The sequence below is a fragment of the Salvelinus namaycush genome, chromosome 27 (assembly GCF_016432855.1).
Source record: "Salvelinus namaycush isolate Seneca chromosome 27, SaNama_1.0, whole genome shotgun sequence".
Classification (NCBI taxonomy): domain Eukaryota; kingdom Metazoa; phylum Chordata; class Actinopteri; order Salmoniformes; family Salmonidae; genus Salvelinus; species Salvelinus namaycush.
In genome coordinates, this window is record NC_052333.1 from 38,107,998 (window position 1) to 38,252,176 (window position 144,179).

The window sequence follows — 144,179 nt, forward strand, 5'->3', positions numbered from 1 at the left end:
GTAGTTAGCTATCTAGCTAAATAATGAACCATAATCCCAACTCATAACATTACTATCCTGCATGAATCTACAGGTAGCTAAAGCTAACATTAGGCTATAACTCGCAATGCAAATTGCTCTGAGATATGAATAATATTACTACACAGATCATACATGTAACATTAGCTAGCAAGCCAGCCAGCTTAAGTTAGCTAGCTAACACTACGCTTTAACTTGCAGTGAAAACAACTTTCTGACAAAATTTGAAATGTAGAATATCTAAAAATGTAGCTAGCTAGACTCTCTTACACGTATACATGGATGAACGCTTCTCTCGCTCTGTCACGGATGCCATGGTTGCCCTTAGTTTGAAGATGTAATCTGGAGACAGGTGTTTTATACAACAGCTTTTTGTGTGTTCTCTTTTCGACTCCATCCGCATATTTGCAATCAAACACCTGAATTTTCTCCTTAGCTATCATACTCTGCTTCCACCGAACATTTCACTGATTTCAAAACTCTGCCCTCCAGAAAGTGGAGAGCATTAGCAACACATTTGCAGTTCTTTGTGATATCGTTCAAAAATATGCGTTAGAAAGGATTACCTACACATACTGAGCAACTCATGTTATAGACGGAAACGTGCTACATGGCAGACCAATCCGAACTCATCTCTCGGCATATCCAGCCCATCCATTATCTCAGCCAATCGTGGCTAGCGGGAAGGTTCCTTCCTTTTTCCGTGGCTAAACCAAGTAGGATCGTAATTTAACAATTTTATTTGTATTTACAGATGGCATACAAGTTTGTTATTAAGGCACATGAAAGTTCACATGTTCCAGAAGGCATTTATGCCAAAAAAGGCATTCTGTAAGAAAAGAAAAAAGGATTACGTTCAAATGCCTCTCCTGTGAACAAGTCACATATAGGCCTAACCCCCTAGTGTAGGGGTATTCAAATCTTACCCTATAAGTTCCGGAGCTTGCTGGTTTTCTGTTCTACCTGATAATTAGTTAATGACACCCACCTGGTGTCCCAGGTCTAAATCAGTTCCTGATTAGAGGGGATTTTCTTTTTTAAGCAGTAGAACTGGCTTCGAGGTCCAGATTTGGATTGGAGGGCCCTAGTGTACCTCACAACAAAGATCTCCTGGAACATGCTTGTGATAAAGTACCATTACCTTTCCTTCAGAGGATGGAAAAATATGAATCTCTAGCCTCGTATGACCATCCTGATCTCACGAGCGTACGGTATTCTGTTTTGCTGCACGGATTCTGTTAAATGAAGCAAAACAAGAGTGCAGTGGTCAGGATGGGGGATCAGGCTAACATTTCCTAGCCCAGGTGAAGGAATACTGTCAAATAGGCCTAATCCCGAAGACAATACATAATAATAGACTGATAATCCTGAAATCAAATCAAACACACTGAAATGCTTTGTGTCACAGCAGCTTGTTCTCTGCAAAGGCATCAAAAGCTGTTGTTCCTGTTGTTCTTTGAATATCAGACAAATATCCATCTTGTTGGTAATTTCGGTGGTACCTATACTAATGGCTGGAGGTGCTGTGATACCAGTCTGGTGGTCTTATAAAGTCGTTTTTATACGCCTCTGGCTCAGTCGCGGTTTCAACTGTCAGTTTATTGGTCCATTTAAGGCCTAACATTTCTTTCCATCTCTTTTAGGGTCTGGACGAGGAGGCCATCATTGACCTCGGGAAGACCAGCTCCACCACCAACACCAACTATGAGACGGAAGACCTGGAGAGTAAGTCTCGTCTAGACTTCTTCCCTGGTCCATACAGCCCTACCAACTTACTGTACCTTTGTGTATGTCTATGCATGTGTGTTAATTTCTGTGTGCAATGTGTTTGAGAAATGGTGTGCCAGTTGAATTGGCTAAATTCAGTCAATTGCATTGAATTGAAATGGATTTGAACTCAACCCTGGTTCCAGTCAGCCTCTGTGAATGTACCAGTTTGTGTACCTGCCTTTATTACTGTTGTGTCTAGATGCCTGTTTTTCTGTCTCTGTGTGGATGATTCCTGTCCACATTATAGGCCTAGATACGTGCTGTGAATAGAAAGAACAGGTGTTGCTGGTTTTGTTTCTCAGGGGGCCTTGGCAGATTAAAGCCAGCCCCAGCCTGGCTCTCCTCACCTGCAGCTTTCCAGAAGGGTATGTTCATTAGCCAGACAAACATGAGCCCACTGACATATGGCAAATGTAATTGAGCTTAACTGTCGTGTACACCTTTATTCAAGTCCAGCTGGATACTCTGTGTTGCTGGTTGGAATATCCGGCTATATAAAAAAATAATCCCAAATTAGCGTCAAGCTTTGGTTTAAATTTCAAAAGGACTTCCAATGGTATGATATGCTATCCCGGTGGGCAAAACTGGATGAAATGATGTCATTGCAACCAGATACTGGGTATGACATAATTTCAAACAGTTTTGCCTGCTGGGATAGTATCAGCTGTGATATTGTAGTCGTATCACATGAAAGTACTGTGCATATGACACGGTGGTGTCTGACACAGTGGTGTCTCCTTATAACCCAAACATTCTCTGCCTATCACTTTGATTAGCCGCAAATCTGGCCTCTGATTATCTGGCCTGTCAAGGTAACAAAGCTAGCATTCTCTCTCTGAGCTGTACATTCCAGGGGATTTCAAACACGACCTGTGATTATCTCTAATGGGTACTGAGAACGCCTAGCAATCACCTGCCTAGTTCCCCAGGCAGAAATAGGCTGCATGTTTCATTGGAGCTTGCAGTAAAGTACATGGTATGGTTGACTAAGAGACTACTAAATGGTCAGTAGACTGTCTATGGTCATACAAAACAGTATGATGAGTAACCTTTTATTAGAGTGTCACGTTCTGACCTTAGTCCCTTTGTTATGTCTTTATTTTAGTTTGGTCAGGGCATGAGTTGGGGTGGGCATTCTATGTTGTTTTTTCATTGTGTTTTGTGGGTGATTATTTTCTGTGCTGGTTTTTGTTTCACCGTACAGGAGTGTTCGTTTGTCGGTTTATTGTTTTTGTTCAGTGTTCATTTATTCTTATTAAAACAATATGGACACTTACAACGCTGCGCATTGGTCCTCCTCTTCTTCCAACCACGACAAGCGTTACATAGAGGTCAATGTGTATGTCATGAAATGAATGACTACTTTCAATTTATGTAGGAAAATCTAAATAAACAAAAACTGAGATACAAGGTTTTTCCAGGAAGCAGGCGATATTTGAGTTATAATTATTTTAGACACAGAGCTGGCAGCGAGCCAGTTGTTATTGAAACCAATCCTCTGTGGTCCTTCTCCTGGGAACGAGGCAGAGACAGGAGAGGGTTTTAAAGCAAGTGTCATTGCGGCTCACGTCTGGAGAATGTAGCTAGCAAATAACATCATTACCACATGTACTGTATTCCCCAGGCCTGTGTCTGTTCTCTCTCTCTCTCTCTCTCTCTCTCTGTAGTTTGCCATTTTCTCTCTCTCTCTCTCTCTCTCTCTCTCTCTCTCTCTCTCTCTCTCTCTCTCTCTCTCTCTCTCTCTCTCTCTCTCTCTCTCTCTCTCTCTCTCTCTCTCTCTCTCTATCCATTATCCCTCTCCTTTCCCCTGTTTTGTTTCTTGTATTTTTGTCTCTCTTCATTCCTCTCAAACACTATATCCCTCTCTATCGCCCTTCTCTTTTTCTTTGTATATCCATCTGTTAGACTCATGTCTTTCTCTTATCTTTTCCTTCTCCCCTTCTCTTATGTCTTGTTTTCATCAGCTCTCCCAGAGTATCTCTCAAATCAAAGTAGAATGTCTCATCCTCCCAAAACGTCTATTGGCACAGAAAACTAGGACATTTGCATTTCAGAGCAAGAATCCAACAAACAGGGAAAATAAACAAATATGAAAAAAGTGATGGTATTTTTTCCTGTCTAAGTAGGTTATTCACAGGAAATGGAGCCTGGTAACCTGTAAATCTCTCTCTGGTTTGGTGTTGTGTGTCTCAGGCCACAGGGCGGTCTATGTCGGGGTCCATGTGCCGCTGGGCCGGGCGAGCAAACGCAGGCACCACCGCAGAAGCCACAAACACCACCGCAAGAGGCGGGAGCGGGAGGAGGACCGCGAGGAGGAGGACCCCACTTATGGTAACTAACTTCTACCTTAAAGTCCAGTTAAAAGCATCAGCTGACTGTTAGAAATGTTAGTAGAGGTGCTGACTAAAGGAATAGTAAACTTCAGACACTTTATAGGCTGACAGAAATTGCTGACAACAATTTAATAGGTTAACAATTTTCATCCATTAAATTGTTGGGAGTATATATAGAATGTGCGATTTTGTTTCTTTGTTTTTACGCAACAAACCTCTACCTTCCTTGATGCCTTTTTTGCATCTCCTCATGCAATTGACTAAATGTGTGGTGGAACATATGGCTAAATAGACTTAAATCTATGTTGTTACCCTACATACAAGTAGGCTATCATGGGGATTTGGATAAAAAGTCAGGGCTTTTAGTGTCGCGCTAATGTACCGGTAGACATAATCATAATGTATTGGAATCGTGTCAACGCAAACTCCCACCACAAATTCAGCTTTTGCCCCCAAATGATTTGTAACAATTTACTTTATTTATTGACATTTCTTAATTTTCACAAGCATCCTCCCCAAAAAATGACAACTAAGATAATGCCCCTTTTACCCCCCTTCCCACACAGAACATCGCTCCCCTCAACACATACACAGAACATGCTACATGAGAGTGCAGCATACAGATCCCTACCCTGCCCATCCCACAACCCCCCCCCCCCCCCCCCCCCCCCCCACCCAGTATTGGCCTCAATTATGTACAAAATAACAAGACAGAGTGTCCTCAAAATCAAATAATAGCAAATAAATTAGTCAACACAAATACAATATACACTCACCGGCCAGTTTATTATGTACACCCGTCTAGTACTGGGTCGGACCCACCTTTGCCTCCAAAACAGCCTGATACAAGGTGTCGGAAATGTTTGTTGCTTGGTATCAAGGGACTTAAAGTGTGCCAGGAAAACCTTCCCCACACTAGTACACCACCGCCACCAGCCTGTACCGTTGAGACCAGGCAGTATGGGTCCATGGACTCATGCTGTTTACGCCAAATCCTGACTCTGCCATCAGCATGACGCAACAGCATTCGTCGGACCAGGCAATGTTTTTCCACTACTTATTTGTCCATTGTTAGTGATCGTGTGCCCACTGCAGCCACTTTTTAGCTGATGGGAGTGGAATCCGGTGTGGTCCTCTGCTGCAATAGCCCATCCAGATCGACGAGTTGTGCGTTCCGAGTTGAAGTGTTATTTTTATACAGTCGTGGCCAAAAGTATTGAGAATGACACAAATATTAATTTCCACAAAGTTTGCTGCTTCAGTGTCTTTAGATATTTTTGTCAGATGTTACTATGCAATACTGAAGTATAATTACAAGCATTTCATAAGTGTCAAAGGCTTTTTTTGACAATTACATGAAGTTGATGTAAAGAGTCAATATTTGCAGTGTTGACCCTTCTTTTTCAAGACCTTTGCATTCCGCCCTGACATGCTGTCAATTAACTTCTGGGCCACATCCTGACTGATGGCAGCCCATTATTGCATAATCAATGCTTGGAGTTTGTCAGAATTTGTGGGTTTTTGTTTGTCCACCCACCTCTTGAGGATTAACCACAAGTTCTCAATGGGATTAAGGTCTGGGGAGTTTCCTGGCCATGGACCCAAAATATCAATGTTATATCAATGTTAGTTATCACTTTTGCCTTATGGCAAGGTGCTCCATCATGCTGGAAAAGGCATTGTTCGTCACCAAACTGTTCCTGGATGGTTGGGAGAAGTTGCTCTCGGAGGATGTGTTGGTACCATTCTTTATTCATGGCTGTGTTCTTAGGCAAAATTGTGAGTGAGCCCACTCCCTTGGCTGAGAAGCAACCCCACACATGAATGGTCTCAGGATGCTTTACTGTTGGCATGACACAGGACTGATGGTAGCGCTCACCTTGTCTTCTCCGGACAAGCTTTTTTTCGGATGCCCCAAACAATTGGAAAGGGGAAAAATGACTTTACCCCAGTCTTCAGCAGTCCAATCCCTGTACCTTTTGCAGAATATCAGTCTATCCCTGATGTTTTTCCTGGAGAGAAGTTGCTTCTTTGCTGCCCTTCTTGACACCAGGCCATCCTCCAAAAGTCTTCGCTTCACTGTGCGTGCAGATGCACTCACACCTGCCTGCTGCCATTCCTGAGCAAGCTCTGTACTGGTGGTGCCCCGATCCCGCAGCTGAATCAACTTTAGGAGATGGTCCTGGCGCTTGCTGGACTTTCTTGGGCGCCCTGAAGCCTTCTTCACAACAATTGAACCGCTCTCCTTGAAGTTCTTGATGATCCGATAAATGGTTGATTTAGGTGCAATCTTACTGGCAGCAATATCTTTGCCGGTGAAGCCCTTTTTGTGCAAAGCAATGATGACGGCACATGTTTCCTTAACGGGTAAACATGGTTGACAGAGGAAGAACAATGATTCCAAACGCCACCCTCCTTTTGAATCTTCCAGTCTGTTATTCGAACTCAATCAGCATGACAGAGTGATCTCCAGCCTTGTTCTCGTCAACACTCAGACCTGTGTTAACGAGAGAATCACTGACATGATGTCAGCTGGTCCTTTTGTGGCAGGGCTGAAATGCAGTGGAAATGTTTTTTGGGGATTCAGTTCATTTGCATGGCAAAGAGGGACTTTGCAATTAATTGCAATTCATCTGATCACTCTTCATAACATTCTGGAGTATATGCAAATTGCCATCATACAAACTGAGGCAGCAGACTTTGTGAAAATGAATATTTGTGTCATTCTCAAAACTTTTGGCCACGACTGTACACTGCATTCGGAAAAAGCATTCAGACCCCTTGACTTTTTCCACATTTTTTTTACGTTACAGCCTTATTCTGAAATAGATTTTTTTTTAATTCCCCCCCATCAATCTACACACAATACCCCATAATGACAAAGCAATAACAGGTTTTTAGAAATGTTTGCAAATGCATAAAAAAACAAAAAACTGAAATATCACCTTTACAAGTATTCAGACCCTTTACTCAGCACTTTGCTTAAGCACATTAGGCAGTGATTACATCCTCGAATCTTGGGGAGCATTGCTGCACAGCTATTTTCAGGTCTCTCCAGAGACGTTTTCTTTTCCTGCCTTGTGACGGACACAGAACCTGAAGGGCTGGAGCTCTAGATACCACCTGGTCACACGAGAATTCCTGTCCTTACATGGTCTGGATCCAGGTCAGGGCTCTATGGTCTGTGTGCAGGTCAAATTCCCTCCCAAGAAGATAGTAACGCAGAAACAGTGAAATGTTTACTTACAGGCTCTAACCTATAGTGCAAAAAAGGTATTAGGTGAGCAATAGATAGGTAAAGAAATAAAACAGTAAAAAAAAGACAGGCTATATACAGTAGCGAGGCTATAAAAGTAGCGAGGCTACATTCAGACACCGGTTAGTCAGGCTGATTGAGGTAGTATGTACATGTAGATATGGTTAAAGTGACTATGCATATATGATGAACAGAGAGTAGCAGTAGCGTAAAAGAGGGGGGGCACACAATGCAAATAGTCCGGGTAGCCATTTGATTACCTGTTCAGGAGTCTTATGTCGGGGTCTTTGACAATTTTTAGGGCATTCCTCTGACACTGCCTGGTGTAGAGGTCCTGGATGGCAGGCAGCTTAGCCCCAGTGATGTACTGGGCCGTACGCACTACCCTCTGTAGTGCCTTGCGGTCAGAGGCCGAGCAGTTGCCGTACCAGGCAGTGATGCAACCAGTCAGGATGCTCTCGATGTTGCAGCAATATAACCTTTTGAGGATCTCAGGACCCATGCCAAATATTTTTAGTTTTCTGCGGGGGAATAGGCTTTGTCGTGCAATCTTCACGACCGTCTTGGTGTGTTTGGACCATTCTAGTTTGTTGTTGATGTGGACACCAAGGAAATTGAAGCTCTCAACCTGCTCCACTACAGCCCCGTCGATGAGAATGGGGGCGTGCTCGGTCCTCCTTTTCCTCTAGTCCACAATAATCTCCTTTGTCTTGGTTACGTTGAGGGATAGGTTGTTATTCTTGCACCACCCGGCCAGGTCTCTGACTTCCTCCCTATAGGCTGTCTCGGTGATCAGGCCTACCACTGTTGTGTCGTCTGCAAACTTAATGAAGGTGTTGGAGTTGTGATTGCCATGCAGTCGTGGGTGAACAGGGAGTACAGGAGGGGACTGGGCACGCACCCCTGGGGAGCTCCAGTGTTGAGGATCAGCGTGGCAGATGTGTTGCTACCTACCCTCACCACCTGGGGGCGGCCCGTCAGGAAGTCCAGGATCCAGTTGCAGGGGGAGGTGTTTAGTCCAAGGATCCTTAGCTTAGTGATGAGCTTTGAGGGTACTATGGTGTTGAACGCTGAGCTGTAGTCAATGAATAGCATTCTCACGTAAGTGTTCATTTTGTCCAGGTGGGAAAGGGCAGTGTGGAGTGCAATAGAGATTGCATAATCTTTGGATCTGTTGGGGCGGTATGCAAATTGGAGTGGGTCGAGGGTTTCTGGGATAATGGTGTTGATGTGAGCCATTACCAACCTTTCAAAGCACTTCATGGCTACAGACGTGAGTGCTACGGGTCAGTAGTCATTTAGGCAGGTTGCCTTTGTGTTCTTGGGCACAGGCACTATGGTGGTCTGCTTGAAGCATGTTGGTATTACAGACTCAATCAGGGACATGTTGAAAATGTCAGTGAAGACACCTGCCAGTTGGTCAGCACATGCCCGGAGCACACGTCCTGGTAATCCGTCTGGCCTCGCAGCCTTGTGTATGTTGACCTGTTTAAAGGTCTTACTCACGTCGGCTACGGAGAGCATGATCACACAGTCGCCTGGAACAGCAGATGATCTCATGCATGCCTCAGTGTTGCTTGCCTCGAAGCGAGCATAGAAGTGATTTAGCTCGTCTGGTAGGCTCGTGTCGCTGGGCAGCTCGCGGCTGTGCTTCCCTTTGTAGTCTGTAATAGTTTGCATGCCCTGCCACATAAGACGAGCGTCGGAGCCGGTGTAGTATGATTCAATCTTAGCCCTGTATTGACGCTTTGTCTGTTTGATGGTTGGTCGCATGGCATATCAGGATTTCTTGCTAGTCCCGCACCTTGAAAGCGGCAGATCTACCCTTTAGCTCAGAGCGAATGTTGCCTGTAATCCATGGCTTCTGGTTGGGGTATGTACGTACAGTCACTGTGGGGACGACGTCCTCGATGCACTTATTGATAAAGCCAGTGACTGATGTGGTGTACTCAATGCCTTCGGAAGAATCCTGGAACATGTTCCAGTCTGTGATAGCAAAACAGTCCTGTATATTAGCATCTGCTTCATCTGACCACTTTTTTATAGACCGAGTCACTGGTGCTTCCTGCTTAAATTTTTGCTTGTAAGCAGGATTCAGGAGGGTAGAGTTGTGGTCGGATTTACCAAATGGAGGGCGAGGGAGAGCTTTGTACGCGTCTCTGTGTGTGGAGTACAGGTGATCTAGAATTGTTTTCCCTCTGGTTGCACATTTAACATGTTGATGGAAATTTGGTAGAACTGATTTATAAGTTTCCCTGCATTAAAGTCTCCGGCCACTATGAGCGCCGCCTCTGGGTGAGTGGTTTCCTGTTTGCTTATTTCCTTATACAGCTGACTGAGTGCGGTCTTAGTGCCAGCATCTGTCTGTGGTGGTAAATAAACAGCCACGAAAGTATAGCTGAAAACTCTAGGCAATAGTGTGGCCTGCAATTTATCACAATATACTCTACTTCAGGCAAGCAAAATCTAGAGACTTCCTTAGATTTCGTGCACCAGCTGTTGTTTACAAATATGCACAGACCGCCCCCCTCGTCTTACCGGAGTGTGCTGTTCTATCTTGCCGGTGCAGCGTGTATCCCGCTAGCTGAATATCCATGTCGTCATTTAGCACGATTCCGTGAAACATAGGATATTACAGTTTTTGATGTCCCATTGGTAGGATATTTGTGATCGTACCTCGTCTAGTTTATTGTCTAATGATTGCACATTGGCGAGTAGTATTGACAGTAACGCCAGCTTTCCCACTCGCCTTTTTCGGGTCCTGACCAGGCGTCCGGCTCTTTGTCCTCTGTACCTGCGCCGCTTCCTCAGTCATTTGAATACATCCAAATGTTTGATTATGCCCCATTTTCACCTGTTATTGCTAGAAAAGTTTGCGTTCAACACTATTAAATACGAGGAAACCGGATTGCATATCAAACACTAGGCTAGAAGCGTCACGCCCTGATCTGTTTCACTTGTTCTTGTGATTGTCTCCACCCCCTTCCAGGTGTCGCTTATTTTCCCCAGTGTATTTATCCCTGTGTTTCCTGTTTTTCTGTGCCAGTTTGTCTTGTATGTTAGTCAAGTCAACCAGTGTGTTTTTCCTGTACTCCTTTTGCTATTCTCTTTCTGATCGTCCTACCTGTTTTGACCCCTGCCTGACTCTGGACTACTTTCCCGCCTGCCTGCCCTGACCTTGATTCTGCCTGCCCTTCGGTACCTTTTGGTCTGGTTTTGACCCTTTTGCCTGTCCACGACCATTCTCTTGCCTTCCCCTATTGGATTCATACATATTGTAAGACAACCATCTGCCTCCTGTGTCTGCATCTGGGTCTCACCTTGTGTCATAAGTAGTTTGTTGCAAGCAAACCTGTCAATATGACAACCGAATTCAAAAATATCAGTTGCTGAATCCAGCTGGTGAAACCAGAAACAAGGGAGCAATTCTGACGTTATTGTTTTGCTGATTCACTCAGACTTGAGTTCTGGCTCTGTTCTTTCACATTTACCTTTTTCTACTCCCACCACACCACATTTAATTATTCCACTCTTTGTAATGCAGAGGAATTCACAGCACTCCATTCAGAAGCTAAGCTTTGTCTCCCGTTCTTCCCACACTCTCCTCATCTCTATATCTCCTGTCATCTCTCCCTGCCTCCCCCATCCATCTAGACACACCCTCCCAGCGGGTGCAGTTCATCCTGGGTACCGAGGATGATGATGTGGAGCACGTCCCCCATGACCTGTTCACCGAGTTGGACGAGCTGTCTTTCAGGGACGGGAGCGCCACTGAGTGGAAGGAGACCGCCAGGTAGGTCACAGCCCAGCCCAGGTTCCAGACTCCATACTCCAGGGTCCATGTGGCTTTAGAGAGGCCATGTTATTATGCCATTCTTTGTTCATTCAGGTCTAGATTCAACAGCACTTTATTGGTGCCGTAGGTTTTCCCTGAAACGTTGATGACAAATTTTGAAGTAGTCTCCTAGAATGTGGTAAAAGATTCAGGGAAACTAACTTTTTAAAAACTAAAACTGTACTGCTGCTAGACTGTTGGGGAATGGTTACGTGTCTTGTATGTGAATGTGTGATTAATGGGTAAGATTGACAGAGCTCTACTGCCTACAGGTCTGACTGTGAGTCTATCTTAGTCATCCTCCATAGCCATGGCACCATCACCATCCCAGACATTGTCAGCCTACGCTCACGGGCTCAGACATAAATACACAGCAATTTACCGATCTTAAAAAACGAGTTAAAAGCCTAAACAACTGAATAAAAGGTTTTCCATTACCTCTCAAAAGTGAACACCTCCAGGCAAGGCAAAATGTCTGTCTTCTGCTCAAGTTGTTCTTAGACAGCGTTTGGGAAATGGAAGTATGAGTATCGAAGCCATATTGGTGTGTGTTGTGTTGTGTAGGTGGTTGAAGTTTGAGGAGGACGTGGAAGATGGAGGGGAGCGTTGGAGCAAGCCCTACGTGGCCACCCTGTCTCTACACAGCCTGTTTGAGCTGAGGAGCTGCATCCTCAACGGCACCGTCATGCTGGACATGAGGGCCACCTGTATCGAGGAGATTGCAGGTACAGAAGACGTTTGTGTGTACACATTTGCATGCTATAGGATTAGCTAGATTTGTGTGTGCACCAGAGGTAAACAATGATAAACAATGATAAAAAGTTGGTTGAATAAGGTGAAATTGAATTGATCTCTCTGTATGTGTGTGTATGCAAGCTCATTTGCAAGTGCGTGTGTGTGTGCCAATGGTGTAAACCTCCAAGTTAACAACAATACAAGGCAATACAATGCGCCCGTTTCTGTGTGTGTCCAGACATGTTGATTGACAGCATGGTGGCGTCTGGCCAGCTGAAGGAGGAGCTGCGTCAGAAGGTGCGTGAGGCCATGTTGAAGAGACACCACCACCAGAACGAGAGGAAGCTCAGCAACCGCATACCGCTGGTGCGATCAATCGCAGACATAGGCAAGAAACATTCAGACCCGTTCTTGCTTGAGAGAAATGGTGAGATCCCCTGCGCCGCGCACACTCCATTTCTTTTTCCTCATCCTCGAAGGGCGTTGAAATAATCTTTGTAATCCTTGGTAATTCCAAAAAAGGAAAGCTGACAGCATCTCGTACATATGACCACAACAATCATGTATGTGATGTTTGCCATTTAGCAGACGCTTTTATTAAGTGACTGACAGTACAGTGAGTGCATACATTTTAGTATGTGTGGCCCCAGCGGGATTCCAACCCACGACACTGGCGTTGCTAGCGCCGTGGTCTTACCAACTGAGCCACACAAGACCAAATGTCAAACTAGTGATGTGAGTAGATGCTACAATGAGGACATAAGCCTCATAGAGACAACTACTACGCCCCACTGTGAAAGAGAAATCTGGGTGCGGATGGTGCGAGCATGTGTGGCTGGCCTGTCTCAGGGTTTTGCTTCTGAGAATTAACCATGGCTTCTACTCCATGTTGGAATGGTTGGGGTAATGCTCTTCTTGCAGTTCGATAGGTTTTGTTTATTGAGCATGACCTCAGGTTGTGGTGTGTACTCAGATGATCGTGTGTGTGACTGTTTATGTGAATTAAATAATTAGCTCGTGCTACAGTTCCAATGCTCTCTGGTCTCTGTCCTACTGTCACATTTTGTTTTATTCAATGCATTAAATGCAATGTTGCCTGGGTATAAAATATGTGTGACATGTCATATATTGCATAGCTTGCTTGCACTGTATGTATACCAAACAAGTGGACCGATATGAAATATGACTTGTTTATTTGTGGTTCTGTGTTTGTATGTGCACCTCTTCTCTTGCCTGCAAGCATCTCTCTACCCAAAATGCTCTCCTTTAGTACAATATATGTCACTGTGTGATTGGTGAGTGGACAAGCTTATTGTTCTGTGTGGACACCTCACCTCTCTCACCTTTCCCCTGCAAGAACCTCTCGATACCTCTGTCTCTCTAACCACTCTCCTCCCAAGCTCCCCCCACCTTCCTTCTGCCCCCAGATAATGCACCCCTAAAACCACCTCTCTGATGAAATCCTCCCTCATATGTTTCTCCTTTTACCCTCCTTATTCTTTTTCCTTCCTTTCTTCTCTCCCTCCTCTCCCTTTGTTGTTGTGTCTTCCCGCAACTCCAGGGGAGGGCCTCTCCGCCTCCCGCCACTCCCTGAAGCCGGGGGCCTCCGTCTCCAACCTGTCCCAGAGGCGAGAGTCCCGGATCTCTATCCTCCTCAACCTCCTCCTGCCAAACTCCACCTCCGCCGGGGGGCCCTCCACCGGACCTTCGCCCCTCACCACCCCCCAGAACACGCCCCCTACTCCCCGCCGCTCCCCAAACCCTCCCCGCGCTTCTGGCCCCGCCCCGGTCCGCCAGGTCATCCCGGAGGTGGTGGTGTCACCGCCTGAGGACGACGAGTCGCCACCCACCGCCATTACGAAGGATGAGGAGGCGTATTCCGCTCAGCAACCGTCGCTGCACACTAGAGGGCTCCAGCAGCTGCCCTTAGAAGGCAAATATCTGTGTAGCCTGCCAGTGTGAGTCACGGCTTGAACAGAGAACACTAGCACCAGCATGCTGGCTGTGCCCTCCTTCTCTACCCTACCATAAATCTATTATCAACCACCAGCAATGTTCACTTTTTATACCCCTCTATTGACTCAACAAGACCTCACACAGCTCTCTCTCTCTCCACCTCACTCGGTTTTTCTCTACCTCATTCCATTCTTGCATACCTCTGTTTCTCTATCAAAACATCTTTCTGCACTCTCCGTTTCTCTCATATCTCGCTCCATTCCTAGACTATTTATTGTTCACTTTCCTTTCTCTCTATCTCCACCTTTCTTCATCCAGCCCTTCCACACTACCCTCACCTTGCTTGGCTTGGTCCCTCCACTTCTCTTTGCTCAGTGTGTGTGCATGGCTCTTTTCGAGAATGGTAATTGTGTTTTATCATTTACCATACCATAGTTCTGCAGTGTCCGACATTGACGATGGCCCGCTGTCCCGGGGCCAGTAAAAATGTGTGTTGGGCCAGTAACTTCTCTGTGCATTTTGTCATTCCAGTTTGACATTTACCTGCTGGTACCGTAGAATCTCTTGGGAAGGAATGGGATGCGTGGGATAGAGAGCAGCAGTAGTTCTGGTGTTTGTTTTTTCGTAGCTGGTTATTTGGACATATCACGATTTCGCAGGTGTAAGCATCTTTCGAATTTCGGGAATGGGAGGGGATCTTCGGCCCCATAACTTGCAAAGAGAGAGGGTTCTGCTCCTCGTTCTGGTTCCGCTCTTCGTTCTAGCATCTCTTCATCTCTTCTCTCAACACGTATGGACCCAGAATCGAGCAGCTTACTACATGAAACTTTAATTTGGGGTTAACCAAGATTATCTGCTCTGTCGCTGTCTTGAAAACCATTTGAAGACTACACGTGGAAAAGTCATGCTATTTTTATATTTGAGCAATATGATTGGCCATTCATTCAACCACGCTCCTCGCGCGTCAACTTCTCGAGCAGTACATACTGTAAGCTGATGCGTTCACACGTGAGCTGTCCAGAATAAAAAGAAGCTCTCACCAATCCATTTCCTTTAGCAAAATGTATTTATAAAAGTAAACCTTCAATAGTGAACATATAGTACTAGCAATATGCTGGCTAGTGTTGATTAAAAGACACCTGGCATTCATCTTGGCTAGCCTACTTTAGCCAGATTAATATCTTCTCTTTTGAAAGGCAGTTGTCGTAATGGGGAAGCGTCCTATTCTTAGATCTTCTCAAAATAACATACTTTAGAAACAAAAGTAAATGCAATTAATACAATGCAATTCTAAATAAGGATATTGCTAGATTCTATTCCATAGCTTTTTAATACATCCCATAATAACCAAATGTAGCCTATTACTAGCTAAACATAGAGAGAACGCATGCCAACCTATAGGCCCTGTATGACCCCAATGCATTTTAACTACACCATGTTCGGGCCAGTAGAAATTATGTTTGGACCAGTGAGAAAAAAAGTTAACCTTTCACTCTGGTTCTGTGATGATTTCTTTGTCCACTTTTTCATTGCAAACCTTTTTTTATTCATTCAGTCCTAAAATGAAAACCTGAAGGCGTTTAATCGACTGCAAGTTTTCCAGCCCTTGAGGCCTGTTTAGTCTAGTCAGTGTAAGGGATGAGTCGACAGGTCTCATATTCTGGGTTATTTTTCCAGTTACTGTCACTTCTCTCCATGACTGTCCCATTGTGAATATACTGTACAACCAGGACAGACTTAAACAACTTCAAATATCTTGTATTTTTCCAGAGCAGCATCGTTTGGCGTCTTCTCCATAATTCCTGAGTATAAACACACACGTCTCAGACGTTATCCCCATAAAGAGTCTAGCAAGGGACTCCTACAGTACGTGTGCAAACAGCATGCTAAATATAAAACCATAGAGAGGGGTTGGGGTGGGAGGGTTTTAACGTTGGCACGTAACTCTCTCAGTCCCAGTGACATCCACAGTGACTTTTTGTTCTTCCCGGACCTGGATAGTATTTAGCCCCTGTATTTATAGCAGTGTGTGTAGAAGAGAGCTGAACCTGGAAGGTTGGGTCATGAGAACTAGAGACTTCTAGTTTGGAGGGAAACATGATTTAAGGTGGGCAACTGGTCGTCTTATTATAGGTACTAGTGTGGTTCTGTAATCTTCCATTACTTCTGTCTAGGAGACAACGTTTGCCAAGAAACTATACACTGTACTTGACCATGTTGTGAGTATCGCTCGAGTGAAGTTTGAATCCCATGTTTGACAACAGTTGCGAAGATACCAAGTACTAGACACTTACTTCACCTCGTTCTGAGTATCGTTCATTTGAGTTTGAATCCCATGCTTGCGTAGACAGGAAGTGTAGGATGATTTGTAGGAACTATTAGGCTAAACCTTATAACACCCAAACCAGCTATCTCACCGACAAAATTGCTTGGTAAACCACCTCTCCCTAATGGCAGGCTATAGAGAGTTATTGTAGATTCAATAAAGCGTCAAATGCCTTCATTGCATCCCACACACGATGAATGCAGCTGCTCATTCCTGATCAGGCCCTGGGGTCACTTTAGGCTATTCTTCACCGTTAGTGTCCGCTAACAACATAATTGACCCTGAGAGTTATAACTGCAATCGACACTGTATCTGCATCAGGGGAGTCAGAGCATCATCAGTCTTCCTACCAAGGCTTATATACAGTTGCGGACTAAATATATTGGCAGCCTTGCACTTTTCTTAAATAATTCCCTATTTCATATAAAATAAGTTGAAATTGAAAACAACATTTGGTCTCCACACCTTTTGTTGGATTTTCAACATTGCGGAACAAATTGTATTTTTGTAAACATTATTTAAGAAAAGTGCAAGGGTGTCAATATATTTGGCTGCAACTATATATACAGTAGACCTGCTCACCTTTTGACTGCCGGATTCTTTAGTAAGAACTGTCTAATGCCACGGCAGCACTCATGTCACAGTACCACACTTAACATGTAGTGTCAGCTCTTGGTATGCAGATGAAGACAAATGATCAGAGTCGGTAGTGTTTGTCCTCAGTGTGCCCCTGGTTTTGGAATGATGTGATTTGATTAGTCAAACTCGTTTACTGTACATGTCTAGCATGGAGCGCACATTCCGGGTTTAAGCTTCCGGATGCAATCTCCACTAATCCCTGTCACTCCCAGGGGCTTTGTAGGGAATGTGAGCAATAGCGCTTCTGTTCGTCCCAACATGGCTGCCTCATTACCCGCACGGCCGAGTTAGAATAGGTCACAGGTCAAGGATGACCACAAGGAGGAAACTGTCACCCATTCATATTCATTTGAACATTCCTCTACGTTCTAGGTGACTGAGACCGAGGGAGTGGAGTGTGTGGTGTCGCTATGTTACAGTTCATTCATTTCTGTGGTTCTTTCCTCAATGCACGTCTCCCTCGCTGAAGTGCTGGCGTTTCCTGTGTACGGCTCACCTCACATGGCTATAGGGCGCATTGAAGTTTAGGTGCAATTTCTTGAACCCTTATCACTGCAGGCCATAATGAAGTTTCATTATGTTGTCAATTAATTAAGGTCTTTTGAGATCGTATAAATTGAACTCTGTATCAAATACTATTTAGCAGTATGCATTGGTAGTCTGGGCCTATACAATAGAACCTATAGAAAATAATTCTAATTAATTGATCAGAGTATGGCTACATCATTTTTGTATAGATTAAGGCTTCTCAAATTTTAAATATGAGAACCGGTATTGTGTTTTGATGCTTTGCAAATTGTCTGCATATGAGTGATATATGAAAAACACAATATTAGCAAAAGTAGGCATTCTAATCTCAGTATCCACGAGAATGCATTGAGCAGCAGGTGCCTCGGTGCTCCAGAGCTGACATTGCTAACACTCTTCTGCCACTCCCCTGTCTGTTTGTCGTTTCAGGGCCACTGATATCCACGCACTCTGTCCCCAGTAACCTGGATAGCAGCAGCAAGGCTGGAGACAGGAGGCCCTCCAAAGCTGGGGTCAGTAAAGATAAGAGCAGTGTGGACTTCAGCAAGGTAACCCCTGCTCCTGGGCAAAGAAACAGATGGCAGTTCTGCTTCTAGCTCCTAAGAAACTTTGCAACAAGCATTTCGCTACATCACAAGTGTTTCGCTACACCCGCAAAAACATCTGCTAAATATGTGTATGTGACCAATAAAATTTGATTTGATCATCAGCCACATTCATCCAGAGGACCAAGACAACCATCATCAATCCACAGCCCTTACTCTCTGGGCATAATAAACATCACCTGCCTTGTAGAACCAAGAACCAGTCTCAAAGTTAACTGTGCGGTGTTTTAATTCAATAACTGGGTTTGGTTCAGTGAGCTCTCCCTCATTATATCACCTTACGACTCTTTCATCCATGTAATAAGTAGGCTGGCGGCCATGAGGAGTCATCAGCTTCAAACCAGCTTTCATGTGTATGCCAAGAAGCAACCTCTTACTGGGGGAGTCTAATCAAGAGAGGGAGACATAGTGTGTGTGTTTTTGAAAAGAGAGAGATGCAGATATGACCCATCTCAGTGGGCAAGGTTTCCCAGCTCTCTTAAATAGTTCAAGCAAACGACCTTGTGACGAAAGGAACTCCATTGCTCTGTACTGCCATTATATTCTCCCTCTACGCCAGTGGTTCCCAAACTTTTGGGTGCGCCCCCTAGGGGAACTCAGTGCGGTGTTCAACTTAGTCTTGAAATTTGGAAATTGGGTAATGCATCATCAGTATTCCTCTTGCCATGTCAGTCATTGCATACCTCAGAGGGCTTTTTATAACTTGTCAGAAATGTCCAGATCAACTAGCCCATGTCAGCTAACTTTTTTTTTAGCTCGTTTTTTTTAGCCCATGTTCGAGTCACTCAAATATCACATGAATACACATGAAACATGGCAAAATGTATAGAATTGCAAAAAATAGCTTTAAAACTGCTAAATCTTCTCTGCACCCCATGAGAAAATGTGTTGAATTGCAGGAAATAAGATTTAAACCTACAAAATGTTATCTCCACCAGCAAGAGGGTTGTGAACAGTGCTTGTGCCCATAGAAATAGACATGGGGGGTAGATACTCCAGGTAGATACTGTATAATGATACAACAAACCAGTGTTTTCCAATATAAAGCTGCATTCCCATGGGCATACCGCGGGTCCCGACAGACATCATTGCAGTGTGGTTGGCATTTTTCATGCTATAGGCGTGGGGGTCAGAAACTTTGGGCTGAAAATATTGTATGGTATATCCCCACATATTTAGAACAGTTGTCTTTCTGTTTTGTATGTGTTATCTATTGTATTAAAAACCCCTAGAGTCGATGTCCGCGCCCCCCGCGGAACTCTAGTTAGCATAATACAAAAAATCCCCATTAAAAATCTGTCAGTTTAAGCTAGAGATTTGTTTTGCATTGGATGAATCTCAATCCGCCGATGTCGCACTTCCGCATCTGCGGTGAAAGGTGGCAGAGCTAGAGCGGTGTTTGTTCTACGATCCCCACAAGCGTCTTGGGACTCATTTGAAGTCAGTTCAGCCGTTCTGCCAACTTCTGTCTGTAGCATCCGAACAGTTTGGCCTACTCGCTAATATGACCCCTTTGTGGAAAGGTGAGACTCTCATGAACACGTGCATGTTGTTTTGCTCTAGGTCTCACAAGGCTTCACAAGACTCGTCTGAAGGTCCCCTGGTACCAGTTGAAAAAATGTATGGAAGTATATGGAGACTGTTAGTGCCAAAAATAAGGGGTTAAATACATGTAAAAAAATATATATATATATGGGGCAAAAAAGTATTTAGTCAGCCACCAATTGTGCAAGTTCTCCCACTTAAAAAGATGAGAGAGGCCTGTAATTTTCATCATAGGTACACTTCAACTATGACAGACAAAATGAGAAAAAAAAATCCAGAAAATCACATTGTAGGATTTTTTATGAATTTATTTGCAAATTATGGTGGAAAATAAGTATTTGGTCAATAACAAAAGTTTATCTCAATACTTTGTTATATACCCTTTGTTGGCAATGACAGAGGTCAAACGTTTTCTGTAAGTCTTCACAAGGTTTTCACACACTGTTGCTGGTATTTTGGCCCATTCCTCCATGCAGATCTCCTCTAGAGCAGTGATGTTTTGGGGCTGTTGCTGGGCAACACGGACTTTCAACTCCCTCCAAAGATTTTCTATGGGGTTGAGATCTGGAGACTGGCTAGGCCACTCCAGGACCATGAAATGCTTCTTACGAAGCCACTACTTCGTTGCCCGAGCGGTGTGTTTGGGATCATTGTCATGCTGAAAGACCCAGCCACGTTTCATCTTCAATGCCCTTGCTGATGGAAGGAGGTTTTCACTCAAAATCTCACGATACATGGCCCCATTCATTCTTTCCTTTACACGGATCAGTCGTCCTGGTCCCTTTGCAGAAAAACAGCCCCAAAGCATGATGTTTCCACCCCCATGCTTCACAGTAGGTATGGTGTTCTTTGGATGCAACTCAGCATTCTTTGTCCTCCAAACACGACGAGTTGAGTTTTTACCAAAAGGTTCTATTTTGGTTTCATCTGACCATATAACATTCTCCCAATCTTCTTCTGGATCATCCAAATGCTCTCTAGCAAACTTCAGACGGGCCTGGACACGTACTGGCTTAAGCAGGGGGACACGTCTGGCACTGCAGGATTTGAGTCCCTGGCGGCGTAGTGTGTTACTGATGGTAGGCTTTGTTACTTTGGTCCCAGCTCTCTGCAGGTCATTCACTTGGTCCCCCCGTGTGGTTCTGGGATTTTTGCTCACCGTTCTTGTGATAATTTTGACCCCACGGGGTGTGATCTTGCGTGGAGCCCCAGATCGAGGGAGATTATCAGTGGTCTTGTATGTCTTCCATTTCCTAATAATTGCTCCCACAGTTGATTTCTTCAAACCAAGCTGCTTACCTATTGCAGATTCAGTCTTCCCAGCCTGGTGCAGGTCTACAATTTTGTTTCTGGTGTCCTTTGACAGCTCTTTGGTCTTGGCCATAGTGGAGTTTGGAGTGTGACTGTTTGAGGTTGTGGACAGGTGTCTTTTATACTGATAACAAGTTCAAACAGGTGCCATTAATACAGGTAACGAGTGGAGGACAGAGGAGCCTCTTAAAGAAGAAGTTACAGGTCTGTGAGAGCCAGAAATCTTGCTTGTTTGTAGGTGACCAAATACTTATTTTCACCATAATTTGCAAATAAATTCATTAAAAATCCTTTAATGTGATTTTCTGGATTTTTTTTTCTCATTTTGTCTGTCATAGTTGAAGTGTACCTATGATGAAAATTACAGGCCTCTCTCATCTTTTTAAGTGGGAGAACTTGCACAATTGGTGGCTGACTAAATACTTTTTTGCTCCACTGTATATATATATTAAACTTGTTTCCTTATCTTTCTTATATCTAAGATATAGGACAATAATACGATAGCCTAATATAATGGGCCACGTGAGAATCTCTTGTATTTTAACCTATTAGCCTATTTTTGTGCATTTTGATTTTGCCTAGGGTGGCAAAATTGCTAGGACCAGGGCTGCAAAGCGAGCTACATCACATACACCTAAAATAACATTGCGGGACTGTGGTCGGGTTCGGGGCCAGTTCTTGCGGGAGCGGGTGGGAGTCTGACAAGAAGTCAGCAAGAGCTAGAGGGCGCAGTATGAAAACCAGTGGGCGGGAGCGGGATGAAGAATTATTTCCTGCGCAGACCTCTTTCCCTAACACTAACACTCTCGATTCAACTCATCATCAAGCCTTCAATCATCAAGACACTCTCTTATATAGTTGTTACTCCCTAAAGTCTCTCTGTCCCATTCGGCTCCTATAGGTGGACATGAACTTCATGAAGAAGATTCCTCCGGGCGCTGAGGCGTCCAACGTGCTGGTAGGTGAGGTGGACTTCCTGGAGAAGCCCATCATCGCCTTTGTACGCCTGTCTCCCGCCGTCCTCATCACAGGGCTCACGGAGGTGCCCGTGCCCACCAGGTAGGTACACTACATCTCTACACCCACTCTTTCACTGCTCTTTCTCTGTCTAACCTGCTGGTTCTAGGTTTTATTCTTGCACCTACTCTCCTACAGTAACCTAAACCATTTGTATTTGGAGTCATATGTCCTATCACCAAATATACTCACTTATGTTGGGATTTAATTAAAATACATTGTCTTCACCTATATCTGCCCATCTACATATATTTAAGTTGAGTCTAATGTGTGAAAATGGTTTGTGTCCTCTGCAGATTTCTGTTCCTGCTACTGGGTCCACACGGGAAAGGCCCTCAGTACCATGAGATTGGCAGATCCATGGCCACACTGATGACAGATGAGGTGAGAGGAGGGGAGATGTTTTACATGCTGTTTGTGCAATTATTCTTTTATATTCTTATCAGGATTAGTAACATTCATTCATAAACATGAATTATATCCCCCCTGACATGCATTGAATATAATAACTGTGTAACTTTTTCCCTTTAGGGGGATCCCTAAGTGTGGCATTCAGATTAGATACATTTTAAGTAAATTAGATCAACATTTAAAAGCTATACTCTTTCCTGCATGTCTCTGTAGATATTCCATGATGTGGCGTACAAAGCCAAAGACCGGACTGACCTGCTGTCTGGGATAGATGAATTTCTGGACCAGGTGACAGTTCTGCCCCCAGGAGAATGGGACCCCACGATACGAATCGAACCCCCCAAGAACGTCCCATCGCAGGTGTGGGTCTAAGATGACAATGAGCTTGCCTATAATCAGAAAATGAACAAACCCATACAATTTTTTTTTATATATATATATATATATGTCTGAAGTTAAGCCTGATTTTAGATATTGGTCACATATTTAGTGCTCTTCAATCATGATCCTGGAGACCCACAAGGGGTGCAGGCTTTTGTTTCTGCCTAGCACTAACACACTTGATTAAACTAGTCAAGGGCTTGATAATTAGTTGAATCAGATGTGTTAATACTAGGTTGGAGATATAGCCTGCACTGCACCACCTGTAGGCCCCAGGACCAGGATTGAAGAACACTGGCTTGCATGGTAGTTTTCCATGATGTTTTTGATGATGTGTATGACTGTGCCTCCTGGTGGCAGTAGAGGATATGTCAGCCCTGTAATAACTTAGTCATGCGTGCATACATTTTCGTATGGGTGGCCCCAGCGGAAATCGAACCCACGACCCTGGCGTAGCCAACTCCATGCTCTACAAACTGAGCTACACTTATAATGACTCTCTCACCTTTAGATGAAGAGGAAGATGCCCTCCCAGCCCAATGGGTCGGCCTCACCCTCTGGGGAGATGTTGGAGGAGGATGAAGGCCACGGAGCTGGGCCCGAGCTGCAGAGAACCGGACGGTGAGTTAGACATATGAATTCATAGGGGAGGTTTCCTGGGGCACAGATTAAGCTTAATTCTAGATTTAAAAGCATTTTCAATGGAGATTCAATTTTGAGTTTGTTTTTTAGTCCTGGACTAGGCTTAATCTGTGTCTGGGGAAAATGCCGCATAGAGGAGAGTTGATAAGGCAAAAGATTTCAAGGCAAAAGATCCGGGTGCCTTGCGAGGATCAGGTGACAAGTGGCTAATCTGCCCTTGCCTTCCATTTTGCTAGCTAACGTTCAATCGCTGGAAAATAAATGGGACGAACTGAAATCACATATCCTACCAACAGGACATTAAAAACTGTAATAATATCTTATGTTTCATCGAGTCGTGGCTGAACGACGACATTAAGAACATACAGCTGGTGGGTCATACACTCTTACTGCAAGACAGAACAACAGCCTCTGGTAAAACAGCTGGTGCACAATATCTAAGAAAGTCTCAAAGTTTTGCTCACCTGAGGTAGAGTATCTCATGATAAGCTGTAGACCACACTCTCTACCTAGAGTTTTCATCTGTTTCATCTGTATTTCATCTGTATTTTTCATAGCTCTACATACCACCACAGAGCGAAGTTGGCACTAAAACCACACTCAATGAGCTGTATTCCGCCATAAGCAAACAGGAAAATGCTCACCCAGAGGCGGCGTTCCTGGTGGCCGGTGACTTTAATGCAGGGAAACTTAAATCAGTTTTACCAAATTTATATCAGCATATTAAATGTGCACCCAGAGGGGAAAAAATTCTAGACCACCTTTACTCCACACACAGGAACGCGTACAAAGCTCTCCAGCGCCCTCCATTTAGCAAATCTGACCATAACTCTATCCTCCTGCTTACAAGCAAAAATTTAAGCAGGAAGCACCGGTGACTCGGTCTATAAAAAAGGGGTCAGATGAAGCAGATGCTAAACTACAGTAGTGTTTCGCTATCACAGACTGGAATATGTTCCGGGATTCTGCTGATGGCATTGAGGAGTACACCACATCAGCCACTGGCTTTATCAATAAGTGCATCGAGGACGTCATCCCCACAGTGACTGTACGTACATACCCCAACCAGAAGCCATTGATTACAGGCAACATCCGCACCGAGCTAAAGGTCAGAGCTACCGGCTTTCAAGGAGCGGGACTCTAACCCAGCTTATAAGAAATCCTGCTATGCCATGAGGCAGGAAAATTATGTGCACTTAAACACTTAAACAACACAATGTAACTCCAAGTCAATCATACTTCTGTGAAATCAAACTGTCCACTTAGGAAGCAACACTGATTGACAATAAATTTCACATGCTGTTGTGCAAATGGAATAGACAAAAGGTGGAAATTATAGACAATTAGCAAGACACCCCCAATAAAGGAGTGGTTCTGCAGGTGGTGACCACAGACCACTTCTCAGTTCCTATGCTTCCTGGCTGATGTTTTGGTCACTTTTGAATGCTGGCGGTGCTTTCACTCTAGTGGTAGCATGAGACGGAGTCTACAACCCACACAAGTGGTTCAGGTAGTGCAGCTCATCCAGGATGGCACATCAATGCGAGCTGTGGCAAGAAGGTTTGCTGTGTCTGTCAGCGTAGTGTCCAGAGCATGGAGGCGCTACCAGGAGACAGGCCAGTACATCAGGAGACGTGGAGGAGGCCGTAGGAGGGCACCAACCCAGCAGCAGGACCGCTACCTCCGCCTTTGTGCAAGGAGGAGCAGGAGGAGCACTGCCAGAGCCCTGCAAAATGACCTCCAGCAGGCCACAAATGTGCATGTGTCTGCTCAAACGGTCAGAAACAGACTCCATGAGGGTGGTATGAGGGCCCGACGTCCACAGGTGGGGGTTGTGCTTACAGCCCAACACCGTGCAGGACGTTTGGCATTTACTAGAGAACACCAAGATTGGCAAATTCGCCACTGGCGCCCTGTGCTCTTCACAGATGAAAGCAGGTTCACACTGAGCACGTGACAGAGTCTGGAGATGCCGTGGAGAACGTTCTGCTGCCTGCAACATCCTCCAGCATGACCGGTTTGGCGGTGGGTCAGTCATGGTGTTGGGTGGCATTTCTTTGGGGGGCCGCACAGCCCTCCATGTGCTCGCCAGAGGTAGCCTGACTGCCATTAGGTACCGAGATGAGATCCTCAGACCCCTTGTGAGACCATATGCTGGTGCAGTTGGCCCTGGGTTCCTCCTAATGCAAGACAATGCTAGACCTCATGTGGCTGGAGTGTCAGCAGTTCCTGCAAGAGGAAGGCGTTGAGGTCCAAAAGAGTCGACAAATGTGTTATGGTCCCCTATATGGTATAAAAACCAAATCCAGAAGTACAAGATGTTATCTGGTGTACTCTACCGCATTAGTATAATGCTGCTACTTCAGTTAGCCTGCTGCAATGTGTTGTGGTTTTTCCCTTCCTCTAGGATCTTTGGAGGCCTGGTGATGGATATAAAGCGGAAGGCCCCGTTCTACTGGAGCGACATCCGGGACTCGTTGAACCTGCAGTGTCTGGCCTCCATCCTGTTTCTCTACTGCGCCTGCATGTCCCCTGTCATCACCTTCGGAGGGCTGCTGGGCGAGGCCACAAAGGGCAACATAGTGAGTGGTTCCTTGTACATGAGTATCAATGAATGCAACTCCGATTACATCTGTTTGTCTTCTATCTGTGATATATCACCTAATACAGTTGAAGTCGGAAGTTTACATACACCTTAGCCAAATACATTTAAACTCAGTTTTTCACAATTCCTGACATTTAATCCTAGTAAAAATTCCCTGTCTTAGGTCAGTTAGGAACACCACTTTATTTTAAGAATGTGAAATGTCAGAATAATAGTAGAGAGAATTATTTATTTCAGCTTTTATTTCTTTCATCACATTCCCAGTGGGTCAGAAGTTTACATACACTCAATGAGTATTTGGTAGTATTGCCTTTAAATTGTTTAACTTGGGTCAAACGTTTTGGGTAGCCTTCCACAAGCTTCCCTCAATAAGTTGGGTGAATTTTGGCCCATTCCTCCTGACAAAGCTGGTATGACTGAGTCAGGTTTGTAGCCCTCCTTGCTCGCACACACTTTTTCAGTTCTGCCCAAAAAATGTCTATAGGATGGAGGTCAGGGCTTTGTGATGGCCACTCCAATACCTTGACTTTGTTGTCCTTAAGCCATTTTGCCACAACTTTGGAAGTATGCTTGGGGTCATTGTCCATTTGGAAGACCCATTTGCGACCAAGCTTTAACTTCCTGACTGATGTCTTGAGATGTTGCTTCAATATATCCACATCATTTTCCTGCCTCATGATGCCATCTATTTTGTGAAGTGCATCAGTCCCTCCTGCAGCAAAGCACCACCACAACATGATGCTGCCACCCCCGTGCTTCACGGTTGGGATGGTGTTCCTCGGCTTGCAAGCCTCCCCCTTTTTCCTCAAAACATAACTATGGTCATTATGGCCAAACAGTTCTATTTTTGTTTCATCAGACCAGAGGACATTTCTCCAAAAAGTACGATCTTTGTCCCCATGTGCAGTTGCAAACTGTAGTCTGGCTTTTTTATGACGGTTTTGGAGCAGTGGCTTCTTCCTTGCTGAGTGGCCATTCAGGTTATGTCGATATCGGACTCGTTTTACTGTGGATAGATACTTTTGTACCTGTTTCCTCCAGCATCTTCATAAGGTCCTTTGCTGTTGTTCTGGGATTGATTTGCACCATAGTACGTTCATCTCTAGGAGACAGAACACGTCACCTTCCTGAGCGGTATGACAGCTGCGTGGTCCCATGGTGTTTAACTTGCGTACTATTGTTTGTACAGATGAACGTGGTACCTTCAGGCGTTTGGAAATTGCTCCCAAGGATGAACCAGACTTGTGGAGGTCTACAATTTGTTTTCTGAGGTCTTGGCTGATTTCTTTTGATTTTCCCATGATGTCAAGCAAAGAGGCACTGAGTTTGAAGGTAGGTCTTGAAATATATCCACAGGTACACCTCCAATAGGCTAATTGACATAATTTGAGTCAATCAGAAGCTTCTTAAGCCATGACATAATTTTCTGGAATTTTCCAAGCTGTTTAAAGGCACAGTCAACTTAGTGTATGTAAACTTCTGACCCACTGGAATTGTGATACAGTGAAATAATCTGTCTGTAAACAATTGTTGGAAAAATGTCTTGTGTCATGCACAAAGTAGATGTCCTAACAGACTTGACAAAACTATAGTTTGTTAGTGATACATTTGTGGAGTGGTTGAAAAACAAGTTTTAATGACTCCAACCTAAGTGTATGTAAACTTCCGACTTCAACTGTATCTGCCACCTGCCTGGTGAAACAGGTTTACGACAAGGTCTTACCCTATTTGTTTATCACTAAAAGCATATAGGATGCATATCACTATAAGCAAATAGTAGGTGCTTAGATGGTGTCCCTCTTCCTCACTGTGAGCTACTCTATATACTGTCTCTGTGCTTTGATCCTGACAATGACTTACACACACACACCCTACAGTGACCCTAGATGTCTTTATTAGGAGGGAGACTGTTGGCATAGCGAGCGTCAGAGCGCCGGGGTGTGTGATGTGTCTGAATAAACTGACCAGATGACGAGTGGCCGAGGGATATTACAATTGACAGGCCGACGTGATGGAAAAAGCAGAGAAGTTTATCTAGGCAGTCTGATGCTAGGCGGTCTGAGCTGGAATGTCAGTTTAAACATATGTATTATGTTATGTGGGGTGTTCTGTCCGCTTTGCCTCTTTTCCCCTTAGTCTCCCAGTCTCTCTGGTTCCTCTATGTATTTACCTCTTCGTCATCCTCCCCTTTTCCCTCCCTCTTTTCCTTCTCTTGCTACAGAGTGCCATAGAGTCTCTGTTTGGGGCGTCCCTCACAGGAGTGGCTTTCTCTCTGTTTGCGGGGCAGCCCCTCACTATCCTGGGCAGCACGGGGCCTGTCCTGGTTTTCGAGAAGATCCTCTTTAAGTTCTGCAAGTGAGTGCTACTCCGATCCTGGTTACACTTATTCGCACTGTGGCCTTCTGGCGGTAGTAACCTGCAAGGACAAGTTCACTACTGCCATTTGGGGATTTCTCATTTGTTTCTCAGTAACTCCCTGAGTTTTATATACTGTACATGTACAGTAAGTTACAAGGCCTGGAGTTTTTTCTGGTCAAGTCACATGGTCAGGAAAAACTTGGGGCCCTAACTAGTTATTAGAGAAATTGGGACAGGCTCAAGGTCATTATTGATGAATCCTCAATCATTTCATAAGGCATAGTCCGAGTGATTGCTAAAATCTACAGTACAATGCCATGTAAAAAGAAGTTGACATTGAGGTTAAGTAAAGTGTGCTTTCTCAATTTACCTAATTTTGCTAACCATTACTTTAGACAAAATCAAGACGTTAATATTTTTGTAATGTTTTTTTTTTTTTCAATCTTAAATTTTGAATTTAAGCAAATTCTAAATGTGCCATTAATCACAAAATCCTGCTAGTTAACTCAAATACATTTTAAAATCGTTTGACAGCCCTAATATTGAGTCTTGATCTTATCTACCGTACTCTCCACCCAGGGACTACGGCCTGTCCTACCTGTCTCTGAGGACCAGCATCGGCCTGTGGACGGCCTTCCTCTGCCTGGTCCTGGTGGCCACAGACGCTAGCTCCCTGGTCTGTTACATCACCCGCTTCACAGAGGAGGCCTTCGCCGCTCTCATCTGCATCATCTTCATCTACGAGGCCCTGGAGAAGCTCTTCCAGCTGGGGGAACACTACCCTGTCAACATGCACAACGAGCTGGACAACCTCACACTCTACTCGTGAGTCAGGGTCAGCGAGCCTAGGTTGAGGGCGAAAGACGCGAGAAGTGGGCACTGCCATTTTTCTGCTTTCTTCAGTTAATGTATCTTTTCTATTTGGATTTCTATGTTTTAGATGTTACCACTGACTATAAAAGGGGAGCTTATGGTTTTGTGCTATTTAGGATGGGGAGTGTAAGATTTATTCTCTTGACTCAGGTGTCAGTGTTCTCCACCGGCCAACGCCTCCGCTCAGATCTTGCAGACGTGGAACCAGACCGGACACACACCAGACTCTATCTCCTGGAACAGCTTCAACGTATCGGTTAGTCAGAGGACACACACTGCAAAAACATCTGTTGAGCCTGTGTATTTCTCTGACCCTTTACACTCTTTGCCAGATGTGTAACCTGCTCCATGGAGAGTTTGCTGGTCCTGCCTGTGGTCACCACGGCCCCTACATCCCAGATGTCCTCTTCTGGTCCATCATCCTCTTTTTCACCACCTTCTTCCTCTCCTCTTTTCTCAAGGACATCAAGACCGAGCGATACTTCCCTACAAAGGTGTGTTATTCACTTGCGAGCATGGTGTGTGTGTGTCTGTGTGCGTTCATCTAAAATGTAAATGTGTGAACTGGTAAGTTTTATTGTGCTGCATCAACATTCACAATTAACTTCAAGGTCTTCACATTCTTCCCACACAATATGTTCCACATTTTGCTATTACTGTTAGCTACTGTGTAGGTGTTCCCACTGAGTGAATTTTAATGACTGTGTTTTTTACACATTACCATGATTATGTATTGTCGTTAATATGGGTTGTACAGGTGCGCTCTACCATCAGTGACTTTGCCGTGTTTCTGACCATTATGATCATGGTGCTGGTGGACTATCTAATGGGCATCCCCTCTCCTAAACTCAACGTACCCGACCGCTTTGAGGTAGGACCCCCTTGACTTATTCCACATTTTGTTGTTACGGCCTGAATTCAAAATGGATGAAGTCTTTTTTTTTTTTTATCTCATCCACCTACACACAATAACCCATAATGACAAAGTGAAAAAAAGTTTTTTAAAAATGTGCAGAAATATTTCATTTACATAAGTATTCACACCCCTGAGTCAATACATATTAGAATCACCTTTGACAGCAATTACAGAGAGCTTTGCACACCTGGATTGTACAACATTTGCCCATTATTATTTTCAAAATTCTTCAACCTCTGTCAAATTGGTTGTTGATCATTGCTAGACAACTATTTTCAAGTCTTGCCATAGATCTTGAAGTAGATTTAAGTCAACTGTAACTCGGTCACTCAGGAACATTCACTGTATTCTTGGTAAGCAATCTAGTGTAGATTTGGCCTTGTGTTTTAGGTTATTGTCCTGCTGAAAGGTGAATTCATCTCCCAGTGTCCGGTGGAATGAAGACTGAACCAGGTTTTCCTCAAGGATTTTGCCTGTGCTTAGCTCTATTTCATTATTTTTTATCCTGAAAAACTCCCCAGTCCTTAACAATTATGAGCATATCAATAATATGATTCTGCCACCACTATGCTTCAAAGTTGTGAGAGTGGTATTCAGTAATATGTTTGGGGCAAATCCAACACAACACTTTCTATTCAGGACAAAAAGACAATTGCTTTGCCACATGTTTTGCAGTACTACTTTAGTGCCTTGTTGCAAACAAGATGCATCTTTTGGAATATTTTTGTCCTGTACAGGCTTCCCTATTTTCACTTTGTCAATTAGTTTAGTATTATGAACTACAATGTTGTTGATCCAGCCTCAGTTTTCTCTTATCACAGTCATTAAACTCTGTAACTGTTTAAAGTCACCATTGGCCTCATGGTGAAATCCCTGAGTGGTTTCCTTCCGCACCAGCAACTGAGTTAGGAAGGATGCCTAACTTTTTTGGTTACTACATGATTCCATATGTGTTATTTCATAGTTTGGATGTCTTCACTATTATTCTACAATGTAGAAAATATAAAAAATAAAGAAAAACGCTGGAATGAGTAGGTGTGTCCAAACTTTTGACTGGTAGTGTATATACACTACATGGCCACTGTGTGTGTGTCCACAATCAGCTCCTTCATTTTGATGACATTGAGGGAGAGGTTATTTTCCTGGCACCACCACGCCAGGGCCCTCAGCTTATCCCTGTTAGCTGTCTCGTCGTTGTTGGTAATCAGGCCTACTACTGTTGTGTCATCTGCAAACTTGATGATTGAGTTGGAGGTGTGCTTTCCACACAGTCATGGGTGAACAGGGAGTACAGGAGGGGGCTGAGCACGCACCCTTGTGGGGCCCCAGTGTTGAGAATCAGCATAGTACAGGTGTTGTTGCCTACCTTCACCACCTAGGGGAAGCCGTCAGGAAGTCCAGGACCCAGTTGCACAGGGTGGGGTACAGACCCAGGGCTTAAGGATGAACTTGGAGGGTACTATGGTGTTTAAGGCTGAGCTGTAGTCAATGAGCAGCATTCTTACATAGGTTTTCCTCTTGTCCAGATGGGATAGAGCAGTGTGCAGTGCCAATGGCAATTGCATCATCTGTGGATTTTTTGCTGCGGTATCTAGGGTGTCTGGTAATGTGAAGGTGAATTGATCCTTAAGTTCTCTGGGATATGTGGGACGCTAACGTCCCACTTGGCCAAAAGCCAGAAAAAAATGCAGCGCGCCAAATTCAATATATTACTATAAAAATCAATCTTTCATGAAATCACATATGAAAGACACCAAATTAAAGCTACACATGTTGTGAATCCAGCCAACATGTCTGATTTCAAAAAGGATTTATGGCGAAAGCACACCAAACGATTATGTTAGCTCAGTACATAGCCACAGAAAAACACAGCCATTTTCCCAGCCAAAGATAGGAGTCACAAAAAGCAGAAATAGAGATCAAATGAATCACTAACCTTTGATGATCTTCATCAGATGACACTCATAGGACATCATGTTACACAATACATGTATGTTTTGTTCGATAATGTGCATATTTATATCCAAAAATCTTAGTTTACATTGGCGCCATGTTCAGAAATGCCTCCAAAATATCCGGAGAAATTGCAGAGAGCCACATCTAATAACAGGAATACTCATCATACACTTTGATGAAAGATACATGTTTTACATAGAATTAAAGATACACTTGTTCTTAATGCAACCGCTGTGTCAGATTTCCAAAAAACTTTACGGAAAAAGCACACCATGCAATAATCTGAGACGGCGCTCAGATATAACAACATTTCTCCGCCATATTGGAGTCAACAGAAATACGAAATTACATCATAAATATTCCCGTACCTTTAATGATCTTCATCAGAATGCACTCCCAGGAATCCTAGTTCCACGATAAATCGTTGTTTTGTTTCGATAATGTCCATTACTTATGTCTAAGTAGCTACTTTTGCTAGCACGTTTAGTGCACATGTCCAAACGCTCACGCAGATGCAGGCGAACTCGGACGAAAACTTCAAAAAGTTATATTACAGGTCGAATAAACTGGTCAAACTAAGTAGAGAATCAATCTTCAGGATGTTATCATAACTATCCAATAACGTTCCAACCGGAGAATTCCTTTGTGTCTCTAGAAGTAATGGAAAGCAAGACGATATCGTTTGGAATGCGCGTGACCAGGAACTGGCATTCTGCCAGACCAATGACTGAAACACCTCCCATCCGGCTCAACATCACAGTAGAGGCTTCATTCCACGTTCTACAGACTGTTGACATCTAGTGGAAGGCGCAGGAAGTGCAAACAGATCCATATCTTAAAGGGAATTGAATAGGTGATGAGTTGAACATCGACCAGCCTCAGAATTGTCACTTCCTGTTTGGATTTCTTCTCAGGTTTGTGCCTGCCATATGAGTTCTGTTATACTCACAGACATCATTTAAACAGTTTTATAAACTTCAGAGTGTTTTATATCCAATAGTAATAATAATATGCATATATTAGCATCTGGGACAGAGTAGGAGGCAGTTCACTATGGGCACGCTATTCATCCAAAAGTGAAAATGCTGCCCCCTATCACAAAGAAGTTAACTAGCCTCTCAAGCACTTCATGCTGACAGAATCATGCTGATTTACTTTCAGTTACCTTCGCTTTTTTGGGTACAGGAACAATCTTGAATCAAGTGGGGACAGCAGACTGGGATAGGGAGAGATTGAACATGCCTTAAACACTCCAGCCAGCTGGTCTGCGCGTGCTATGAGGACGCGGCTAGGGATGCCGTCTGGCCCGGCAGCCTTGCAAGAGTTAACACGCTTAACCTCTCTAGTGTACGTGAGACAGTAGCGTCCCACCTCTTCAAAAGCCAGTGAAACTGCAGGGCGACAAATTCAAAACAACGGAAATCCCATAATTAAAATTCCTCAAACATACATGTATTTTACACCATTTTAAAGATACACTTGTTTTAAATCCAGCCACAGTGTCCGATTTCAAAAAGGCTTTACGACGAAAGCAAACCAAACGATTATGTTAGGTGAGTGCCTATTCACAGAATAACACAGCCATTTTTCCAGCCAAAGAGAGGATTCACAAAAAGCAGAAATATAGATAAAATGAATCACTAACCTTTGATGATCTTCATCAGATGACACTCATAGGATTTCATGTTACACAATACATGTATGTTTTGTTCGGTAGAGTTCATATTTATATCCAAAATTCTGAGTTTACATTGGCACCTTACGTTCAGAAGTTCCAAAACATCCTTTGATTTTGCAGAGGGCCACATCAATTTACAGGAATACTCATAATAAACATTGCTAAAAGATACAACTGTTATGCATGGAATTTTAGATGCACTTCTCCTTAATGCAACCGTCAGATTTCAAAAAAGCAACCCATGCAATAATCTGAGTCGGCGCTCAGAGCCCAATCAAGACACAAATATAGCCGCCATATTATGCAGTCAACAGAAGTCAGAAGTAACATTCTAAACATTCACTTACCTTTGATGATATTCATCAGAATGCACTCCCAGGAATCCCAGTTCCACAATAAATGTTTGTTTTGACCGATAATGTCCATCAATTATGTCCAAATTCCTCCTTGTTGTTCTATCGTTCAGTATACTTTCCAAACTCACGACGCGCGGACGAAAAGTGAAAAATGTTATATTACAGTCCGTAAAAATATGACAAACGAAGTATTGAATCAATCTTTAAGGATGTTTTTAACATAATTCTTCAATAATGTTCCAACCGGAGTATTCCATTGTCTTCAGAAGTGGAATGGAACATAGCTCGCTCTCACGTGAACGCGCATGGTCAGGGCATGTTCAGGTCATGATAGACCTGACTCATTCCTCTCTCCTTTGGCTCCACTTCACAGTAGAGGCATCAGACAAGGTTCTAACGACTGTTGACATCTAGTGGAAGCCTTAGGAAGTGCAACATTACCAATATCCCACTGTATTTTCAATAGGAGCTGAGTTGAAAATCGACCAACCTCAGATTTCCCACTTCCTGGTTGGAATTTCTCTCAGGTTTTTGCCTGCCATATGAGTTATGTTATACTCACAGACATCATTCAAACAGTTAAAAAAACTTCAGAGTGTTTTCCATCCAAATCTACTAATAATATGCATATTCTAGCTTTTATGGCTTTGTAGCAGGCCGTTTACTCTGGGCATGCTTTTCATCTGGATGTGAAAATACTGCCCCCTACCCCAAAGAAGTTAAATGTTTTACTCACATCGGCCACAAAGAACGAGAGCTCACAGTCCTCAGGAGCGGCCTGTGTCAGCGGCACTGTGTTATCCTCAAAGCGGGCAAAGAAGGTGTTTAGCTTGTCCGGAAGCAAAACATCGGTGTCCGCGACATGGTTGGTTTTCCCTTCATAATTCGTGAATGTCTAGAGTCCATAACACATCGTCTCGTGACTGAGCCGTTGAATTGCGACTCCACTTTGTCTCTGTACTGACGTTTTGCCTGTTTGATTGCCTTACAGAGGGCATAACTGGACTGTTTGTATTGGATCATATTCCCAGTCTCCTTGCCGTGGTTAAATGCAGTGGTTTTCGCTTTCAGTTTTGTGCGAATGCTGCCACCTATCCACGATTTTTGGTTTGTATAGGTTTTAATCGTCACAGTGGGAACAACATCCCCAATACACTTCCTGATGAACTCTGTCACCGTGCCAGTGTAAACTTCAATGTTATTCTCATATGCACATACAAAACCACACACAATCAGAACCACACACACACCACAACTGCTGCTGGACTTCTTTTTAATATTGCACAAAACACTGCTCTCCATATCCCGCTTCCCTGGCACACGTGTAAATATCCTAATGCAAATTTGTTTGAGTGATTCCGGTGTGTTTATACTTCTGCGAAAATGTTATTCTATTTGTGTGCCGTTGAGCTTCTATTCTATTAATTTCTGTTTATTACTTTATTTTTCTATTATTGTTATTGCATTGTCCAGAGTTGAACCTGCAAGCATTTCATTGTACTGTGTTCCTGTGCATATGACCAATATACTTGAACTTACAAGCTCTTGCTAGCGAACACTATACCCTGACTGCAAGCCAGTAGCTTCAGTTTAAAAGCTAACTCTATGCTCTGGTCTACAGCCTACCTCCAAGCATCGCGGCTGGCTGATCTCCCCGCTGGGCACCAACCCCTGGTGGACCCTGCTGGTGGCGGCGCTGCCCGCTCTGCTCTGCACCATCCTCATCTTCATGGACCAGCAGATCACTGCCGTCATCATCAACCGCAAGGAGCACAAGCTCAAAGTGAGCAAGCACTGGTTTATGGCATAGACTTCCGTAGTCTACAGACTCCATTTCCACTGTCAAGGTGGAATAGAAACATGTTTACAAAGATGTTGTTCTGTCACCCTGTTCTGCCCATTATATTATCATTCACTGTGTTGAATGTAGCAAGTGTTTTCAATTCGGTGGTCCAGCTATACTAAAATGGCTTTTTATCCTCTTCTTTTCCACCCTGGTTTTTCCCCCTCTTCTCCGTCATGTAGAAAGGCTGTGGCTACCATCTGGACCTGCTGGTGGTGGCGGTAATGCTGGGTGTTTGCTCCATCATGGGCCTGCCCTGGTTCGTAGCCGCCACCGTGCTCTCCATCTCCCACGTAAACAGCCTCAAGGTTGGCAGCCTGCTGCGGTCTTTGTTTAGTCTTTGTTTATGTCAGTGGTGTCAAACTCAATTCCTGGAGGGCATAGTGTCTGTGTTTTTTTTTTCTCCTCCCTTGTACTTGATTGATCAATTCAGGTCGTCGATTAGTTAGGAACTGCCCTCACCTGGTTGTCTAGGTTTTAACCGGACACAAATGGAAATAACAAATAAATAAATAATACTCGGCCCTACAGGAATTTACTACGGAATTAAGTTTGACAACTCTGGTCTAAGTGAGTTATGGATTTGTTATTTGTGTTAAGTCTGGAAAAAAATGATGTGTTTCTCTGAGTATAATAAATATTAATCTAATGTAATCAAATCTAAAGGTGGAGTCGGGCTGCTCGGCCCCAGGAGAACAGCCCAAGTTCCTGGGCATCAGAGAGCAGAGAGTCACCGGCTTCATGATCTTTGTCCTCATGGGCTGCTCTGTCTTCATGACCTCCGCACTCAAGGTGACACCTCTTTGGGTTTCAGAAAAGTGTTATATTAATAATCCATCTTTATTTTTATAGGACAATGGGAGCTGGACACCAATGCCATGACAGCCAATGTGAATGATAAGCAGTTTGACTGTTATACAGTATATTCACCTTACAGTTGAAATGTTGACATCTAATTTTTAAAGGCAGTTTAAATCCCATGTATTATTTATTATATACTGTATGTTCAACTTCTCCCCCACCCTCCAGTTCATTCCTATGCCAGTGCTATACGGGGTCTTCCTCTACATGGGAGTCTCTTCACTCAAAGGCATTCAAGTGAGATTATATTCAATGATATGATTGATTGAAGATATGATCAGCGTTTTTTTCTCTTTAAAAGTAAATCAATGCCTTGTCTGTAATGATGAGCTTACTCCTTTGTAATTACACTCTCTTTTATCAAGAAAAACATCATCACATTTAAACTTAGAGCGTGTTTCATGACTAAAATATGAAATGAACAATAAACGGTTCTCTCTCTCTCTCTTAGTTCTTTGACCGTATCAAGTTGTTTGGTATGCCAGCCAAGCACCAGCCTGACCTGATCTACCTGCGCTACGTTCCCCTGTGGAAGGTCCATGTATTCACCCTGGTGCAGCTCACCTGCCTCATACTGCTGTGGGTCATCAAGGCCTCCGCAGCCGCCGTCGTATTCCCAATGATGGTAATAACCATAGAGAGAAATGTGCTATAGTAATACTACTATCATTCCATCTCTCTATAGTAATATCACTCTCCACATCTACAAACTGGAGAAACGTGATATCGTGTCTACCAACAAGGGTGTTTGTAAACATGAAAATATCGAAAACCTTCTGTATGAGTCTGTGGTCCTTTTGCTCCCTCTCTCTCCCTTAAAATATCCTATTTTTGCTTAAAGGTGCTGGCCCTCGTCTTCATTCGGAAGCTTCTCGACTTTTTCTTTACCAAGAGGGAGCTCAGCTATCTGGACGACTTGATGCCCGAGAGCAAGAAGAAGAAAGAGGATGACAAGAAGAAGAAGGAGAGGGAGAAACGGGTAACACACAATAATACTTTTAAAGCCATTAGTTCCCAGACAACGTTCACTGTCTAGCACGCTAACATGACCTGTCCCCACAGAAATCAAGTGACTAGAACGGGCAAAGGGGCTCAGACCATGGCAATTTACCTGCACCCTCATGGGTACACTCAGTTGTAATTCTCCGCTTGTCCCCTTGGTCCCAGGAGGCCCAGGCTTTATTGCTCATAGAAGAACAGGTGGGCGTGAATGCTGTGAAGGTCCATTATGACGGTGGGAACCTGCTCAAGATCCCAGTCAAAACTCTCTCAGGGAGGTGAGTGCTGCCCACCATTCAACCAGAGTACATTACACTGGATAGCTAAATGTTGGACATGCTTTGTCTTTGTATTATATGATTTTGTTATACTATTCAAATTTTTCCTCCATCTCTACATTCTTGGTATTGCATGTAAAGGTAACAGTGCTGATGTTAGTTCTGTAACGTGTTTATCTTGAACAGATCGTACAGAATAATCGCTCATACCCTCCCAATGGATGAAGAAGCGGTAGGGGTGGGTGTCTGATATATCCAGCCCACGTGCTGAGTTTTAACCCTACTCAGTAATTTACAGTAACATCAATGAGCGCATGGCCAAAATCGTAACTTGGCTATTTACTATACCTGTAGATGATGCCTTTTTATTGAAAACACATTCCTAGCGTGTTGCGTTTGTGTTTTGGGCGGGATTGTTATGATACATAATGCTACATAGTATCATGGCCAGGTAAAAAGGCTCTAAAACCATGTGAATACTAATGACTAATGTACACATTGATTACGTAGAGAACTCACCACAGACAATCATTGTCCAAGAGTAACAATTGGCAACAGAGAAATTGTTACACATAAGCCTGTACATATTTTTAGTGCAAGATACAATGACAGAGAACTGGTGCCAAGTAGTCCTGTGTGCACTTCAATCTTTTGTTTGATTACCTTATCCATATGCATGCATCTCTATCTCTCTTCCCCGTGTTCTGTCCTGTTCCTCGCTGCATGTAGCTCATGTGACCTCGGCAATGTTAATATCTCTGAGGAAATGGCCAAAAGCGGGGCATGCAAAGCAGTGGCGATGAGCGCCGACTTCGGCCCATCTATGAAGCGTAGCCAAAGGTAGCTATGCTGAAAATGACTCCCCTTTAGCTGACCGCCCCCCCTCCTTCTTAAAATGGGGGAGCTTTTTTCCAGGCACACCTCGGGTCTACTGAAATCTCACAAAGACAAGATCACATTGATAACTCACCCCTTATGGATCAAATAATTATATTATATTCTGTGACTAGCCCATTAATGAATAGGTATGACAAGAACAATGCATCCATTTTTATGTAATGAAAGTATTAAGTCATTGCTTTTGCTGTGCCATAACTTGTGTAATGTTCAGTTGCTTGTATGTTGTGACATCTACATTTTGTGTGGATGTTTGCAGAAAACGAGACTCGATTTTGTTTTCCTGAATATTGTATTTGCCTACAGATGCATTCATATATTACAATATACAGTGGGGAGAACAAGTATTTGATACACTGCCGATTTTACAGGTTTTCCTACTTACAAAGCATGTAGAGGTCTGTAATTCTTATCATAGGTACACTTCAACTGTGAGAGACGGAATCTAAAACAACAATCCAGAAAATCACATTGTATGATTTTTAAGTAATTAATTTGCATTTTATTGCATGACATAAGTATTTGATCACCTACCAACCAGTAAGAATTCCGGCTCTCACAGACCTGTTAGTTTTTCTTTAAGAAGCCCTCCTGTTCTCCACTCATTACCTGTATTAACTGCACCTGTTTGAACTCGTTACCTGTATAAAAGATACCTGTCCACACACTCAATCAAACAGACTCCAACCTCTCCACAATGGCCAAGACCAGAGAGCTGTGTAAGGACATCAGGGCTAAAATTGTACACCTGCACAAGGCTGGGATGGGCTACAGGACAATAGGCAAGCAGCTTGGCGCAATTATTAGAAAATGGAAGAAGTTCAAGATGACGGTCAATCACCCTCGGTCTGGGGCTCCATGCAAGATCTCACCTCGTGGGGCATCAATGATCATGAGGAAGGTGAGGGATCAGCCCAGAATTACACGGAGGGACCTGGTCAATGACCTGAAGAGAGCTGGGACCACAGTCTCAAAGAAAACCATTAGTAACACACTACGCCGTCATGGATTAAAATCCTGCAGCGCACGCAAGGTCCCCCTGCTCAAGCCAGCGCATGTCCAGGCCCGTCTGAAGTTTGCCAATGACCATCTGGATGATCCAGAGGAGGAATGGGAGAAGGTCATGTGGTCTGATGAGACAAAAATAGAGCTTTTTGGTCTAAACTCCACTCGCCGTGTTTGGAGGAAGAAGAAGGATGAGTACAACCCCCAAGAACACCATCCCAACCGTGAAGCATGAAACATCATTCTTTGGGGATGCTTTTCTGCAAAGGGGACAGGATGGCTGCACCGTATTGAGGGGAGGATGGATGGGGCCATGTATCGCGAGATCTTGGCCAACAACCTCCTTCCCTCAGTAAGAGCATTGAAGATGGGTCGTGGCTGGGTCTTCCAGCATGACAACGACCCGAAACACACAGCCAGCTAAGGAGTGGCTCCGTAAGAAGCATCTCAAGAGTGGCCTAGCCAGTCTCCAGACCTGAACCCAATAGAAAATCTTTGGAGGGAGCTGAAAGTCCGTATTGCCCAGCGACAGCCCCGAAACCTGAAGGATCTGGAGAAGGTCTGTATGGAGGAGTGGGCCAAAATCCCTACTGCAGTGTGTGCAAACCTGGTCAAGAACTACAGGAAACGTATGATCTCTGTAATTGCAAACAAATATTAAGTTCTGCTTTTCTGATGTATCAAATACTTATGTCATGTAATAAAATGCAAATTAATTACTTAAAAATCATACAAGGTGATTTTCTGGATTTTTTTTATTTTTATATTCCGTCTCTCACAGTTGAAGTGTACCTGTGATAAAAATTACAGACCTCTACATGCTTTGTAAGTAGGAAAACCTGCAAAATCGGCAGTGTTTCAAATACTTGTTCTCCCCACTGTATATGAATGTATCTTGTAATATATTATATTACATTACAGCATATAAAAGCAACGCGTTCAAGAGGCTTTGCCCTGAGGTTCTGACGTCCTGAGGATCTAACACGATGCTGACACATTTTGTCTTTTTACCCCAATTATAATGGTTAATAAGAACAGCATATTTTAACACGAGCCCGCCATCTTCACGTTTAGAGTGTTAACAACTGTCTATACTTAGAGCATGGAATGAGCTTTGAGTTTCATTTTAGCATCTCTGTCTGACATTCTTTCAGACAGCATTGCACTTAAATCAGCAACACATTTCCTGCTCATCCTTTACCCATTGATATTCTGGCCCAGCATAGCGCTGATGCTTCTCTTCCCATCCATCTCCCTCCCTTGTCTCTGGCAGCCAGGAGAAGGTGGCCTGTGTTAGAGTCAATATGGACACCACCGAGGCAGGAGGGCAGAGTTCAGCCTTGGAGACGGCCTTGTGATTGAGGAGACCTTTGTACTACCACCCCCTAACCCCACAGAGGGCCACTCTGGTACAGTGAGCAAGGTGAGAGAGTGAGCTAAGCCTGGAGCAGAGAAGTCAGACTGGTCTCTGGAGAAGTCCCTTTTGTGCGTCTCCTCGGTCAACAGTTGAGCTCCAGTTACCTCCAGTGGTCCAGTGTAGCTCTGGGGATCCTGAGGCCCCCTCAGCACACAGAGGACTGACTTCCTTGCAGTGGCTGTGCACATTGCTGTGAACCAATCATTTCCCACCCATTGCCACAGCTGCCAAAAGATGGGGCCACCACTGCCACACTGATGCGGAATCTTCTTCGATTGTCATGTATGCGTGAATTTACTTAATTTTAAAAGGTATATTTTCTCATCAAAATTTTAAGCGATATTTTGTAAAAAAAAAAACTAAGATTTACATCCTGACACATTCTGGTCTCAAATAATATATATTTACTTTACAAAATGTACTATACACAAACCAGCTACACCAGCTCCAGAAGCACATCACTCAAGCAATGATTCAGGTTGTTATTTCTGTGATTTCAACAGTGCAAACTGGTTACATCATGACTAGACACTGGTAATCTAAACTGTTGCAAACCAAAAGAAGAATGTAGACATTCAGGCGCCTATACCCCATAATCTTTCTTGGTTGTGAAACATTGACAGAAAGGTTGGAGTGGCAACATCTTTTTACTGCCCCTGTACTGTATCTGTACTGTATACTCTGCAAGTTGCATTCTCAGTATTGATATCGCTGCTCAGATGATGTTGTTCAGCAATTTTTTTGTTTGTCACTGTTGTGCTGTTTTAGTGGAATTGTGTGCTTTTTATGTTTTAATGGACAATAATAAAACAATACTAATTAAGGAAGTGATGATATGAATATTACAATAAGCACTTTAGATTTGTTTGCCAGTAGGAATTAGTGCACAGACCTGAATTGAGTTAAAAACATTGAATCTGAAGATCCACAGAACTGTTGCTGAAATGTCTAGAAAAAGTAACGACTCAGGAATCTACATGATTTCTGATTGTGGAAAGTTCTTTACTCGCATTTGTCTCACTACTCATACCGTATTTCAATAGCATAGCCTATTTGTCTATTGTTGGGACAATTCTTTTTGATAAACGGGGGAAAAAAATCTAAATTACTGTGCCGCTCAGTTATCTTCTAATAACAATGAACGTTATTCTGTGCAGTAAAACTGTATTGTACAACTTATGCTGCATATGTTTTAATACTTGTCACATTTAAAAAGTAAGCTCAGTACTACAGACATTTCCAAAAATGAGCCGTAAAATGTATTGCAATTATATATTTCTAATTTGCTTAGCACACATGCTCCTGATTTAGCAATAATAGACGAGTGAGTACAATGCAATGTGTGGAGTGATGGTTCTATTGAGCTGTCTAGGGGGAGTTTGTCAAACCCCATCCACTTTGTGTGTCTGCTCTATTGAATATATTAGTGTGTAGCTGATTTATACAGACAATAGCTTATGTGCCTTGTGAATGCTCTTTGTGTCTTTTAGTCATACTGTAATCAAACTTTTCAGGTAGTACACACACACACACACACAGCAGTAGTGATCTGAATGTTTTTGTGAAAATCATATCCTCTTCAACCAAACCGCCAAACTGAACTGATTAATAAGTTACAAATATTAACTCATTAGTACTCCATTGTACTCATTTTCTGTCAAGATATGTACTGTATGTTTCTATGTCACAAATGTAGTGTTTGTTCACAAATAGGAAGAACTGTAATGTACTGTAATCAAATTGATTTTTGTTTTATGCAATATTACTGAATTATTGCAACTTTAATATCACTGGTGAAAATGACAGAGGCCTGGTACATTTCTCCCCCAAATTTTTTTTTTTAAATAATTTTAGTTTGTACAGAATTCAGATAAAATGTTGGCTATTTCAAGTCATTACAAATATTGTCTTGGTGATCCTATATGTGCGAAGTAGGTACCACAATTCAATGTAGAACACAAATGGTATTGCAGTGCAATGGATACGATGTGTATCATATGATCTGTACCTGGTGTTCTTTAGGATAATATGCCATTTAGCAGACGCTTTTACCCAAAGCAACTTAGTCATGCGGGCATACATTTTACGTATGGGTGGTCCAGGGAATTCAACCCATTACCCTGGCGTTACAAGCACCATGCTCTACCAACTGAGCTACAAAAGACCACTTTAGGACCATATATTACACTGACCTCACTACTGCTGTCAGTCAAGCACAGAAAATCCTCCTGTCATGTTGTTGAATACCATAACATCATTTTTTTTACTTTGCTGATGGAAAGCAATAAAAAGTGTGTAAAATGTCTTATTTCTCTCTCCATATTTAACCCAGGCGCAAAGCACACCATCAGCATGTGAAAGTACACAGTGCACAATACGCAGAGCTTTTTAAAGGCGTTGTCCTGTAGAGATAAAAAAAAAAAAGACAGGCTATTGAAATTGAACATGTTTAATCAAAATGATGTCCCTATATTAAAAGTCATATTTGGCAGCTTTGGGGATTTTCAGCACCTTGTAGACTTTATTCTGGAACATTGTGGTGAAGTGAGGTCGGGAGTCGATGGACAGGAGGGTACATAGCGGCAACTTTCCTCTGTTCTCCTGATCCTTCACGTCCCAGATCTCAGGCATGCTGCAGCCTGGCCTGTCAAGTATAGCACATTTAGATGGGAATCAGAGATTGAGAGAACATAGTACTACAGGGCTTTGTTCATTAGGTACCAAAAGGAAGAAAACAGACTAAAACGGGGAAGGAAAGTGGCCAATAAGAAACTTGTTTTAATTTTCTATTGCAAAATGTTTTGCTATGGTATGCTTTATAATACCACCATGTTTACCAGTTACACCAGGAGTCCTCCAGGATGAAGTAGTCTGCCTGCAGCTGCATCAGATTCCTCTTCACCTCCTTGGCTGGTTTACGGCTGTACATGGTGTACACCAACTTGGTTCTTTCCCTGTGGGAATATGTTAGACGTAACTTACTGACAAACACAATGGGTGGTGCCTCATCAGATATTGTTGCAAAGTATAACCCATAGGGGAATTGTAGCAGTCTTATCTTTGCCAAGTGTCCTCGTAGTGGGGATGATTCACAATGGCTCTACCAGTGGACAGTTTCACACTCGCCATGGTTGGCATGGAGCCAGCAAACACAGCATCTTGGAACACACACATACAATTTAATTTCCCTTTTTGCAGCCCATTCCTTGTATCCCTCAATACATTTTTTGCATTACAATAATTACACTAATTCAGATTTATCCTAGATAGTAATGCATCTACAGAGCTTAGCAGCAACTGAACTAGCTCAGCCTACTACTGTATGCGCACTAATCTCATGCCCCTGAAGAGCACACACTAGGAATAAGTCGTAACGTGACATGACTCACCGGGCATGGTGTTGGCATTGATCCACTCCAGGAGTTGCTCCTGAGGCAGGTTGCTGAAGTCTCCTACGATTCCTCACTGGCTCTGGAAGTTGGCCACACCTTGGATGGACAGGATGCGAAACACAGTGATGTGGCGCTTGAAGTATTCCCCTATCCAGCCAAACAACTGCGGAGCATTGGAGAACATATATACCGGCAGATCAATGAAGACCCAACGTAGATCATTTATCAGGCAGTGTTTATTATAAATCCATTCACAAGGACATTTGATTTGGGGGATGTTTTTCATTTATTAAAAAGTTATTAACCCTAATGCTGACTATGGTGGAGTACTAATAAGAGATTCATTTGTTTCATTGCACTAGCCATCTGTCCGCTCTTTACGCTAGATCAGCATGGCTTCTATAGCTGGTATGATGGAGGTAAATTAAGGAAAATGGAAAGTGAACCATGTGATTTCTATTGTCTCTCCATGTCTGTCTGTTTGTCTCTGTCAGTGTCTGTCTACAGACGTCTCACCTGTCTAGAGCAGATCAGGGAGGCCATGAGGCACATCAGCGGGGCCAGGAAGAGTTTGATTCCCATGACCAAGATCGCCAGCACGGCAAAGGCCACCAGCTGCAGACTATGGTACACCATCTGACACAGGCACACACACACGGGCAGGGAAGCACAGTGGAAGTTATGAGCGCTGTAATGATGCTAATATGGGCTGTGATGTTGGTTTGAAAGTGAAAATAAGTAGCTAAGTTGGCTTACCTCCCCATTAGCAAACTGCCATCCTAAAATATGATAGAAAATGTTTGCATGAGGAAGCTATCAGAGGTCTGTAGGTGGCGCTAGTGTCCAGTGAATATAATACTTAATGCTACTTGTTGGATTGGGAAAATGCTTACTGCTCAGTGTCAATATCGACGTCTTCTTTAGAGTCAACTCTTTCGCGCCTAAGATCTCCAGACTTCTTTAATTGCCTTCAAAGGAATTATTTAAAATACTACAATATACACTCAAATTGACTTAAATGAGCTGCAATGTCAAAATCGAGAATAATGTGTCTCACCTTTCCAGAAATGATGGCTACAATAACTACGTTTACCGGGAGTATCAATGTCTTAACGTATCCCAACAAAGTCTGGAAACAGATTACAGTATAAGAAAAGCACTTAGACATAAAAAATCAACAACCAAATAGTAGTGTCAAAAGTAAACCTACCTCCAGCTCCATAAAGTCGAACTCTGCAGCACAGGTGTACATCAACGTGTGGAAATCCTTGTAGTTGGTCAACTTGGATCTGATCAAGTTGCCAATGTGAGCCTGTGGGAAATATAGAGAAACACACGGTGAGGTTAAAGTCATACAGACATTCACACCTTCATATGGAAACATTTGAAACAGGAATTGACATTAAATGAGTAGACTCCATCAGTGAGAGAAAGGAAGGAGGAATACATTGTGGGGAACAAAGAACATTTGACTTCATGGGTCACTCATAGCCCACGTTAAGATCATGCTGAACAGACTTTCATCTAAGAACTTACATCATTGGACGCTCCGAGGATGAACGACATGAAGAATTTGAGAAGCACAGTGGAGGTAAACCAGGCAATACCTTGGACAAACTGAGGATTTAGAGAGGAAAAAGTTAACACTCAAAACCTGTTATATGTTGCACTGTACCACTAAATAATGCTGTGTAATTGCATGTTACGTTTGGGGGTATAGAGTGGAGACCCTTGGGATGGTATAATACCATGGGAATTCAATATATTTCTCTTAAAGTCATGGAAAAATGGCAAATTGAGGAACGTAGTTTCACCAATTAACCCCAGCATGTAACTAAATAACTAACATTATACACAAAAATGATTCAAATAGGATTTCATACAATTGTGACGATTCCAAGTTTGCAGACTCTTGTGATATCGTCTCTCAGTGCGATGATGGCCTGGAAAACACCACTATACAGGAATGAGGAGTGACAGAATGACACTTGTGTATTCAGGCATTTCAATCTATTTCCCAGTCAACTCATCCAACCAGCAACCAGGGAAGAAATGTAGAAAGATGTCAAAAGTTCCAAATTCCAAAACAGCATGACAAAGCAGATGGCAAATGAAGCCTGAAAGGAGAAATAAATAACTTTTGTTCAGCAAATCAAAATACAGTGATCCATCATCATAGCATAATTGATGAACATTGTTCATGTTGGAACTGTTCTATCACCAATGTCACAACCATAGCAGATACTAGTATGTTTCTAAGCCTTAAACCTGTGACGATTATGTCTAAATATCAATTCAGTAGTAATACTTACCAGATGCACAACAAGTAGTGATTTCATCTTGGAAGTGGAGAGATAGCCCATAAAATAACAGGCAAACAGGCATGCAATCTGAAGAGGCAGACAACATAGGCATTTCAATTCATTGTCACGGTTATTGTACAGCTAAGGAGCTTCAGTACATAAACAAAGTCTTTTAAGATGACTGGTACATCCACAGGAATGTTACCAGGCTATTTTCCAGGCATGCATTTTTACCTCAGTGTGTGTATTTATTTACCTGAGTTGGCAAAACAAACTGGGCAAATGGCCAAGGAAGAAGGAACAAAACATTGCAAGCACCAAGAGCTACTAGGGATCTTCTTTCAAGGTTGGAACGCCTACAAAATCGTACAAAGACAACAGTATTATTTGCATTTATACATTTTCAGTGACATACACTGGGTGTACAAAACATTAGGAACAACGGCTCTTTCCATGACATGACTGACCAGGTGAACTCAGGTGAAAGCTATGATCCCTTATTGATGTCACTTGTTAAATCCACTTCAAATCAGTGTAGATGAAGGGGAGGAGACCGGTTAAAGAAGGATTTTTAAGCTTTGAGAATCTAGACATAGATTGTGTATGTGTGCCATTCAGAGGGTGAATGGGCAAGACAAAATATTTAAGTGCCTTTGAACAGGGTATGGTAGTAGGTGCCAGGCACATCGGTTTGAGTGTGTCAAGAACTGCAACCATGCTGGGTTTTTCACACCCAACAGTTTCCTGTGTTTTATCAAGAATGGTCCACCACCCAAAGGACATCCAGCCAACTTGACATAACTGTGGATTGGAGTCAACATGGTCCAGCATCCCTGTGGAACGCTTCCGACACCATGTAGAGTCCATGCCCCGATGAATTGAGGCTGTTCTGAGGGCAAAAAAGGGTGCAGCTCAATATTAGGAAGGTGTTCCTAATGTTTTGTACACTAATATATATACATTTATCTCAGTTATAAAACACAGATAGGACTTTGAAAAGAGTGGCGAAACCCAAGATGATGATAAATGGTTTAGATCAAAGGCATGTGAACTGAATATACCTGAGAATGCGTGTTAACAGCAGCATCTGCAGGACAAAGGGATAGGAGAAGCTCTCCCTCAGCGGTGGAGTCCACATGACCCGAGTGCTCTGGAATACATAGCATGAGTTAAGATAGCATTCACCACTAGCCAACCGACATGATGATCTAAGTTTCCATACACTGTATGAAACAATCAAATGACAATCATCTCAAACAAAACATTAATTGTACAGTGAGGAAACTTTAATATGGATTGCACTATGAGTACACAGCTCCAAACTGCAAAACTCTCACCTCTCCATGGTTGAAGAGACACAGGACAGTGACGACCCCTCCAAGACGACTGCCACTGGAAAGAACCCCCCCCCAGCCGCGTCCTCAGAGCATGCGCAGACCAGCTGGCTGGTGTGTTTAAGGACATATTCAATCAATCCCTATCCCAGTCTGCTGTTCCCACATGCTTCAAGAGGGCCACCATTGTTCCTGTTCCCAAGAAAGCTAAGGTAACTGAGCTAAACGACTACCGCACCGTAGCACTCACTTCCGTCATCATGAAGTGCTTTGAGAGACTAGTTAAGGACCATATCACCTCCACCCTACCTGACACCCTAGACCCACTCCAATTTGCTTACTGACCCGATAGGTCCACAGACGACGCAATCGCAACCACACTGCACACTTACCTAACCCATCTGGACAAGAGGAATACCTATGTGAGAATGCTGTTCATCGACTACAGCTCAGAATTTAACACCATAGTACCCTCCAAACTCGTCATCAAGCTCGAGACCCTGGGTCTCGACCCCGCCCTGTGCAACTAGGTCCTGGACTTCCTGACGGGCCGCCCCCAGGTGGTGAGGGTAGGTAACAACATCTCCACCCCGCTGATCCTCAACACTGGGGCCCCACAAGGGTGCGTTCTGAGCCCTCTCCTGTACTCCCTGTTCACCCACGACTGCGTGGCCATGCACGCCTCCAACTCAATCATCAAGTTTGCGGACGACACTACAGTGGTAGGCTTGATTACCAACAACGACGAGACGGCCTACAGGGAGGAGGTGAGGGCCCTCGGAGTGTGGTGTCAGGAAAATAACCTCACACTCAACGTCAACAAAACAAAGGAGATGATTGTGGACTTCAGGAAACAGCAGAGGGAGCACCCCCCTATCCACATCGACGGGACAGTAGTGGAGAAGGTGGAAAGTTTTAAGTTCCTCGGTGTACACATCACGGACAAACTGAATTGGTGGAGGTCATTTTGCAGGGCTCTGGCAGTGCTCCTCCTTGCACAAAGGTGGAGGTAGCGGTCCTGCTGCTGGGTTGTTGCCCTCCTACGGCCTCCTCCACGTCTCCTGATGTACTGGCCTGTCTCCTGGTAGCGCCTCCATGCTCTGGACACTACGCTGACAGACACAGCAAACCTTCTTGCCACAGCTCGCATTGATGTGCCATCCTGGATGAGCTGCACTACCTGGGCCACTTGTGTGGGTTGTAGACTCTGTCTCATGCTACCACTAGAGTGAAAGCACCGCCAGCATTCAAAAGTGACCAAAACATCAGCCAGGAAGCATAGGAACTGAGAAGTGGTCTGTGGTCACCACCTGCAGAACCACTCCTTTATTGGGGGTGTCTTGCTAATTGCCTATAATTTCCACCTTTTGTCTATTCCATTTGCACAACAGCATGTGAAATTTATTGTCAATCAGTGTTGCTTCCTAAGTGGACAGTTTGATTTCACAGAAGTGTGATTGACTTGGAGTTACATTGTGTTGTTTAAGTGTTCCCTTTATTTTTTTGAGCAGTGTATAATGTTTACATACCCTATATTACTCATCTCATATGTATATGTATATACTGTACTCTATATCATCTACTGCATCTTGCCATCTTTATGTAATACATGTATCACTAGCCACTTTAAACTATGCCACTTTATGTTTATATACCCTACATTACTCATCTCATATGTATATACTGTACTCTATACCATCTACTGCATCTTGCCTATGCCGTTCTGTACCATCACTCATTCATATATCTTTATGTACATATTCTTTATCCCTTTACACTTGTGTGTATAAGGTAGTAGTTGTGGAATTGTTAGGTTAGATTACTTGTTGGTTATTACTGCATTGTCGGAACTAGAAGCACAAGCATTTTGCTACACTCGCATTAACATCTGCTAACCATGTGTATGTGACAAATAAAATTGTATTTGATATAGCGGTATAAATCAATAACTAATTCACTGTTTGTCACAGAAACAAACTAGGTATGATTTATTCTATAAATGTCTAGCATACTTTTACAACCTTTGTTTTGAGGAAAAATTCCAGTTTTGATTTGATAGAGGGCATGTAGTCTATCAAATTTTTATTTCTATCAAATCAAAACTGGAATCTTTCCTCAAAATAAAGGCTGTAAAAGTATGCTAGACATTTACAGAACAAATTATACCTAGTTTGATGTTTCTGTGACGAACAGTGAATTAGTTATTGATTTATACAGTTTTAAATGGCATTTGATAGAGTTGATGTATTTCTATCGAGTCAAAACTGGAATTTTTCGTCAAAACAAAGGTTGTAAAAGTATGCTAGACATTTATAGAATAAATCATTTTTATGTTTCTGTGGCAATCAATTAATTATTTATTGATTTTTACAATTTTAAAATGGTTTTTGGCGAATGTCTGTTGAATGTTTGAATATAAATCAACTTTACCTTGGTCGCAGACAGACTGTCTGGACCATGCACATAGCGAGATACAGATTACCATAATATAGCCTATGTCTTGTATAGCAATGCCTCGTAGATTCACCAAAAGTATATTAAAGTATATATTAGGCTATCAATGACTATGGCTAAGCTATTCTTCATAGTGCCAGTGAATTGAAAATCTCCAAATGCATCAGTTTAATTAGGTGCAATAAAAAGTATTGTGCCTATAGTTTATTTAATAACCCTGGCTGGCTGTTGATGTCCTAGGCCAGGGCTCTCCAAGCTACCGTCCTGTAGTTTTTCGCTCCAACCCCAGTTGTAACTAACCAGATTCCGTTTATAAACTAGCTAATTATTGAATCAGATGCACTAGATTAGGATTGGAGTGAACCTACAGGAAGGTAGCTCTACAGGGTTGGAGAGCACTGTCCTACGGAATAGATCCCAAAACTGGGCATCCCCGCGAAACTTTGGGAAATGGCAAGTTCACTTTCTCATCCATAAAGTGCAAATATGGTTCAGCAGCTCAAATCAGCAGGATGTTGTTATTAGGAAGGATGTCTACCGTGGATCGTTAAAATAATGATTATGATCACATTTCATCAATTTAAATATTATGGGAACATCTATACATTTGGCAGCCAAGCATGAGTTATCAGTGTCCCTACCCTATGATGTTCAAATATCTTCACACCTACAATAAAAACCTCCAGGCTTCCTTCATATGAGTAAATTATATTTGAAACATTTTTGAATTACAGGGGGGGAAATGTATCTTGTGTGAATCTCCCTCTGGAATAACGCACATGCTTGGTTAATAATTATAAAACCAACGTCTCTAGTAATACCCGTCCGAATAGGACTATAAACATGGAAAATAATAGGTTTATCAGCGTAATGAGTTGCATCATCCCATGTCGTGTGATCCGTCAAGACTGCACACAGCAGAAATATCACTGAAATATTCTAGTTCCTACACATCAACGATGTTCAAACAAAATAGGCCTTTTATAGGCTAAATTGATGACCAAATGGGCAGCATCATGCTCATGTCAGTCCTCTAGAACGCAAATATAGCCTTCCTAGTAGGACTCAGCAGTAGTGAGGTGATGTGTATCTGTGCACATCCGTTTCAGCGTGTTTTTTTCCCCGGAGTCGAGCAAGAGTCGACTCCAACCACAGGAGACGGAGTCGTGCAAAAGTTGACTACTTTTCGACTTCAGCCACAGGAGTCAGAGTCGGAGTCGTGCAGTACTTCTCCTTGCTACTCCATATCATTGCCAAAGAGGCAATCTCAACGTTCAATATGCAGCTGGATTGATGGTGCAGTTGCTCATTGGTTGTTGGAAATATTTTCCATGACAACATGAATTAGAATTATTACAAAGTCAAAAACAAACATTTAGCTGTTAGCTAGGCAAGTTGTTGTATTTTGAGGCTTAGCAAAGAGGTTTTGTGGTTAGAATTGTTAGTTAGTATGTACTTAGTATGTATTTAGTTTGAGAATTTAGAGGTGAGCTAGCAACTTTTGACAGACTGGTTTCCTCTGGACAAACAAAAAACAACCAACAGTTTCAATATTTTGATTATCTTTGTGATTAGAAGATAGCTGTGAGGGTTATCGAATCAGGATCAACTCCTCTGTTCTCCTCGAGCTCATTAATGATGTAATGTTCATATTTGACGATGGCAGAAATGCCAGTCTCTTTTCAACTGGCAAGGAGTGGCAAGGAGTGGAATGTTAGCTAAAGAGACTGTACTCAGCAAGGCACTCAGGCTAGAATGTCTCTGCTGTAACCAAGAAGCTAGGTATTAACATCTAGCCAATTAGCTAGCAAGTTAGCAAACCAAATGCAAAGCTGGAGCCCTGAGCTGGATATAATTTATTTGACACATCCTAGATTCCTTAAAGTTAGGTGGGGTAGCCCCCAACCCCAAAATCATACGTCGGTATTTCAAAATATACCGTTTATACCATATACCGGTGTATCGCCCAAGCCTAACGCAGTTATTTTCTAGGAGTAGTTGTACCTTCACAGCTCTCTACTGGATTCAGTCCATCTGCTCTGTTGACATTCCAACATGCCTTGGTGGGGATTCCAAAGAAGTCCATGGTGACAGTGTAAATCCTGAACAGGCTGCCAAGAAAAACCTATCAACAGATCACTGGAATAAACACTCTGTAACGAAGAAACAGAAGAACAATACAATGTTTTTGAGATCCACTGCACTGCCCAATTAAATGATCGCCATTGTTTCTCTTTTGCTTTTGTTTGGTGAAATAAATAAATGTCTGCACTTGCATATTTATAAAATGCAAAAATCTTGCTTGCAAAATAATGACATAGTTCCAGCTCCTATAGTACCTCTGGGTACAGATTGAACCTCTTCAGAGCATTGATAACAAGGGGATACTCAGAGAACCTGTCGTTCATGATCAGGTGGAGCCCATGCAAAAAGGATGGCGCATTGATGAAGATCTTGAAATAGGAATGATACAGACCCTGCAAAATAAAACCAACATGTGAGTGAACTGGATGCTGAAATTGCAGATGAGCCTATTTTTGTAACAATGTGTCCATTTCTTCAATAACACAGGATGTCAAATCTAAAGCCCCCTTGGGATGGCAGATGTGTGAAGCAGTGAGGGACAGGAGGGATATTTTACAATTGGCCCATCTCAACATTCCTCTTACCATTTCAGTGCGGAAAGCCATTTCTTTTTCAATTGAAGATAGGTGTGAAAAGTGTGTGTCATTTTCAAAGAGGTTTGTTAGATGAGCCCTAAACAAAGTTTTAGACATCACATCAGCAAGGGGGAGTGTCTGTCTGTCAGACTGAATGAAGTATAGGCCTAATCCTTTAGACTAATTACATCCACATTTCTACATCTGGCCAGCATTGGTAGGTTATAACAACATACAGTACCTGGATAGTGAACTTACCAATGTAGAAGTCCAGCCAAGACAGCTGTCAAAAAGACGCACACAGGTTTGTCATCAAAAAATGAATGCTCAGTCATAGGCTGATGAATAACGTTAACTATTACGTTCATTAATATATGAGGCAACTATTGAAACTTACCAATAATGACTGTGATTCCAATGTTCATAAAATATCGCACAGTTATGCCTACTTTATCTCGAATAAAAGCAGAGTCAGACCCGTCAGAAACGCCATCTTTGGTTTGCAAAACGCAGAGAGAAACACATTTTCGTGCTTGTCGTTTGTTGACATGAAGGGCAAATGCAACGCGTTTACCCTTTCCATCATTTGGGATGCCTTTGGTTGAGTTGAACAATTCCCCATCGTCACTTTCAGGGCAAAATTGGGCCTGGTCGACTGACCGGCGAGTCTTTATAGCCATGTTTTCAGACTTCGAGTCCGAGAATGCCTCAAAAGATGACATAAGTGGTAGGAAACTCGTTTCAGTATTTTCAATTGTTATTTTCTTTGTCAAAGTTAAAGAAAATGAGCTAACGTTAGTTTGCTAAATAGCATTTTCTGGCCACTCAAGTTCAAAGGACTCACCGCAATTTAACTAGTAACCATGGAAACCCAGGATCAGCATTCTTCTAAAACGTTTTGCTGCCCAGTCATTTTATTAAAGCGTATTAAAAACATTAGCTAATATTCATTTCTTGGTTGAAAGGGTCGCGTATCACGTGGTTCTGAATCACTATTCAAAGGTAACACGTACCACACATGTGGCGTGTGGGATACCACATTCACCATATGAATGATGTGATTGGTAAGATTTTTCCACCTTTTAATCAGGTTCTTTTTTTATACCGGATCAAATAATTTATTTTAAAAAATGTCTGTGTTTTCATTCATGATTCGAACAAACGAACGCGAGGTTCCATCTGAACTGAAATTCATATTACCCTCAAATATAACACAACAAATAGGATTCAGGGTGGGGTTCTTTAAAACTGATTGCTTGATTCAAGCCAGTCCTACAAGTTTATATTAAATACAATATTACACAGATTTACAGTTTACATACTTTATTTATTATTTCACTCAAAAATAGGTTTAATTATCATGGTATTAAACATAATATTACACAGGGATGTCCTTTTTCCCCAAAGCTTATTGTTGTTCACTTCAAAACCAGTTCAAAGCCTTTCTGTTTGTGTGGCTGAGTGACCACTCAGTTCTTCTGTAGTGCCCTGTGATCCGGTAGATGTACAATGATTGTGTAGACAAGGGTGAACTCGCTGGGCATACTAAGATAGTGTATTCAGTCCAGTCAGTAGTGCCATTCTCCCATGGCTCATTGGCTCAGTTGGCAGCATTGGGTGGCCCCTCAGGTATGAGAGACATGAAGAATGTGACAATAAAAGACCAAGTCGTAGAGAGAAAGCCAGCATGGGGAATACCATTGGGATCCTCCAGTCCTTCCTCTCCACTGTCCCCATCATCGTCCCCCAAGCCTTCATCCATCATCCGCTCCTGTGTAGGCCAAACATGGCAACACGTAAATTAGTCATCACACAGATAAACTGGAATACTGGACAAATGTATTCCTCTAAGATTTCCAACAAACTCTTTCCATCAAAGACATATTTGCTACACGTATCAATGCAATTGTAATCATTCACCACAGCAATACCATATTATGTTACCAGACACGCATTACATAAATAATTCATCACTGCTATTACAAATTAAATTACTGTATAATTCAAGGAGTTATCTGTCCTGACATTCAGAAGCACTTTAACCTTTAGTTTATGGTCAGAGGTTAAAGATGACCTACCATCTCTTGGAGGTCATGATGAAGGTCCGCCTCCATCTCATCCTCTTGGGGCTCATATCCATGGTTCTGAAATTCATTCTCCGGGTTAAAAGGGAACCACCCTGCTTGGTGCCTAACATAAACACAGAGCCATTGACAAAACCTGTGATCCATAATAGGTGACTGTTCACAACACATTTGTTGGGTCAAAGACCCAAGAAGACCCAGATAGAAAGGTATAGGGTTAATATAAAGGATTCAGAACAATCTCATTTTCAATTTACAGTCTAGCCTGATCCCAGAGCTGTATAGCTAATGCTATGGATATTGGCAAGACAGCACATACAGATCTGGGTCCAGTCTAGTATGTGACTGTTAGCAAGGACACATAGTATTAAGTTGAGAGGGTGCAGGGGAATACTCACAGATATAGCAACAACATGGCGCCCATCACCATGACAAAGTGGCTAAAGGAGGAGTAGAAGTAGATTATGCTGAGCAAGATGGCGATGCGTGACACCGTGTACACCCAGTCCAGCCAATCACGGTTCAGCTCTTCTTCGTTCAGATGCGCCTCCCCTCCCTGGGCGTTCATCTGGATGTCAGGCTCGCCACGGCGCTCCTCCAGGGGAGGTGGGTTCAGAGGATCTGATTGACCTGGCTGGGTCGAGAGCAGGTCAGGCCTAAAGTGGTGAGATGAGGCAGCCAACATCTGACTGAAGGGCGAGAGAGACAAAGAAAAGAGAGAGAAATTAATTAAAAGAGAAACTAATCAGCGACAGATTTCATGTGAATATTCAAAAATCCGCATAAAAACAAATGCACATTTTCCCACCAGAGATGTTTCCATCAAATGGACTTGTTGCAGATAAAAGGTTGTGCATGACGACAGTGCGAATAAACATTTATTTTGCGGTTGAATTCCCATGTACCGAATAAAAAATGGGTTTCCATCGCTCGGTAGCCTAATAAACTGCATGGTTTCCCAAGACGTTGTCACGACCGTCGTATGAATAGTTGGACCAAGGCGCAGCGTGAGTAGAGTTCCACATTTTAATGATAGTGAAACTTCCAAAACAACAAAGATATAACGATCGTGAAGTACGTAGCGCACATAGGCACTCATACAAAACAATATCCCACATCGCAGGTGGGGAAAAAAGACACACTACGTATATTTCCATCGCCATTTCTCACATAATTATTTTAAAGACACAAAAAGATCCCGCCATGCTGAAAAAACACATTTTCTGTCGACAATTAGGAAATTGTAGTGACATTTCCTGTTTCCATCAGCCCGGTCTTGACTTTTTTCACGCGTCAATTAATTCATACTGAAAGTCAGGTAATTGTGATTGAATCTCAATGATTGCATATCTCAGAAAGGGTAATTGAGCATATTGTCCAACAGTTGTTGTGAGACAGCAGACTTACTAGTGCATGTAGTAACGCCGGGCGTACACCTGCTGCCACCACAGCAGCGTCATGGGATTGTACTGTATGCCAGGGTAGGCTGGCATGTTGTTGGTAGGGCCTTGCTGTGGAGAGAACTGGTTCCACATGTAGCTGCAATAGAAGTACACAGCTACAGGGTAAACAGTTCGGCATTACCTGTAGAACAATTAACACATACAAACACAAATCTATTAGGAAGTGAGAGCTCTCAACAGTAATACACCTCTTGGACAATCATAACATGTGGCCAGAACTAACAGTGTTATAATTGAGAGGTTGGTGTATAAGGGCTTACGTTTGCATTAAGGCAGGGTGTGCTGCATGGTTAGGGGCGGGGCCTGTGCGATGTCTCAGCCCGTCAGAGCTCTCTCCAGTGGAGGTTGATTGGCCATCTTGGCTATGGGAGGAGAGACTGGGGCTCTGACCCGTCTGACAAAACCAATCAAGAAGTTGATTATTTTACTTCTCTAACTCCACCTAACAGACTTTTCATTCCTCAGGAGCCGCGTGGATTACAACAGAGAGTAGGCCTAGGTTAGCCTGGTCCCAGATCTGTTTGTGCTCTTGCCAACTCCATAGCTCATTGTCAAGCCATTTTTGGCATGACAATGAGTGACAAGGAGTTGGCATGATAGCACAAACAGACTACAGCTAGTCCTAGGTGTGCTGGGATGATGAAATGAGTGGCAATGAACCGAGCAGTAGGATAGGTGTTGCATGCATAAGGGTAACTCACCGTGAAGCCAGTAGAGGGGACTCCAGGGGCCTTGTTGCTGTGGCTGCTGTGGAGCTTGGGGGACCCGGGAGGTGTGCGAGATGCACACACCAGGTGGACCATGTGATACTCATCCTTCTGTAAGAGTCATCCGTGGCCATTAGCAAGGACAGCCACACTATTGCGTTGACAAAGTACAATCATCAGAGGAATCAGCTTGACTTTAAGAATGAGATCTAGGATCAATGCATACTTTGCTGTAATCTCTGATCAGAATACCTATGTCAAGATGAAAGATAAATGAATGTAGCAGACAGACCTTTCTGAGCACATCTTTCAGTATTAAGTGATCCAAGAGGAGCTTCCCAGAATACACCAGCCTCTGGTCTTTGAAGCTCTACAATACAAATCAGACAGTTGAGAACATAGTAAGCATTTCACTGTAAGGTCTACTCCTGTTGTATTCGGAGCACGTGAGAAATAAACTTGGATTTGATAGACCAGATGATTTATTGACTGACCCTGCTGGTCATGTATGACAGTCTCGAAAAACGAACTGGCCTTAATGGCCACATCTACTCTTAAATCTCTAGTCAGAAGAGCAACCAGAAGAGGACTGGCCACCCATCGGATCCTGGTTCCTCTATAGGTTTCTTCCTAGGTTCCTGTCTTGTATCAAGTTTTTCTTAGCCACTGTGCTTCGGTCTCTACATTGCTTGCTCTTTGGGGTTTTAGGCTGGGCATCTGTAAAGCACCTCGTGACAACTTCTGTTGTAAAAAGGGCTTTATAAAATATATTTGATTGATTGATTTGATAACCCCTGAAAACAGGGGTTTTCCTTTCGCTTTCCTTCACTTTGGGTCCAGAGAAGATTCCCTTTCACTTTCTTATATTTCATAAGAACATATAAGTAGTAGTGATTGAAATAACCAGAATAGCTTAGACTCAGCTCCCAGACTGTGACGGAAGAGACTTGGAAGGATGGCAACGCGAGACTTACATGCTGACCACACCGCTCACGTTCCGTGTACTGCAAAATAAATGTACACATACATGTTATTCAATAATTTCATCCAAACAGCTTGCACGGCTGTATAGCCAGGCACTAAAATAGAACTTGGTTCTATTTTTGACACTTGATGCACTGCAAGTCCCGCCTCTCCCATCTCCTCATTGGTTTTTAGGAGCATATACCCACATGGGTGATTGAAAGATGAACTGAGGTGCACACTCCAGTCCAGTTGGTGGTGGTAATGCACTTTAAAGTTGGTTGCCAACCGCCATATAAAGTCCACAGAAGAAGAAGACTGAAGGAGGAGTGACTACTAGAAACCAACTAAGTTTCCCCTTTAATATGTGGATTAAATGTCGGAGTAGAGAACACATGATTTTGTGTGACTCATAATGGGTCAAAATTCTACAAAGAAGAAGAGGACCTTTTTCCTTTCAGGTAAAATAACAACCCAATGTTTATATCTCAGGTCAAATTAGCTAGCAACAGCGCTCAAGGTCTCTGCTAGATAAAGCCCCGCCTTATCTCAGCTCACTGGTCACCATAGCAGCACCCACCCGTACAACGCGCTCCAGCAGGTATATCTCACTGGTCACCCCCAAAGCCAATTCTTCCTTTGGCCGCCTCTCCTTCCAGTTCTCTGCTGCCAATAACTGGAACGAACTGCAAAAATCTCTGAAGCTAGAGACTCTTACCTCCCTCACTAGCTTTAAGCACCAGCTGTCAGAGCAGCTTATAGATCACTGCACCTGTACATAGCTCATCTGTAAATAGCCCATCCAATCTACCTCATCCCCATACTGTATTTATTTATCTTGCTCCTTTGCACCCCAGTATCTCAACTTGCACATTCATCTACTGCACATCCTACCATTCCAGTGTTTAATTGCTATATTGTAATTACTTTGCCACCATGGCCTATTTATTGCCTTACCTCCCTTATTCTACCTCATTTGCACATGCTGTATATAGATATTTCTACTGTATTATTGATTGTATGTTTGTTTATTCCATGTGTAACTCTGTGTTGTTGTATGTGTCGAACTGCTTTGCTTTATCTTGGCCAGGTCGCAGTTGCAAATGAGAACTTGTTCTCAACTAGCCTACCTGGTTAAATAAAGGTGAAATAATAAAATAAAAATAAAAAAACATGCCTACCATTAAAGATGCAAAATATTTTTGGGGAGAAACAAACAGAAAACTTGAGCTTGCATAAATATCCCCCCCCCAAAAGTAAATACTTTGTAGAGCCACCTTTTGCAGCCATTACAGCTGCAAGTCTCTTGGGGTATATCTCTATAAGCTTGGCACATCTAGCCACTGGGATTTTTGCCCATTCTTCAAGGCAAAACTGCTCCAGCTCCTTCAAGTTGGATGAGTTCCGCTGGTGTACAGCAATCTTTAAGTCATACCACAGATTCTCAATTGGATTGAGGTCTGGGCTTTGACTAGGCCATTCCAAGACATTTACATGTTTCCCCTTAAACCACTCGAGTGTTGCTTTAGCAGTATGCTTAGGGTCATTGTCCTGCTGGAAGGTGAACCTCCGTCCCAGTCTCAAATCTCTGGAAGACTGAAACAGGTTTCCCTCAAGAATTTCCTTGTATTTAGCACCATACATCATTCCTTCAATTCTGACCAGATTCCCAGTTCATTCCTATGAAAAACATCCCCACACCATGATGCTGCCACCACCATGCTCCACCTTGGTGATGGTGTTCTCTGCGTGATGAGATGTGTTGCGTTTGCGCCAAGACATAGCGTTTTTTTTATGGCCAAAAAGCTCAATTTTAGTCTCATCTGACCAGAGTACTTTCTTCCATATGTTTGAGGAGTCTCCCACATGCCTTTTGGCGAACACCAAACGTGTTTGCTTATTTTTTTCTTTCAGCAATGGCTTTTTTATGGTCACTCTTCCGTAAAGCTCAGCTCTGTGGAGTGTACAGCTTAAAGTGGTCCTATGGACAGATACTCCAATCTCCGTTGTGGAGCTTTGCAGCTCCTTCAGGGTTATCTTTGGTCTCTTTGTTGCCTCTCTGATTAATTCCCTCCTTGCCTGGTCTGTGAGTTTTGTTGTGGTGCCAGGCAGGTTTGTTGTGGTGCCATATTCTTTCCATTTTTTAATAACGGATTTAATGGTGCTCCGTGGCATGTTCAAAGTTTGGGATATTTTTTTATAACCCAACCCTGATCTGTACTTCTCCACAACTTTGTCCCTGACTTGTTTGGAGAGCTCCTTGGTCTTCATGGTGCCGCTTGCTTAGTGGTGTTGCAGACTCTGGGGCCTTTCAGAACAGGTGTGTATATATACTGAGATCATGTGACACTTAGATTGCACACAGATGGACTTTAATTAACTAATTATGTGACTTCTGAAGGTAATTGCTAGTAGTTGCACCATATCTTATTTAGGGGCTTCATAGCAAATGGGGTGAATACATATGCATGCACCAATTTTCCGTTTTTATTTATTTTTTGAAACAAGTCATTTTTTTCACTTCACCAATTTGGACTATTTTTTGTATGTCCATTACATGAAATCCAAAATTAAATTAAATTACAGGTTGTAATGCAACAAAATAGGGAAAACTCCAGGGGGATGAATACTTTTGCAAGGCAATGTATGTGACTTGTTAAGCACATTTTTACTCCTGAACTTATTTGCCATAACAAAGGGGTTGAATACTTATTGACTCAAGACATTTCAGCTTTTCATTAGTAACATTTTTGCTCAACATAATTCCACTTTGACATTATGGGGTATTGTGTGTAGGCCAGTGACAAATCTCAATGTAATCCATTTTAAATTCAGGCTGTAACACAAAATGTGGAAAAAGAACAGGTTTGAATACTGAAGGCCCTGTACAGTTTAGTTAATCGGATTGACAGGATTTAGGAAACCAAAGATTAGGCTAGACGTATTAGGGCAATGACAGCATCAGTGGTAGCGAGACATTTTTGAGTTTACATTGACATTCTTGTGATGTCAGTGCTACAGTAAAGCTGAAATCTACACCAAAATCGTATCTTTTCAACAGACTGTTTTTGTTAAGAAGGCTCCGTCACCTGGTTAATACTATTATGGTAAACAGTAGAGATCGATGACACTAACCAGAGAAGTTGGAGAACACACAACAGACTGAGATTACTAGACAAGAGTGCTGTTAAGTGCTCAGTGTTTACAATGATTACTGCGCAGGAACCGTAATTAAATCAGATTATAGGGGAGAACAAAGAAATCGCAGGGTCCTTATTCCAGCCTGACGTCAAATCTACACACTTTCAAGCCAAGAATATTTTCAAATATATGCTTAGCACAACCTTTTATTCATTGCTTTCTCCTCTTCCCGCCTCTCTTTTTCCCGTAGAGTAGTTTGCTACGGTGTGTTTTGACATTCTTTCAGATGCGGTGATGGGTTATAAAGTCTCATTCCCACAGGCAATAGGTTTTCACATCACTGACATTAGGCTATGTATTTCAGTAATATGACATGACATAAATTCAAAAGTGTTGGCCTACATATAAGCAGATGTATTTCCAGGTTAGGAAATCATCACTGTGTAGCAAAAAGCAATTACTGGGGTACACAGGATGTTGATGCAGAAAATGTGATTGTGAATTCAGTTAAAACTAAATGAAGCTAGTTAGATTGCAGAACACTGCAGTCTTGTTTCTTTTCTTCTCCAGACAAATAAATGAGGTCAATAAACACATAACTGTTTATAAACCTCCTATAGTACTAAGTGAATCATTCACATCAAAGAAAACATTGAGCTAGGATCGGGTCCTCTGTTTTCTTTCTCCAACAAAAGCTAGGTCGATCCGCCCACTTACTAAGAGGATTAAACCCACTAATTGAAAACCCCTCATTCACTTAAACAAAGGCTTCAATTCTAATTAGTCTTGGACTACTAGGGTATGTAACGTACATATAGCCTACTTCTGCATCAGGGACGTCAGTATCATTTTGACATTTGTGCTACTTATAGTCTGCCTATATAATATATCGGGGATGGGGACACATTCTCAGATGGCTGTAACCTCCAAACTTCAAAAGCCAATCAATCTATAATGCAATATATTTCTAACTGAATGTCCAAACCCCATCTGAATCAATGATTTATATATACACTAGCTGTTATGAAGCCACCGTGCCTCCATCTTGGCACTCCCCCACCATCGAAAAAAATATTTTGGAAGCTATAAAAATGCAATTATTGTCTACATTAGTTTCTGACACGTTTATTTTGTTACAGACACTTTGAAGCATACTTTTAAATTATTATGTGAGCTAAACATAAAAATATATATTTTTTAGAATGTACTAATGTTACTGTCCCCACTACAATTATTATTAATTTATTTTTGAAATACATGTAATTTTGGCCTTGAAACATTTCATTGAAACATGAGGACTGCTTCTTCTGTGGAGTGTCAATATGGCCGACCGGTGGCTTCGAAGCCTCTCATTGGCCAATACATAGCATCAGCAATCCAGGGTTTATAGACAGGGCATTCGGAAAGTATTCATACCACTTGACTTTTTCCACATTTTGTTACGTTACAGCCTTGTTCTAAAATTTATTAAATTACTTTTCCTCATCAATCTACACACAATACCCCACAATGACAAAACGAAAACAGGTTCGAAATTTTTGCAAACGTATATTAAAAAAATAAAATACCTTATTTACATAAGTATTCAGACCAATTGCTATGAGACTCGAAATTGAGCTCAGGTGCATCCTGTTTCCATTGATCATCCTTGAGATGTTTCTACAAACTGATTGGAGTCCACCTGTGGTAAATTCAATTGATTGGACATGATTTGGAAAAGGCGCACACCTGTCTATATAAGATCCCACAGTTGACAGTGCATGTCAGAGCAAAAACCAAGCCATGAGGTCGAAAGAATTGTCTCTGAGCTCTACGGACAGGATCGTGTTGATGCACAGATCTGGGGAAGGGTACCAAAAAATGTCTGCAGCATTGAAGGTCCCCAAGAACACAGTGGCCTCCATCATTCTTAAATGGAAGATGTTTGGAACCACCAAGACCGGCCGCCCGGCCAAACTGAGCAATCGGGGGAGAAGGGCCTTGGTCTGGGAGGTGACCAAGAACCTGAATGTCACTCTGACAGAGTTCCTCTGTGGAGATGGGAGAACCTTCCAGAAGGACCACCATCTCTGCAGCACTCCACCAATCAGGCCTTTATGGTAGAGTGGCCAGGCGGAAGGCACTCCTCAGTAAAAGGCACATAACAGCCCGCCTGGAGTTTGCCAAAAGGCACCTAAAGGACTCAAACCATGAGAAACAAGATTCTCTGGTCTGATTAAACCAAGATTGAACTCTTTGGCCTGAATGCCAAGTGTCACATCTGGAGGAACATGTTTTTGCATTGTCATTATGTGTAGATTGATGAGTGCTGCAGAGATGAAAAAAACGATTTAATCAATTTTAGAATAAGGCTGTAACGTAACAAAATGTGGGAAAAAGTCAAGGGGTCTGAATACTTTCCGAAAGCACTGTACATCATTGATCTGAACAGACCTCAAGGGAAATGAATACGGAGAGCAATCTCACTGTACGTAAGCCAGAGCCTACTCACCGGTTTACTGGGATACACATGTGAGATATGGGTTTTTAGTTTCTCCACTGTCCAGTTCAGGAAGCAGTTGATTGTCTGGTCATCATACTTCTGGTTGGGTGCCTTGATGACAATGATAGCAGGACTTTCGGCAACACCCTGGTCCATGTTTTAAACCATCAATTAGTGTCCTCTTGGAGTCTTATGGTGCCTTGCACATAGCCCAGATATGTTGGGCTGGAACAACAGAATGGTCTCTTCCAATGCGGAGGACTACTAAATATGATCAATCTCCAGCTGCAAGATGTAACGTTAGCTAATACTAGGGCACAACATCGAAACCTGGGAAAAAAAGATGAAAGCCACATTGTTTGGACAAGTTTACCCTGTTGTGCAAGTGAAGTAAAATGGACTTACACAGACTAAATACCAAGCTAGTTGGCTATCTATGGTTTGTCAGAACAGAAAGTGACAGGTATAAAAATGATCACCTCTCTGATAACGCCTAACGTTACTTACTTAGGTAACTAACTATGGCTAATGAGAACTTCACAGATGTACCTTTTTTTTAAAGTTATGACATTGACTAAGTACTAACTACTGTACTGTAGGCTTGTCAATCAGGTAACCTGAGCGTTAGCACATATAGCTAGCTAGCAACCAGCCTATGGTACCAGCAGAAGTTTCAGCGCTAACGCTGGCTAGCTAACAACAGTTATCTTAGGTTATCCTAACTGTTGGTAACGCAGATGACGATGATCAGTCGCTCGCAATATCAGGCCGATAAAATATATTTACCCACCTTAGCTTCCAGCGACTTAACTTTAACTTGATCACCTTTAATTAAAGATCAGTTACAATTCCTTGAATATAATCTGAATATCCGGCGTGTTGTTATTGTTGTTGTTGCTGGCCTGCTAGCTAGCTGCTAGCTAAAGGAAAGTGGAAATACGTTATCGTGTCTGAAACAGCTGTTCGGCCCACATCCGGAATTCGTATAATCGAATCGCGTGAAACGAGTTTGAAAAACGGTAGTAACATTTCGTTATATGCTTGTTATATGCTCGCTGTATTACATTTATACTAAACAAACATATTATATAATTTATAATATTTTACTGAGTTACAGTTCATATAAGGAAGTCAGTCAGTTGAAATAAATAAATTAGGCCCTAATCCAGGGGTGCCACTTTGGTTTTAGAAGTGGGGGGGTCATAACCTGGAGGGGTGTCTGGTGGTCCTCCCTGAGAATGTTTTGTGCATCTAAAACGTATTTCCTGCATTTTCACACAATCCTATATGCTGTCTCTATTTAGAACAAAAAGTAATCAAAAATGCCCACTGTCATCAAGCTAAGTAAGAGATCATCATTAAATATGTTTAAGTGGTTAATAAGACTGACCTAGATCAAAGGTAATGAAATAATAAATATTGTGTTACCTTTACTAATAGCCTAACAAATGAACAACTCTTGAAAAAATACAGACTTTTGATTTTCTTTATTAAGACATCCTCTATATCAAATTTCAGCCAGACCGACCAGCCAGCCTGAGCCGCCTGCACACCTGACCCCCTCTAATCAATAACTCAACACTCTCCCAACACAAGTTCCTTCCTAGTTCCCACATTGATTTTTTTAGTTCCCAAGATAAAAAAAATTATTATAAAAAAACACATACACCTCAATTATACATTAACACACAGAAACAGCAAATCCTCCATATAATTAATCTCATAGGCCTAATATTACTGTAGAGCTCTTTTTACTTGCACACAATATAGTAGGGTTGCCCCGTCCTGTCCCTAGGGGTCCACCACCTTGCAGCACCCCAACCCAACACACCCCACTCAGCTTTAGGATCTTAGTGAACATTCATTATTGATTTCGGGTGTGTTAGGCCGAGGCCAGAGTGAAAACCCACAGGATGGCAGATGCCCATTCTGGCATAGAACATACTCTATGCCAGAATTCAGCTACCCTTCACAAGACCATTAAATATGCAAATCAAATGTTATTGGTCACATACACATGGTTAGCAGATGTTAATGCGAGTGCCACGTTTTCATTTTGTCTGTACTGTGAGTCGGGTGCAGGATACTTGGCCCAGTTGATTGGTCAATACCAGGCTAGGGTGGGGCATCCTGTTCCTTTATTCGGTGGAGAAAAGCTGAGGAGAGGGGAGACTGAACATCTGAACATCTACCTCCCAGCATAACATCTTGATTTGTCCTTCTCAAATAAACCAACCCCCCCCCCCCCCCCCCCCCCCCCCCCCCCCCCTGATTTGCTTTGGAGTTTGTGTATAGTGTTCGTTTCGTGTTTTTCTCTCTTCTAATAAAAGAAGATGTATTTTGCACACGCTGCGCCTTGGTCCTCTCTCTCACCCTTAAACGATCGTGACAGAATTACCCACCAACCTAGGACCAAGCGGCGTGGGAGAGCGCAACTGCGAAACCAGGACTCGTGGACATGGGAGGAAATATTGGACGGAAAGGGACCCTGGGCTCAACCAGGAGAATATCGCCGCCCCAAAGCTGAGCTGGAGGCAGCGAAAGCAGAGAGGCGGCGTTACGAGGAGCTAGCTCGGAAGCAGGAGAAGGATCTGGGCTACACTACGTGGGAGGAGATCGACAGGTGGGCGATCGACCCAGGGCGAGTGCCGGAGCCCGCCTGGGATTCTCTGGCGCAGTGCGAGGAGGGATACCGGCGAATGGAGGCAGCACGACGAAGCGGTAGGAAGCCTGTGAGTAAACCCCAAAAATTTATTGGGGGGGGGCTTAAAGGGAGAGTGGCGAAGTCAGGTAGGAGACCTGCGCCCACTCCCTGTACTTACCGTGGAGAGCGAGAGTACGGGCAGACACCGTGTTACGCAGTAGAGCGCATGGTGTCTCCTGTACGTGTGCATAGCCCGGTTCGGTACATTCCAGCTCCACGTATCGGCCGGGCTAGATTGAGCGTTGAGCCGGATGTCATGAAGCCGGCTCTACATATCTGGCCACCAGTGCGTCTCCTCGGGCCGGCTTACATGGCACCAGCCTTACGCATGGTGTCCCCGGTTCGCCTACATAGCCCGGTGCGGGTTATTCCACCTCCCCGCACTGGTCGGGCGACGGGGAGCATACAACCAGGTAAGGTTGGGCAGGCTCAGTGCTCTAGGGAGCCAGTACGCCTGCACGGTCCGGTATTTCCGGCGCCACCTCCCCGCTCCAGGCCAGTGCCTACACCACGCACCAGGCTTCCAGTGCGTCTCCAGAGCCCTGTTCCTCCTCCACGCACTAGCCCTATGGTGCGTGTCTCCAGTCCAGTACCACCAGTCCCGGCACCACGCACCAAGCCTCCTGTGCGTCTCCAGAGCCCTGTACGCACTGTTCCTTCTCCCCGTACTCGCCCTGATGTGCGTGCCCTCAGCCCGGTACCACCAGTGCCGGTACCACGCACCAGGCCTATAGTACGCTTTGAGAGTCCAGTGTGCCCTGTTCCTGCTCCCCGCACTAGCCTGAAGGTGCGTGTCTTTAGCCCGGTACCTCCAGTTCCGGTACCACGCACCAGGCCTACAGTGCGTCTCAGCCGGCCAGAGTCTGCCGTCTGCCCAGCGGCGCCTGAACTGCCCGTCTGCCCAACGGCGCCTGAACTGTCAGTCTGCCCAACGCCGTCTGAACTGTCCGTCTGCCAAGCGCCGCATGAACTGCCCGTCTGTATTGAGCCTTCAAAGCCGCCCGTCGGTACTGAGCCTTCAAAGCCGCCCGTCTGCCATGAGCCTACAGAGCCGTCCGCCAGACAGGAGCCGCTAGAGCCTTCCGCCAGACAGGAGCCGCTAGAGCCTTCCGCCAGACAGGAGCCGCTAGAGCCTTCCGCCAGACAGGAGCAGCCAAAGCCTTCCGCCAGACAGGATCAGCCAGAGCCTTCCGCCAGACAGGATCAGCCAGAGCCTTCCGCCAGACAGGATCAGCCAGAGCCTTCCGCCAGACAGGATCAGCCAGAGCCGTCAGCGAGCCATGAGCAGCCAGATCCGTCAGCCAGCCATGAGCAGCCAGATCCGTCAGCCAGCCATGAGCAGCCAGATCCGTCAGCCAGCCATGAGCAGCCAGATCCGTCAGCCAGCCATGAGCAGCCAGATCCGTCAGCCAGCCATGAGCAGCCAGATCTGTCAGCCAGCCATGAGCTGCAGTCCCTCAGTCCGGAGCTGCCGTCCCTCAGTCCGGAGCTGCCGTCCCTCAGTCCGGAGCTGCCGTCCCTCAGTCCGGTGCTGCCGTCCCTCAGTCCGGTGCTGCCCCTTAGTCCGGTGCTGCCCCTTAGTCCGGTGCTGCCCCTTAGTCCGGTGCTGCCCCTTAGTCCGGTGCTGCCCCTTAATCCAGTGGGGTTAATTTGGAGGGTGGACATTTGGAGGAAGCTACGAAAGCGGGTAGTGACTATGGTGGAGTGGGGGCCACGTCCCGCACCCGAGCCGCCGCCATATTAAGGCCCACCCCGGACCCTCCCCTTCAATGTCAGGTTGTGCGGTCGGAGTCCGCACCTTTGGGGGGGGGGGGGGTACTGTCGCGCCCTGGCCTTAGTTGTCTTTGTTTTCATTGTTGTTTTGGTTGGGTCGGGGTGTGGCATGGGGGTGTATGTGTTTTTGGTTTGTCTGGGGGTTTGTGGGTTTGATGGGGTGGTGTCTTGTCTGGGTGTTTGTGTGTCTGTGGCTGCCTGGATTGGTTCTCAATTGGAGACAGCTGTGGTTTGTTGTCTCTGATTGGGAGCCATGTTTGAGGCGGCCATAGGCATTTGGGTTTTGGTGGGTAATTGTCTATGTGTAGTGTTTGTGTCAGCACTATTTGTCATTATAGCTTCACGGTCGTCAGTTTGTTATTTTGTTAGTTTGTGTATAGTGTTTGTTTCGTGTTTTTCTCTCTTCTAATAAAAGAAGATGTATTTTGCACACGCTGCGCCTTGGTCCTCTCTCTCACCCTTAGACGATCGTGACAACATGCCCCTATTGGGTGGGTATGTTTTAATAGGTCACTCTCTGAATTTGTCTCAACTGCACCAGGACGCGTTTGTCAAAGTAGGACAGATTGAGCAGACAACAGATCTATCTGCCTGTGACTGTACTAAGGTTGCGGAATGTCTAATGTCTGTTGAATTGATTCTCAGTAATGGGATTTACTTTATCTCTGGATTCTATGCCTATTCCTGGTTACCAAAGTTGTGGAAAGGGTTGTGTTATTTGGAAGATGTAAGACATTCTGTGAATTCTCCTTTTTCACAACGACATGAACGTGTGATTACAGAAACGGAAAGATTCTTTGCGATTGTTTTTCCATCTTATTGTATTTCTAAAATAGAACGGGAAGTTATTAATATGGCTAACTCTTTGGAAGTCCTAGCTAATAGTACAGCTGAGAGTACTTGCGTTAATTACAGCTAAGATGGTTGCCATTCGGACTGTGGCGATGCAAAATCGTTTGACCCTTGATTATCTTCTGTCCGCACAAGGGGGTACATGTGCTGTTATTGATGCTGAATGCTGTACTTACATTCCTGATAATTCTGAGGAAATAACTGACTAATCCAAAACATCAGGACTGAGGGCGCTAATTATCATGATTATAATCCAGATGATTTAAGATTAGTCATGTGGTTGTCTTCCACATTCGGTACATGGGGAAGTTTTTTGGTGGGCATGATACTTCCAGTAGTGGGAGTTGTGGTTATTTTTCTCATCCTCATCCAGGTTATCAAGTGTCCTATTGCCCGATGTTTGTCTGCTAAAATCCAACGATTACGGGATAAGGGATATCATAAGATTCATCAATGGTGTCTTTTTGGAGATGGGTGTCAGTGGTGTTCACAAGAATGTGGTGGGGATCATAAGGTTCTTCGTCATCATCACACCAAGCCTCATGATTGTGGTCAATGTGCCCTTTTTAACTGTCATCGGTGCTGTAACAAACCATGCTCTCTCAGATGTGGTATCACACTTGTTAATACCTGTACCTCTTTTCTATAACTGTGTGAAATCTATTTCTTATTGCAACCGGCAAGTAAAATATGCCCTTGGTGTTTTATAGGAATGCAAGGTGTTTAATGTGAATGATTTTATCCTTACTGCTAATGTCTTTTATTCTGTATACTTTTTCATGTTTTCTATTGTTTTCTAAAAATACATTTTTCACTATATTTATTTAAAAAATGGTCTAGGGGGAGTATAAGAATATTTACACTACGCAGAGAACGAGAGAACTAGAGTTAACGATCAATAGGAGTTGGTTTTCAGTTCAATATTTGTTTCGAATCTGTGGGATCAGTCCTGAAGGGCAGCATCCCGGAGTCACCTCTTCACTGTTGATGTTGAGACTGGTGTTTTGCGGGTACTATTTAATGAAGCTGCCAGTTGAGGACTTGTGAGGTGTCTATTTCTCAAACTAATGTACTTGTCCTCTTGCTCAGTTGTGCACCGGGGCCTCCCACTCCTCTTTATATTCTGGTTAGAGCCAGTTTGTGCTGTTATGTGAAGTAGTACACAGCTTTGCATGAGCTCTCCAGTTTCTTGGCAATTTCTCGCATGGAATACCCTTCATTTCTCAGAACCAAAATAGACTGACGAGTTTCAGAAGAAAGTTATTTGTTTCTGGACATTTTGATCCTGTAATCAAACCTACAAATGCTGATGCTCCAGATACTCAACTAGTCTAAAGAAGGCCAGTTTTATTGCTTTTTTAATCAGGACAACAGTTTTCAGCTGTGCTAACATAATTGCAAAATGGCTTTCTAATGATCAATTAGCCTTTTAAAATTATAAATGTTACGTTCGTTGATGGAATGAGGAGACCAAGGTGAAGCGTGGTAGGCGAACATCTTACTTTATTTTAAAATGAACACCAAAAACCAACAAAATACAAAACTAACGTAAAGTTCTGCAGGCCATACAGCATCTAACAAAATCGAGATCCCACAACTGAAGGTGGGAAAAAGGGCTGCCTAAGTATGATCCCCAATCAGAGACAACGATAAACAGCTGCCTCTGATTGGGAACCATACTAGGCCAACAAAGAAATAGAAACATAGATTTGCCCACCCAAGTCACTCCCCGACCTAACCAAATAGAGAATAAAAAAGGCTCTCTAAGGTCAGGGCGTGACAATAAACTTGGATTAGCTAACACAACATGCCATTGGAACACAGGAATGATGGTTGCTGATAATGGGTCTCTGTACGCCTATGTAGATATTCCATTAAAAATTTAAAATCTGCCAATAGACTCTTGCCAAGAAAGAGATCAAGAAGGAGGGTAAGAGGATCATTATAGTTAAAGACACTGCACCGTAGCCTAATACATTTTTATTATTTTCTACATTGTAGAATAATAGTGAAGACAAAACTATTAAATAACACATATGGAATCATGTAATAACCAAAAAAGTGTTAAACAAATCAAAATATATTTTTTATTTGAGATTCTTCAAAGTAGCCACCCTTTGCCTTGATGACAACTTTGCACACTCTTGGCATTCCCTCAACCAGCTTAATGAGGTAGTCACCTGGAAATCATTTCAATTAACAGGTGTATCTTGTTAAAAGTACATTTGTGGAATTTCTTTCCTTAATGCATTTGAGCCAATCAGTTGTGTTTTGACAAGGTAGGGATGGTATAGAGAAGATAGCCCCTATTTGGTAAAATACCAAGTCCACATTATGGCAAGAACAGCTCAAATAAGCAAAAAGAAACAACAGTCCATCATTACTTTAAGACCAAAACAATCAAGCGCTATGATGAAACTGGCTCTCATGAGGATTGCCATAGGAAAGGAAGACCCAGAGAGACCTCTGCCGCAAAGGACAAGTTCATTAAAGTTTACTGCACCTCAGATTGCAGCCAAAATAAATGCTTCACAGAGTTCAAATAACAGACACATCTCAACATCAAGTGTTCAGAGGAGACTGCATGAATCAGGCCTGGTCGAATTGCTGCAAAGAAGCCACTACTAAAGGACATCAATAAAAAGAAGAGACTTGCTTGGGCCAGGAAACACAAGCAATGGACACATCCCTGGAATCATTGTAAATAAGAATTTGTTCTTAAACTTGCCTAGTTAAATAAAAGTTACATTTCAAATTAGACTGGTGTAAAAATGTGTGGTTTTTGGTTCCAACCGCCGTGTCATTGTGAGATGCAGAGTAGGTGAACTGATGATCTCCGCATGTGTGGTTCCCACTGTGAAGCATGGAGGAGGAGGTGTGATAGGGTGGGGGTGCTTTGCCGGGAACACTGTCAGTGATTTATTTAGAATTCAAGGCACACTTAACCAGCATAGCTACCGCAGCATTCTGCAGCAATATGCCATCCCATCTGGTTTGCGCTTAGTGGGACTATCATTTGTTTTTCAACAGGACAATTACCCAAACACATCTCCAGGCTGTGTAAAGCCTATTTGACCAATAAGGAGAGTGATGGAGTGCTACATCAGATGACCTGAACATAATTCTCACATATGTGTTCCTTTTGTCAAGGTGGGAAAGGGCAGTGTGGGGTGCGATTGAGATTGCGTCATCTGTGGATCTGTTGGGGCGGTATGTGAATTGGTGGGTCTAGGGTTTCTGGGATGATGGTGTTGATGTGAGCCATGACCAGCCTTTCAAAGCACTTCATGGCTACCTTCATGAGTGCTACGGGGCGGTAGTCATTTAGGTTACCTTCGCTTTCTTGGGCACATGGACTATGGTGGTCTACTTGAAAACGTAACAATTGATCCGCGCATGCTCTGAGTACACGTCCTTGTGAATTTTGACCTGTTTAAAGGTCTTGCTAACATCGGCTACGGAGAGTGTGATCCCACAACTGGTACTCTCATGCATGATTCAGTGTTGCTTGCCTCGAAGCAAGCATAAAAGGCATTTAGCCTGTCTGGTAGGCTTGCGTCACTGGGTAGCTCACGGCTGGGTTTCCTTTTGTAGTCCGTAATAGTTTGCAAGCCCTGCCACATCCGGCGAGCGTCAGAGCCGGTGTAGTAGGATTGAATCTTAGTCCTGTTTTGATGCTTTGCCTAGTTAATTGTTCATCTGAGGGCATAGCGGGATATCTTATAAGCTTAGTGTCTCGCTCCTTGAAAGCGGTAGCTCTAGCCTTTAGCTCTGTGCAGAGGTTGCTGTAATCCATGGCTTCTGGTTGGGATATGTACATACGGTCACTGTGGGGAAGATGTCGTCGATGCACTTATTGATGAAGCCGTTGACTGAGGTGGTATACTCCTCAATGCCATTGGATGAATCCCGGAACATATTTCAGTCTGCGCTAGCAAAACAATCCTGTAGCGTAGCATCCGTGTCACCACTTCCGTATTGAGCGAGTCACTGGTACTTCCTGCTTTAGTTTTTGCTTGTAAGCAGGAATCAGGAGGATAGAATTATGGTCAGATTTGCCAAATAAAGGGCGAGGGAAAGCTTTGTAATGCGTCTCTATGTGTGGAGGAAAGGTGGTCTAGAGTTTTTTTTCCTCTGGTTGCAAATGTGAAATGAGGTAAAACGGATTTAAGTTTGCCTGCATTAAAGTCCCCGGCCACTAGGCGCACCGCTTTTGGATGAGCATTTTCTTGGTTGCTTATGGCCTTATACAGCTCGTTGAATGCGGTCTTAGTGCCAGCATCTGTTTGTGGTGGTAAATAGACAGCTACGAAAAATGTAGATGAAAACTCTTTGTAGATAGTGTGGTCTACAGCTTATCATGAGGTACTCTACCTCAGGCGAGCAATACCTTGAGACTTCCTTAATATTAGACATTGTGCACTTGCTGTTATTGACAAATAGACACACACCACCACCCCTCGTCTTACCGGACGTAGCTGTTCTGTTCTGCCGATGTACGGAAAACCCAGCCAATTGTATATTATTCGTGTCGTTGTTCAGCCACAACTTGGTGAAACATAAGATATTACAGTTATTAATGTCCCATTGGTAGGATAGTCTCAAACGGTGCTCATTCAGTTTATTCTTCAGTGATTGCACGTTGGCTAATAGAACGGAGGGTAGAGGCGGGTTACCCACTCTCCGATTAATCCTCACAAGGCACCCCAATCTCCGCCCCTTGTACCTCTGTCTTTTCTTCACGCAAATGACAGGATTTGGGCCTGGTCTCATAGAAACAGTATATCCTTTGTGTCAGACTCATTTAAAGAAAAAAATATTTGTCCAGTTTGAGGTCATAAGAGACAGTAGCAGCAACATTATGTACAAAATAAGTTACAAACAATGAGAAAAAACACACAAATAGCACAGTTGGTTAGGAGCCCGTAAAACGGCAGCCTGGTCTCCGGCGCCATCCAGATTGCGGATTTAAAAGAAAACATGAGTTGTTGGCGTACAATGAAACACTTGTTTTTAAGCCCTGGATTTCTAGCCCCTTGATATTAATGTTTGATCTGATTTTAATAGCTAACATTTCGATGGCCATAATAAATAGATATGCCGATAGTGGACAACCTTGTTTTATTCTTCTTGACAGTTTAATACTTTCTGGAAAGTAGCCGTTATTTGCTATTTTACACCTGGGATTACTATACATAAAACTTTAACCCATTTGTATAAAAGATTCTCCAAATTTAAAATAGTCCAGGCATTTATTTATATATCAATTCTAGTCGTACTTGTCCTATTTGTCCAAATACTGTAATTATGGCACCTTCAAATGGGGGGGGACTCAATGCATAAAGTGCTTTCATTTCTAAAGAGTAAAAAAGATATGTATGAAAATACCCTCAAAAAGAAGGTGACATGCGGTACTATATTTTATCTCAAACCTGAAATGATGGAGTATAGAGAGCTAAATTAAACGTTTTAGCTTCACTGTCCAAATAAATACGTAGGGGAGTGTATGTCTCTCAGAATAAAAGGGGATTTAGCCAAATTGAATTTTAAATGTCTATTACACGATGAAGGAAAAAGGAAACCGCACACTGCTCTTGATAGTATCACCGCTATTTAATAAGCTTTACGTATCGGCCATACACTCCCCTTCGTCAGAAGGCCGTGTGGCCGATACGTAAAGCTTATTAAATATCGGTGATACTATCAAGAGCAGTGTGCGGTTTCCTTTTTCCTTCATCTTGTTCAATTGTTGCCATGCACCTGCAAATAAGATTGCTCAGATCTGCGAGTGCCTTTTTAAATTTCTATTACACAAACTACCTGTCTATCCCAAGTTTTTTTGTCCGATCTTAAAACCTGGTCCTTGTTTGAAACATGTTTTTGTCTGTGGTGACCGAATTAAGCTCAAAAGCTTTGGAGGGGGAATAGCTCAAATAGGTTTGGAAACCTCTGCCATACTGTGACAGTGGTATACAACAGCAGTGCAATTTGACTTGTCGCCACTAGATGACAGAGAAGCTCTAGAAGAGATGGTCAATTAGACTCTAAATAGTTGATTGGTAGCTGATTTAAGACTAGTTAACTTAGGTTGCTGAGTGCCCTGTACAATGGGTTCGTTATGTGACAAAACTATATCTTCAGATAAAGATGGGAAGTAAATGGTTGCATTCCAAACGCATCTGTTCCCTATATAATGCCTTGCTGTTGACCAAGACCCATAGCTAAAACAATGTTTTAAGTAGTGCGCTATGTAAGAAATAGGGGGCCATTTGGGATGCAAACCATGTCTTTTCTGTTTCTTTGTAACATTATATTTGACTCTTTTTTTTTTAATTCAGTGGTGCTCTCAAAAAGTATCTCATGAATAGACCTGGAACCAACTTATTACTGCTGAGCACTATGGCCGTGGGATTGAAAATAACCCATTTGGAGAGTTTGAATGGCTTTTACCCCAAAAGTACTTACAGTGTGGGTAAGTTCAGCTGATGACATGAAACCCTAATAGACCTTACTTAGTCTATTCATTCTACAATGACGCAGGAAGATGGTTCTCTTGACAACAAAATGTATATAGTCTTCATATTCCATTTCTGTTTTTTCTGTAAATGACCATGGGCAAATGGAGGCGTTAGGATAAAAACTTTCTAACATGATTTACTATTTTTTTTTTTTTTTTTGCAGTAGGCCAGTCTACATCCACTGTAGACTAGGTTCAACCCACTGTAACTGTTTGGGGACACATCATTGATGGTCACACCTTGACAATGTTGTTAGGTAAAGTAAAGTGCGAAGTTTCGAAAAACAAAGACTTATGCTAGACCCAAGGTAAACGAACCCCTCAGACACACTAGAATACAGTGTCTAGTGAAAGTCTACACCCCCCTTTGCACAGTTTTCACATGCTGCTGCCTTAAATTTAAATTTAAAAAATGCAATTTAAAGTGAGAAGACTTCATCTGGGGAAAAAAGACTGCAAAACTCTCAGACTGGATTTGTTCCGTTTGTTACGTGAAACCCTGATAGACTTTGCTGTGAGAATTAATTCTACAATGACACAGGAAGATGGTTTTATAATCTGTCACGACTTCCGCCGAAGTCGGTCCCTCTCCTTGTCCCGTCGGCGTTCGGCGGTCGACGTCACCGGTCTTCTAGCCATCGCTGATCCAGCTTTCATTTTCAATTGGTTTTGTCTTTGTTCTCTACACACCTGGTTTTCATTCCCCAATGACATGTTAATGTATTTAACCCTCTGTTTCCCCCATTGTTTTTGTGCGTGATTGTTTCTATGTTCATTTCGGTACATGATGGCTGGTTTTTCGACGGGTGCTGTTTTCACCCGGGCGTAATATTGACCGTTTGTTATTGGTCAAGTGTATTTGTTACCTTGTGCCTTTATTTTTGAGTAAAGTACGTTGCTCATTCATGTTGCTCTCCTGCGCCTGACTTCATGCACCAGCTACACTCACCTTCTGACAATCTGACTGTTCTTCGTATTCCATTTCAGCTTTTTCTGTGAATGACTTTGAGCAAACGGAGGGTCACCACTTTTAAACATTCAAGAATTTTCATGCAAACGGTATAGGCTACTTTCTTAGAATACCGTGGAATACAGTCTTTGAGAGTGCATGAAAGTAGCGTACAGGGGTCATCTTCCTGTCAACTGTCTTTCTGCCACATACTGTATGCCTGGGGAAGACACTGATGGTTCCAACAGGCGCTACATGTTACCAAGGAGACATGTACTGCCAGCCTGCCCATACTAGTCCCTCTAATGGTCCACACTGCATTAGCGGCTAGGAGATGTCTAATTTGTTTCATTTCCTTCTCCCTTTGTGAATACGTCCATTTATTTCCTTTACACAAAGACATTTTTTCACACTGCAGCTCCAAAACCCTCCATGGGCATTACTCTTTGATGAGACGCTTCCTGTGTGTTACTGGTGTTGGGGGAAATGCAGCAATAGCAGGGGTCCAAATCAAAACGGCAATAGATGTGAGATGTGATTACATGACTTGATCTAATAAGGCTTTTAACTCGTCTAACGCTTACTCACAAGATTTTTTCAATCTTATTTGTCAACAGGTGACGAAAATAATTTTAAAGGTCCACTGCGATTGAATATATCTCATTCCAATCTTATCTAGCCTATTCTATTCAGCAGGCTAGATATAGGACAACTCAGAGGATGTGTACGTATGGGTTGCTATAGTGTACAGTAATCTGATATGATGTCCGACATGTACAGTAGATGGAACAGATTTGAATTAATTCAGAGTTGTCTAGGCTAGATCACACAATATGCAGGTTTTCATTCCATCCAGTCTCCAACCCCTGAATTAATAAGAATTTACCTATAACTTAAATAAACCCATGCCCATTTACAGCCCAGGGAAAAATCTTCTGATACCACTGCTATCAATGCTGTTTATGTTGCACAGGGCGCCAGGCTCCCCAGCATTGCGCACTCTTGCCACCATCTTTACACACACCTGCCTTCCCCCCGTTACGCGCATCAGCGATTATTGGATTCACCTGGACTCTATCATCTCTGTCATTACTTTCCCTATATACAGTTGTAGTCGGAAGTTTACATACACTAAGGTTGGAGTCATTAAAACTCGTTTTTCAACCACTCCACAAATATCTTTTTAACAGAATATAGTTTTGCCAAGGACATCTACTTTCTGCATGAGAGTAGTAACTTTTCTAAAAATTGTTTACAGACAGATTATTTCACTTATTCACTTATTTCACACTGTATCACAATTCCAGTGGGTCAGAAGTTACATACACTAAGTTGACTGTGCCTACAAACAGCTTGGTAAATTCCAGAAAATGATGTCATGGCTTAAGAAGCTTCTTTTTTACTTGACATCATGGGAAAATCTAAAGAAATCAGCCAAGACCTCAGAAAAAATATTGTAGACCTCAAGTCTGGTTTGTCCTTGGGAGCAATTTCCAAATGCCTGAAGGTACCACGTTCATCTGTACAAACAATAGTACGCAAGTATGAACACCATGGGACCACGCAGCCGTCATACTGCTCAGGAAGGAGAGCTAGAGATTAACGTACTTTGGTGCGAAAAGTGCGAATCAATCCCAGAACAACGGCAAAGGACCTTGTGAAGATGCTGGAGGAAACAGGTACAAAAGTATCTATATCCACAGTAAAACGAGTCCTGTATTGACATAACCTGAAAGGCCACTCAGCAAGGAAAAAGCGGGAGGCTTGCAAGCCGAAGAACACCATCCCAACCGTGAAGCACGGGGGTGGCAGCATCATGTTGTGGGGGTGCTTTGCTGCAAGAGGGACTGGTGCACTTCACAAAATAGCTATTTTGGCAATGCTACCAAATACTAATTGAGTGTTTGGTAGCAAATACTAATTGAGTGTATGTAAACGTCTGACCCACTGGGAATGTGATGAAAGAAATAAAAGCTGAAATAAATCATTCTCTCTACTATTATTCTGACATTTCACATTATTAAAATAAGGTGGTGATCCTAACTGACCCAAGACAGGGAATTTGTACTAGGATTAAATGTCAGGAATTGTGAAAAACGGAGTTTAAAAGTATTTGGCTAAGGTGTATGTAAACTTCCGACTTCAACTGTATGTCTGGTTCACCGCTCTGTTCCCTGCTTCAGCATTGATTGTCAAATGTTCTTGTATACCAGTGTGCTGACGCTGTTCCTGTTTCATTCCATGTCTGTTCCAATTAAATGTTTGACTCCCCGTACCTGCTTCTCTACTCCAGCGTCGGTCCTTACACAGCTGGCATTCTCCTTTCCTTTATGTGGCTCATTTTCAGCACACCACCCACCTCATCCATGTTCCCATCGCTCTGGGTATTCATCGTCACCTTGTGTAAGTGACACATCAGCAAGGATACACAGGCACTTGCGTCATCTCACACCAGTTGTGAACTTGATGCAAACAAATGGCAAATACATTTTTCTTGATGGAATGTTACTCGTTTGACTTAGTTTCCGGTGGCTTCTGCTGTAGGGTTGCTGTTACCGGAGGTTCCCCTTTTGTGACATACCACTGAAATAGAAGTTAATTGTAAGTAAGTAGTCATGCATGAGCCTTGGCTTGTGCGAGCTGGGGCGGCTCATAGGAGCAGAAGCCTATCTCCTATTTCTGTAGCGTGAGGAAGCAGAATGTACAAGTACACCTCCTGGACAGGACACTAGTCTATTGCAGGGCCTTACCCCCAATCTACACTATCTCCTTAATACTGAGTGCCAAGCAGAGATCATAAGGTCCCTCTTCTACAGTCTTTGGTATGACTCGGCCAGTGCAGGAAAGACAAGTACTATTTTCTTATTCCTGAACGTGTAGCCTATGCGCACTGTGCAGAGAGCACAATATCTGTTTCTCACCTATTTAAGTTAGATTATAGGACACTTTAATGTAGTGGATTATGATTGAGAAAATACATTTTTTGACAAATCCTATGCAGGACATACAGTCGTGGTATTTAATATCCCATTGTCACACTGCGTTCCACTCTGTACATAGTCGGGTGTAAGGCTAACTATTTGAAAAAGACCAAAGTAGTCGTAAAGTGGTCGTCTAGCCAGTCAACTATTTATTTTTTTACCTATAGTAGACCATCTAACTTAAAGTGCCAGCCAACGTGGAAAATAGTTTTATTGTTAAAGGCTATCATCCATGCTAGATCAAACAATAACGGGGTGATACACAAAGTTAGGCCGGATGTCAGGTGAAAGTTAGATTTTTAAGTCCATTTTCAAGCGGTCAAAAATCAAATCTGGTGAAAATTGACATAATGGAAATATTAATAGATTTAGGTAAAATATCCACAAAAAAAATTATAAACTGAGTGGATTACAAAAATAGATGATGGATGCATTAGGCCTAATAACTACTTTTAATACACATTTTATCCTTTAAGACATGTAAATATACAGAAAATATGAACATTCAGATGTGTTCAGCTACAGTTGTGGTCTAGTGCCAATAAGGACCATTCTTAGATGTAGACCCTCTCAGAAATCTGTGGGAGACCCAAATGAACCAAGAGAACTTTACGTCGTAAGAATCTGACTTTCTGCCCCAGAGATATTGAAACTGTAATGCCATTTCTAAGGGATAAGCAAGCAGCCAAATAGTATAGTCACAGATTCTGACCAAGTTTACTGAGCATATCAATACAAATTGACTGTTTAATAATTTATACATACTTAGACTATGGAATAAAAATGTATAGTTACTTTTGGCATAATGCTATTATGCTTTAAGTCATGCATATATACAAGAAAAGCATATGTTCCATCATTTTGGTGAAACGTGGCCATAAGCAAACAAACATACTTGTTTAAGTGCTGCTGTGGGGTTTGTTGCTAACCTTACTTTGCTACCTGCCAACTTTACGGTTTTTACTTTTTAATTACCGTTTATATTTTTAGTTTTTCCCTCACTCGACTTTTTTCATGTAACTTTTTCACCCCGGACGCTTTATCTGGGCATGGTTCGTCAGGAACTCCACCAGCCGAAGCTAAGTAGTAACATTAACATCATGCCTTCTAATTGCAGTCGCTGTATTCATAATATACAGGAGAACGATCACCTTATGGCGAGGATAGCTGTGCTGCAAGCCCAGCTTCAGACGCAATCATTAGGCAAGGGTAATTTAAGTGTAGGAAAGGATGAAACAGCGTCTGTGCCACCAGTAAGTACAGATAGTAGTATAAATCCCCTCGCACAGTCCCCGCAGCTGGACAACTTTCTCAAGGCTTTCTGGAAGGAAATGCTGTAGGAATACTTAACCGGTGTCGCTCATTCAGCCGACAGAAACTTTCAACCGGTTCTCCCCATTAGGCAACGGGTCAGAGGCCGAGCCTTCTCTGGTCTCTACTCCTCCCATTACGGGGTCTGAGACGCCGAAGCCTCCCACCATTAGCTCTGACAAATTGAAAACCCTAGTCATTGGCGACTCCATTACGTGCAGTATTAGACTTAAAACGAATCAACCAGCGATCATGCACTGTTTACCAGGGGGCAGGGCTACCGACGGTAAGGCTAATCTGAAGATGGTGCTGGCTAAAACTGGTGAGTGTAGAGTATAGGGATATTGTTTTCCACTTCGGCACCATCGATGTTAGGATGGAACAGTCAGAGGTCACCAAGCGCAACATAGCTTTAGCGTGTAAATCAGCTAGAAAGATGTCGGCATCGAGTAATTGTCTCTGGCCCCCTCGCAGTTAGGGGGAGTGATGAGCTCTACATCAGAGTCTCACATCTCAATCGCTGGTTGAAAACGGTTTTCTGCCCCTCCCAAAAGATAGAATTTGTAGATAATTGGTCCTCTTTCTGGGACTCACCCACAAACAGGACCAAGCCTGGCCTGTTGAGGAGGGACGGACTCTATCCTAGCTGGAGGGGTGCTCTCATCTTATCTATGAACATAGACAGGGCTCTAACCCCCCTAGCTCCACAATGAGATAGGGTGCAGGCCAGGCAGCCTGCAGCTTAGTGGACTGCCGCTAGTACAGTCAGTGTAGTCAGCTCAGCTATCCCCATTGAGATCGTGTCTGTGCCTTGACTTAGGTTGGGCAAAACTAAACATGTCAGTGTTCGCCTTAGCAATCTCACTGGAATAAAGACCTCCTCCATTCCTGCCATTATTGAAAGATATTGTGATATCTCACATCTCAAAATAGGGCTACTTAATGTTAGATCCCTCACTTCCAAGGCATTTATAGTCATTGAACTAATCACTAATAATAATCTTGATGTGATTGGCCTGACTGAAACATGGCTTAAGCCTGATGAATTTACTGTGTTAAATGAGGCCTCACCTCCTGGTTACACTAGTGACCATATCCCCCGTGCATCCCACAAAGGCGGAGGTGTTGCTAACATTTATGATAGCAAATTTCAATTTACAAAAAACTCCCAGACGTTTTCGTCTTTTGAGCTTCTAGTCATGAAATCTATGCAGCCTACTCAATCACTTTTTATAGCTACTGTTTACAGGCCTCCTGGGCCATATACAAATCCAATCAAATCAAATCAAAGATTATTTGTCACGTGCGCCGAATACAACAGGTTTAGCCCTTACAGTGAACTGCTTACTTACAGGCTCTAACCAATTGTGCAAAAAAAGGTATTAGGTGAACAATAGGTAAGTAAAGAAATGAAAACAACAGTAAAAAGATAGTGAAAAACAGTAGCGAGGCTATATACAGTAGCGGGGCTATAAAAGTAGCGAGGCTACATACACACACCGGTTGTCAGGCTGATTGAGGTAGTATGTACATGTAGATATGATTAAAGTGACTATGCATATATGATGAACAGAGAGTAGCAGTAGCGTAAAGAGTTGGTGGTGGGTGGCGGGACACAATGCAGATAGCCCGGTTAGCAAATGTGCGGGCGCACTGGTTGGTCGGGCCAATTAAGGTAGTATGTACATGAATGTATAGTTAGTGACTGTGCATATATGACAGACAGAGAGTAGCAGCAGCGTAAAAGAGGGGTTGGGGGAGGGGCCACACAATGCAAATAGTCCAGGTAGCCATTTGATTACCTGTTCAGGAGTCTTATGGCTTGGGGGTAAAAACTGTTGAGAAGCCTTTTTGTCCTAGACTTAGCACTCCGGTACCACTTGCCATGCGGTAGTAGAGGGAACAGTCTATGACTGGGGTGGCTGGGGTCATTGACCATTTTTAGGGCCTTCCTCTGACACCGCCTGGTGTAGAGGTCCTCGATGGCACTACCCTCTGTAGTGCCTTGCGGTCGGAGGCCGAGCAATTGCCGTACCAGGCAGTGATGCGTTCCTCACTGAGTTCCTCACTGAGTTCCCTGAATTCCTATCGGACCTTGTAGTCATGGCAGATAATATTCTAATTTTTGGTGACTTTAATATTTACATGGAAAAGTCCACAGACCCACTCCAAAAGGCTTTCGGAGCCATCATCGACTCAGTGGGTTTTGTCCAACATGTCTCCGGACCTACTCACTGCCACAGTCATACTCTGGACCTAGTTTTGTCCCGTGGAATAAATGTTGTGGATCTTAATGTTTTTCCTCATAATCGGACCACAATTTTATTATGTTTGCAATCGCAACAAATAATCTGCTCAGATCCCAACCAAGGATCATGAAAAGCTGTGCTATAAATTCTCGGACAACCCAAAGATTCCTAGATGCCCTTCCAGAGTACAAAAATCGGTTAACCACCTAACTGAGGAACTCAATTTAACCTTGCGCAATACCCTAGATGCAGTCGCACCCCTAAAAACAAAAAAACATTTGTCATAATAAACTAGCTCACTGGTATACAGAAAATACCTGAGCTCTGAAGCAAGCTTCCAGAAAATTGGAACAGAAATGGTGCTACACCAAACTGGAAGTCTTCTGACTAGCTTGGAAAGACAGTACCGTGCAGTATCGAAGAGCCCTCACTGCTGCTCGATCATCCTATTTTTCCAACTTAATTGAGGAAAATACGAACAATCCAAAATGTATTTTTGATACTGTCGCAAAGCTAACTAAAAAGCAGCATTCCCCAAGAGAGGATGGCTTTCACTTCAGCAGTGAAAAATTCATGAACTTCTTTGAAGAAAAGATCATGATCATTAGAAAGCAAATTACGGACTCCTCTTTAAATCTGCGTGTTCCTCCAAAGCTCAGTTGTCCTGAGTGTGTTCAACTCTGCCAGGACCTAGGATCAAGGGAGAGACTCAAGTTTTTTAACTTCTTATGGCTGCAGGGGCAGTATTGAGTAGCTTGGATGAAAGGTGCACAGAGGTGCCCAGAGTAAACTGCCTGCTGCTCAGTCATAGTTGCTAATATATGCATATTATTAGTATTGGATAGAAAACACTCTGAAGTTTCTAAAACTGTTTGAATTATGTATGTGAGTATAACAGAACTCATATGGCAGGCAAAAACCTGAGAAGAAATCCAACCAGGAAGTGAGAATCTGAGGTTGGTCGATTTTCAACTCATCGCCTATTGAAAACACAGTAAGATATGGATCTGTTTGCACTTCCTACCGCTTCCACTAGATGTCAACAGTCTGTAGAACCTTGAATGACGCTTCTACTGTGATGTGGGGCTGAATGAGAGGGGAATGAGTCAGTGGTCTGGCAGAGAGCCAGGTCCTAGTCACGCGCATTCCACATGATATCGACTTGCATTCCATTACTTCTATAGACACAAAGGAATTCTCCGGTGGGAACGTTATTGAATATTTACGATAACAACATCCTAAAGATTGATTCTATACTTAGTTTGACAAGTTTCTTCGACCTGTAATATAACTTTTTGAAGTTTTCGTCCGACGTTCGGCTGGACCTGCACGAGCGTTTGGATTTGTGTACTAAACGCGCTAACAAAAGTAGCTACTTGGACATAAATGATGGACATTACCGAACAAAACAAACATTTCTTGTGGAAGTGGGAGTCCTGGGAGTGCATTCCGACGAAGATCAGCAAAGGTAAGTGACGATTTATAATGCTTTATATGAGTTTTGTTGACTGCACAATTTGGCGGGTAACTGTATGGCTTCCTTTTGTGGCTGAACGCTGTTCTCAGATTATTGAATATTGTGCTTTTGCCGTAAAGCTTTTTTGAAATCTGACACAGCGGTTGCATTAAGAACAAGTGTATCTTTAATTCTATGTAAAACATGTATCTTTCATCAAAGTTTATGATGAGTATTTCTGTTATTTGATGTGGCTCTCTGCAATTTCTCCTGATATTTTGGAGGCATTTCTGAACATGGCGCAAATGTAAACTGAGGTTTTTGGATAGAAATATGAACATATATGTATTGTGTAACATGAAGTCCTATGAGTGTCATCTGATGAAGATCATCAAAGGTTAGTGATTAATTTTATCTCTATTTCTGCTTTTTGTGACTCCTGTCTTTGGCTGGAAAAATGGCTGTGTTTTTCTGTGATTTTGCGGTGACCTAACATAATTGTTTGTGGTGCTTTCGCTGTAAAGCCTTTTTGAAATTGGACACTGTGGTGGGATTAACAAGAAGTGTATCTTTAAAATGGTGTGAAATACTTGTATGCTTGAGGAATTTTAATTATGAGATTTCTGTTGTTTGAATTTGGCGCCCTGCACTTTCACTGGCTGTTGTCATATCATCTCGTTAACGGGATTGCAGCCATAAGAATTAATACTATATCTCTTGACACATTGATGAAAATAATCATGGCCTCTAAACCTTCAAGCTGCATACTGGACCCTATTCCAACTAAACTACTGAAAGAGCTGCTTCCTGTGCTTGGCCCTCCTATGTTGAACATAATAAATAGCTTTCTATCCAACGAATGTGTACCAAACTCACTAAAAGTGGCAGTAATAAAGCCTCTCTTGAAAAAGCAAACCTTGACCCAGAAAATATAAAAAACTATCGGCCTATTTCGAATCACCCATTCTTCTCAAAAATGTTTGAAAAAGCTGTTGCACTGCCTTCCTGAAGACAAACAATGTATACGAAATGCTTCAGTCTGGTTTTAGACCCCATCATAGCACTGAGACTGCACTTGTGAAGGTGGTAAATTACCTTTTAATGGCATCAGACCGAGGCTCTGCATCTGTCCTCGTGCTCCTAGACCTTAGTGCTGCTTCTAATACCATTGATCACCACATTCTCTTGGAGAGATTGGAAACGCAAATTGGTCTACACAGACAGGTTCTGGCCTGGTTTAGATCTTTGCTGTCGGAAAGATATCAGTTTGTCTCTGTGGATGGATTGTCCTCTGACAAATCAACTGTAAGAAACTTCTGAACAATATGTAGTTTACTTTTTGAGGAGATATTGAAACTATGGGCTCAGGTCAAAGGCAACGCTCCTAGTGGATGGTGATTTTAAGGCAGGAAAACTGAAATTGGTTATAACAAATTTCTACTAGCATGTTACCTGTGCAACTAGAGGGGAAATCAACTCTTTACTCCACACACGGAGACTCATACAAAGCTCTCCCTCACCCTACATTTGGCAAATCTGACCATAACTCTATGGGACTCCCAATCACAGCCGGTTGTGATACAGCCTGGATTCGAACCAGGGTGTCTGTAGTGACACTTCAAGCACTGAGATGCTATGCCTTTGACCGCTGCACCATTCGGGATCCACTTTCTTTGCGGCAACTCGGCCACGAAGGCCTGATTCACGTAGTCACCTCTGAACAGTTCATGTTGAGATGTGTCTGTTACTTGAACTCTGGGAAGCATTTATTTGGGCTGCAATTTCTGAGGATGGTGACTCTAATGAACTTATCCTCTGCAGCAGAGGTAACTCTGGGTCTTTCTTTCCTGTTGCGGTCCTCATGAGAGCTAGTTTCATCATTGCGCTTGATGGTTTTTGCAACTGCATTTGAAGAAACTTTAAAAGTTCTTGAGATTTTCCAAATTGGCTGACCTTGTCTTAAAGTAATGATGGACTGAAGTTTCTCATTCCTAATTTTAGCTGTACTTGTCATAACATGGACTTGGTATTTTACCAAATATTCTATATCCCACCCCTACCATGTCACAACACAACTGATTGGCTGAAACTCATTAGTAAGGAAATAAATTCCACAAATTAACTTTTAACAAGGCACACCTGTTAATTTAAATGCTTTACAGTTGACTAATTCATGAAGCTGGTTGAGAGAATGCCAAGAGTGTGCAAAGCTGACATCAAGGCAAAGGGTGGCTACTTTGAAGAATCTCAAATGTAAAATAAATGTTGATTTAACACCTTTTTGGTTATTACATGATTCCATATGTGTTATTTCATAGATTTGATGTCTTCACTATTAATCTACAATGTAGAAAATAGTACAACCTTTTGACTGGTACTGTACATGCCCTTAATTCAGTCATCAGTCAAAAAGAGTGTGTCTTGTCCTGTTCCTGAATCTACTCCTGTATTCATCCCAATCATCAGCAACAGAGCGTTGGGATAGTTGTATGTTTGACATCAATGTGTGTGCAATTACAATGATAACTTAATATGGTCAATAAAAACTAAATATAAATAATATAAACATACTGTTGACACAAAGACTATGGTGTAATGGAATGTTTTGCCTTGTTTGGTGGCACCTACACTCTTATGTAGGTGTCATAACCAGCCATAAAATGACGCAGTATGTCACAACATGTCTAAATATGTGTCATGACAGTGTTATGACCATATTATAACTGGTGATGCCAAGTTATGTCAGCTGTTATGACATATTATGCCCACATTTTTTTAGGTGATAGTTTTTGTAAATGTATACACCATATATATATACAGTGGGGCAAAAAAGTATTTAGTCAGCCACCAATTGTGCAAGTTCTCCCACTTAAAAAGATGAGAGAGGCCTGTAATTTTCATCATAGGTACACTTCAACAATGACAGACAAAATGAGAAAAAAAATCCAGAAAATCACATTGTAGGATTTTTTATGAATTTATTTGCAAATTATGGTGGAAAATAAGTATTTGGTCACCTACAAACAAGCAAGATTTCTGGCTCTCACAGACGTGTAACTTCTTCTTTAAGAGGCTCCTCTGTCCTCCACTCGTTACCTGTATTAATGGCACCTGTTTGAACTTGTTATCAGTATAAAAGACACCTGTCCACAACCTCAAACAGTCACACTCCAAACTCCACTATGGCCAAGACCAAAGAGATGTCAAAGGACACCAGAAACAAAATTGTAGACGTATACCAGGCTGGGAAGACTGAATCTGCAATAGGTAAGCAGCTTGGTTTGAAGAAATCAACTGTGGGAGCAATTATTAGGAAATGGAAGACATACAAGACCACTGATAATCTCCCTCGATCTGGGGCTCCACGCAAGATCTCACCCCGTGGGGTCAAAATGATCACAAGAACGGTGAGCAAAAATCCCAGAACCACACGGGGGGACCTAGTGAATGACCTGCAGAGAGCTGGGACCAAAGTAACAAAGCCTACCATCAGTAACACACTACGCCGCCAGGGACTCAAATCCTGCAGTGCCAGATGTGTCCCCCTGCTTAAGCCAGTACATGTCCAGGCCCGTCTGAAGTTTGCTAGAGAGCATTTGGATGATCCAGAAGAAGATTGGGAGAATGTTATATGGTCAGATGAAACCAAAATAGAACCTTTTGGTAAAAACTCAACTCGTCGTGTTTGGAGGACAAAGAATGCTGAGTTGCATCCAAAGAACACCATACCTACTGTGAAGCATGGGGGTGGAAACATCATGCTTTGGGGCTGTTTTTCTGCAAAGTGACCAGGACGACTGATCCGTGTAAAGGAAAGAATGAATGGGGCCATGTATCGTGAGATTTTGAGTGAAAACCTCCTTCCATCAGCAAGGGCATTGAAGATGAAACGTGGCTGGGTCTTTCAGCATGACAATGATCCCAAACACACCGCTCGGGCAACGAAGTAGTGGCTTCGTAAGAAGCATTTCATGGTCCTGGAGTGGCCTAGCCAGTCTCCAGATCTCAACCCCATAGAAAATCTTTGGAGGGAGTTGAAAGTCCGTGTTGCCCAGCAACAGCCCCAAAACATCACTGCTCTAGAGTAGATCTGCATGGAGGAATGGGCCAAAATACCAGCAACAGTGTGTGAAAACCTTGTGAAGACTTACAGAAAACGTTTGACCTCTGTAATTGCCAACAAAGGGTATATAACAAAGTATTGAGATAAACTTTTGTTATTGACCAAATACTTATTTTCCACCATAATTTGCAAATAAATTCATAAAAAATCCTACAATGTGATTTTCTGGATTTTTTTTCTCATTTTGTCTGTCATAGTTGAAGTGTACCTATGATGAAAATTACAGGCCTCTCTCATCTTTTTAAGTGGGAGAACTTGCACAATTGGTGGCTGACTAAATACTTTTTTGCTCCACTGTATACTCGGAATCCATGATGACAGATTATTGGCTGGACGTCCTTTGTGTGGTGGACTATTCTTGCTACACACGGGAAACGGTTGAGCGTGGAAAACCCCAGCATCGTTGCAGTTCTTGACATAAACCAGTGCGCCCGGCACCTACTGTACTACCATAAACCCTTATATTTGTCTTGCCCATTCACCCTCTGAATGGCACACGTACACAATCCATGTCCTCAAGGCTCAACAATCCTTCTTTAACCCGTCTCCTCCCCTTCATCTACACTGATTTGAAGTGAATTTAAGAGATATCAATGAGGGATCATAGCTTTCACCTGCATTCACCTGGTCAGTCTGTGTCATGGAAAGAGCAGGTGTTCTTTATGTTTTTTATACTGTCTATAGTCTGTACTGTTTCTCACGTACACTCAACGCTTGATTGCATTATTTTCACAATATGACTGCAATGGAAGATATTTTCCATCCCATGACTTTGGTCATGTTCCTCATCATACCTTGATGAATGTTGGAGAGGATCTTCCACATATCCACTCAATCTTCATCAAAGCATTATTCAGATCTTAGCACAGGCACTTGATCTGTTAAATGTATGGTTATTGTTGATATTCAGAGAGAAACGTTGAAATCGGACTAAATTGTTTAAAACATCTGCAGCTGTATAATGCGCATCACATTGTCATTGAGTAAAGTGTTCAACAGAGTTATCCAGAATCGGAGGTGGTTTAAAAAAAATCCAGCTTTTGTCAGTAGGTCTAATTTGTCATTTTACTGTATTTATGGACTCATTGAATATGACATGAAAACATACATTATTTTAGATGTTATGGAATAACAGATTTTTAACAGATGTTAAAGTGTTTTTAGCCTGACAAACTGTCACCCTGACTAAATTTCCCTTGAAAGGCCATTGAAGTACCTCAGCACAGATGGCATCCAGTACTTTAGAAAGTCTGTGTATTTGTATGTCATTATCATCAGCAAATCTCCAAGAAATTGTCATGATGCACATTGCCATTTTCCAACAATGTACTGCATATTTAATTATACATTTGGATGTAAGTCATATGGCCTGAGGTAGAATGTGCTCTTCTGATTTTAAAATTCATGGGTTGGTCACAGACATGAAAGTGCCACTAGCTTACACTGGGTGGCGGTAATGAGATGAAAGTCAAATAACTAAGCAAGTTCACAGACGAGTTTCTTCCATTCCTGTATGTGTTTGGAACCTAGAGGGGAATTATTTTTTGTTTCCAACAAAGGCTCTTTTTATTTGATAAAAACTAGTCTAGTAGAGATTGCCTAATGAGCTTTGTAGAAGTAGGTGAATAACCCCGTAACCTGGCCCCTTGTCTATACAAAATTGTGGGGGAGAGTTCTTTGTTGTGATGTCAAAAGTCTACCAGACTAAATGCTCTGTGGAGACAGCACTGTTATGTTCAGTAAGCTGCAAATGAGCTCTATAGTCAATTGCCTTGCTCTTGCAAATACCTCAGAGCAATTCAACTTTCAAAATTGTCTTGAGAACTGATAGTGCTTTGCAGTTGATATGCCTCAATTCCATGCAGTCTTCTTCAATGCATCTTTTTCAACCAATCATCAAACCCTTGATTTATGGAATAAGGTGTTTTAGTTCAAGGCTGGAACAACCCCCCACTTCTCAGACGGTTTAAACACACGCCTTTGCAATGTCAGGGAAAAGTGATTGCATTATATTCGACATGTATAATGCAATGAGCAGGATGAAAGTCATCCAAACCAAGCAATTGATCTCATTCCTGTGTTTGTATGCGCACTAAGTGCTTTGACTGGTGAGTCCGTGAATGCATGTTCTTTCAGGCTGCACGATTCGGATCAACATGTTTGACCTACTAGGAACAAATAACCTCGAACACCTAACTAACCCTTGATACTTTTTCAGCATACATCAATATGTAGAGAGAGAAGTTGCTAGTTGAGATGATGACTGGCTCTCGCTGGTCTCTTACACACCCACGGTCTAGTCTCAGCCTCAGAGAGTGGCAGGAGCTGGCTGCTGTCCCCATGGCAACAGGTTTTCGAACTCCATCAGCATGGGAGAGGGAGGGAGAGGGAGGTGGGGAGAAAGAGAATAGGCTAGCAAAGTCCCACCAAGTTTCTGAAAGAGGTTTCTGAGGTGCCCTGTTCGACCAAAAGCACTTCTGACTTTCAGTGAACCTGACCCAGCTTCCAACAGTTATATCACTGCATAAGTGTTAAGTGTTAGTGCATTAGTGCTAAGTGGATAATGGCAAAAAACAATTGGAGGGCCCAGTGCAATGCTAGGTGATTACTGAAAAAGCACAAACGTTGTTGCTCAATGTCCTCAATCTGCATTCCATTCATTAATGGATGGGCGTAACAATATAATTGCTCACATTGTTGAGCTTAAACCCTGCACTGTTCAGCACATTGTCAATGGGTGAATCATGTTTCCGGGACGTAAGCAAAGCTCTATACTTTCCCTTTTCCATTCAGCGCTGAGCCTCAAGACTTCCGTGTGTACCTGAGTCAATTATGGCTATCAGGGGTTGAATGAGATCAGCCTTCAGAGTCTGACTCAGACTGTCTATTCACTGTAATGGCACTCAGTCCTGAGACGGAACAGGTAGACCAATTTAAGAAACGCTGTGAGGTCATTTGCTCACTCATTAGCACACTGGTTTCCTCAGGTTGACAACCGGCCTGTTAATTTGGGGTGCAATTTTCACAATGGAGGTGGAGCGTCATTTAAAGCGGGGCTATTTCCGTCCCTGTTCGTTGTTGTGTGCTAGCCTGGGCCGTCACAGTTTGGACAAGATTCCTCAGTCCTTGTGTAATGACTCCACCATGGTTCCACCATTGAGACATATTGCCATCTGTGTGCACACGTAACAGTCGGTGCCTAAGGGTTATTTCTGGTACCCACCCACCCCAATCTGTAGGACAGAGAACCATGAATAATTCGCCCACACCCCATTGGGCTGAGCCCATTCAGACAGGAACTTCTTGGCAAGGGCGTGCGTGAAAAAATACCCCCCATTTAGCTTAATTAACACGTAGCTCCACCGACCAAAAATAGTTAGGCTACAATCACCAGTGTCTATTTCTTCTGCACCCAACACAGCAAAAGGCACCTGTTCCCGAAATCAACAATTGACACATTTTCTGATTGCTTAAACCAAGAATGGTAGTAATGATAGAAAAATACACTTGTTAACTCATAATACACAAACAAGGGTTTATTCATATGGGGTATAATGGGTTTTGTTTAGAGCCATTTCATTGTTTGGTGTCATCTGGCTTACACCTAACTCTCAAAGTCCTCCAGAGTCTGGAATGGCTCTATTTGATGTTGTTGGCACATAATGTCTATAATGAAATAGGCTGTGCTTTTACTGGTTGGCTGTCCTCTTTCTCACTCACCCATACGCACAGCCACATAGCCCCAAGCACCGCCCCCTTCCATTACAACGATTGGAATTTAAAATCCAAACAATAAGACTTCTCAACCCCCAAGGAAAAAAGTACTTTTGAGACAACCAATCAAACTCGTATCTCAATTTCTTATATATTTTTTACCCCTTTTTCTCCCCAATTTAATGGTATCCAATTGTCTTATCGCTGCGACTCTCGTATGGACTCGGGAGAGGCGAAGGTCGAGAGCCCGTGCGTCCTCCGAAACACGACCCTGCCAAGCCGCACTGCTTCTTGACACAATGCCTGCTTAACCCGGAAGCCAGCCGCATCAATGTGTCGGAGGATACACTGTACACCTGGCGACCGTGTCAGCGAGCATTGTGCCCGGCCCGCAACAGTAGTCGCTAGAGCGCGATGGGACAAGAACATTCCTGCCGGTAGTTGTGGGGGTTAATTTCCTTGCTCAAGGGCAGAACAGCAGATTTTTCCACCTTGTAGGCTCGGGATTCGAACAAGCAACCTTTCGTTATAACGCTCTAACCGCTAGGCTACCTGCTGGATGGCAGCGAGCTCTGCCCCAGTGATGTACTGGGCCATACTCACCACCCTCTGTAGTGCCTTGTGGTTGGGTGCCATGCAGTTGCTGTACCAAGTGGTGATGCAGCCAATCAGATGCTCTCAATGGTGTAGTTGTATAACTTTTTGAGGCTCTAAGGGCCCATTCTAAATATTTTCAGCCTGCGGAGGGGGAAGAGGCGATGTCGTGCCCTCTTCACAACTGTGTGGGTGTGTGTGGACCATGTTAATTCCTTAGTGAGGTGGATACCGAGGAATTTGAAGCTCTCACCCGCTCCACTGCAGCCCCATTAGTGTGGAAGGGGGCGTGCTCGACCCTCGTTTTCCTAGTGTCCACGATCAGCTCCTTTGTCTTGCTGACGTTGAGGGAGAGGATATTGTCCTGGCACCACACTGCCAAGTCTCTGACCTCCTCCCGATAGGCTGCCTCATCGTCGTCGGTGATCAGTTCTACCACTGTCGTGTCGTCAGCTAACTTGATGATGGTGTTAAAGTCGTGCTCTGCCACGCAGTCATTGGTGAACAGGGAGTACAGGAGGGGACTAAGCACCCACATCCTAGGGGCCCTAGTGTTGATGGTCAGCGTGGCGGATGGGTTGTTGCCTAGGCAACTAGAGCACGACTCTAACACCATCATCAAGTTAGCTGACGACACGACAGTGGTAGAACTGATAATCGACGACGATGAGGCAACCTATCGGGAGGAGGTCAGAGAGTCCAGGATCCAGTTGCAGATGAAGGTGTTCTGTCCCAGGATCCTGAGCTTGGTGATGAACTTGGAAGGGACAAAACTGAGCTGTTGGGACTAAGCTGAGCTGTAGTCAATGAACAGCATTCTTACATAGGTAGTCCTTTTGTCCAGGTGGGTAAGGGCATTGTGTAGTGCAATAGAGATTGCGTCATCTGTGGATCTGTTGGGACGGTTTGCGAATTGGAGTGGGTCCAGGGTGTCTGGGATGATGGCGTTGATGTGAGCCATGACCAGCCTTTCAAAGCACTTCATTCATGGCTATAGATGTGAGGGCACACGGCCATGGTCATTTAGGCAGGTTACCTTGGTATTTTGGGGCACGGGGACTATGGCGGTCTGCTTGAAACAAGTTGGTATTACAGACCGCGTCAGGGATAGGTTGTAAATATCAGTGAAGACACTTGCCAGCTGGTCAGCGCATGCTCTGAGTACTCGTCCTGGTATTCTGTCTGGCCCCATGTCCTTGCTAATGTTAAACTTTTTAAAGGTCTTACTCACATCGACTTCGGAGAGCGAGATAACACAGGGTTCGTTCCATGTTTTTCAGCAAGCCATGACACCCACCATTTCAGATTGTTTTGAAATCATTTCTGCAGTTAGAAACAGAAAAGTTAGCATTCCTGCAACATTATCTTCTTTGGGCTGCAAGCCCTAAGTCGGGCTCAATATGACAACAGCCCGTCCAAGTGCAGGGCGCGAAATTCAAAATATATTTTTTAGAAATATTTAACTTTCACACATTAACAAGTCCAATACAGCAAATGAAAGATAAACATCTTGTGAATCCAGCCAACATGTCCGATTTTTTAAATGTTTTACAGCGAAAACACCACGTATATTTATGTTAGCTCACCACCAAATACAAAAAAGCACAGACATTTTTCACAGCACAGGTAGCTTGCACAAAACCAACCAAACTAACCAAGAACCAACCAAACTAACCAAGAAACAACTTCATCAGATGACAGTCTTTTATAACATGTTATACAATAAATCTATGTTTTGTTCGAAAAATTTGCATATTTCAGGTATAAATCATAGTTTTACATTGCAGCTGCAATCTCAAATAGCACCGAAGCAGCTAGAACAATTACAGAGACCAAATTGAAATACCTAAATACTCATCATAAAACATTTATGAAAAATACATGGTGTACAGCAAATGAAAGACAAACATCTTGTGAATCCAGCCAATATTTCCGATTCTTTAAGTGTTTTACAGCGAAAACACAATATAGCATTATATTAGCTTACTACAATAGCCAACCACACAACTACATTGATTCAAGGCAACAGTAGCGATAGCGACAAAACCAGCAAAAGATATTAATTATTTCACTAACCTTCATAAACTTCATCAGATGACAGTCCTATAACATCATATTACACAATACATATATGGTTTGTTCGAAAATGTGCATATTTAGAGCTGAAATCCGTGGTTATACATTGTGAAAACGTAGCAAATATTTTCCAGAATCTCCGGATATTTTTCTGACACTCACCTATTCTGACCAAATAACTAATCATAAACGTTACTAAAAAATACTTGTTGTACAGCAAATGATAGATACACTAGTTCTTAATGCAATCGCCGTGTTAGAATTCTAAAAATAACTTTAGTACAACATGCAGCTTACGTTATAGCGAGAGAGCGCCCAAAATCTGGGCGGAAACTAATAGTAAACATTTGACAGAAATATGAAATAACATCATAAATGGGTCCTACTTTTGTTGAGCTTCCATCAGAATCTTGCACAAGGGGTTCTTTGTCCAGAACAATCGTTGTTTGGTTTTAGAATGTCCTTTTTCCCTCTCGAATTAGCAAGCAAAACTAGCAAAGTGACGCGAAGCTGTCCATCGTCACCAAACGCAGAGAACGGAACACGCCAAAACTCCCGAAAAAAATTCAATAATCTGATTAAACTATATTGAAAAAACATACTTTACGATGATATTGTCACATTTATCAAATAAAATCAAAGCCGGAGATAGTAGCCGTCTATAACGAAAGCTTTTCAGAAGGCAATGCTGATGTACTTCCTGCGCCTTCCTGAACAGAGGAAATTGGGGTCATGTCATTCCATGACCTCTCTTTTGACCATAGAAATAGCTATACACTCCATTTCTTCTCTCACTGCCTATTGACATCTAGTGGAAGGCGTATGAAGTGCATGTATACTAATAGATTTCAAGCAGATTAATAGGGAGGCCCTGGAACAGAGCCTCGATTTCAGATATTTCACTTTCTGACAGGAAGTTTGCTGCAAAATGAGTTCTGTTTTACTCACAGATATAATTCAAACGGTTTTAGAAACTTGAGAGTGTTTTCTATCCAATAGTAATAATAATATGCATATTGTACGAGCAAGAATTGAGTATGAGGCCGTTTGAAATGGGCACCTTTCATCCAAGCTACTCAATACTGCCCCTGCAGCCATAAGAAGTTATTTTGTTGAAATATCATTTGATCTCTGAGAAAAAAAATCTAATTGATTGTACCTTAATTGGCCATTTACATTTATAGGATTCATATAATATTCAATAAATATAGTACCTTACATGAGGAAACCAAAAGAATTATCAAAAGCCACCCACAGACCCTCCACACCCCATACCAATCCTAACCCAACAACGAGTATACATTATAAGTTCTCTATGTCTAACAAGTAGTATGGAGCTGCAGCTTAGGGTATTGCTTCCTTATCATACAGTTGAAGTCGGAAGTTTACATACACTTAAGTTGGAGTCCTTAAAATTTCAACCACTCCACAAATTTCTTGTTAACAAACTATAGTTTTGGCAAGTCGGTTAGGACATCTACTTTGTGCATGACACAAGTCATTTTTCCAACAATTGTGTACAGACAGATTATTTCACTTATAATTCACTGTATCCCAAATCCAGTGGGTCAGAAGTTTACATACACGAAGTTGACTGCCTTTAAACAGCTTGGAAAATTCCATAAAATTGTCATGGCTTTAGAAGCTTCTGATAGGCTAATTGACATCATTTGAGTCAATTGGAGGTGTACCTGTGGATGGATTTCAAGGCCTACCTTCAAACTCAGTGCCTCTTTGCTTGACATCATGGGAAAATCAAAAGAAATCAGCCAAGATTTAAGAATAAAAATTGTAGACATCGACAAGTCTGGGTCATCCTTGGGAGCAATTTCCAAAAGCCTGAAGGTACCACGTTCATCTGTACAAACAATAGTATAAACACCATGGGACCACGCAGCCGTCATACCGTTCAGGAAGGAGATGCGTTCTGTCTCCTAGAGATGAACTTACTTTGTTGCGACAAGTGCAAATCAATCCCAGAACAACAGCAAAGGACCTTGTGAAGATGCTGGAGGAAACAGGTACAAAAGTATCTATATCCACAGTAAAACGAGTCCTATATCGACATACCCTGAAAGGCTGCTCAGCAAGGAAGAAGCCACTGCTCCAAAACCGCCATTAAAAAAGCCAGATTACGGTTTGCAACTGCACATGGGGACAAAGATCGTGCTCTGGCCTGATGAAACAAAAATAGAACTGTTTGGCCATAATGACCATTGATATGTTTGGAGGAAAAATGAGGAGGCTTGCAAGCCGAAGAACACCATCCAATCTGTGAAGCACGGGGGTGGCAGCATCATGTTGTGGGGGTGCTTTGCTGCAGGAGGGACTGGTGCACTTCACAAAATAGATGGCATCATGAGGGAGAAAATGTTGCTTCAATATATCCACATCATCTCAAGACATCAGCAAGCAACATCTCAAGCTTGGGTCTTCCAAATGGACAATGATCCCAAGCATACTTCCAAAGGGGTGGCAAAATGGCTTAAGGACAACAAAGTCAAGGTATTGGAGTGGCAATTACAAAGCCCTGACCTCAATCCTATAGAAAATGTGTGGGCAGAACTGAAAAAGCGTGTGCGAGCAAGGAGGCCTAAAAACCTGACTCCGTTACACCTGCTCTGTAAGGGGGAATGGGCCAAAATTCACCCAACTTATTGTGGGAAGCTTGTGGAAGGCTACCCAAAACGTTTGACCCAAGTTAAACAATGTAAAGGCAATGCTATTAAATACTAATTGAGTGTATGTAAACTTCTGACCCACTGGGAACGTGATGAAAGTAATAAAAGCTGTAATAAATTATTCTCTCTACTATTATTCTGACATTTCACATTCTTTAAAATAAAGTGGTGATCTAACTGACCTAAGACAGGGACTTTTTACTAGGATTAAATGTCAGGAATTGTGAAAAAACTGAGTTTAAATGTGGCTAAGGTATATGGAAACTTCCGACTTCAACTGTGTAATGTATTTTTTATGATTTTGGTGTGTTTTTTCCCTGTTGAGAAGTTAGTCATTGTTAGGTTGATGTCCCATCCAAAAGGTTTTGATCACTAGATGGTGCTGTTCCTGCTATTAGTTTGTTTTAGTTTTTGTACCTTTTGACGCTCACAATCACATATTTCTGATCATTGTTGAGTGGTCCCTGCAGCGTACCATCGCAAATATGTGACTGGATGAGTAGCAACAGAACGCCTATATATGATACAACAAACGCGTCTAAATCACATTGTTGTCTGAAAAGCATCTAAACAATGTTTTGTACTGATGGAAAATAAAGGTCTTCACAACTTCTCCATAATTTAACCTTTTATTGTTAAAGATAAAGGCAAATAACAGGTTGCGCTGAAAAAAACTGAAATATAATTTAGCGACCTAACAGACTTGTTTACAATGTAGCACATCTCTGGTGAGCACAAGGGCGGAAAGTAATATTGTTTTTTTAAAGATACGCGTCAGCTAAGTTCTTTATGACGGCAGCCATGTACACTAACGTTCAAAAGTTTGGGGTCACTTAGAAATATCCTTGTTTTCCATGAAAACAAGTATGAAATATAGTCAAGACGTTCCGGAGTCGCCTCTTCACTGTTGATGTTGAGACTGGTGTTTTGCAGGTACTATTTAATGAAGCTGACAGTTGAGGACTTGAGGCGTCTGTTTCTCAAACTAGACACTCTAATGTACTTGTCCTCTTGCTCAGTTGTGCACCGGGGCCTCACACTCCTCTTTCTATTCTGTTTAGAGCCAGTTTGCGCTGTTCTGTGAAGGGAGTAGGACACAGCATTGTACAAGATCTTCAGTTTCTTGGCAATTTCTTGCATGGAATACCCTTCATTTCTCAGAACAAGAATAGACTGACGAGTTTCAGAAGAAAGTTATTTGTTTCTGGCCATTTTGAGCCTGTAATCGAACCCACAAATGCTGATGCTCCAGATACTCAACTAGTCTAAAGAAGGTCAGTTTTATTGCTTCTTTAATCAGAACAACAGTTTTCAGCTGTGCTAACATAATTGCAAAAGGGTTTTCTAATGATCAATTAGCCTTTTAAAATGATAAACTTGGAATCGCCATTGGAACACAGCGTGCCATTGGAACACAGGGTTGCTAATAATGGGCCTCTGTAGGCCTATGTAGATATTCCATAAAAATCTGCAGTTTCCAGCTACAATAGTAATTTATAACATTAACAATGTCTACACTGTATTTCTGATCAATTTGATGTTATTTTAATGGACAAAAAATGTGCTTTTCTTTCAAAAACTTTTGAAAGGTAGTGTATGTTTATGTTTGACAAGCGAAAACTCCCTAATCCCAGAATGCCATTCACGATAAAACACAAATAAACAGAGTCAAAGTCAAGATCAACTTAATTTGGCCACTTTTCAGCATATTACAAATCTTCAATTTGCTTGTTACAGTGTATACAAGAACCAGAGCACATGACTTGACAAATCATTTACAGGTTTTTGACAAATCACAAAGCAAATAAAATGTTATCACCTCACAGATGATCACCTCTTGACCAGCTAAGTAGGGTTACCAGATTTGGATTAAACCATTTTAGGATGGTTTGTAGGGGGTGGGTTAATTTCATTTGTGGAAGGTGGAAATGGGGCAAGGTATTGTGGGGGGAAATTATGAAGGAAGTATTACTAAGATGGGGGATTTATTAATAAGTGGGGGACAAACACAGGCTAAGTTAATAAAATGAATAAGAATATAATCCCGGGAAAGGGGGGTCTGAGATGGCAATGAGTAACCGTAGTTACAATCTAAGTCACTCCTGACAGAAAAACGTAACTTTTGACAGACACTGATAGAGTAGAGATAATGTCCAGTTTCAAAAGGAAACGAGGAGATACAAGAAACATTGTTTTATTCTGATGAAGAATCTGTGTATGAGTGAGTCGGATCAATCAGTGACGAGGAATACCCCCCCCCCCCCCCCCCCACCAGCCTTTTGGACTGTGAGCGTGAAGTGTCTGAGGGCAATGGTGCCCACCCCAACCTTGCAGGCAATGAGGTTAAAGTTGAGCAGGATGGTCCCCGCTGCTGGAGATCTTGTCACTTCACACCATCAGAGAAAGACTTGAATGACACCATGTCTGGCAGTACAAAGCACCCTGCCTACCCCCTTGACCTAATATATTTGACTAAAACATAATCATTTCAAACCTTGCTTACATTTGTATATGATCACGTGTCTCTCTATTATGCGTGGGAATACTTGGAAAAGATTTCCCTAATCATTTAATTTTTTTGCTAAGAAAACACCCGCTGTCCACCAGTTGGGGAAACCTGAGCTAGGGTATCACGACTGCCATACTCTGCCATACCCAGTTGCCTGTAAGCAATCTATTGACAAAGTAGGACAGCAACCCATGCTTTGGTTTAGTTGGCCACTGTTTCAAAACCATTATATTTGTGGCACAATTTCAATGCAAGTCAATGGTACCTTTATTAGCATTTTCACGATTCATGTTCAAATCATCCTAAAGTATCAAAAAATGTATTATGTAACTCAATTATGTTACTTATAGATGATTTGGATATGAAACACAAAAATGCTAATGTAGTTACAATTGACTCGCATTGGATTTGTGCCACAAGTGCTAAGAATGCGATATGGTAAGGAAACCAATATGTCATGTTGTAATTTGGGTGAACTCTCTGTAAAATCTGACGCCTTCTGGTGGCATTTTCTAAGAGACACAAATTATAACATACCTTATACATTTTGATTTAAAAACTATAAGTCCTACAAACACATGCTTAGTACTGTTAAAAAGGTAAGAACCGTAGGATTCTGATACAGATGTACAGCAACAACGTGACTATTACAGAACCAGAGCAACAGCAGACAAAGAAAAGCTATATATATATATTTAGCTTTGTAGCTTTTCTTTGTATTGGTATATATATTGGTATATATATATACTGTGTATCCATGTCCTCGTTCAGTCACGACTCCGAGAAACATAGGATATTACAGTTTTTCAGGTCTCTTTGATAAAATAGTCTCGAACGGAGCTCATCCAGTTTGTTTTCCAGTGATTGCACTTTCGACAGTAGAACAGAGGGCAATGGCAGTCTATTTGCTCGCAGACGTACAGTAGTGTCGTCAGGGTGCTGGCTCGACTGCCTCTCTTTCGCCTCCGCTTCCTCCTTTCTCGCCCCGGGCATTAGGGCCTGGTCAAGACTAAGCAGAACGTCAAAAGCTGGCAACTCATTGAAGTCGAAATGTTTGTCCAAATCAAGGTTAGTGATCACTGTTCTGATCTACAGAAGCTGTTTTCAGTCATAGGAAATTATGTCGGAGACGTCGCGTACAAAAACGTTACGATCAGCATGAAAACACACAAAATAGCAGAATTGGTAGCAGAAACAGTAATACAGCTGTTATCCACAGCAGCGCCATCAGCAACCAGACATCAGCGAACAGACACACATCACCTCACAAAAATACAATAACGTCCCACACCCATCAACCCACCAAAAGACAGAAGTGTCACTACTGTAAACACAGTCTTACAAAGAAGTCTTGTTTTGTGGGAAGTGTGCAGTCAGAGCAACCCACCAGTAGTAGAACCTCCCCCTGTTTAGTCTGTTGTTTGGATAAGAAAGAGTGTGAATGGCAGGAAGAACAAGGCAGACATGTCAGCGCCATCAGAGGAACAACTGTTGATTCATAAACGATCCCATATCAAGTGGCGAGAACATTTACTTTGATGTTCCAGCCGTCATCTTTTGTCAAGAAAAACCATGCTCATATCATATACCGGCAATCCAAGCATGGTTTGTCTTGACAAAAGACGAGCGATTTGCGCGATAAACGATTGAAGTGAAAAGTGTTTGCGTTTAAGTTTAAAAGGTTGCTCGACAGTGAGAGTGCATTCGTGAATGGAGCAGTAAATGTGTGTTGTATTTGAACAACCTTAAAGAGTCGGGTGAGTGTTTCTATGACAACGTGGGTAAAGATTCAAGTTCATTAGAATGCAGTTTGAGTACCATACTTAGGCCTCATTCACCTGAGACATGAGGGAAGAGACGGGTTGTCTGCTGTGTCACAAATGGCACCAGGCGACACCAGCCTGTTGATCAAAGTCTGTGTAATTAATTAACAAACGTCTCGGGACTTCTTAGGTCGTCTGTGTCCACAATCTGTTTAATTGGAGATCCAGCCAGGCATAGTGTGATAAGAATATTGTAAACCGCTATGGCACTGTCATGTCGAATTGTGTCCAGCTGCTGGACATACAGTAGGTAAAGAACGAGCAATATGGACTTTTAAGGGCAATTTGTTTGCCTTCCATTTTGGGATTTATATTAGCCTACAGCATATCACACCTGCATGGAAGGACATCATATAGGCACTGCTGTTAGTTTGAGAATACGGTGCATTCGCGAAGTAACCAGTCCTCTTTGACTTTTTCCACATTTTGTTATGTTACAGCCTTATTCTAAAATGGATTAAATAGTTTTTTCCCTCATCAATCTACACACAATACCCCATAATGGCAATGCAAAAACAGGTTTTTAGAAATGGTTACAAATTCTGATACTGAAATGATTTGTTTTGGACTCTACACTATGGAGAGTTCCCTGAAGACTGTTGGTTCCAGACAGGATATATACTGAAAAAATAACACAACATGCAACAATTTCATCGATTTTATTGAGTTACAGTTCATATAATGAAATCAGTCAATTGAAATAAATTCAGTTGGCACTAATCTATTGATTTCACATGACTGGGCAGGGGCTCAGCCATGGGTGGGCCTGGGAGGGCATAGGCCCACCCACACGGGAGCCAGGCCAACCCACTGGGGAGCCAGGCCCAGCAAATCAGACTGAGGTTTACCCCACAAAAGGGCTTTATTACAGACATAAATACTCCTCAGTTTCATCAGTTGTCCGGGTGGCTGGTCTCAGACGATCCCGCAGCGGAAGAAGCTGAATGTGGAAGTGGAGGTCCTGGGCTGGGGTGGTTACACATGGGCTGTGGTTGGGAGGCCAGTTGGAAGCACTGCCAAATTCTCGTAAAACAACGTTTTTTATGATAGTGAAATGAACATTAAACTCCATGGCACCAGCTCTGGTGGACATTCTTGCAGTCAGCATGCCAACTGCACGCTCCATCAAAACTTGAGACATATGCGGCATTGTGTTGTGTGACAAAACTGCACATATTAGAGGGACTTTTATTGTAGCCAGCAGAAGGTGCACCTACAGTTGAAGTCGGAAGTTTACATACACCTTATCCAAATACATTTAATCTCAGTTTTTCACAATTCCTGACATTTAATCATAGTAAAAATTCCCTGTCTTAGGTCAGTTAGGGTCACCACTTTATTTTAAGAATGTCAAATGTCAGAATAATAGTAGAGAGAATTACTTATTTCAGCTTTTATTTCATTCATCACATTCCCAGTGGGTCAGAAGTTTACATACACTCAATTAGTATTTGGTAGCATTGCCTTTAAATTGTTTAACTTGGGTCAAACGTTTCGGGTAGCCTTCCACAAGCTTCCCACAATAAGTTGGGTGAATTTTGGCCCATTCCTCCTGACAGAGCTGGTGTAACTGAGTCAGGTTTGTAGGCCTCCTTGCTCGCACACACTTTTTTAGTTCTGCCCACAAATCTTCTATAGCATTGAGGTCAGGGCTTTGTGATGGCCAGTCCAATACCTTGACTGTGTTGTCCTTAAGCCATTTTGCCACAACTTTGGAAGTATGCTTGGGGTCATTGTCCATTTGGAAGACCCATTTGTGACCAAGCTTTAACTTCCTGACTGATGTCTTGAGATATTGCTTCAATATATCCACATAATTTTCTCCCTCATGATGCCATTTTTTGGGAAGTGCACCAGTCCCTCCTGCAGCAAAGCACCCCACAATAAGATGCTGCCACTCCTGTGCTTCACGGTTGGGATGGTGTTCTTCGGCTTGCAAGCCTCCCCCTTTTTCCTCCAAACATAACGATGGTCATTATGGTTAAACAGTTCTATTTTTTTCATCACACCAGAGGACATTTCTCCAAAAAGTACGATCTTTGTCCCCATGTGCATTTGCAAACCGTAGTCTGGCTTTTTTATGGCGGTTTTGGAGCAGTGGCTTCTTCCTTGCTGAGCGGCCTTTCAGGTTATGTCGATATAGGACTCGTTTTACTGTGGATATAGATACTTTTGTACCTGTTTTCTCCAGCATCTTCACAAGGCCCTTTGCTGTTGTTCAGGGATTGATTTGCCCTTTTCGCACCAAAGTACGTTCATCTCTAGGAGACAGAACGCATCTCATTCCTGAGCGGTATGACGGCTGCGTGGTCCCATGGTGTTTATACTGCGTACTATTGTTTGTACAGATGAACGTGGTACCTTCAGGCGTTTGGAAATTGCTCCCAAGGATGACCCAGACTTGTGGAGGTCTACAATTTTCATTCTGAGGTCTTGGCTGATTTCTTTAGATTTTCCCATGATGTCAAGCAAAGAGGCACTGAGTTGAAGGTAGGCCTTGAAATACATCCACAAGTACACCCCCAATTGACAAAAATTATGTAAATTAGCTTATCAGAAGCTTCTAAAGCCATGACATAATTTTCTGGTATTTTCCAAGCTATTTAAAGGCACTGTCAACTTAGTGTATGTAAACTTCTGACCCACTGGATTTGGGATACAGTGACTTTTAAGTGAAATAATCTGTCTGTAAACAATTGTTGAAAAAATTGCTTGTGTCATGCACAAAGTAGATGTCCTAACCGACTTGCCAAAACTATAGTTTGTCAACAAGGAATTTGTGGAGTGGTTGAAAAACAAGTTTTAATACCTCCAACCTAAGTGTATGTAAACTTCCGATTTCAACTGTGTGTAATGATCATGCTGTTTAATCATCTTCTTGATATGCCACACCTGTCAGGTGTTTGGATTCTCTTGGCTAAGGATAAATGCTCACTAACAGGGATGTAAACAAATTTGTGCACAACATTTGAGAGAAATAATACTTTTGTGCGTATGAAACACGTCTGGGATATGAAACATGGGACCAACACTTTACATGTTACTTGTATTATTTCTATTTCTCCTATAATCCCCGTCTTGTTTCCTTCTGAAATATCAAGAGTGACTGTTTGTTTGATTTTAGGCCCTCTAATCCTCATTCCCTGTTTGTGACTCTGGTTCTGTATCCTATCACATTAGTACATCATTTAGCATTTACAACCTCCATTATTGTTTTATCCTGGGTATTTCCAATTAAATCGGACGTGTTTTGTAAAAATATCTACTGTCTCCAAGAAAGCATTGCCTTGTCATTTTAAGAACTTAATTGCCTACAGAATTATAAGTTGCCCATACTTATAATTGTAACTATTTTATAGTAAGTGGTTCCCCATTAATAATTTCATAGTAATAAGTGTACACACTCCCCTACACCAGGGACTACTGTCTGTACCACTATTGCAGTTATGAATTCAACACCATGCTCTCTCATCCCCAGAGGGCACAGCGCGTTCTGTTGCTTGAGGGCGCTAATTGCCCCATTGGCATTCCGTGCGGGGCAGCCGGAAGCTGAGGCAGCACCAGACAGGGATGATTAATTCCAGCCGTTGTAATTACAGTGCGACAGGGACCCTGTGAACTCGTGGTCTGAGTTTATGCTTATGCCACTTCCGTTCAGAATGTATTGCTCTCTTCCATCACCACTGCCCTTTGTGAATTGGGGTTGTTTAGCAAATATTGCATCTGGTTAGGGTCATTTCCTCTCCTTTGAATACTGATAAGGTGTACACGTCCATCGCATCTACATTCAGTGTGTTAGTTCCGTAATTGGAACTTAATGCAGTCTCATGCGGCAAGGAAATGTTCCCTTATATTCACCTACATGTACACTGCCTTCATGTACGTAGTAAGACTAAGCACTGTGTATCCTGTAGTGAGAATAGATTTGGGTGACGTCCAATGACAATATAGCCTAGATGTGGTTGGAACACAATAGTCATGGTTTATAAGGTACAGCCTAATCCTCCTCAAGTACCTTTCTACCAGTTAGTGCTTACTTTTCCTGTTGAGAATTGTATTTTTCTTCATAGTGAAGTTCATTACATTTATATAGTGTACATGTGTCTGTTGAAGCTAGCTCGGCTCTCACACTCTATCCACTTTGCATTGCTTATGTCCTCAGCACTATTGAAGATTACATCAGCGCGATCACCTGCAATTTTTATGATTTGTTTTCATTGTGAATTCCTGTGATTCCTAGAAGTCTGATTCACTTGAACACAACTGGCCTCTTAGGTGTTCTACGTCTTAGGTGTTTGTTTGTACCTTGAGGCTCCAATCAAGCAGCATGTCTTTTGTTCTTTAGAAGTCCCTGATACTTAGGCATTGTGGTCAAGAGTCAAATGTGAACCATTACCACAGCAACCCAGTCAATGTCACAAATGGTGCCCTATTCCCTATATATTGCACCCTATATACAGTACCAATCAAAAGTTTGGACACACCAACTCATTCAAGGGTTTTTCTTTATTTTTACTATTTTCTACATTTTAGAATAATAGTTAAGACATCAAAACTATGAAATAACACATATGTAATCAAGTAGTTCCCAAAAAAGTGTTAAACAAATCAAAATATATTTTAGATTTTAGATTCTTCAAAGTAGCCACCCTTTGCCTTGATCACAGCTTTGCACATGCTTGGAATTCTATCAACCAGCTTCACCTGGAATGCTTTTCCAACAGTCTTGAAGGAGTTCCCACATATGCTCAACACTTGTTGGCTGCTTTCCCTTCGCTCTGCGGTCCAACTCATCCCAAACCTCATTCCCTGTTTGTGACTGATTCTGTAGCCTATCACATTAGTACATAATTATGCATTTACAATCTCCATTAGTCATTCATCCTGTACATTCATTGTTTTACCCTGGTTATTTCTAAATAAATTGTGTGTGTTTTGTAAAAAAGATCTACTGTCTCCAAGAATGCATTGCCTTGTCATTTTGAGAACTTCATTGCCTTCAGAGTTATACGGTAACCGTACTTATAATTGTAACTATTTCATAGCTTCTCGCTGACTTATAGCAAGTGGTTCCCCGTGAATCATTTCATAGTAAGACATACATCATGGCATACATCATGGCGACAGCTAATGGGGATCCAAATAAAGATGAAAGATCATCCTTTACAGCATGGGTTCTATTCCTGTTTTGAGTGATAGGCCACCCTCTCTCATCTTAATATCACTCAATCCCTTCTGTCTCTTTATTTCATTGTAAGCCCTTCCTTTACTGGCTGAACTGTGAGTCATGTAGTGGATGAGACAGAGTAGGGCATAACAATACAGCACTTTGGGCTCCCGAGTGGCTCCCTTTGGGCTTCCACTGCACCTCAGTGCTAGAGGTGTCACTACAGACGCCCTGGTTTGAATCCAGGCTGTATTACAACTGGCTGTGATTGGGAGTCACATAGGGCGGTGCACAATTGGTCCAGCGTCGCCCGGGTTTGGCCGGTGTAGGCAGTCATTGTAAATAAGAATTTGTTCTTAACTGACTTGCCTAGTTAAATAAAGGTTACACACATTCTAGTTAGGATACTATGACGACAAAGACCCAACATTTTTATTATTCCAGAGTTATTTTGTTGGATTTTACAAAGGCCTGTGCAAAAATACTATTGATGTGAAATTACTCTGATTTTCTCTATTTCTTTAACTCTTTCTCTCTTCTCAGGACTCAATCAATAGGACTGCATCTGCTTTTTTTTTTTTTAAATATTTTTTTAGTTTAATTTGTGTGCTGATAGTATCTGAGGGTCTGCATTAGAAATAGTTAGAAAACAAAGATCGCAGAATCTAAAAGCAGATACAGCATTTCCATGTGTGAACTCTAGTTCTACAGAAGAATAATGTCGTGTTCATGTTTTCAACGTGTAACTGACACCATGTCCATCCGGCAGGCTACTGCTTTGCTTTGTACCTCTTAGCAGGTGCCACATCAAGGTTCTGCTTCCATTCACAGTCACAGGTGAGACTCTTTTACCTCAGTGCACTGATTCTGATCCGATTGCCATGTTCTTCATAGTCCAGCTGTTTTCCTGCCTCTGTGTGTCAGTGGTCCTTGTGTTCTTTCCTCTCCGATGTGCGTCATTCAGAAGCGTGTGCCGTAAGCGTCGACCACTCCTAAGCTCTTGCCATCATTGATTTGCAGCATGTGCAGTCACAGAGGACAGGCTCGCATTCAGGCCTCAAACTTGGGCTGCCTCTCTCTGAAATATAGGACAAGATTCATATAGGTTTTACCACATGTCAACGATGGCCACAGACCATACAGTTGATTGGGGTGAACAATTTGTAAATGATGTCATTTATGTCGCGCCATATTATTTTATTTCAGAAACATTTATTTCCTAAGAACACAATTTAATTGGACATAGACATGTAAGGCATGTCCTCTGCTTAGGGATCAAACCTCTCTTTTCATCCAGAGGAAGCAGTACTTTCCCCGATATCTTTCATTGTAATCCCCCCCCATCAATGACCTACCTCCTGCTGTGACCTGACCCACTATCCCAGCTTTAACCTCACTGGATCTCAGAACATTCCATTGCCTAGACAGCTAGTCTTCCACAGGTCCATGATTGCACAAATCGATCCAAAACAAAATATTTCTGAAATGCTAATTACAATACCATTGCATCTGTTGATTCACGTCCTCAATGACTGCTTAGTGCTTAGTCGTCCGATGAGAGTTATACCCTTGGAGCTCAGTGCGCACGCAGGTGACACTGAGCTAATAACTCAGGTGGGCTGTATTAGAAAATTGGGGATGAATCAGGACTTCCTTTATCTTAATAATGGAGTACGCTTGTTCTTTTTTTTAAAGGAGTGAGGCAGTCCCGCTGCTCTCGTATTTTAATTTTTATTGGATAGGATAGACGGAGAGGAAAGAGTTGTTGAATAGTGGTGGGGCTGGATTTCAACCCATGCTGCAGTGGTGATCAAGAGACAGCAGCAGGTAGACTTGAAATGAAGTCTTGTTTTGTTTCGATCCTCGGTTCAGTTCTTCCCACCTAAAGGCTGTTCGTTGTTGTTTTGAACCGTCTTGTTTACGTCTACTGACCAGCTGCAGCAGCCCTCGGGTCAAAGAGCGTCCTCGGGCGTCACCTGGCTGATGATTACATTACAGATTGCGAAAACACCACAGCAAACCTGGTCGCATCTTGAGGATCCTCTGCCTCAATTAGAGAAACGTAATTGAAGGGTAAACAAAAACTTCCTTGTAGCTAACAGCTTCGCTGCACCACCTCTGGAATCAATGGAGGTTTAGCAGAAGAAGCAGGTGTTTTCGGGGCTGCTGCCGTGTGCCCTGCTAGAGTTGGCTTGTGAGGTGTTGTCAGTAGGGCAGCAGACAGGCTTGAAGGTATGTTTACTGTCTCTTCCTCCTAGCCGTGTTGTGTCTAGTCACATTGAATCTCCTCTGGTCTTTTCTCTGTGGTTGTGTGTGGCTCAGTTGGTAGGGCTTGGCACTTGCAGGGATCTTGGGTCAGGATCTTGGGTTCGATTCTCGCTGGGGCCACTCATACGTAAATGTATGAATGCAGTCTCTTTAGATAAAAGCGTCTGCTAAATGAAATCTATTATTGTATTATATAAACCTCTTCCCCTCACCCATGTCTCTACCAGACAACATTTTATGCACCTATATATTCCATGAGGCACCTGCAAGAAAATATGTAGTAAGAAAGGTTTGTCTTGGTGTTGACGTCATACCTGTCTGGTAACATAAAGCATGTGCCTTTTTGTGCAGGCAGGTGACTATAACTTGTTTGAGATGCAATGGACAGCAGTGATGGCTGCAGAGATGTCTGCTATATTATTGAATTTCAGCTTTTTATTGAATCCCAGCTTTTCTGTTTACTTCCGCCCTTCCATCTCTGGAGACCCTGTGCATCGACCCCTTCTGATCCAGCCTCACTTTCTCCCAGCTCCTATCATTTCACACACACCGTCAAGATCAATAGGCTCTCTTTGTCTTTCATTCATTCTCTCTCTCTCTCCCCCCCTCGCTTTCTCTGCATCCTCGACCCTCCCTCTCGCTACCTGGTCACTGATGTCTGTGTCTGTTAAGGTGCTGTCATTCGGACAGACGCCGTGTTCAATAACTGCAATCAGCCCACGCAGGGTTTTTCTGTGTGTGTGTGTGTACGTGCGCGTGTGTGTTTGAGGGAACGGAAAATGGTCTTTGAAAGGCTAGCTGTGTTTGCTCTCTCCCAATGACGTCAATAAAATGTTAAGGGAAGCGGAAGCTGTAGAGAATATAAGAGAAAATTAACACCCACGGCAATCACTTCAGCACCAGCGTACTGTGCAGGCAATTGCAATAAAGGGTTGAGTGCCAGGACCTCTCAAAAGGTAACTTCTTTTATATCGTTCAAGTCTCCTGGAGGCTCATCCGGAAACCTGCACCACTGTGACACTCTGTCTACGTTGCTTCCTCACCTACTGGGTGTACATTCGTCTGCAGTCCACACACACACTCTCTCCATCTGCAGTCTGCACAGTCACACGCATTAGTTTCTTTCTCCTTTTGTCTCCGTTAAAACCTTGCGTCCTTGTGTATATAGTCCACATGCAAAGCCAGTCAATATAATGCATGCCTTTCAGACAAAAAAAAAGGAACTTCAATGACAACAGCTCTAAACTTTGTCACCGGATCATCGCAGCTAGCTAGATGCAACCCGAGTGACTACTCCTGGCTAACGTCTGTACCGAAGCAAGCACCAATTAGCCTGGGGCTAGCCCATGCTAGCTCCATTCTCCCGGCTAGCTGAAGAGGCCCATCAGCCACTCCTGGGCTACAATACCCAGACCCCTTCTACTGCCGGTACGGGGCACGGAACTCCGCCGATCCTTCACGACTGGACTACCGACGTAACCTGCTTGAGGGGGTACTCAACTGGCCCCTACGCCGCGACGTCCTCTGAATGCCCATCTGCTAGCCTGCTAGCCACTAGCCGCGGCACGCTAGCTGTCTAGAGCATATTGGACTGTTAGCTGAATAGATCCATCGGCCAATGTCTTTGGCCACTATATCTATTTTGCCAATTGGACTTGGACCCCTCTGCTACTCGGAACCCTACTAATCCATCACGACTGGTCTATCGACGTCACCGCACGCGGAGGCTAAAACAGACTTTCCTCCATCGCGACATCCTTCTAAGGCCCTTCTGCTAGCTTGCTAGCCCCGGCCTGCTAGCTGTCTGAAACGCCGTGTCTCCAGCCAGCCCAACCACTCACTGGACCCCTATGATCACTCGGCTACACATGTCTCTCCCTAATATCAATATCCCTTGTCCATTACTGTCCTGGTTAGTGACTATTGTCTTATTTCACTGTAGAGCCTCTAGCCCTGCTCAATATGCCTTAACCCACCATTTAGTTCCACCTCCCACATATGCGGTGATATCACCTGGTTTAAACGTCTCTAGAGACAATATCTCTCTTATCATTACTCAATGCCTAGGTTTACCTCCAACGTACTCACATCCTACCATACCTTTGTCTGTACATTATGCCTTGAACCTATTCTATCGTGCCCAGAAACCTGCTCCTTTTACTCTCTGTTCCGAACGACCAGTTCTGTTAGCCTTTAGCTGTACCCTTATCCTACTCCTCATCTGTTCCTCTGGTGATGTAGAGGTTGATCCAGGCCCTGCAGTGCCTAGCTCCACTCCTACTCCCCAGGTGCTCTCATTTGTTGACTTCTGTAACCGTAAAAGCCTTGGTTTCATGCATGTTAACTTCTTTGTGCTACGGATCCCTTTAGCGGGATAATTTTCCTAAACAACCGCTGAATTGCAGGGCGCCAAATATTACTAAAAATATTTATAATCATGCAATCACAAGTGAAATATACCAAAACACAGCTTAGCTTGTTGTTAATCCACCTATCGTGTCAGATTTTGAAAATATGCTTTACAGCGAAAGCAATCCAAGCTTTTGTGAGTGTATCAATCAATGCTAGAACAGCTAGCCTCAAATTAGCATGGTCACGAAAGTCAGAAAAGCAATAAAATTAATCGCTTACCTTTGATAATCTTCGGATGTTTGCACTCACGAGACTCCCAGTTAACATTTACATTACATTTAAGTCATTTAGCAGACGCTCTTATCCAGAGCGACTTACAAGTACATACATTCATACTTTTTTGTACTGGTCCCCCATGGGAATCGAACCCACAACCCTGGCGTTGCAAGCGCCATGCTCTACCAACTGAGCCACAATAAATGTTATTTTTTTCGATAAATATTACTTTTATAACAAAAAAACGCCATTTGGGTTGCGCGTTATGTTCAGAAAACCACAGCCTCGTTCCGTTCGCCGAAAATTCCAAAAAGTATCCGTAATGTTTTTTTATAATCAATCCTCAGGTTGTTTTTAACATACACAATCGATAATATTTCAACCGGACCGTAACCTATTCAATAAAAGAGAGAAAGAAAATGGAGAGCTACCCCTCTCGCGCGCAGGAACTAATCAAAGGACACCTGACTAGTTTTGAAAAATCTCGCTCATTTTTCAAAATAAAAGCCTGAAACTATGTCTAAAGCCTGGTCACAGCCAGAGGAAGCCATTGGAAAAGGAATCTGGTTGATACCCCTTTAAATGGAGGAAAGACGGGCAATGAAACACATAAAAAATAAAAAAGATTTCCTCAGGTTTTCGCCTGCAAAATCAGCTTTGTTATACTCACAGACAATATTTTGACAGTTTTGGAAACTTTGGGGTGTTTTCTATCCTAATCTGTAAATTATATGCATATTCTACAATCTGGACCTGAGAAATAGTCCGTTTACCTTGGGAACGTTATTTAAAAAAATAAAAAATAAATCTGACCCCTAGCGTCAAGAAGTTAACATTAGAAGCCTCCTCCCTAAGTTTGTTTAATTCACTGCTTTGGCACACACTGCCAACCCGGATGTCCTAGCCGTGTCTGAATCCTGGCTTAGGAAGACCAACAAAAACCCTGAAATGCCCATCCCTAACTACAACATCTTCCGACAAGATAGAACTGCCAAAGGGGGCGGTGTTGCAATCTACTGCAGAGATAGCCTGCAGAGTTCTGTCTTACTATCCAGGTCTGTACCCCAAAAATTCGAGCTTCTACTTTTAAAAATCCACCTTTCCAGAAACAAGTCTCTCACCGTTGCCGCTTGCTATAGACCACCCTCTGCCCCCAGCTGTGCCCTGGACACCATATGTGAATTGAGTGCCCCCCCATCTATCTTCAGAGCTCGTGCTGCTAGGTGACCTAAACTGTGACATGCTAAACACCATGGCCATCCTACAATCTAAGCTTGATGCCCTCAATCTCACACAAATTATCAATGAACCCACCAGGTACAACCCCAAATCCTTAAACACGGGCACCCTCATAGATATCATCCTAACCAATTTTCCCTCCAAATACACCTCTGCTGTTTTCAACCAAGATCTCAGCAATCACTGCCTCATTGCCTGCATCCGTAATGGGTCTGCGGTCAAACGACCACCCCTCATCACTGTCAAACGCTCCCTAAAACACTTTTGCGAGCAGGCCTTTCTAATTGACCTGGCCCGGGTATCCTGGAAGGATATTGACCTCATCCCGTCAGTAGAGGATGCCCCATTCAAAAAATGTAGAACCAGGAACAGATATATATAGGTTCCCTCCAGACCTGACTGCCCTTGACCAGCACAAAAACATCCTGTGGCGTTCTGCATTAGCATCGAATAGCCCCCGTGATATGCAACTAGGAAAGCAAAGGCTAGCATTTTCAAGCAGACTCAAAAAATCTCTGGGACACTGTAAAATCCATGGAGAATAAGAGCACCTCCTCCCAGCTGCCCACTTCACTGACTCTAGGAAACACGGTCAGAACCGATTAATCTACTACAATTAAGAAGTTCAATAAGCATTTTTCTACGGCTGGCCATGCTTTCCACCTGTCTACCCCTACCCCGATCAACAGCCCAGCACCCCCCACAGCAACTCGCCCAAGCCTCCCCCATTTCTCCTTCACCCAAATCCAGATAGCTGATGTTCTGAAAGAGCTGCAAAATCTGGACCCCTACAAATCAGCCGGGCTAGACAATCTGGACCCTCTCTTTCTAAAATGATCTGCCGAAATTGTTGCAACCCCTATTACTAGCTTGTTCAACCTCTCTTTCGTATTGTCTGAGATTCTCAAAGATTGGAAAGCTGCCGCGGTCATCCCCCTCGTCAAAGGGGGAGACACTCTAGACCCAAACTGCTATCGACCTATATAAATCCTAGCCTGCCTTTCTAAGGTCTTCAAAAGCCAAGTTAACAAACAGATTACTGACCATTTCAAATCCCACCGTACCTTCTCCGCTATGGAATCTGGTTTCAGAGCTGGTCATGGGTGCACCTCAGTCACGCTCAAGGTCCTAAACGATATCATAACCGGCATCGATAAGAGACATTACTGTGCAGCCATCTTCATCGACCTGGCCAAGGCTTTCGACTCTGTCAATCACCACATTCTTATCGGCAGACTCAACAGCCTTGGTTTCTCAAATGATTGCCTCACCTTGTTCACCAACTACTTCTCTGATAGAGTTCAGTGTGTCAAATCGGAGGGCCTGTTGTCCGGGCCTCTGGCAGTCTCTATGGGGGTGCCACAGGGTTCAATCCTCGGGCCGACTCTTCTCTGTATACCTCAATGCTGCTGGTGATTCTCTGATTCTCTAATCCACCTCTACGCAGACGACACCATTCTGTATACCTCTGGCCCTTCTTTGGACACTGTGTTAACTAACTTTCAGACGAGCTTCAATGCCATACAACTCTCCTTCCGTGGCCTCCAACTGCTCGTAAATGCAAGTAAAACTAAATGCATGCTATTCAACCGATCGCTGTCCGCACCTGCCCACCCGTCCTACATCACTACTCTGGACAGTTCTGACTTACAATATGTGGACAACAACAAATAGCTAGGTGTCTGGTTAGACTGTAAACTCTCCTTCCAGACTCACAGTAAGCATCTCCAATCCAAAATTAAATCTCGAAACGGCTTCCTATTTCACAACAAAGCATCCTTCACTCATGCTGCCAAACATACCCTCGTAAAACTGACCATCCTACCAATCCTCGACTTTGGCGATGTCATTTACAAAATAGCCTCATTTTGTCACCATAGCCCCATATACTACCCACCATTGCGACATGTACGCTCTCGTTGGCTGGCCTTCGCTTCATACTCGCCGCCAAACCCACTGGCTCCAGGTCATCTACAAGTCTCTGCTAGGTAAAGCCCCGCTTTATCTCAGCTCACTGGTCACCATAGCAGCACCCACCAGTAGCATGCGCTCCAGCAGGTATATCTCACTGGTCACCCCCAAAGCCAATTCTTCCTTTGGCCGCCTCTCCTTCCAGTTCTCTGCTGCCAATGACTGGAACGAACTGGAAAAATCACTGAAGCTGGAGACTCGTATCTCCCTCACTAGCTTTAAGCACCAGCTGTCAGAGCAGCTCACAGATCACTGCATCTGTACATAGCCCATCTGTAAATAGCCCGTCCAACTACCTCATCCCCTACTGTATTTAGTTATTTATCTGGCTCCTTTGCACCCCAGTATCTCTACTTGCACATTCATCTTCTGCACATCTACCATTCCAGTGTTTAATTGCTATATTGTAATTCCTTCGCCACCATGACCTATTTATTGCCTTACCTCCCTTATTCTACCTCATTTGCACACACTGTATATAGACTTTTCCTACTGTATTATTGATTGTATGTTTTGTTTATTCCATGTGTAACTCTGTGTTGTTGTTTGTGTCGAACTGCTTTGCTTTATCTTGGCCAGGTCGCAGTTGTAAAGGAGAACTTGTTCTCAACTAGCCTACCTGGTTAAATAAAGGTGAAATAAAAAAATATGATTATTTAATTTCAGAGTTTTTTTATCCCTGGTATGCACGTGCAGAACGTGACAAATATCAGGTAAAGCAATGGCAACGTGTTGTTTGATTCCAGTAGTTTATGCAGGTGTAGCAACTGGATGCTCTCCATCAATGAAACCAACTGATGCATTTTACTGGCATTAATAAACGTGTTGCTTGCCAGAGTAATATTGGAAATGTATCCTTTATGAGAAATATTTTTCTCTCTACAAATTAGTGGAACATGAAGATGCTTCCGGTTACACTTATCCTCCCCTCGATTATACACTATATATACAAAAGTATTTGGACAAATCAGTGGATTTGGCTATTTCAGCCACAATCGTTGCTGACAGGTGTATAAAATCAAGCACACCGCCATGCAATCTCCATAGACAAACATTGGCAATAGAATAGCCTTACTGAAGAGCTCAGTGTCATTCAACGTGGCACCGTCATAGGATGGCACCTTTCCGACAAGTCAGTTCGTCAAATTTCAGTCCTGCTAGAGCTGCCCTGGTCAACTGTAAGTGCTGGTATTGTGAAGTGGAAACAACTAGGACCAACAACGGCTCCGCTGTGAAGTGGTAGGCCACACAATCACACAGAACGGGACCGCAAAGTGTTGAAGTACGTAGCACGTAAAAATCGTCTGTCCTCGGTTGCAACACTCACTACCGAGTTCCAAACTGCCTCTGGAAGCAACATCAGCACAAGAACGGTTCGTTAGGAGCTTCATGAAATGAGTTTCCATGGCAGAGCAGCCACACACAAGCCTACGATCACCATGCGCAATGCCAAGCGCCGGCTGGAGTGGTGTAAAGTTCACCGCCATTGGACTCTGGAGCAGTGGAAACGCGTTCTCTGGAGTGATGAATCACGCTTCACCATCTGGCAGTCCGATGGACGAATCTGAGTTTTGCGGATGCCCGAATCCATAGTGCCAACTGTAAAGTTCGGTGGATGAGGAATAATGGTCTCCGTCTGTTTTTCATGGTTCGGGCTTGGCCCCTTAGTTCCAGTGAAGGGAAATGTTAACGCTACAGACGATTCTTTGCTTCCAACTTTGTGGCAACAGTTTAGGGAAGGTATTTTCCTGTTTCAGCATGGCGAGGTCCATACAGAAATGGTTTGTCGAGATCGGTGTGGAAGAACTTGACTGGCCTGCACAGAGCCCTGACCTCAACCCCATTGAACACCTTTGGGATGAATTGGAACGCCAACTGCGAGCCAGGTATAATTGCCCAACAACAGTGCCCGACAAATGCTCTTGTGGCTGAATGGAAGCAATGTTCCATCTAGTGGAAAGCCTTTCCAGAAGAGTGGAGGCTGTTACAGCAGGGGGTCCAACTCCATATTAATGCCCATGATTTTGGAATGAGATGTTTGACGAGCAGATGTCTACATACTTTTGGTCATGTAGTGTATGTCCCTCACATCCCCCTAGAGGCGGCAGGTGCTCCTCCTCTGAAAAGTGTGTACATTTGTTAGATTGTGTGTGTGTGTGTGTGTGTGTGTATGGGTGTGCACTGTATAATGAATGATCAAACATGACTCATGTGGACTGTGAATTTGACAAATCAAATGCTGTACTCTGAAATGTAGGCCTTGCTTTGTGAAAATGTGACCGACCGCCTCGATTTGGTCTTATGTAGAATTTTTTGTATTTTTTTTTTTTTACATTGGATAAAAGGAGAGACTCAGAGCTAGAAAATGGTATATCATACACTGCAGTTGAGGAACAATGGGAAAGTAATTCTTCTTTGAAAGTTGATAAACCCCACTTTTGAGAAAATGGCCCTTGGAATGTTTTGGTACAGCTACTGGAGAGCTCCTCTTTGTCTACACCCATTCAGCATCGTTCACACCCTCTTAAGCCTTAGCCCCACCCATGTCTTAAGGATTCACATGTGAGTCCATGTGGTAAACACACGGTATATCAAATAAAATGTATATTTGTCACATGCACAGGATACGGAAGGTGTACACGGTCCAGTGGTGACTTGCATTAGTAGCAAAATCAAAAACAGAAAGTGTACAGATAAAAATGTATTTCATAAACGTTTCATCATTATTAGATCACGCTTACCAGATACACTTGTCTAAATTGATGGGTCATGTGAAGGAAATGCTATAACCAGCCTCCAGCCACATCTAGCTAAGAGGATGAGTCACTATTGTCTAGACATGTACACATGTTAATGAAATACAATAATAGGTGGCCGTAATCACCCCCGCAGACACACCTGGATAATTTTATGGGTCATGTAATAATCCGTCCGAAGTAGTCTTTTGTTTAGACATGTAGCTAGCTAGGTAGCTAGCTAAACAAGGAACCGGCATAATCCCAACTCATACTACTACCAATAAAAACATTGTCATAGCTGTAGTATGAATCTGCATGTAGCTAAAGCTAACAAACTCGTTTTAATGTTAGCTAGCTAACATTAGGCTATAACTAGCAATGTAAATGGATTACTGATTCAAATAATATTACTACACAGATCATACACATAACGTAAGCTAGTGAGCCATCAAGCTAACATTTGCTAGCTAACTAACAGTATGTTTTAACTTGCAATAAAAATAACTTTCTGACTAAATTAGAAACGTATATCTGAAAATGTAGCTAAACTTTACTTGCATGGATACATGTATATACTGGAACCATTTTATTCTGTTTTGTTTGTAGCTACATCTTGTTCGACCAGCGTTGTGTCAAGTTACTCCGCTTCACACTGACCGTGGCGCGTGCAGAGAGTATCCCATCACTTTTTCCAACTGATCTGTCGAGAGCGCCTGCTAAATTCAGGGCATCAATGTTGTTGACAAAAGTAGAAAAACTTTTGTAGTTCTCCATGGCTAAAGTTATATCTTTCAAAAACGGTGCGGTAGAAAGGACTGTCAACACATACTGAACAACTTATGTTATAGACAGAAGCATGCTACATGGCAGACCAATTCAAACTCATCTCCACATGTCCAGCCCATACATTATGTCAGCCAATTATGGCTAGTGGGAAGGTTCCTGCCTTTTTCCGGGGCTAAACCAACTAGGCTCACAATTTAATTTGGATTTATGGACTTTGTTATTAAGGCACACGACAGTTCACATGTACGATAAAAAAATACATGTTTACATGCTGCTCCTGTGAAGTAGTGACGTGTGACATACGCCTAGTTTCCTGAAACGAGTCACAAAATGTACTTTGTTGCGGTCCCAAATAAAGCATTCAAATACAGCGTATATATGTCAATTTCACTCCCAACAAAGCCTTGAAAATTGAAGCTCAGCCTATTTCCCCTCTGTTGACAATGATATAGTGGAGTTCTGGATAGGACAGCCATACAAATCACAAATAAACATTGGCATCAACTGTAAACATTCTTCGGAGAAAATAAACATCCATCTCTTGAGTTTGACATATTCCTGTTCCTCCATTGTTTGACATATTCATATAGACGGGTGAGGTGTTTACCAACAAAACCGATGTGTGCGCAACTGCGAGGCAAAAACAGACAGGGCTGTCTTACAATCAAAGGATGATTGACATGTAAGCTATATTTCTATTTTTTTTAATTATTGAAAACATGAATACATTTGCTCAATAATTACTTGTCGCCTCACATTGTTACAGTGTGTGAGGCAAAACACATCAAGCCAAGAGATGTTATCAAGAACAAGATACAACTAGCTAAAACAAGCCATCTACAATTCACCACACAGCAGCTTCTTTTCATTGTTGCTAGCTATCTGACCATTCAGAAGGCAACCACACACGCCGCCTTTTACCTCTGAGTTGCACATACATTATTGTTGTGATGTTGTCAACCCATGTGTCTATTCCTCCATCGTTTAACCTTTACACGCCCCCCACATTCCACTGAAAAGGCAGCGCGCGAAATTCAAAAAATAAATTTGGGAAATATTTAACTTTCACACATTAACAAGTCCAATATAGCAAATGAAACATAAACATCTTGTGAATCCAGCCAACATGTCCGATTTTTTAAATGTTTTACAGCGAAAACACCACGTATATTTATGTTAGCTCACCACCAAATACAAAAAAGCACAGACATTTCTTTCACAGCACAGGTAGCTTGCACAAAACCGACCAAATAGAGATAGAATTAGTCACTAACCAAGAAACAACTTCATCAGATGACAGTCTTATAACAGATTTATTGTATAGCATATGTTTTGTTCGAAAAATGTGCATATCAGGTATAAATCATAGTTTTACATTGTAGCCACCATCACAAATCTCACCAAAGCAGCTAGAATAACTACAGAGACCAATGTGTAATACCTAAATACTCATCATAAAACATTTATGAAAAATACATGGTGTACAGCAAATGAAAGACAAACATCTTGTGAATCCAGCCAATATTTCAGATTTTTTAAGTGTTTTACAGCGAAAACACAATATAGCATTATATTAGCTTACTACAATAGCCAACCACACAACCGCATTCATTCAACGCAAAGGTAGCGATAGCGAAAAAACCAGCAAAAGATATAAATCTATTCACTAACCTTCACAATCTTCATCAGATGACAGTCCTATAACATCATATTACACAATACATATATGGTTTGTTCGGAAATTTGCATATTTAGAGCTGAAATCCGTGGTTATACATTGTGAAAACGTAGCAACTTTTTCCCAGAATGTCCGGATATATTTCTGACACTCACCTAATCTGACCAAATAACTTATCATAAACTTTACTAAAAAATACATGTTGGACAGCAAATGAAAGATACACTAGTTCTTAATGCAACCGCTGTGTTAGATTTTTAAAAATAACTTTAGTACCACATACAGCTTACGTTATAGCGAGACAGCGCCCAAAATCAGGGCGGAAAATAATACTAAACATTTGACAGAAATACGAAATAACATCATAAATGGTTTCCTACTTTTGCTGAGCTTCCATCAGAATCTTGTACAAGGGGTCCTTTGTCCAGAACAATCGTTGTTTGGTTTTAGAATGTCCTTTTTTCCTGTCGAATTAGCAACCAAAGCTAGCCAAGTGGCGCGAAGCTGTCCATCTCCACCAAACGCAGAGAACGGAACACGCCAAAACTCCCGATAAACTTTAAATAATCTGATAAAACTATATTGAAAAAACATACTTTACGATGATATTATCACATTTATCAAATAAAATCAAAGCCGGAGATATTAGCCGTCTATAACGAAAGCTTTTCAGAAGGCAATCCAGAGTTCCTTCCCGCGCCTTGCTGAACAAAGGAAATTGGGGTCATGTCATTCCAAGAGCTCTCTTTTGACCTCAGATCAAGCTATACACTCCATTTCACCTCTCACTGCCTATTGACATCTAGTGGAAGGCGTATGAAGTGCATGTATATCCATAGATTTCAAGCAAATGAATAGGGAGGCCCTGGAACAGAGCCTCGATTTCAGATTTTTCACTTCCTGACAGGAAGTTTGCTGCAAAATGAGTTCTGTTTTACTCACAGATATAATTCAAACGGTTTTAGAAGCTTGAGAGTGTGTTCTATCCAATAGTAATAATAATATGCATATTGTACGAGCAAGAATTGAGTACGAGGCAGTTTAATTTGGGAACGATTCTTTACAAAGTGAAAACAGCGCCCCCCTATCCCAAAGAAGTTTTAACATATCCCTGACTTGGTAGCAAACTGACGTTCTCTGTGCACTATTCATAAATATGTATTTCGTATGTCCTCAAGGACTGTATTATTTCCTTTTCTTGCCTGCCGAGGAAGATACTTTAATAGAGGGAGGAAGTGTTATTTCTAGTTCTCATCATAAAAAGATCACAAATCCCAGTCAACTGACGCACTACCCAGTTGGAAACTGGTTGAGGCACATAAAACATTTTTTTTTTTAAACACCTGCTTGTAATATCTAACATCCACTTTTTTATTTTACGCAATCGTTTACCCACCAGCTGTTGAGGAAAAATGCATTGAAAATGTAGGGATGAAGATTTTCTCTCACTCTTATATCCTTAAATCTCAATGACAAATTTTACACATTCCCTGGGCTATCGACTGTCTAGCTCAGAGAAATGCACACAAGCACACACCCGCAACAACCTTTCTTTAACTGAAAAATTATAAATAATGAACTTTGCCCCCGTCTATGAACGGTCCAACCAAACTGTTCAAAATAGCCTAGCCTTGGAATAACTGGAAATAGATACATGACAGATTTTTTGCTACACACATCCGCGGCGTCCTGCCAAACACAAACGTGTGTGCTGACCTTTATTGCAAACGCCTGCAAACACAATCACATTGATGTAGAAACCAATAGCAAGGGAAAAGGTCAAAGTCATTTGCCCGCCACCAAAAGCCCTGACGTTCTCTGTGAGACGTGCAGAATTCTCCGGAAGTATGCGAAGAGAGGATTAAAGTGTAATCCTAACTCATCTTTCTTTACTGGAGGCGGAAATGACAAAGAAGCTCAAGGGAAACGCTGAGTCACTTGGAATACTCCGGTGCTACAGCACAGCGTCAGTAGATGAGCGTCTGAGATATGCAGTGCAGATGGGGGGGAATTGAAACAAGCAGAAAGACCAGGCCTGACAATTGAACAGTAGGACCTCGAGGCTTCTCTGACATAAGAACAGGGACCTTGAAGAGCAGGGATGTCAATACAGTGTACCGCATTTAACAAAAGTAATGTTAAGTCCCATGGTTTTATCCTTTTGTCTTGGCAATTTTGCAAAGGCAGAACATCCCACACAAAGCACATGAAGTAAATGTGACAAATTCATTAAGCCTGTTAAAGGGAACTTCCTCCTTTGCTTGTGACTTCCCCCCTCCCAGGGTAAGGTTATTGGTTGTTAGGGAGTGCAGAAGGATGACACTGCAGTTGTCAAGGACCGTGTGTACGATGGTCCCGGTGTTCGCAGTCAATTCCCAGCCCTTTTTTCAGTCAAACCTTACCCATTGTTGAGTCAATGCTCCTCACCCCTTTTTGAGTCAATCATCACCCCTTCTTGACTCATTCCTCACACTTTAGATGGATTACCAATGGCCAAGGGCAGACTGGGGCAAAAATTCAGCTCTGGCATTTTAGCCACACTAGCCCACAAGTGCGCACACGTACAGCAGGAATGTCTACCAATGGCATGCCCATATTTTTGTGAGAAATTCCAGTATTTATGTATTTAAGTATTTAAGTATTTATGACATATAAATAGCAATCACTTTAGATTAGAGACTGAAAAAATACTTTACTAATGATTAGTGAATTGCTAATTAATGTGGGAATAATGATTAATTAACACAATTTATAACTGCCTGACAAATTACAGACCCTTTAAAATATAGTGTTACCCATGAATAAAAACACATATTAGACAAAAAAGAAAATCACTGAAAAATGCCGTATAGATGAACATTGGCTTATACATTGCATTCAGAAAGTATTCAGACCCCTTTACTTTTTTCACATTTTGTTACGTTACAGCCTTATTCTAAAATCTACATACAATACCCAATAATGGCACACCTGGCACACGCTTGGCACACCTGTATTTGGGGAGGTTCTCCCATTGTTCTCTGCAGATCCTCTCAAGCTCTGTCTGGTTGGATGGGGAGCGATCGATTGGGTTCAAGTCCGGGCTCTGGCTGACCCACTCAAGGACATTCAGAGACTTGTCCCGATGCCACTCCTGCTCTGTCTTGGCTGTGTGCTTAAAACCGTTGTTCTGTTGGAAGGTGAACCTTCATCCCAGTCTGGGGTCCTGAGCGCCCTGGAGCAGGTTTTCATCAAGGATCTCTCTGTACTTTGCTCCATTCATCTTTCCCTGGATCCTGTCTCCCAGTCCCTGCCTCTGAAAAACATCCCCACAGCATGATGCTGCCACCACCATACTTCACCGTAGGGATGGTGCCAGGTTTCTTCCAGACGTGACACTTCAATCTTGGTTTCATCAGACCAGAAAATCTTGTTTCTCATGGTCTGAGTGTCCTTTAGGTGCCTTTTGGCAACTCCTAGTGGGCTGTCATGTGCCTTTTACTGAGGAGTGGCTTCCGTCTGGCTGCTCTACCATAAAGGCCTGATTGGTGGAGTGCTGCAGAGATGGTTGTCCTTCTGGAAGGTTCTGCCATCTCCACAGAGGAACTCTGTCTGAGTGACTATCGGGTTCTTGGTCACCTCCCTGACCAAGGTATTTCAGTCCCCAAAAAATATGCATTTGCTAAAATGTAAAAAATACTCTTTTGGCTTTGTCATTATGAGGTATTGTGTGTAGGAAATGTTTTTATTTAATACATTTTAGAATAAGGAGAAACCTTTTTGGTTCCAGGTATAAATCTTTTTGGATCCATGTAGAACCCTCTGTGGAAAGGGTTCTATGGACCCCTAATGTCACGCCCTGGCCTTAGTATTCTTTGTTTTCTTTATTATTTTAGTTAGGTCAGGGTGTGACATGGGGAATGTTTGTGTTTTGTCTCGTCTTGGGTGGTTATATGGTAAAGGGGGTGTTGGGTTTAGTGTATGGGGTTGTGGTTAGTGAATGTGTCTAGGTATGTCTATGGTTGCCTGAGTGGTTCTCAATCAGAGACAGCTGTCTTTCATTTGTCTCTGATTGGGAGCCATATTTAAGGCAGCCATAGGCATTATGTGTTTGTGGGTAATTGTCTATGTCATTGTGTAGTGGTCAGTGTCAGCACCATTTGTTTATATAGCTTCACGGTCGTCAGTTTGTTGTTTTGTTTCGTTCGTTGCTCGTCTCTAATAAAAAGAGAATGTATTTCTCACACGCTGCGTTTTGGTCCTCTCTTCCAAGTCAAGACGATTCGTGACAGAATTACCCACCAGAATCGGACCAAGCGGCGTGTGAAACAGCAACAGGACCCACCTACACAGGACTCGTGGACTTGGGAGGAAATATTGAATGGAGAAGGACCCTGGGCTAAGGTGGGAGAGAATTGCCGCTCTCGGGAGGCGATGGAGTCAGCGAAAGCCCAGGATCGGTGGTATGAGGAGGCAGGTAGGAGACGTGGCTGGAAACCCGAAAGTAAACCCCAAAAATTTCTTGGGGGAGGCTAAAAGGGAGAGTGGCGAAGTCAGGTAGGAGACCTGCGCCTACTCCCTGTACTTACCGTGGAGAGCGAGAGTACGGGCAGACACCGTGTTACGCAGTAGAGCGCATGGTGTCTCCTGTACGTGTGCATAGCCCGGTGCAGTACATACCAGCTCCTCGTATCGGCCGGGCCAGATTGAGCATTGAGCCAAGTGCCATGAAGCCGGCTCTACATATCTGGCCTCCAGTGCGTCTCCTCGGGCCGGCTTACATGGCACCAGCCTTACGCATGGTGTCCCCGGTTCGCCTACATAGCCCGGTGCGGGTTATTCCACCTCCCCGCACTGGTCGGGCGACGGGGAGCATACAACCAGGTAAGGTTGGGCAGGCTCAGTGCTCAAGGGAGCCAGTACGCCTGCACGGTCCGGTATTTCCGGCGCCACCTCCCCGCTCCAGCCCAGTACCACCAGTGCCTACACCACGCACCAGGCTTCCAGTGCATCTCCAGAGCCCTGTTCCTCCTCCACGCACTAGCCCTATGGTGCGTGTCTCCAGCCCAGTACCACCCGTGCCTACACCACGCACCAAGCCTCCTGTGTCTTGAGAGTCCAGTGTGCCCTGTTGCTGTTCCCCGCACTAGCCTGAAGGTGCGTGTCTTTAGCCCGGTACCTCCAGTTCCGGTACCACGCACCAGGCCTACAGTGCGTCTCAGCCGGCCAGAGTCTGCCGTCTGCCCAGCGGCGCCTGAACTGCCCATCTGCCCAACGGCGCCTGAACTGCCCGTCTGCTCAACGGCGCCTGAACTGCCCGTCTGCCCAACGCTGTCTGAACTGTCCGTCTGTACAGAGCCAGCCAGCCAGGATCCGCCAGAGCCAGCCAGCCAGGATCCGCCAGAGCCAGCCAGCCAGGATCCGCCAGAGCCAGCCAGCCAGGATCCGCCATCCAGTCCGGAGCTGCCCCTCAGTCCGGAGCTGCCCCTCAGTCCGGAGCTGCCCCTCAGTCCGGAGCTGCCCCTCATTCCGGTGTTGCCCCTTAGTCCGGTGCTGCCCCTTAGTCCGGTGCTGCCCCTTAATCCAGTGGGGTTAATTTGGAGGGTGGCCATTTGGAGGAGGCTACCAAAGCGGGTATTGACAATGGTGGAGTGGGGGCCACGTCCCGCACCCGAGCCGCCTCCATGATGGGGCCCACCCCGGACCCTCCCCTTTCTATGTCAGGTTTTGCGGCCGGAGTCCGCACCTTTGGGGGGGGGATACTGTCACGCCCTGGCCTTAGTATTCTTTGTTTTCTTTATTATTTTAGTTAGGTCAGGGTGTGACATGGGGAATGTTTGTGTTTTGTCTCGTCTTGGGTGGTTATATGGTAAAGGGGGTGTTGGGTTTAGTGTATGGGGTTGTGGTTAGTGAATGTGTCTAGGTATGTCTATGGTTGCCTGAGTGGTTCTCAATCAGAGACAGCTGTCTTTCATTTGTCTCTGATTGGGAGCCATATTTAAGGCAGCCATAGGCATTATGTGTTTGTGGGTAATTGTCTATGTCATTGTGTAGTGGTCAGTGTCAGCACCATTTGTTTATATAGCTTCACGGTCGTCAGTTTGTTGTTTTGTTTCGTTCGTTGCTCGTCTCTAATAAAAAGAGAATGTATTTCTCACACGCTGCATTTTGGTCCTCTCTTCCAAGTCAAGACGATCGTGACACTAAAGGGTTCTACCTGGAACCAAAAAGGGTTCTCTTTTTAGGTTCTAGATAGCACCTTTTTTCTAAGAGTGTATAATTGCAAGTAGCCTAGTGTCTAAATGTTCCCACGAATCCCCCTTCCCTAATTAGCCAACTATAAGTATGTATGAAATATATTTTGTATAATATACAGCCAAAATATTAGGCCTAACTGCCAGCAGTAGGCTACATTATCTGTGTCAGTGTGCGTTAGTGTGTCTTTCTCTGTTTTCTTCCTACCTTGACTGTATCACAGCAGTATATGTGTCATTCTCACAGACAGCACTCGGGCCAGCAGAACCAGAACTTTTAGCAAATAAGTCGGTTCATTCCAAACATTTAGCAGCGTTGGCCTCAGTAGCCCTTTTTTGTTCTCAAACTTTTTCAGAACCACCTTTTCAGTTTTTACTGAGTGACTGACAGAGTCAGAGCGGGTCTCACTCTCTTTGATGATATGCGTTTGACTTTGAATGTGAATTTGCAGCACCTCAGCTCAGCCAATCAGAAAACCAGGTACAGCGCAAGAGTCATTAAAAGAAACAGGCCCATGGGCTACCGGCTGTGTCAATTGTTTTGGTAACACTTTACAATAAGGTTCCATTTGTAAAGGGTTTATAAAGGGTTTGTAATTACGTTATTAACGTTTTTTATTACTAAATGGGTTATGACAAGTTGGTCTAAATAGTGTGATGACCAGTCAGTGCTTGCCAAATAGTTAGCCACTATTTCCAGCTATTAACCATTCATAAATGCACTTGCAAATGCGTATAATATTGAACCCTTATGTATCATCATGCAACCTTATTTTCAATGGTTGCACATTTAAACGATAGTTATTTTCACATTTTTGGGTGTGATGCATTGTTGCTCTTTCCCAGGAAAATAAATGGTTGGTTTTCAGACCATTGGTGAACTCCCATGATGTACAGGTATCTTGCCCCATGTTTGAAACCCTGATGATACATTGGTACACATACTTATTCCAGGAATGAAGGCTTCATCTGAAGTTCTCAAGCCATATTATTGGTGTGGTTCGCTGGCCCAGAATTCTGTGTTGACACTGACATTGGGTGCAGTCGTAAATTCATTCTGGCTATCTCCTCCGATTTCAGAGCACACTCGTCAGAGTGTGCCAGAGCACAGAATAACCAATGAATTTATGAACAGGCAACACCCGTTGACTATGACCGGTGTCAGTACACATTGGCAATTTTTTTTTAAATAAATTGTTGCCAGCAGCACAGTTACAATCACCAACGCTCTACATAACATGAAAACAGCCTAAACAGCTCTGCTAGGGCGAGTGAAGTGGTCAGAGTGAGGTGTTCTTGCATTTGTGTCTGGAAGTAGCTAGCAAGTTAGCCAAAATTAGCCAGTTAGCGTGGGTGGTTGACTGCCGTTGTGAGGTCAGAACGTTCGGATCAACCCTACTCCTCGGCCAGAGCGTCTAGTGTGCGCTCTGAACGATCTGAGAGCGAAACGCTCTGAATTTACGAACGGACAATCTGACAATGCCTAGAGCACACTCTGAGCGTGCTCTGGCACTCCAGAGTGAATTTACGAACACACCCATCATGTGACAGTGCGTCATGAACAATCAGGATGGACGTGGCTATGAGAAGTGTGCAAAGGCCGGACAGAGGAGATTGCATTAAATAAACACTGTTCACAAGATAAAAAGGTTGACAGAAGAGAGAGAGGTTACATTCTCAGTGCTATTTGCTTGGATACAGAAGTTTTGCTGGATGATTTAGCACGCTGCTCGTCGAACAAAGTAGCTAGCTAGCTAATATTTGCCATCACCTCTGTCCTACCTAGCTAGCTAGGAAACATTAGCTAGGTAGCATTAGGTAAAACCTATAGAAACCCTGCTAGACAATTTAGCACAATAAAATATATGGCACGATATAGTTGCTGGCTAGATAGCAAAAGTCTGCTACCAGCTACCTAGCTAACATCGACATGAGAGAATTTCCATACAATTTGTTTGGCTATCATTTTTGTATTAGCACACTAGCTAACTAGTTATCTAAACTTTGAACGCAGGTACGGTCTCTAGCTAGGCAGCTGGTAAGTTATTTGGCTAGTAACATCCTTTGTCAGCACACTAGGCGATCCAATTTTAAGACTAGCTTACTATCTAGCTAGCTAACTAGGTAGTGTATTAGCAAAAATATTGATAACTAGCTAACCCCTTTAATCTGCGGTAGCTAGCTATTAGTGTTAGCAGGTCATGTGAAACACTAGCTACAGTTGAAGTCGGAAGTTTACATACACTTAGCTTGTTTTTCAACCACCCCACACATTTCTTGTTAACAAACTATAGTTTTGGCAGGTCGGTTAGGACATCTACTTTGAGCATGACACAAGCAATTTTTTCCAACACATGTTTACAGACAGATTATTTCACTGTATCACAATTCCAGTGGGTCAGAAGTTTACATACACTAAGTTGACTGTGCCTTTAATCAGATAATATTAATTACAGAGAAATAATTTTATAGAATAGCATGTCATATCACTTAATCCGGCATAGCCAAAGACACAACACAAGTAACAGGAAGTTCCGGTGTAGCACACAAAGAGCTTTGTGTCTAGACTCTGACTGTGTCTTATACACTGGAACCACTTTAATTCTCTCTACAACTCTGTGTACTGTCTTCTCCCACAGTAAGCACAGAGTTTCCCGGGGCCACCTCTTTCTGATAGGTTCCTCACAAGGACTCGCTCACCTGGCTGTAGAGTTGCACCTTTGACACCTTTGTCGTAGTACTTCTTCCCTTTCGCTGAGAACTTTTGACTGTTCTCAGAAGCGATTTTGTATGGGTCATGTATCTTTGTTGCCCACCTGTCTGTGAATGTTTGTTGGGTTCTTGTCACACTTTCTGGTTCGACGTTGAGCATCAATCAATCAATCAATCAATCAAGTTTATTTTATATAGCCCTTCGTACATCAGCTAATATCTCGAAGTGCTGTACAGAAACCCAGCCTAAAACCCCAAACAGCTAGTAATGCAGGTGTAGAAGCACGGTGGCTAGGAAAAACTCCCTAGAAAGGCCAAAACCTAGGAAGAAACCTAGAGAGGAACCAGGCTATGAGGGGTGGGCAGTCCTCTTCTGGCTGTGCCGGGTGGAGATTATAACAGAACTATGCCAAGATGTTCAAAAATGTTCATAAGTGACAAGCATGGTCAAATAATAATCATGAATAATTTTCAGTTGGCTTTTCATAGCCGATCATTAAGAGTTGAAAAACAACAGGTCTGGGACAGGTGGCGGTTCCATAACCGCAGGCAGAACAGTTGAAACTGGAATAGCAGCAAGGCCAGGCGGACTGGGGACAGCAAGGAGTCACCACGCCCGGTAGTCCCGACGTATGGTCCTAGGGCTCAGGTCCTCCGAGAGAAAGAAAGAGAGAAGGAGAAAATTAGAGAGAGCCAAGATTTTCAAAATGTTCATAAGTGACAAGCATGGTCAAATAATAATCAGGAATAATTTTCAGTTGGCTTTTCATAGCCGATCATTAAGAGTTGAATACAGCAGGTCTGGGACAGGTAGGGGTCCGTAAACGCAGGCAGAACAGTTGAAACTGGAATAGCAGCAAGGCCAGGCGGACTGGGGACAGCAAGGAGTCATCATGCCCGGTAGTCCTGACATATGGTCCTAGGGCTCAGGTTCTCAGAGAGAGAGAAAGAAAGAGAGAACGAGAGAATTAGAGAGAGCATACTTAAATTCACACAGGACACTGGATAAGACAGGAGAAGTACTCCAGGTATAACCAACTGACCCTAGCCCCCCGACACATAAACTACTGCAGCTTAAATACTGGAGGCTGAGACAGGAGCGGTCAGGAGACACTGTGGCCCCGTCCGAAGATACCCCCGGACAGGGCCAAATAGGAAGGATATAACCCCACCCACTTTGCCAAAGCACAGCCCCCGCACCACTAGAGGGATATCTTCAACCACCAACTTACAATCCTGAGACAAGGCCGAGTATAGCCAACAAAGATCTCCACCACAGCACAAACCAAGGGGGGGCGCCAACCCAGACAGGAAGATCACGTCAGTAACTCAACCCACTCAAGTGACGCACCCCTCCTAGGGACGGCATGAAAGAGCACCAGTAAGCCAGTGACTCAGCCCCTGTAATAGGGTTAGAGGCAGAGAATCCCAGTGGAGAGAGGGGAACCGGCCAGGCAGAGACAGCAAGGGCGGTTCGTTGCTCCAGAGCCTTTCCGTTCACCTTCACACTCCTGGGCCAGACTACACTCAATCATATGACCTACTGAAGAGATAAGTCTTCAGTAAAGACTTAAAGGTTGAGACCGAGTCTGCGTCTCTCACATGGGTAGGCAGACTGTTCCATAAAAATGGAGATCTATAGGAGAAAGCCCTGCCTCCCGCTGTTTGCTTAGAAATTCTAGGGACAATTAGGAGGCCTGCGTCTTGTGACCGTAGCGTACGTATTGGTATGTACGGCAGGACCAACTCGGAAAGATAGGTAGGAGCAAGCCCATGTAACGCTTTATAGGTTAACAGTAAAACCTTGAAATCAGCCCTTGCCTTAACAGGAAGCCAGTGTAGGGAAGCTAGCACTGGAGTAATATGATCAAATTTCTTGGTTCTAGTCAGGATTCTAGCAGCCGTATTTAGCACTAACTGAAGTTTATTTAGTGCTTTATCCGGGTAGCCGGAAAGTAGAGCATTGCAGTAGTCTAACCTAGAAGTAACAAATGCATGGATTAATTTTTCTGCATCATTTTTGGCCAGAAAATTTCTGATTTTTGCAATGTTACGTAGATGGAAAAAAGCTGTCCTTGAAACAGTCTTGATATGTTCGTCAAAAGAGAGATCAGGGTCAAGAGTAACGCCGAGGTCCTTCACAGTTTTATTTGAGACGACTTTACAACCATCAAGATGAATTGTCAGATTTAACAGAAGATCTCTTTGTTTCTTGGGACCTAGAACAAGCATCTCTGTTTTGTCCGAGTTTAAAAGTAGAAAGTTTTCAGCCATCCACTTCCTTATGTCTGAAACACAGGCTTCTAGCGAGGGCAATTTTGGGGCTTCACCATGTTTCATTGAAATGTACAGCTGTGTGTCATCCGCATAGCAGTGAAAGTTAACATTATGTTTTCGAATAACATCCCCAAGAGGTAAAATATATAGTGAAAACAATAGTGGTCCTAAAACGGAACCTTGAGGAACACCGAAATGCACAGTTGATTTGTCAGAGGACAAACCATTCACAGAGACAAACTGATATCTTTCCGACAGGTAAGATCTAAACCAGGCCAGAACTGGTCCGTGTAGACCAATTTGGGTTTCCAGTCTCTCCAAAAGAATGTGGTGATCGATGGTGTCAAAGGCAGCACTAAGGTCTAGTAGCACGAGGACAGATGCAGAGCCTCGGTCTGACGCCATTAAAAGGTCATTTACCACCTTCACAAGTGCAGTCTCAGTGCTATGATGGGGTCTAAAACCAGACTGAAGCATTTCGTATACATTGTTTGTCTTCAGAAAGGCAGTGAGTTGCTGCGCAACAGCTTTTTCTAAAATTTTTGAGAGGAATGGAAGATTCGATATAGGCCGATAGTTTTTTATATTTTCCGGGTCAAGGTTTGGCTTTTTCAAGAGAGGCTTTATCACTGCCACTTTTAGTGAGTTTGGTACACATCCGGTGGATAGAGAGCTGTTTATTATGTTCAACATAGGAGGGCCAAGCACAGGAAGCAGCTCTTTCAGCAGTTTAGTAGGAATAGGATCCAGTATGCAGCTTGAAGGTTTAGAGGCCATGATCATTTTCATCATTGTGTCAAGAGATATAGTACTAAAACACTTAAGTGTCTCTCCCGATCCCAGGCCCTGGCAGAGCTGTGCAGATCCAGGACAGCTAAGCCCTGGAGGAATACGCAGATTCAAAGAGGAGTCCGTAATTTGCTTTCTAATGGTCATGATCTTTTCCTCAAAGAAGTTCATGAATTTATTACTGCTGAAGTGAAAGCCATCCTCTCTTGGGGAATGCTGCTTTTTAGTTAGCTTTGCAACAGTATCAAAAAGAAATTTTGGATTGTTCTTATTTTCCTCGATTAAGTTGGAAAAGTAGGATGATCGAGCAGCAGTGAGGGCTCTTCGGTACTGCACGGTACTGTCTTTCCAAGCTAGTCGGAAGACTTCCAGTTTGGTGTGGCGCCATTTCCGTTCCAATTTCCTGGAAGCTTGCTTCAAAGCTCGGGTATTTTCTGTATACCAGGGAGCTAGTTTCTTATGACAAATGTTTTTCGTTTTTAGGGGTGCAACTGCATCTAGGGTATTGCGCAAGGTTAAATTGAGTTCCTCAGTTAAGTGGTTAACTGATTTTTGTCCTCTGACGTCCTTGGGTAGGCAGAAGGAGTCTGGAAGGGCATCAAGGAATTTTTGTGTTGTCTGAGAATTTATAGCACGACTTTTGATGCTCCTTGGTTGGGGTCTGAGCAGATTATTTGTTGCGATTGTAAACGTAATAAAATGGTGGTCCGATAGTCCAGGATTATGTGGAAAAACATTAAGATCTACAACATTTATTCCATGGGACAAAACTAGGTCCAGAGTATGACTGTGGCAGTGAGTAGGTCCAGAGACATGTTGGACAAAACCCACTGAGTCGATGATGGCTCCGAAAGACTTTTGGAGTGGGTCTGTGGACTTCTCCATATGAATATTAAAATCACCAAAAATTAGAATATGATCTGCTATGACTACAAGGTCTGATAGGAATTCAGGGAACTCAGAGAGGAACGCTGTATATGGCCCAGGAGGCCTGTAAACAGTAGCTATAAAAAGTGATTGAGTAGGCTGCATAGATTTCATGACTAGAAGCTCAAAAGACGAAAACGTCATTTTTTTTTTTGTAAATTGAAATTTGCTATCGTAAATGTTAGCAACACCTCCGCCTTTGCGGGATGCACGGGGGATATGGTCACTAGTGTAACCAGGAGGTGAGGCCTCATTTAACACAGTAAATTCATCAGGCTTAAGCCATGTTTCAGTCAGGCCAATCACATCAAGATTATGATCAGTGATTAGTTCATTGACTATGACTGCCTTTGAAGTGAGGGATCTAACATTAAGTAACCCTATTTTGAGATGTGAGGTATCATGATCTCTTTCAATAATGGCAGGAATGGAGGAGGTCTTTATCCTAATAAGATTGCTAAGGCGAACACCGCCATGTTTAGTTTTGCCCAACCTAGGTCGAGGCACAGACACAGTCTCAATGGGTATGGCTGAGCTGACTACACTGACTGTGCTATTGGCAGACTCCACTAAGCTGGTAGGTTGGCTAACAGCCTGCTGCCTGGCCTGCACCCTATTTCATTGTGGGGCTAGAGGAGTTAGAGCCCTATCTATGTTGGTAGATAAGATGAGAGCACCCCTCCAGCTAGGATGGAGTCCGTCACTCCTCAGCAGGTCAGGCTTGGTCCTGTTTGTGGGTGAGTCCCAGAAAGAGGGCCAATTATCTACAAATTCTATCTTTTGGGAGGGGCAGAAAACAGTTTTCAACCAGCGATTGAGTGCTGAGACTCTGCTGTAGAGCTCGTCACTCCCCCTAACTGGGAGGGGGCCAGAGACAATTACTCGATGCCGACACATCTTTCTAGCTGATTTACACGCTGAAGCTATGTTGCACTTGGTGACCTCTGACTGTTTCATCCTAACATCGTTGGTGCCGACGTGGATAACAATATCTCTATACTCTCTACACTCGCCGGATTTAGCTTTAGCCAGCACCATCTTTAGATTAGCCTTAACGTCGGTAGCCCTGCCCCCTGGTAAACAGTGTATGATCGCTGGGTGATTCGTTTTAAGTCTAATACTGCGGGTAATGGAGTCGCCAATGACTAGGGTTTTCAATTTGTCAGAGCTAATGGTTGGAGCCTTCGGCGTCTCAGACCCCGTAGCGGGAGGAGTAGAGACAAGAGAAGACTCAGCCTCAGACTCCGACTCGCTACATAATGGGGAAAACCGGTTGAAAGTTTCTGTCGGCTGAATGAGCGACACCAGTTGAGCATTCCTACAGCATTTCCCTCCAGAAGCCATGAGAAAGTTGTCCGGCTGCGGGGACTGTGCGGGGGGATTTATACTAACGTTAGTATCTGTACTTACTGGTGGCACAGACGCTGTTTCTTCCTTTCCTACACTGAAATTACCCTTGCCTAACGATTGCGTCTGAAGCTGGGCTTGTAGCACAGCTATCCTCGCCGTAAGGCGATCGTTCTCCTGTATATTATGAGTACAGCGACTGCAATTAGAAGACATCATGTTAATGTTACTACTTAGCTTCGGCTGTTGAAGGTGCTGACGAACCATGTCCAGATAAAGCGTCCGGAGTGAAAAGTTGAATGAGGGAAAAAAAAGTTGCGATGGAAAAACTAAAAATATAAACGGTAATTAAAAAGAAAAAAACAAAACGTAAAGTTGTCAGCTAGCAAAGTAAAGTTGGCAGCAAAACGCACAGCAACAAAACGCACAGCAACACGTCTGCAAATTCAACAGGAAGTGCCTTCCTATTACATCAATAGGAAGGCATGGGGCTCTGCCATACAGGAGAACAAATTGTGAGTATCCCGTTGCCTCGTGCCTTGTACAGTTATAGGCATGAACAATGTTTGGTAGATGGTCTTTCCACTGTCTTCTTCTCTTCTTGCAGAGTACGAAGCATCTGCAGGAGTGTTCTATTCATTCTTTCTGACTCAATGGATAATTTTGTCTGCTCCGACGTGGCCCATGTCGTCATGTAAGTTCTTCAGCACCGCTGACTTCAGCTTGCTGGGTAGAACAAGTTACTTTCGTTGTCCAGCCTGTCAGGATTCCATTTTCCATGACCAGCTTGTTCCACTCATGGACTAGTCTCCATATTATTGGTCTCATGAGCTTTTACTCTCTCATTTGGATTCCATCTTTTGTTTTTCAGCGAGATGATTTCTCTGATTGCAGCATCCTCGTGCTGTGCAGCCTTCAGGTGACGCACCACCCTCTCTACAGTTGACTTGCAGCGCAGCCACCCATGGAACATTTTTCACCGCTCTGCTTCTTTGCCATACAGCTGAGATGACTTCTGGTGGCATAGATTGTGTATTCACCTACATGGTTGTGGAGAACAACAGGACAACGAGACATATATATATATATATAAATACTGTATATATTAGTTTCTCTCAATCACCTCTGGTGTAACGACTCCTATCGAAGGTGGCTCTCCTTCCTGTTCGGGTGGCGCTCGGCAGTCGTCGTCACCGGCCTACTAGCTGCTACTGACTTTTCCTCCCCCTCCTTATTTGTTTAGTGGTTACACCTGTTTGTGGTTAGGGTGATTAGTGGGGCTTTATTACCGGCCTGCTGGGTGTGTGGGATTGTTTTGTGTACAGGTTGTACATGCTTGTGTGTCACGGTTAGTGTACGTTGTCTCTTGGAATTATCGTGTTCTCGTTTATGTTGGTGGAGCATTCACTTGGAGTGGCGTCGTGTTCACCTGTTTGTGTGATTAAATTAGAACGCTACTCTGAACTCTCTGTCTCCTGCGTCTGACTCCTTCCTCCACTACACCCCGGGCATTACATCTGGTGCTAAAATTAGAGCTCCAGTGAAAGCTATCTGATTGCACCATTGCACCATCTATCTGCAGGGGTTTCGAGTGACATTTGGAGTTCTTTAATAAAGGTATTGAAGAACTTTATTTCAGAACAGTGAAACACTGACAGTAGCTTGAGGAGTTATTAGATGTGCTTGCAGAAAACAAAGCACAACTTGAAAAACTGTTCATACTTTTTAATCATTATTCCGCTGCCACCTGTAGCACCAAAACAGTAAAAGCTATCAACACCAAAACAACTTTAAAACGTCCAGACGTCCTGAATAAATATTTTTGATAATACCAATATTTTATTACACAACAACCATGTTTGTATAAATCCCAATGCATTACAATGGCTTTAGACTTAAATGGGATTCTGGTCGTAACTAGTCTTCAACCATTTCAGCTAGAACCCCTATTCAATCTTCATAACGTTCAGATCATTGGGAATAGTGTGCTTGTATACTGACCACAACCACACAACTACTGACCACACAACTAATGAACCACACAACTATTTCAGCTGGAAACGACTGACCAAAAACCACAAAACTACTGACACCAGTACTGACCACAACTACTGACCACAACCACACAGCTACTGATCACAACTACGGCCCAAAATCACACAACTACTAACCACAACTACTGACCACAACTACTGACCACAACCACACATCTACTAACCACAACTACTGACCATAACTACTGACCATAACCACACAACTACTGACCACAACCACACATCTACTAACCACAACTACTGACCATAACTGCTGACCACAGCCACATAACTGCTGACCACAACCACACAACTACTGACCACAGCCACACAACTACTGACCACAACCAAACAACCACTGACCACAACCAAACAACCACAACCACACAACCACTGACCACAGCCAAACAACCACTGACCCCGCCAAACAACCACTGACCACAACCACTGACCATAATTACTGACCATAACTACTGACTACACAAATACTGACCACAACTGCACAACTGCTGACCACACAAATACTGACCACAACCACACAACTACTGACCACAGCTACTGACCACAACCACACAACTACTGACCACAACCACACAACTACTAATTGTTACTCCCCCCCACATCAGATACAAAAATACACATATGAACAACAACTTACAGATGAACACAAACAACGACTACATCACATCTTCTCAGACCCACATGCTCACACCCCCATCCCTAGTACCTGCATCATTGTTTGCCACATGGTCCTAAAATGTACCAATTCGTTTTTTCTCGGTCGCCCATGCTAGTTCAATATTTCAATAATAAATCACCACAACAATAATAAATGACCACAACCATACAGCTACTGACCATAACCACACAACTGCTGACCACAACTACTGACAACAACAATACAACTATTAACCACAGCTGCTGACCACAACCACACAACTACTGACCCCAAATACTGACCATAACCACACAACTACCGACAACAAACCTACTGACCTCAACTACTGACCCCAACTACTGACCATAACCACATAACTGCTGACTACATCTACTAACCACAACTAATGACAACAACCACACAACTACTGACCACAATTACTGACCATAACTACACAACTGCTGACCCCATCTACTAACCACAACCACACATCTACTGACCATAACTGTTGATCACAACCACACAACTGCTGACAGAAACCACACAACTACTGACCACAGCTACTGACCGCAACTACTGACCACAGCCAAACTACTGACCACAACTACTGACCACAACCACTAAGCTACTGACCCCAAAGCTACTAACCACAACTACTGACCATAACCATACAACTACAACTACTGACCGCAACTACTGACCACAACCACAAACCTACTGACCACAACTACTGACCACAACTAAACAGCTACTGACCACAAAGCTACTAACCACAACTACTGACCATAACTGTCACGACTCCTGCCGAAGTTGGCTCCGGCCTACTAGCCGCCACCGATCCCTTTTCCCTTTTCTGTTAGTTTTGTCTTATTAGTTGCACCTGTTCCGTTTTGTGTTTTCTTGATTTGCTTCCCTATGTAAGCGTGTGGATCCCGCCCTTTGTTGTGCGGGATTAATCTTGTGTTCACGTTTGTGGCATAGGTGTTGTTGTGCTCCGGACCGTGTTTACCCTGTGTTTGGGTTGGTCAGTGTTTTGCGCCCTGTGTTTTGCGCATTACTATTTTCGGTGCCGGAATAAAGTGCATTTTTCCCCTGGAACTCTCTGCTCTCTGCACCTGATTCCTACCAACACACCTAGTCAGCCGTGACAATAACCATACAACTACTGACTACAACTACTGATCACAAATACTGACCACAACCACACAAGTACTGACCACAACTACAAATGTATAATTTTTCCCAACACCAGATACAAACATACACTTACAAACAACTTAGACGCACACAAGCAACCACTACATCGCATCTGCTCAGACCCACATGCTCACACCCCCATCCCTAGTACCTGCATTATTGTTTGCCATGTGGCCTTAAATTGTACCAATTTGCCATGTGGCCTTAAATTGTACCAATTTCTTTTTCTCGGTCGCCCATGCTAGTTCAATATTTCAATAATAAATCATTCGATTTTTACATTGTGTTAATGATGGCAGATTGATTAATTTCCACATTTTTTCAATATGTGATGAGAAGAGACCAAATGGGCTGGATGAATACCTCACTATATATCATGTCTTGAAATATGCAGACAGACAGATTTAAATTAGGTTTACATTGTACTACTTCTGACAGCCAACTTTCTAGCTCCGCCTGTAACTTTTGGACTTCACAGCATTCCCAGAAATCAAATCAAATTTTATTGGTCACATACACATGGTTAGCAGATGTTATTGTGAGTGTAGCAAAATGCTTATGCTTCTAGATCTGAAAGTATCTAACAGGTAATATCTAACAATTCCACAACAAAACCTAATATCAAACAAATTCCACAACAAAACCTAATACACACAATCTAGTAAAGGAATGGGATGAGAATATATAAGTATAAAATATATGGATGAGTAGTGGAAGAGCGGCTAAGATGCAATAGATAGTAAAGAATAGATAGTGAGGGATATAGAATATTCATATGAGATGAGTAATGCGAGATATGTAAACATTCTTAAAAGTGGCATTATTTGTATTTGTATTTTAATTTTATTACCCAGCAGGCCGGTAATAAAGCCCCACTAATCACCCTAACCACAAACAGGTGTAACCACTAAACAAATAAGGAGGGGGAGGAAAAGTCAGTAGCAGCAGCTACTCTTCCTTGGGTCCAGCAAAATTAAGGCAGTTTATACAATTTTAAAACATTACAATGCATTCACAGATTTAACAGCACACTGTGTGCCCTCAGGCCCTTACTCCACCACTACCACATATCTACAGTACTAAATACATGTGTATGTATAGTGCATATGTTATCTTGTGTCTGTATGCATGTGTCCGTGCCAATGTTTGTGTTGCATTATTCAAGTTACTAGTGTTCCATTTATTAAAGTGGCTAATGATACCAAGTATAGGTAGGCAGCCACCTCTCTGTGCTAGTGGTGGCTGTTTAACAATCTGATGGCCTTGAGATAGGAGCTGTTTTTCAATCTCTCTGTCCCAGCTTTGATGCACCTGTACTGACCTCGCCTTCTACATAGAAGCGGGGTGAACAGATAGTGGCTCGGGTGGTTATTGTCCTTGATGATCTTCTTTGCCTTCCTGTGACATCGGGTGTTGTAGGTGTCCTGGAGGGCAGGTAGTTTGCCCTCAGTGATGCGTTGTGCAGACCGCACCACCCTCTTGAGAGCCTTGCGGTTGTGGGCGCTGCAGTTGCCGTACCAGGCGGTGATACAGCCCGTCAGGATGCTCTCAATTATGCACCTGTAAAAGTTAGTGAGGGTTTCAGTGACAAGCCACATTTTTTCAGCCTCCTGAGGTTGAAGAGGCGCTGTTGCCCCTTCTTCACCACACTGTCTGTGTGGGTGGACCATTTCAGTTTGTCTGTGATATGTACACAGAGGAACTTAAAACTTTCCACATTCTCCACTGCTGTCCCGTTGATGTGGATAGGGGGGTGCTCCTTCTGCTGTTTCCTGAAGTCCACGATCATCTCTTTTGTTTTGCTGACATTGAGTGAGAGGTTATTTTCTTGACACCACACTCTGAGGGCCCTCACCTCCTCCCTGTAGGCTGTCTCGTCGTTGTTGGTAATCAAGCCTACTACTCTAGTGTCGTCTGCAAACTTGATGATTGAGTTGGAGGCGTGCATGGCCACGCAGTCGTGGGTGAACAGTTAGTACAGGAGAGGGCTGAGAACGCACCCTTGTGGGGCCCCAGTGTTGAGGATGAGTGGAGTAGAGATGTTGTTTCCTACCTTCACCACCTGGGGGCGGCCCAGAAGTCCAGGACCCAGTTGCACAGGGTGGGGTCGAGACCCAGGGTCTCAAGCTTAATGATGAGTTTGGAGGGTACTATGGTGTTGAATGCTGAGCTGTAGTCATTGAACAGCATTCTTACGTAGGTATTCTTCTTGTCCAGATGGGATAGGGCAGTGTGCAGGGTGATGGCGATTGCATCGTCTGTGGACCTATTGGGTCGGTGAGCAAATTGAAGTAGGTCTAAGGTGACAGGTAGGGTGGAAGTGATATCATCCTTGACAAGTCTCTCAAAGCACTTCATGATGACAGAATGAGTGCTACGGGGCGATAGTCATTTAGTTCAATTACCTTAGCTTTCTTGGGAACAGGAACAACGGTGGCCATCTTGAAGCATGTGGGGACAGCAGACTGGGATAGGGATTGATTGATTATGTTCGTAAACACACCAGCTAGCTGGTCTGCGCGTGCTCCGAGGACGTGGCTAGGGATGCCGTCTGGGCCGGCAGCCTTGCGAGGATTAACACGTTTAAATGTTTTACTCACTTCGGCCACGGAGAAGGAGAGCCCACAGTCTTTGGTAGCGGGCCTCGTCGGTGGCACTGTGTTGTCCTCAAAGCGAGCAAATACGTTGTTTAATTTGTCTGGGAACAAGACGTCGATGTCCGTGACGGGGCTGGTACATGGAAAGCATGGATTATTGAGTCATTGTTAATTTTACACTTAAGCTATAAAAATAAAGAGTTGCACACTCTATATATGTATATATAGTGGCTTGCGAAAGTATTCACCCCTTTAGCATTTTATTTTTCCTATTTTGTTGCCTTATAACCTGGAATTAAAATAGATTTTTTGCTCATTTGTATCATTTGATTTACACAATGTGTCTACCACTTTGAAGATGCAAAATATTTTTGAATTGTGAAACAAACAAGAAATTAGACAATAAAACGGAAAACTTGAGCGTGCATAACTATTCACCCCTCCCAAAGGAAATACTTTGTAGAGCCACCTTTTGCAGCAATTACAGTTGCAATCTCTTGGGGTATGTCTCTATAAGCTTGGCCCATCTAGCCATTGGGATTTTTTCCCATTCTTCAAGGCAAAACTGCTCCAGCTCCTTCAAGTTCGATGGGTTCTGCTGGTGTACAGCAATCTTTAAGTTGTACCACAGATTCTCAATTGGATTCAGGTCTGGGCTTTGACTAGGCCATTCCAAGACATTTAAATGTTTCCCCATCAGTATGCTTAGGGTCATTGTCCTGCTGGAAGGTGAATCTCCGTCCCAGTCTCAAGTCTCGTGAAGACTGAAACAGGTTTTCGTCAAGAATCTCCCTGTATTTAGCTCCATCCATCATTCCTTAAATTCTGACCAGTTTCCCAGTCCTTGCCGAGGAAAAACATACCCACAGCATGATGCTTCACAAACACCAAACGTGTTTGCTTATTTTTTTCTTGAAGCAATGGCTTTTTTTTGGGCCACTCTTCCGTAAAGCCCACTCTGTGGAGTGTACGGCTTAATGTGGTCCTATGGAAAAATATTCGAATCTCCGCTGTATGGCTTTGCAGCTCCTTCAGGGTTATCTTTGGTATTTTTGTTGCCTCTCTGATGAATGCCCTCCTTGCCTGGTCTGTGAGTTTTGGTGGGAAGCCCTCTCTTGGCAGGTTTGTTATGGTTCCATATTCTTTCCATTTTTTAATAATGGATTTAAATGGTGCTCCGTGGGATGTTCAAAGTTTCGAATATTTTTTTATAACCCAACCCTGATCTGTACTTCACAACTTTGTCTCTGACCTGTTTGGAGAGCTCTTTGGTCTTCGTGTTGCCACTTGCTTGGTGGTGACCCTTGCTTAGCGGTGTTGCCGACTCTGGGGCCTTTCAGAACAGGTGTATATATACTGACATCATGTGACAGATCACGTGACACTTAAATTGCATACAGGTGGACTTTATTTAATGAATTATGTGACTTCTGAAGGGAACTGGTGGCAACAGATCTTATTTAGGGGCTTCATAGCAAAGGGGTGAATACATACAGTATGCACACACCACCTTTCCATTTTATTTTCTTAATTTTTTTTGAAACAAGTAATTTTTTTATTTCATTTCACGAATTTTTACTATTTTGTCTATGTCCATTACATGAAATCCAAATAAATATCAATCTAAATTACAGGTTGTAATGCAACAAAATAGGAAAATTGCCAAGGGGGGTGAATCATTTTGCAAGGCACTGTATACACTACAGTTCAAAAGTTTGGAGTCACTTAGAAATGTCCTTGTTTTTGAAAGAACATTTTTTGTCCATTTAAAATAAATAAAAATTGCTCAGAAATACAGTGTAGACATTGTTAATGTTATGAATGACTATTGTAGCTGGAAACGGCTGATTTTTTATGGAATATCTACATAGGCATACAGAGGCCCATTATCAGCAACCATCACTCCTGTGTTCCAATGGCACGTTGTATTAGCTAATCCAAGTTTATCATTTTAAAAGGCAAATTTATCATTAGAAAACCCTTTTGTAATTATGTTAGCACAGCTGAAAACGGTTGTCTGATTAAAGAAGCAATAAAACTGGCCTTCTTTAGACTAGTTGAGTATCTGGAGCATCAGCATTTGTGCGTTCGATTACAGGCTCAAAATGGCCAGAAACAAATAACTTTCTTCTGAAACCTGTCAGTCTTTTCTTGTTCTGATAAATGAAGGCTTTTCTGTGTGAGAAATTGCCAAGAAACTGAAGATCTCGTACAATTTCTCACACGGAAAAGCCTTCATTTATCTACTCCCTTCACTACTCCCTTCACAGAACAGCGCAAACTGGCTCT

The 144,179-nt window shown here is 42.9% G+C and overlaps 2 protein-coding genes and 1 pseudogene across 3 annotated transcripts; 1 reads left to right on the forward strand and 2 right to left on the reverse strand.

The window, feature by feature from the left end:
* The first annotated feature begins 1,673 nt into the window (after positions 1 to 1,673).
* Positions 1,674 to 41,291, forward strand: LOC120022408 (electroneutral sodium bicarbonate exchanger 1-like). The gene is made up of 25 exons (XM_038966295.1): positions 1,674 to 1,743; positions 3,982 to 4,119; positions 11,032 to 11,170; positions 11,777 to 11,937; positions 12,186 to 12,374; positions 17,826 to 17,944; positions 21,759 to 21,916; positions 22,171 to 22,258; positions 22,499 to 22,645; positions 23,178 to 23,287; positions 25,716 to 25,890; positions 28,135 to 28,268; positions 28,851 to 29,096; positions 29,295 to 29,400; positions 29,477 to 29,638; positions 29,902 to 30,015; positions 35,672 to 35,833; positions 36,076 to 36,201; positions 36,560 to 36,685; positions 36,923 to 36,991; positions 37,206 to 37,379; positions 37,596 to 37,733; positions 37,922 to 38,031; positions 38,761 to 38,871; positions 41,207 to 41,291. The coding sequence occupies exons 4-25, from the start codon at positions 11,898 to 11,900 to the stop codon at positions 41,289 to 41,291; spliced, it is 2,889 nt and encodes a 962-aa protein (XP_038822223.1). The 5' UTR covers positions 1,674 to 1,743; positions 3,982 to 4,119; positions 11,032 to 11,170; positions 11,777 to 11,897.
* Positions 41,292 to 43,822: 2,531 nt separating this feature from the next.
* Positions 43,823 to 54,173, reverse strand: LOC120022409 (annotated as a pseudogene).
* Positions 54,174 to 54,805: 632 nt separating this feature from the next.
* On the reverse strand, positions 54,806 to 65,277 carry LOC120022737 (homocysteine-responsive endoplasmic reticulum-resident ubiquitin-like domain member 2 protein). Of its 2 annotated transcripts, none has more exons than XM_038966726.1 (9): positions 65,124 to 65,275; positions 64,343 to 64,663; positions 58,040 to 58,117; positions 57,742 to 57,858; positions 57,301 to 57,434; positions 56,985 to 57,116; positions 55,976 to 56,266; positions 55,572 to 55,683; positions 54,806 to 55,264 (listed from the first exon to the last, which is right to left on the reverse strand). In XM_038966726.1, exons 2-9 carry the CDS (start codon positions 64,487 to 64,489, stop codon positions 55,094 to 55,096), a joined length of 1,182 nt encoding a protein of 393 aa, XP_038822654.1. In that variant the 5' UTR covers positions 64,490 to 64,663; positions 65,124 to 65,275; the 3' UTR covers positions 54,806 to 55,093. The 2 variants fall into 2 exon arrangements, with proteins under 2 accessions (XP_038822654.1, XP_038822655.1); XM_038966727.1 differs by having other exon boundaries at positions 55,147 to 55,264; positions 55,572 to 55,637; positions 65,124 to 65,277.
* Positions 65,278 to 144,179: the final 78,902 nt, after the last annotated feature.

What these genes read in the sequence shown, in the direction of transcription:
- LOC120022408 (XM_038966295.1), top strand. Translation starts at nt 11,898, where the DNA reads ATGCTGGACATGAGGGCCACCTGTATCGAGGAGATTGCAG. An exon ending in GAGCTGCAGAGAACCGGACG is followed by an intron (nt 23,288 to 25,715) that starts GTGAGTTAGACA and finishes CCCTTCCTCTAG; the next exon opens with GATCTTTGGAGGCCTGGTGA. An exon ending in AGAAGGAGAGGGAGAAACGG is followed by an intron (nt 37,734 to 37,921) that starts GTAACACACAAT and finishes CCTTGGTCCCAG; the next exon opens with GAGGCCCAGGCTTTATTGCT.
- LOC120022737 (XM_038966726.1), bottom strand. Translation starts at nt 64,489, where the DNA reads ATGGACCAGGGTGTTGCCGAAAGTCCTGCTATCATTGTCATCAAGGCA. An exon ending in TGAAAGATGTGCTCAGAAAG is followed by an intron (nt 57,859 to 58,039) that starts GTCTGTCTGCTA and finishes TGACTCTTACAG; the next exon opens with AAGGATGAGTATCACATGGT. An exon ending in CGGCGTTACTACATGCACTA is followed by an intron (nt 56,267 to 56,984) that starts GTAAGTCTGCTG and finishes CTCGCCCTTCAG; the next exon opens with TCAGATGTTGGCTGCCTCAT.